A 119,125-nucleotide genomic window follows, 5' to 3' on the forward strand; every position below is an offset into this window, starting at 1 on the left:
GCGCGTCTCGGCTGGTAGTAACGTTGCGGCCGCGACGAACGGTCGTCGCGGCGGCTGGCACCGTGGTACGCTGGGGCCTGGGGGTTTGGACGGCGCGGCCGAAACGTGCGGGTTTTTCAGCCAGCCACGCATGGTCACGCGTCCGCACGGCACGGGTGGGCGGGCGGGCGCGCGCCGGTGGCGGCTTTGCCACGCAGATCGCGGTCGTTTTCAATCGCACCGGCCGCTCGCATGCGGTCGTCGCCACGGGGGGAGAGGGAGAGGCGAGGGATACGGCCGAATCGCGCGCCGTCGTCGCTGCGTCACGAGGTGGTGACACGACGAGTATCGCGGGTGGAGTTGCGCGATTGCCTCGTGGGCTAAGGAAGGGGATTCGGACACATTTTCCAGATGAGTAGGTAGACGGGGGAACGCTTCACCCGGTGGGCCAATGCTTAACGCTAAGAGCATCTCCAACAGTATTTTCAAATTATACTCTCCAAATACTTATATAGCCAATTCTTCAACTGATCTGGATAGTCAAACTAAATATTCACTTCAATAGTCTCTCTATTAACATCTCCAAAATAACAAAGGAACCACATGTCAGCCTTCATTGCTTTCTTCTTCCTCCTCTTTCTCTTCCTCTTTCTCTTTCTCTTCTCCCACATCAGCCCATCGACGCGCGGCAGCGATGGATCCCCGCGCACGCGAGGTGGGCGGCGACGGCGGCGGCGGCTTCCCGCACGCGCGGGCAGCGACGAGGCGGGTGGCTCCCCTCGCGCGCGAAGCAGGCAGCGACGGCGGCGGCGGCTACCAGTGCACGCGGGCGGCGACGAGGCGGGCGGGAACGGCTGCAGCGGCTCTCCGCATGCGTGAGGCAGGCAATGACGGCGGCGGCGGCTCCCCGCGCACGCGGGCGGCGATGAGGCAGGCGGGAACGGCTGCGGCGGCTCCCTGCGCGCGCGAGGCAGGCGGCGACGGCTCCCCGCACGCGCAAGGCAGGCGACGACGGTGGCGAACGACGAGAAAGGCTACTGCAACACCACCGCTGCCATGGTCCTCTGCTATTTGGGCAAAGAGAGAGATGGTAGGAGTGGTGGGGCCCATGGTTGGCCAGCCAAAATGACTCTCCAAGTTTGATCAGTGAGTGTTGTGATTTGGTCAGCCAGATGGCTTAGGCAACCGAATAGAGAGGCTGTTAGAGGGTATTTTCTCTTCATATTTACCAAAATTTAGTTTAGAGAGTTATTTGGCTATTCTCTTGAATATGCTATAAGATGTGTGAAATATTGGCTTGTGTTGGACTACTGCGTCCCGGGCGGAGCTCATTTTGGTCAGCAAGAGACAAATGGTCTACTTTAGATGGTCAGAATGTGAAGGTATAAGTGTTAAGTTTGCAGCGTGTTTAGGGATGGCAATTGTGCCCGTTTGCCCGTTTACCCGTGGGTAAAAACCTTATTAGGATTGGGTTTGTTCTTCATTTTATACCCATGGGTATTTTATTGGGTTAAAAGCTATGCCCGATGGGTAAATGGGCATGGGTATGGGTAATCACTACCCATGCCCGCTTTGCCCGTTTACCCGCGAAATCTAACTTACATGTAGACTAGAAGCAAAATCCACTAGAATATATAAGCCACGTTCTTTGTTTTCTACGGTTTCCCTTTTATTTCCCTTATTATCTCTCCCTCTTACTCTATCATCGTCAGAGGAGAGACACCACACCGAGGCAGAGAATATTTGATGTTTTAAGTTCGATATCGAACTTAGAAGCTTGTAGACTTTTTGTTCCACTACTTTTGTTGTGGCGTGTAAATGGGCACGTCTGCGAGCACAAGGCGCCCGCGGGCGATGGGCATGTGCAACCATCCTTACCCGTCATGTAGTAATGGGTATACCCATGGGCAAAAATAATCTTATGGGCACGGGTATGGGTAGGCACTACCCGTACCCGTCGTGCCCGATTGCCATCCCTAAGCGTGTTTTTCCGGTCAATCAAGTGGCAAATTATCAATGGAAAGACATGCAAAAACAAACTTCACCTACTGTCTACCGATGCCCATTTGCTACTAACATTTCTCCCTCGTTTCTTTCCGATAGAACAATACTAATATAGAAAAGTGGTGCAATCGCGCTTTGGCAGAAGTAGCCTCCTAGAACTAGAAGGCTTAAACAAACCAAAAACAGTTTATAAGATATGCTACTCACAAAATTGTCGTACGGTTGTAAGGAGTACTTGCACCTTCTGGAGAAGGAACCCTTCTGGTTTTCTTACTCCAGATGTAAAGCAGAGAAAAGAAAAACATATTTTGGCAAGATCAGTTATGCAGCTAGACCTCCAGTGCATTGACATTCTTTGGGAGAACCCTTGGTAATTATAGTTTAAGCGCATTTCACTATCCGATGACGAATATGTGAATGAAGAGGTGATCTCAATTTACAACCTGCATAGCTGCATGGAATATAACCTGCACTTATTCTGAAAAGATCCGTCCATGCTATCAACGTCGCCGTTTTTAGTACGAAAGCGATCACCAGCTCAACCCTATCACCTTGAGCCAAATAAGTGAATAACATTTTCGAGATGAGACAGGTCGGCACACAAGTTATTGTCGAGATAATCCCCTCGACGATTGGAATATCCTTAATTTTGATTCACTGGCAATTTGGCGTCCACTATTTGCTGATTTGACCGCTGATATACTTGTACATACGTTTTTTTCTTGGATTGAACCTGATACAGACAAATACTGGTGAATTTCATATATTTTTCCAGTATCAAATCAGCCGAAAGATCAACTTCAGATAAGAGTAATATAATATGCTCGCACTTTAGCCAAGCATGAGTTTTGACTCAATTCTCTGAATCAATTTTGCAAGTAGTATAGCTCCCATTAACTGCGACCACAAAAAAAGCTATTTCTTTCCGTAGGAAAAAAAAAAGATTGGAATCTGTTGCAACATGGCTTGCTATCTGAAAGCGACTCATGGTGTTTTCATTTCATGTGAATTGTACTGCGTATTGGAAAAAAAAGCGTAATTCTGGCATCGATTCCATTTGCACTAATGCAGGTCCACTAGCTCATCTGCTTTCTGCGGATTTCTCCAGCAAAACAGAGCAAGCTTTGCAGCTGGAATTGCATTTGGACAAACCAGAAAGGTAAAATGCACTGAGGCTTTTCCTAACCAGAGATTTGATCATGGATTGCTATGTACACTTTAATAGCAAATACAGTAGATTAAAGGAATAGACTTGACAGGATTAATCCTAAATGGCTACCTACTGACAAGTTTTCTTAAAAATATGAAATACCGATGAGCTGCCTCTACAAGAACATATTCCTGAAAACAATTATAGAGAAGGAAGATAAAAGGAAAGATGCTTACAATTATTCAATAGCAGAACCTCATCTCTGAAAAATCCTCAAATGTGAATAGTACTGATAAAGCACAAGAAAAATTCTCTGTACATCTGCCTCAAAAGGGAGTAGATGTTCAGGGATAAAGTATTTTCTGTTTCTCAGCTGAGCAATTAATTACATGGTCACAAAGAAGAAATAATGGCACCATGGTAACTATGCAAGTGGTGAAAGTCTTCACCTGAAAAACCATTTGCTTTTGTTTTCCTTATGGTGCAGTATTCTAACCAAATCAAGAATCATATGTAGAGATTGCAGGGTATTTTATATTTTAATGAAACATTTCACAGGATAAGCATACAGATGCCTTCTCCAATACTGGCTTCAGACAAAAGCAAAGGATATCAGCTAAGACAGAATGATGATGTCATTGGCAGGCAGCAGGGAAGTGGTAAAAGCACCCACACTGTGTAGGTAAGCATTCCATAAGTTAATCTGGATAAGCATAGTGAGACAGATTAAAAAGATAACCAACAAAAAGTTCATACGAAACATTGCACAATCTCCTGTGCTAATCTGGATCAGCTCTGTAGAACTTGGAATCAGGCCTAACCATACAGACAAACACGAGTTGCAGACTATAGGTGAGATGCTGATGCAAGAAAAGGGGAGCTGTTGCATGTAAAGAGAGCCTTGTGAGTTGTTTAGGCCAATCAACTTGCATGGTTATTGTTTCCTAGTTCAACCCAGATGTGTACAGCTGAATGAGACATTTGGAGATGCAGAAAGCAGAATGGCTGATGAGTGCGAAAAGATTGGGAGACTTCTGGTGCATCAGAAATTAAATAAAGTTTTCGTCTTACCTATAATCGAATTATCTAGGAGCAAAAATACAAATGAGAGTCTTTATGGTAACACAGTACTATGACTAATGTAAAAGTAGCAGTTGGGCTTCTTTGGGAACTGTATTATTCATCTCTTACGGATATCCTTTTATTTTTGCATATCGTTTAAAAGGTCATAAAAAAGTTAAAAAATAGTAAGATATATCAACATGCATGTTCAAAGTCAACTTATTAAGCCACAACTATTTGTATATTTCCTCCAATTACTCAATGAAATTTGGTCGCCGGTTCCTTCGGCCGACCTGACAAAGTCAACTTATATACAAATAAAAACAAAAATAACAGTTTTGACTATGAATAGAATGCGTAATTCATGATCAAATTTATTATTTTGTTTCGAATTGTATAAATCGAATTTTAACATATAAGTGTGTGGAAAGATATATCATATATTAATCTATCTTGACACTTTTTTAAAAAAAAATTAATTAATTTTAAATAACATGCATAAAACGAGGGGATATTCTCTCGAGGGATAAAAATCAATCTCCGGACTTTTGGTCTACTTCTGTGTTTTTCCTCTATGATCATAGCTGAAACCATTATGGTAAAAAACGAGATTACACCAGCTTTTTATTACCAATATTATTGAAACTATAGCGAGTCGTTGCATGTCTTGCGCTGCTATCAACAAACTTCAAACTAATGTGATGATTAAGCATGGCTACCAATCCAACTTAATAAAACGTGGTGATTGTTTGGTTATCCTCCAATATGTCACTTGCTGCTTCATTCTACGTCTACCATAATGATATACCCATCTCGCTGGGTTTATATATATATATCTCGCTGGGTTTATATATATACACTTACCAATTATAGGTTCATCTCTCAAGCATCTCTACGTAAGTGAAGTGTTAGGCGAACAAAATTGCATGAAAAGGACACGCAAAATGTTCCCATCTCTTCGGCTTCTCATGAAAAGCACACGTAAAATGTTCCCTTCTCTTACGCTTCTCATGCAGTAAGTACAGTAATACTATCACAAAAATCCTGTGTATTATACAAAGGCCAATGTTGGGCTCTGTGGGCTTAGACGGCCCAGTCATGACCCTTTCATTTCGTGGGCTTCGTGCTACAACTAGATCCTCCATTGTAAACACGTCGTTTTGGTGTTTCTTGTGGTGCCCTTGAAACATTCTGTAATACCTTTTGAATTTGAATTTAACAAAATTTTATGATATGTATGCAATTTTTTTTAAAAAAATCTGATATGTTTCTGATTTCTGAACCGGCCGGCTCGCGGGCAGCACAGCCGCAGGATCTCCGCAGCCCCCTGAAATCCGACGGCTACAGCACGCCCGTGCAACCCTTAATTTAATCCAGATCCCCAACCAAACCCACTCTTTCTCTCTCCCACTTCACCTCGCGATCTCTCTCTCTCTCTCTCTCTTCCCCACCTCGACGCGCCTCCGCCTCCGCCTCCGCCATGGAGGTGTTCTACTACCTCGTCTTCGGCGGGCTCGCCGCCGTCGTGGCGGGGCTGGAGCTCGGCAAGTCCGGCAAGGACCGCGTCGCCACCACCTCGGCCTTCAACGCGTTCAAGAACAACTACATCCTCGTCTACTCGCTCATGATGTGTGCGTAACGCCTCCCCCCGCCCCCAGATTCCCCCCCCCCCCCCCCCCTTTCCCCCAATCTTCGAGTTCCCCTGCGGCGTGGCGGCTGGATCGCTCAGATCTGAGCCGGGGTTGCAATGCCGGATGGTTTGGGAGGGTTTCTGACGCTGTTGCCGTGGTGAATCGCGGGTGTGGGTGTGGGTTTTTGCAGCTGGGGATTGGCTGCAGGGGCCGTACGTGTACTACCTCTACAGCCAGTACGGCTTCGACAAGGGTGACATTGGCCGCCTCTTCATCGCCGGCTTCGGCTCCTCGATGCTCTTCGGCACCATCGTCGGATCCCTCGCCGATAAGCAGTGCGTGCCCCGTGTTTTACTCGTTGATTTTGTTGTGTTTGTTTGGATTTTTTTTTGATGAGGTTGTGATGCTTCCTGGTTGTCGTAGGGGGAGGAAGAGGGCGTGCATTACCTACTGCATCAGCTACATCCTGAGCTGCATCACGAAGCACTCGCCTGAGTACAAGATCCTGATGATTGGGCGCGTGCTCGGAGGCATCGCCACATCGCTGCTCTTCTCGGCGTTCGAGTCGTGGCTCGTCGCGGAGCACAACAAGGTCAGATCCGTGTGCCCGTGGTGGTAAATTGGTGGTGACCAGGGTTTAACCTTGATCTTAACGAATTCTTCTTTTGCTCATTAGAACTCGCTGGTATTTTTGAAGCTACATCTTTGGAATGATTTTGTTTTTGTAAAGTGTGTGCTTCTGCTCAAAAATGGGTACAAAACGTGTGAACTGTGAAGTCAACATGACAGGGATTATGGTAGTTTGACTGCTAGTATACAATGATTTAAATATAAAATGACTTTGAGGTATATAAAATTAAAGAGATCTGAATAAGATCTCATTTATGATAGCTTTGTCGACTGTGAAGTACAAGTGTACAACTCACAATAAACATACTATCTATATCAGGAACTATGGTTTGCTGTAATGCTAACTCTTGCCACTGATTATCTTGCGGTCTTCCTATCAGTACTCCAACTATTTTTATATGCTTTTTAAAGTTCTGGTGGATCTAGTATTAAAATGACATTGTAGGAACTCAGAACAGCCCCGGTTAATACTTAATAGGCCCTGTTCAATAAAAGTTCCAGGATGACCCTGACTGAGAAAGTGAGCCATTTGTTGTAGAAACTAGAAATCGATTGATAAATGCAAATATAATTAGATGTCCGTTGTATTCAACTACATGTCTACATACATACATTGTTCTATTTTGTGTATGACAAGATTGTTAATTCTACGAAACTGATTAACTAGTTACAGCAATCTTTTATTCAAATCTTTTGGGAATTCCCTTGATTATCTGTTGACACTGCAAATCTACCTTGCTGTACAGAGAGGATTTGACCCACAGTGGTTGTCGATAACATTCTCCAAGGCTATATTTCTTGGAAATGGCCTAGTTGCGATCATCGCTGGGCTATTTGCTAATCTGCTTGCAGATAACTTGGGTTTTGGGCCTGTTGCTCCATTTGATGCTGCTGCTTGCTTTTTAGCAATAGGCATGGCAATCATCTTATCATCATGGAGTGAGAACTATGGAGATACATCTGATAACAAGGATCTGATAGCCCAATTCAAGGTTGCAGCCAAAGCCATTGCTTCAGGTAGATTTATCATGTCCACCATAGCAAAGGGCATAATGTTTTTTTAAATATTTTTTTTTATTTTAACATATCAAATGGTTTCTTTTGAAATTTCAGATGAAAAGATTGCATTGCTTGGAGCTATACAGTCACTGTTTGAGGGTTCAATGTACACTTTTGTTTTCCTGTGGACTCCTGCTTTGAGCCCAAATGATGAAGAAATTCCTCATGGCTTCATATTTGCCACATTCATGCTCTCCTCTATGTTGGGTAGCTCAATTGCCTCTCGTTTGTTAGCTCGGAAGCTGAAGGTTGAAGGTTATATGCAGATTGTGTTTTCGATATCAGCTTTTACTCTTTTCCTCCCTGTTGTCACTAACGTAAGTCTGCTGCACTCAGTTTATTCTCAATGTTTTCACTTTATAGTTCGAAAGTTTAACACAATCTGTTTTTGTTAAATAGTTCCTAGTACCTCCCTCCTCGGTCAAAGGTGGTGGCATCTCATTTGGAGGCTGTCTACAGCTGCTCGGTTTCTGTATATTTGAATCCTGTGTTGGCATTTTCTGGCCATCAATCATGAAGATGAGGTCCCAGTATATTCCTGAGGAGGCAAGAAGCACGATCATGAACTTCTTCCGCATACCACTCAACCTGTTTGTTTGTGTGGTTCTTTACAATGTAAGTAGCTAAATCCAACTTCTGTTTTTTTTTTTCTTTATGAAAATAACACACCAACAAGCAAATGCAAATGCAAAAAAAAAGACATTTGTCCCAGTAACATTAATCATACAAATGATGTTCTGCAGGTGAATGCATTCCCCATCACTGTCATGTTTGGCATGTGTGCTATTTTCCTTTTCATGGCAGCAATCTTGCAGAGGCGGCTGATGGTTGTCTCTGATCTCCACAGATCAACAAGTATGTTCCCCACTATGATTTTCAACACAAATAAATGCAATCTTCTTATAATCAGATGCAGATTCTGTTTTGAAAGTGCTAATTATGGGTAAATTTCCTTCAGAAGCTGTAGAGATGACTGGGGAAGATGAGCCGTTAAACCCATAGAAGACAAGACAATAGATGTGAATTGGACATGAAAATTGCCATCCAACTTGAGCCGCTTTCCACTGGCTGCTGAATAAGCTGGAAAATAGCAGGCTGGAATGAAACGTACTAGTAGTAGTTTAGTTTGCTTGTAGGTAGTCTCAATTCATTTTTGTCAGGAGAGAGTACACGGTCCAGAAAATATTGAGCTACAGGCGGCATAGTAACGCCTTGCATAGGTCTCCTTCCCATTCTTTTCCACTTTCTTCTCGAGTGTGATGATCGATGCTTAACCATTTTGGATGCAAAACATATTTAGTGTAACAAATTTGGTGATTGTTCCTAATGTTTCGTACACGATGATTGAATCTGTTTCGTTGAAAATGAAATTATTGGTGAACTCGCTCTTTCGGTTGAAGCTTGCAACCTTGCAGGCACAACCTCGTCCAGTACCTTCAAATGTCCAAAGATATTTCGATACAAAAGCCAGTTATAGGTTTCTTTATGGACAAACAAAATGTTCCTTTACCATTCTATTCAAACTGTCGTCTGTCACAGGGTCACCACAGTACAGTGATAAATTGGAGTAGTTGTTGATCTTACAGGCCAACAGAAGAGCCAGGGTTGTGAAGTTCTCATTCCGTCCATAATCAACCACAGAATGATAAGTCCAAAAGCTTGCCGAGCAAACAACATTCCAATTTCCAAGTGACCATTGAATTGAGAACAGTTGAACAACGATAATTATACAAAACAAGATCTAAGGCTCTAAGCTGAGTGCCAAGAAACCAAAATGCATCCAATCCCCATTTACCGTGAATAAGCACACTGGTTGCAACGATCATGAACAATAGGTATAACGATCAAGAACAGATCTGCAAATAGGTGTCAACACGACTCTTTTTCATAACTCGGATTGCCACAAACTCTTGGATCATCTTCTCATCGCTCAGCAACATCAGCAAAATGTATGCAGTTATACATTAAACATGATGTTACAACATTGCAAGGAGAGGTCAAAATTTTCCATTCAAACCATCCACATACGACTAAACATCACATATTTTTTTTCTCGAGATGGCTAAACCATTCCCAAATCGATGAGCTAACCTGGAGATCAGACAAACAAACAGAAGACCATTTTTTTTTTCGACGGATTGATCGATTCGATCCTTTGATCAGAGTGAACAAGGGATACCGCGGCGAAGCCTCATATGGCAGGCACATATCGCTTGGCGAGCTGCTTGCCGGCCATGGCGGCGCCGGCGAGGACCCCTCCGATGGCGCCAGCGACGGCGGCGGACCGCGGCCCGTTCGCCGCGCGGAAGAGCGCGCCGGTGCCGAGCCCCGCCGCGACGCTGTTGACCCAGTCGTCGCGGTCGCGCGCGGCGACCATGGCGCTCTCCATCCCGGCGTACATCAGCCCGATGACGCCCAGCCTGTTGCCGAGCCGGCGGCCGCCGCCGCCGCAGGAGTTGAGGACGCGGTTGGCGCGGATCTTGGCGGTGTCCCCGGGCTCCGCGCCCGCGGCGGCGTCGCGGAGGCCGAGGGCGGCGCCGGCGACGGCGCCGGAGAGGTACCCGACGCCCGTGTAGTAGGTGAGGTTCTCCCCCCACGAGCGGCGCTGCGCCGCGGACTCCTCCTGGAAGAGGAACTCCGGCGAGGTGGGGAGGTCGTAGAGGGTCTGGTAGCTGTAGGGGGTGCTGAGGTCGTGGTAGGGGTTGTACTTCCGGCGGCCGGGGCCGGAGGCGTCGCCGGAGGAGTTGGATCCCGACGGGAACAGCCGCGGGTCGGCCATGGCGGCGGGAGGGCTAGGGTTTGGGGGGGAGGGCTGTGGTCGGCGGCGAGACGCCCGGAGTGGGGAAGGAAAAAGAGTTGCCTTTAGGTAGGTTTGTCGCCTTTTGCGATGAGGTCCCTCCAGTGTCTGATATTTGCTTCCAGAATCTGGAAGACTCCAGTTCAGAGCATTTCTGTTCACTCTTCCTAGATTTTCTAATATGCTACTGGGCAATAAAGAAGAAAAGAAAAAAGAATATGCCACTAGATAAAGATCTTGGACTGGAGCCAACATATCAGGGGTGATTGGTTCAGCTTGGCCATAGCAAAAATTTAGTTGCTGGATGCTTAAGATTTTCGTTGGCATGTTTTTCAAACTTTAAACGACAATGTTTTTTAAACTTTAAACAACATGTTTCGTGTAGAAATAGTTTTTTTATATAAGAATACATGGAAGTTACTTTAAAATATTAAATAAATCATATTTTAAGTTTAAAATAATTAAAATTTAATTAATCGTGTACTAATTATTTTCTTACTGTGCGACCTAATTTCGTCTTTACCATTATTCAAAAAACACCACCATATAATTATTGCTAGTGTTCCAAACTCAACCAACATAGTCGTGGAAGAGGCAATCATACCATGAATTCATCCACTTCAACAAACACTAAATCAAACATAGTTCAAGCTTAACACATCTCAGTAATATGAACCTATGGATACTACTTTTGCTCTATTCGAACTGTGAAATTATATAGGAATGTTATTATTAAAATGCAATTTTGTCTAAAATGATTCCATGAACAATTATTGTCCTTCCAATTTTGAAATATATGACGCTACCAAATTTTGGTATTAAGGTATAGGATTAGTTCCCCACCATCAAAATGCACAAGCTCAACTTATTAGGGAACGCAAGAGCTTATTTGAAACATGAAAGTTGCATATGTTTTTTTTATTATGCCAAAGGAATTTTCTAGGTATTATATATTATTAATAATTTTATAAAGACAACCGAACATCTTTAGATGTATGTGGAGATTCATGCTCCACTTCTTCGTCTTTGGTGGGCTCAAACCTCAAACGACTACTGGCGGATCTAGGGCTTCATAATCCAAGGCAACCACATGAGCTTTTTAGCACACAACAAAAGAGTAGATATGCCACATCACTAGCAGTTAGTCATAGCAGGTTTCTCCCAAGTTCTAAAAAACTCATTAGATGTATGGATTTACCATTTGTAACTACATATGGTCATATTAGGATATCGGATGGGTGGGCGCAAAGGATGACAGCTGGAGTGGTAATGCCACCTTAAAAGTGGGATTTAGGGGGCATGTGGTGCAACCTTATATTCATGATGAAGAGGAGGGAGTTAATCACGGTGAAATGTAAGACTTAGAGAAAAGGTGGGTGGCAAGGGATAGGCAAGAGATACGCAAAGGGGGTTGACGACACGTGGCGTACATGTGCACGTCGATTGTGGAAGTTGGCAGGTCTGGTTGGCGTTACTTGGAGATAGGTTTATATCGTTTAAAAAGCGCGGGAAATCTTTTACGGTGGTGATACATTATATATTGATAGATAAAGATAGATCAAACCCGTTCATTTTCCATCCAACATCTATAAACTTCACTAAACAAGTGGGAAAAAAAACGTTGCCTATGCAGTTGCTCTGTATAAAATGCTCCAACGTTCTAAAACTGGTCTAATGAGCTCAGATGAACACTCAAAACAAATCTGAATCATACACCACCACAAATCTCTACCCATAAATACACCAGCATCCCTAATCATGAATGCACCAGCCCATCGCATATACCAACAAATTTTTTTTTTGAACGGAAAAAACAGCAAAGATGTGCCTTTTCATTGAATAGAGCAGGAGAAAATACAACCACTAAGGATAAAAAGAGAACTATGAATGTCCCCCTCTAAGGCTGTATGCCTATCATATGTCGACACCAGTGACGTCACTCAGGCAGTCAACTATCGTCACTCTACCACGGCTGGGCCCCCCGACTATATATACCCACCCTTCGCTTTCTACCCATCCTTCGCTTCAGTTCAGATTGTACTAGCAAATCTCCCCCAAGTGGGGAAAAAAAAATTTGGGACAAGAAAGCGAGAGGAGAGGAGAGCAGCCATGGTGTCACAGCTCGCGTCGCCGCGGCCTCGTCGCGTCCGCCGCGCCGGCGGAGGGGGCAGCGACTGGGCGTCGCTCCCGGCGGATCTCATGTCGTCCGTGCTCAGGCGCCTCGCCGGTGACCGCGAGCGCGCCCGGTTCGGCGCCGTGTGCAAGGGGTGGGGGGCCGCCGCCGCCAGGCTGCCGTCGCGGCCATGGCTCGTCGGGTCCCGCGCCGACGACTGGACCGGCCTGAGCGGCGCCACCATGTCGTCGTTCTGGCTCTCCCTCGGGCAGCGCGGCCTCGTGCCGTTCGCCGTCGACGTGCCCGCCGGATCTGAGTACCTGTCCTCCTCCCGTGGCTACCTCGCGCTCTCCAACCCCACGGGTAACCCTAGGGTGATCACCCTCTTCAACCCCGTCACCGGCCGCCGGATCCCGCTGCCGCCGATCGGGTTCTTCAAGAAGTGGCACGACGTGGCCACCATTGTGCTGTCGGCTGACCCGGACACGGCGGAGGCGTGGTCCGCGGTGGCCGTCGGCTTCCCGGCGAACTGCCTCGCGTACTACAGCTCCGCCACCAACGACTGGAAGCCCATCAGGTTCAACTACTCCTCCGGCTACGCCGGCGTCGAGCACTTCAGGGGGCGGTTCTACGTGGCATTCAAGTCGGAGATCAGCGTGCTCGAGGTCGACGTCGCCACCCCCGCCGCCATTAAGATCGAGATAGCCCACGACGACGACGACGAAGACGCGGACGTCTTCGACATCGACCTCAACCTCGACCACGAGACCTCGAACAGCGACGACGACGACGACGACGACGACGACTGCGCCGACACCCTCGCCGGGTTGGGCGACGAGGATTACCCGCTCAAGTGCCTCGTCGAGACCCACCTGGTGGACTGCGGCGGCGAGCTTCTGGTCGTGTCGATGCACGACGAGGTGGCGTACAAGAAGCCGAGCCCGGAATCCGCCGTCGGCCGCAAGCCCCGCAGCCACGACGACGAGCGGTGGGTGGACGTGCACAGGGTGGAGTGGCTGGAGAGCGGCGCGGCGCGGCTGGTGCGCATGGAGGACCTCGGTGGCTACGCCCTGTTCGTGGGGCGGAACCACGCCTTCGCGCTCTCGCCGGAGGAGTTCCCGGCGTGCCAGCCCAACTGCATCTACAGCGTCGAGCAGCAGGGCCACCCCGACGGCCTCGTCAGGGTGGTGAACTTCAACGACGACACGACCGAGTGGGCTTGCCCCGACGAGGACATCTTCCCCGACGACGACATGCGAGGCTCGCCGACGGCAGGCTGGGCTCGCCGTGGCTGGGTCTTCCCCAAATACTACTCCTAAGGTCGGTAAGCTCAATCTGGATGCCACTGAGATCCAAGAGGATGCTTTGCTTAATTAGTTGCTTCATGGCTCCAGTATACCATACCAAAATCGTTCCGAACTTTTGAGTTTAACTACATTGCAAACATTGCATTGTAATTTAAGTTGCCAAACATCGATCTGTGGCTGGGTTTAGTTCGATCGCAAGCATTGTGTATGTGTGGCCAAACATTTGGCTGGGTTTAATTTAGTTTCAACTTTCAAGTACTGTGAATGAGTCGCCAAACATTTGGCTAAGCAATTGTCTATGTTTCTTTGTTGATTTCTTTTATATGTTTACCGGTAGATGAGGGTCTGAAAACCTATATTTGTCGATTCATGCACGTAGACATAGTCGGTGGATCGCGCTCGCGCCTTACGTAATTAATGCTATGTCCTATATATGCGGCCCTATGTCCTTACGTAATGTCTTTGTGATCATGATTTACAAGTTAGGGTCTAAATTTTCAAAATTCCTAAAATTTTGAGTTTAGTGGTGGGTGCTAGTAGTATATTCTAGATTGTATTGAAATTATGAACAAAAATCTGTTTAGATCTAGCCTTTTTTTCCTCTAAATTTTCATTTGAAATCCTCCCCCCTCTTCCCCCTAAGAAAATGAATTTCGATTCCCCTAGGACAGGTCTATGCATCCTAAAAATATAGTAAACCATGTGTGTGACACTTTGATCCTACGCCCTTATGTAACATCTCTTGCTGTAAGTTTGTCGATCATCGTCTTCCTGATCTAGCATGGTCTAGCCCATCACTTCTTATCACCTCTACCATCCCATGGTTTTGCGATGCTATGATAATTTCGACTACCACCTGCCTTGCTACCTCCCCATACTTAGGAGCCTATACCACCAAAAAAAATGCTCACCAGAGTTGGCCGTAGCGATTTCAAGAAAGATAAAAATAAACACTAGTTTTGTCTTAAAAAATCTATTTGATACTGTATTGCATGTTTGCATTTCCGTGTCGCAAGATTGCTTGGATATATAGCATTTGGTTTCAACAGCCAAAACGGAGGAAAGTGTTTCCATATTTTGGTAGTTTTTATTAATCTTGAGATCTTGTGGCTGCATTTGTGCCATGCGGGTAGCTTATAGTAAGATCAGTAAGCATTAACCAATATATTGATCTTGGCAAATTAATGTGACAGCCCAACGATTAATTGCACTACCAAATAGAAACACTGTAGTGTGAAGGTATCCTCCCTCAGCTTGTCACATAATGTCCCTCCAGGTTCCAGCCATTTCTGCCATTTTTCTCGATGAAAAGTACTAGTATAACGTTTTGTGAGTAATAAAGCGTAGAGGGCATGGAAGGAAATTTTCTACGAAAAAGCTAGCTAGTGTGCAAGACTGCAATCCACTGCACCTGGTGCTTTTTAGCGCTTTCTAGGTAGATCGCACGCAAGGATCTGAAGGAAAATGAACTGTTTTATGTGTTCAGTTTTTTCTATCTAGTTTCTCGTGAGTCGTTTTTTTTAAACACTAGGTGGTTTGTTTGTTTTATACGTGGGGAAAGTGTGAGATGTTTCGGGACTTCGGGAGGAGGAAGAGGATAACTCCATATTTAAAGTAGTACAGATAATCAAACTATTGTTCCATGAATAACTAAACGTGTCTAAAATCTTTTTTCCTGAATTAGACATCTTGAATCCGAGTCAGATTCATACACCTGCGTTAGATTTTGAGAAGTATTTCGCGTGTCAATAATCAATTCTATTGTGCCAAATCTAGAAGGGATTTGCAATTTCACTCGCGACAGATTTGTGGGCTCATATCTTACCACTTTTTCGTCCGTAGAATTTTACATAAAGATTCGTATTCCTGTGTATCCAACTTATAGTTATACTCAATTACGGATCACTTACACTAAGTTACATTACACTTATACTTCGTTACATAGTACAGTGCATATATGCTCAGTTACAATGCATCAAAAATATATTTCACAACAGTTTTTTCTCTAGATTTATGGTTTTTGACATATTTATCCTTTTGGGGATTATTTAATTTATAATGGGCCATATCCATTGGTTAAAAATTCTGTAAAATTTGAAACTATAAATCTTTTGAAAGATTAATATATATGTAGTTCCTTCTAAAGTCCGAGTTGGATTCCGACACACGTCTCTAGGTCAAGGTAAAATGCATCGAGTTTATTAGCTTGAGATGTCGAGTGTCACATGGTCTCCGATCCCATGGAGCGCTAATAACCATCTTGATTCGCCCTTCGTATCATTGATAAGTGCTAGACGCAATTCGATTTGATGGCGGGGAGGCTGCTCTCCCGCTTGTTGGGAGTGTTTTTTTTTTTTTTTTTTTTTTTTTTTTGATAAAGAGAGGCCGCACCTCTCCCGCTTTCATTAACGAAAACGATAGAAATACAAGGTTCGATAGGTTCAGGTAGCAGATTAAACAAAACAAACAGCAAAATGATCACAACCAATATATCACAAGACATTGCTCCCATGCATAGACAAGAAAGAAAAGCACTGAAGGCCAGCAATCATCGCAGCATCATCCTGGGTCATCATCAGGTCTCCATCCCAAACGTCTGCTAGCTCCTCTCCAGCCAAACCTTGAGGGAAAAACTTCATTTGCTACCTGTTTGAGAAGCTGAGCCCCCCAAAGCACCTTTTCTCGCTCCAACAAAAGTTGGATAAACTTTTGGATACTCATGGCACGCTTTTCAAACCGCTAAACGTTGTGTTTCGTGTGAAAACTTTCTATATGAAAGTTGTTCTAAAACATAAGATTAATCCATTTTCAAGTTTGTAATAATTAAAACTCAATTAATCACACGTTATTGCCACCTCATTTTACGTGAAATACTTAATCTTCATCTTTATCTTCAGGAGATTCAAACACCATCTCTGTCTGTCTCCTTGATCTACAAAATGCTCCAAGACCCCAAAGTGGAACAATGGTAAATATCAATTCAATAGGATCAGTTGGCAAAATGTGATCAAAACAAGCTCTATTCCTGGCTGTCCAAATGGTTCATAACACAACACCACACCCACCACCCACCAGGACTAAATTTTTTGTATTATTCCCAAAGAAATTCCTTTGCGCAAACATACTAACGATATCCTTATTAGGTCTCACCCCAGGGCACACACTATCACACACCAAATAAAACGAGCTAGAGGACAATCAAAGAATAAATGTTGAACAGTTTCATTCTTTTCACATAACTGATTTTCCCCCCCTTTCTCTAGCCCCTTTTTACTGATTATGTTTTGTCATAATGCTATTTCTAATCGTAACAAACACTTTCACTCTTGGAGGGATTTTTAATTTCCACATTTTCTTATAAGGGCAAGAGGCTCGACCGGAGCGTTGAAAGCCTAATAAGGGGGGCGCTGATCCGCGACCAGTCACCCCCCCCCCCCGGCCCCCGTCTGATCTCTTATCCTATAGAGTACTACTATACGTACTATATGTATATACTATATATATATACATACGTATAAACTTTGTATATACACATACAAAGTTTATATGTATGTATATATATGGTATATACATACGTGTGTATATATACATAATTTTTATATGTATGCACTTTTAATGTATAAAAGATACACATGTATATAAAGTTTGTGTGTATACGTAAAAAAAATCTAAAAAATACGTGTATACAAAGTTGGTATACGTATGTATAAAAACCAAAAAATACATGTATACAAACTTTTTATACACGTATGCAAAAGTTTGCATACGTGAATACAAAATTTATATACGTATATATAAAGTTTGTATCTGTATGTATACAAAGTTTGTATACGTGTATATAAAGTTTGTATTTGTATATATACAAAGTTTACATACATACGTATTAAAAAGGAAAAACAGAAAAATATACGAGAAGAAAAAAAAAGAAAACCGGAAAAGGTACGGAAGAGAAAAAAACAGAAAAAACAAAAAAAGAAAAGAAAACTGTACGCCCGAAGAAACAGACTGTACGCCGCCGCCTCCTCTCCACACACGACACGTGTCTAGTCGCGCGTGGAAGGGTGAGCACGATTATTCGCGTATTAGCTGTCTCGGCCTAATAATGCTAGTCCTATTGACCTTTGAGCACGGCGCGCCTCCAACCCGCACGTTACTCCCGTCCGACTGGTCTAGGCTGCACAATGCAAGATTTCCTGATTTCGTAGTACTGTCATGCTGTGCCAATTCGGAGAACAGATCAAGGTTTGTTGACGTAATCTCCGCGTCCCACGATGCATGAAGCCTGGAATCCGCCGAGTCGACGCCGACCTTGAAATTGTCCAGAACATTGTATTTAGTTCACGCTAAATTATAAGTTTGATTAAAATTGAAACGATGCGACGAAAAAGTTGGAAGTTTATGTGTGTATGAAAATTTTGATGTGATAAAAAAATTAAAAGTTTGAAGAAAAAATTAGGAACTAAACCACACCGTAATATAGATTACATAATCCCTCCCCATGCATAACAAATCATCCGTACACGGTGCAATGTCAAAAAGAAATGACCACATGAGACACATGACTGCAACGTAGGTACATTCCATGAAATTTCCCTGCAGGATGAATCGATCGCGCAATGACGACTACTAGTAGTCAACGACCAAACCCCACAACTACGTTGCACCCCACCATTCTATTCCGTCCACACAATCCTTTCATACAAGGAGTAATACATGACAACCTTATTTTTTACTTATATTTATACTTATATTTATGTTTATTAGTCAAAATTTAAATTTTTCAAATTTAGAGTTGATTTTGGTTTTTTCTCATCGAATTTTATTTTTTTATCTTTGTTGTTAGATTGTTAAGAACTCGTACATAAAAATTTTATTCGTAAATTATTTTTTGTTTGCAAATATGTCTTTGGATGTGGGCCGTGAGTGTATATAAAACAAGCCATGGATGGTTGGAATTGCGGTCTCGATCGGATCAGCTGTCCAGCATGAGCCGCACTAGTAGAATGGATTGGTCGTCGCTCCCGGTGGATCTCCTGCTCGCCGTGTTTGCGCGCCTCCCCTGCGACGCCGACCGCGCCCGCTTCCGCGCCGTGTGCGCGGGGTGGGGCGCCGCGGCCGCGTCGTGGCGCCCGCGCCCCTGGCTCGTCGGGTCACGCACCGACCGGCTCGGCCGCGGCGCCGCCATGTCGTCGTTCTGGCTCTCCCGCCGCAGCCGCGGCGGCGGCGGCGGCGGCGGCCTTGTCCCGTTCGCCGCCGCGGTGCCCGCGGGGCTCGAGTTCCTGTCGTCGTCGTCGCATGGGTACCTCGCGCTGTCCGACCCTATGGCGACTCCCAAGGCGGTCGCGCTCGTCAACCCCGTCACCGGCCGGCGCATCCGGCTGCCGCCGATCGGGTTCTTCAAGAGGTGGCATGACGTGGCGACCGTCGTGCTGTCGGCTGACCCGGGCACCGCCGACAAGTGGGCCGCCGTGGCCATCGGGTTCCCGACCAACTGCCTCGCGTACTACAGCTCCGCCGCCGGAGCGTGGACGCCGCTCGGCTTCAGCGCGGCCGGCTACGCCGGCGTCGAGCACTACAGGGGGCGGTTCTACGTCGCCTTCAAGTCGCAGCTCTGTGTCTGCGACGTCGAGGCGACCGTCCCCGCGGTCATCCCGCTCGAGCAATTAACCGACGACGACGACGACGGCGGCAGCGAGAACGTCGACACCGGCAGGAGAGTCGTCGAGACCCACCTCGTGGAGTGCGACGGCGAGCTGCTGCTCGTGTCGGTGCGCGACAACCTGGAGCGTAACCCAGAGGACGCCACGATCTTCGGCGACGCCGGCGACGACGACGACCACGACGGCAGCAGCAGCAGCAGCGACAGCGACGGCGGCGGCGACGGGCGCGTGGTCGAGGTGCTCAGGGTGGAGTGGGTGGCCGGCGGCGCGGTGCGGCTGGTGCGGCAGGAGGACCTCCGTTCCCGCGCCCTCTTCCTCGGCCGGAACCGCGCGTTCGCGCTCTCGCCGGCGGAGTTCCCGGCGTGCCGAGCCAACTGCGTCTACCTCGTCGACCAGCAGGGCCACCCCGACGGACGCGTCAGGGTGTTCGACATGAACGCGGACGGACGGTGGGAGCCCGAGGAGGCGGCCATCGTAGCGAGGAACTATGCTCTCCGTGATGAGACCATTTACCCCGACGACGGTCGCCGAGACGCACAGTCGGCAGGTTGGGCTCGCCGTGGTTGGTTCTTCCCCAAATACTAGCTAGTTATTCACGCGTTGGTGTAACCTTTTTTCTTTCTTTTTTGACGCAATGTTCGTGTAACTAGCCGGGTCATGATTGGATTAAGTACCTTATATTTATATTAGGCTTATTTTTAATGAGAGTTTATGGCATTATCTTTTCGTTTATACTTATATTTATCAGCCAAAATTTAAATTTTCAATCTTAAATTTGAAGCTGATTTTGGGTTTTTTAATCAAAGTTTATTTTTTAGCCTTTGCTTTTAGATCGCTAAGTGCATGTATATAAAATTATTATTAATAATTTTTTTTCATTTGTAAATATGTTGTTGGGCTTATTTCATGAATAGGCCAAATGATGGGCTTCTACAAATACAGTTAAGTGATATATTATATATTAATCTACTTGTCAATTTTTTTATTATAGCCATTTAGTTGACATGTAATAAATGAGTGGACGTCCACCCAAGTGATTAGAAACCCATCTTCTATAATTCGATCCTAGTTTTTAGACGATGGATTCTGATTTTTTAAGTTGCCCTACACGTTTTTTATACGGAGTACCTCCCAAATGCAATATACATGGACATGGTTAGTGAGGAAAATTAAGTTAAGTTCGGTTCATGAGACAAGTAAACCAACCAGGATAGGATTGCCCGATCCCAGCTCCGGATAACTTTTCGAGTGTGAGAAAAAAGTACTACTAGAACTTATCTCTAATTAACCTAGAAGTACATTAGTAAGCGGGCTTCATATTTGAAACAAGAATGCCTTAAGGCTAAAATCTAATGAAACATATCTGAAAATTTTAGTTATCGACTAATGCATCGTCCGCGACTGCGTTGTCCATGGTGGGCGGCGCCGCCTGCGCGCCGGCCGCCGCCGCCGTGCTCTGAACTGGCCGGCGAGGGCAAAACCAATGCGATGGAAACCACCGGGGCTCAGGAAGATCGTCCAATGGCACGGGCTTGAGATGGCGAGTCTCCCACGGAGCGCAGACGACGACCTCGCCGCGTAATCTGACCAAGTGGTAGATGCGATTCGGCTCGACGCCGGGGAAGCCGCTCCGCTCGCCGGGAGCGCGAACGCGTGGCTGCGCCGCGACACGAACAGCGCGTACTCCCCGATGCTCTCCACCTTGGTGAACCCCACCGGCACGCCGCTGCCGTCCGCCGCGAACTCCAGCTTGTACACCCTGCTGGTGAAGCGGAGCCGCCGGCGCCGGTGGCGGCCGCCGGCGAGGAGAGGGAAGCACGACCTCCTGGGTACGACTTGCCGCGACACCTGGACGAACAGGAGGTCGTCGCCGCAGCGCACCAGGCATGTGGCCTCGAGTAGCTCGTCATGCCGCCACCGGTAGGCGCCGGAGAGGCCTACGCTGGTGGCGATCAGCATCCGTGAGACGACGTCGCCGACGGCGACCGTGAGGTTGGAGAGGAGCACGTAGGCTCGGCCGCGGAAGAACTCGAGCCCTCTGTATCGCTGCGCCTTGATGGCCTTGTCGAGGAAGGTCCACTCGTCGTCGCGGGCATGGCAGAAGGCGACCCGCCGCGTGTGCGGCCACAGGATTTGCTGGTGATGGGACATGAAGGCGAACGCCGTCCACTCGCCGGAGGCGGCGGCGGCGAGCGGGTCGTCGGGGAGGATCACCTTGCTCAGCTCGTACCTCAGCTCGTACCTGGAGCCGCACGGAGGAAGCGGGACCTCGTCGCCGGAGACGGCCCTGACCAGGTGGCTCTCGCCGTGCTTCATGGCGACCCAGCCTAGCGAGACGCTGACGAGCGAGACGGCGGCGGGGGCGGGGCTGCCACCGCGTTCCGGCCGCAGCGACACCTCCCCATCGTCAACTCTCTTGAAGCGGCGCCTCCCCCGTCGACGGCGACGCGACGGCCGGAGCCGGCGGCGCTGCTCGGGCGCGTACACGGCGAGCCAGGGACGGGGGACGAAGACCACGCCCGCGCCGGCGGCGGCGGCGCGCCATTGGCTGCACACGGCACGGAAGCGCGCGGCGTTGGCGTCATCGTCGAGGCGGAGGAAGATGTCATGGAGGAGGCCTTGCTCCAGGGAGGCCCAATCCTCCTCCGCCGCCATACTCGATCTCCCAACTCAACACCGACTAGTTTTAGTTGCAACAGATTCCAACATGCATGAGATGGGATGCTAGATTCCAACATGCATGATAGAGTAGCGATGTGAGGAAGAAGAAAGACTGACGTGGCTTAAAGGCTACTGCGGCTTCATTTCCTACTAGCTATCAGCGGTTTGTTAGGAAGAAGAAAGGCCGCGCGCCCGCGCCTTCAGCGGATCAAAAATCCACACTCGTCAGTTTGTTTGTTGATAAAAGGTCGTAGAGGAATATGGCTACAACAATCGGTCTGCCGTTCACTCCTCTTAATCCTTAAAACCTCTAAAGATTATCAGCTCCAAAGCTCTATCTCTAGTCCGTGCCACAAAGGAAGAGGGGCAATTAAGCAAATCGAGGTTGTGTGATTGACTTCGGTCAAAGATATGCTCTTTTTCTCCCATATAATATGAATCTCTTGGCGCACATCTAACAACCAAAAATGTTAATTATCTTGTTTTCGGTTCGAATCTTAGCTCGTCCAATGGTTTTTTTCTTCTCCTACCTAGCACAAATCTTGAAAAAAAAAGAGAAATATTTTCTCTTAATTTTCTATCGAACGTCATATAGTAAATCCGCTTATAAAAATCGATGTAGCGCACTATACTTAAATCTTTTTATTATTATTATTACTCACTACTTAGAGCATGTCCAACCGCATATGAGAATGGTTCTCAATCAAGATTTTTTTTGAGTTTTAAAAAAAACACGGTCCAACAGTAGCCCTATACAAGAAACCCAAAATCCTAATTCCCATCTCCGGGGAAAAAAATTCTCTGGGGCAGAGCCCCAATCCTCAGTGCGTGAGGCACCATCCTAGATGGGTGCCACCTGTATTCTCACAAATCTTGAAGCACCAGAAAAAAGTAAAGCAATTTGGATTTTTTTTTCTTAGCGTATACCCTCCGTATTCCAGTGGTGCCCTACGAACTTGTATTGTATTCTCTACCCTAATCACGTCGTTAGCGTTCTTCGTTCCTCGGAGCCGTAATCCAGCTATTCGCCCTTCCGTTCCGGCCATTGCCGTGCGTGTAGTTCGCTGCCCTTCTGCCGTCGCCGTCGCTGTGGCCGTCGCCGTCGTCATCACCGTTGCTGTCAATGTAGATGAATCCCCGTGGCGGCGCCTTCGCCGGTGCTGCTGCCTGCCCATCCGCCGGTGGTGACGATCCTCTGAGGCCGCCCACCACAAACACCACGATATCGATGAATGCAACTGCCTGCACAACCTTGACCACAACCATATGGCATCGACATTCTCGACGATGGCGCATTCGTTGATGCTCAATGAACTGGAGATTAGATTTTGAAGGAGCTGTGATTCCTAAGTAGACATTGTACTTATCATATAAGTAGAAAACAATAACATGAATTATTGTTTCTAATTTGTAAGCTATTGCAACCTTTATTTCTTCCTGGAAGCAATTTGTAGTGATTCGATATACTCAAACACGTTATTTCTTTCTAGTATATTTTTCTTTGGAGCTTCGTGTCTTGTAAACGGGCTACCATGCATTGTTGATCGGTCCATGGTTGATCAGGGGCCTCGGAGGATCGTCACCGTCGGCGGATGGGCAGGAGGCAGCACCGGCGAATGTGCCGCCGCGGGGATTCATCTGCATTGACTACGACGGCGACGGCGATGGCCACGGCGACGGTGGAAGGGCGGCGAACTACACGCGTGGCGATGGCCGGAACGGGAGGGCGAATAGCTGGATTACGGCTTCGAGGAACGAGGAACGCTAACGACGTGATTAGGGCAGAGAATACGATACAAGTTCGTAGGGCACCACTGGAATACGGAGCGTATACGCTAATTAAAAAAATCCAAATTGCTTTACTTTTTTCCGGTGCTTCAAGATTGGTGAGAATACAGGTGGCACCCATCTAGGATGGTGTCTCACGCGCTGAGGATTGGGGCTCCGCCCCAGAGAATTTTTTTCCCATCTCCGGTGTCCTCGCTCCCTAGAAGTAGGTGGCCACCCTCGCTCCCAATCGCCCTCCTGCGGCCACTTCGCGCACTCATTATGATCGCCGTCGTGGGCTCACGACCTCTGCGGGTGCAGCAAGCGGGTGTACCCCCCTCTTTTTTTTTTTCATTTTTTCCTGTTCTTCGTTGCAAGTAAAAAACTTACGATGTTTAGGAGTACAAAAGCATTGCAATTTTAGTGTTTATGTAGCTGATTAAATCAATAGTCAATGTGATTGATCCTATACTTTTATTTAACTTCTGCTGATGCCGAGCGGCGTACAAGGGAGAACGACGTGAGACGAGAAAAAACTAATTCCTGATGGTAGTTTTGTATGGACCCATTTTTTATTTTAGGGATTTTATTTTACCTAATATCTTGGAGAAAGAACTATTTTCACACCTCAAATTCATTTTAGGATTCCCATTATCAGATTTTTAGGATGAGATTTAGCTATTCTCTTGGTGATGCTCTTAGATCCAATGGTATAATTTTTTTAGGGAAGGGTTTTTTTTTTTCTTAGTAAGAGTTTAGCAAAGAGTTTTTTTTTTTAATAACGTACAGCATCTGTCCGTTCAATTTTAGGAGTTCATTACCGAAAATTTCCCAAACATAAAGTCGTAATATTTTTTTTCGCCTAGAGAGGAAAAACCCTACGCGATGGCCGGCGGCGGCTGGTCCTCCCTCCCCGCCGATCTCCTCCGGGAGGTCTCCGGCCGGCTGTACTCCGACGCCGACCACCTCCACATCCACCAGGTCTGCGCCCACTGGCGAGCCTCCACCCTCCCCGTCTCCGCCTGCCGCCCATGGGTCGTCGCCGGCCGCGCGCTGCAGCGTGGGCTGGTACCAATCGGCGACTACTCCCTCCGCCTCCCGGGCGGCGGCGCGGAGAGGATGGACGCCGGCCTCCGCCGCGCCCCGTCGGGCCTCCGCCACTGCTGCGGCGCGTCGCGCGGGTGGCTCGCTCTGGCCGACGACGCCCGGTCCCCCACCCGGCTCGCGCTGTGGGAGCCCCTCTCCGGCGCCGAGATCCCGCTCCCGTGCCTGAGCCCCATCACCAGGGTCTCCCTCTCCGGCGACCCGCTCGCCTCGCCGGGCTGGGTCGCCATGGCCTCCCAGCTCAAAGGCCGAGAAGGGCAGAATACCCTCGTCTGCCGCCGCGGGGACGCCGCCTGGACTATGCTGTTCGAGCATGGCACATCCGAGATCGGCAGCGTCGTGTTCCACGGAGGGAAGGTGTACTACATTGACATCATGAGCAACATTGTTGTCTGCGATCTCGACGCCGACGGAGCTAGCGGTGCAAAGTGCACTCAATTCTTCCATGTTCGCACATCGGTGTCCATGCTCTGCAGTTGTGACAAGTTTCATCCGGAGCGTGGGGTGCATCTGGTAGCCTGCGATGGCGAGGTGTTGCTCGTGGTGTTGCGCTGGGGAGGCCACCCATCACTGGCTGAAATCTACAAGCCTGAGTGGAAGGGGAACCACCAGTTGGGGCTTGGCGAGAGGGTGATGGACCTTGGTGATCACTCGCTGTTTGTGGGCCGAGGTGACACATTTTCACTTTCTGCTAAGGAGTTTCCTGCGATCAAGAGAAATTGTGTCTACTATGCAGATAAAAATTACAAGCAGCAGCATTGGATATCTGTGTTCCATTTGGAACAACCAGATGTTTTGGAAGAAATTCCATACCCGGAAGAGCTGAAGGAAGACATGACCAACTGGATGCCACATTCCTGGTTTTGTTCTAGGAGACCCTTAAGCAGCAGTGAAGCTCTCCTTTTTGAATAAGTGTCTGGATGTGGGGCTTTCTTTATGGAATTCCCACAAAAATCGTTTAGATTGCAGGAATTTCCTTATGAAATTCCTTTAGTAATGCTGTGTGTTGGAGAAAATGGCTAACCATCCATTCCCCTTCGTGTTGCTATCATCATGTTCATAAGTTATATCAATATTTGTTTTGTTGTTTCAGTGGGATCCTCTTTTAGGTATTAAATGTGTTTTCCTCTATATATGTTTGATTCTCTCTTCTGTATGCCAGTATGCCGTAGAGCTGTCTGTATTTGTTGGGTTTTTATGTACTATTTACTATTATATATGTTGGAGAAATGATGTGTTAGTGGCATCAACTGTATAATTGAGGGTATCGCAAATTTTGTAGACTCATGTAATTTCTGATAAGATTTAGAAGACTTATCCATCCCTTAGATTCTTTTTTTTTTGTCTTTAATCAGTTTCAAGAACGCAAGCACCCTGTTTGTTTATGGGAATTGATCTGTATTCCCTGTTTACTCAAAATCAGATTCTGCAAGTAATTATCCAGAAAGTTTGATGTTCCTGCACTGCTGCTTTTTCAGGTACGTACAAGAGGATATCCCTTTTGTTTTGTATGGAAGTGCCAGAGGATTTTTCCATTTCATTGCTTTAGGTTTGATTTGACATTGAAACCAAATATATTGAATATGACGGAAAGAGTTCAATATATCAGTGGAATGTACAGAGCAATCAGCCGCATTGCCATACTAAACTCGTGAGGTTAAGTCAAAATGTTGATTTATTCACATGATATAAGATCATCTCCCATGCACATTAGCAAAAACTATGCACATAGTTCTCCGGCACAATAGAATGAATCAAAGAACAATGTTATACATTGATTAGGGATTTAGTGGATGCTTTTGTGATATTGACATCATATTAGGGGATGCATTTTGTTTGGAATTTCCAGCGATTCAAATTTTTATATTGCAGCAAACATTGCAGATGGCAAATTTCTGTCACTGAAATTGCTTGCTTGAATGCTCATAGCATACACTATCCTCACATCGATGGTAAAATTTCCTGATACTGAACATGTTGGGGGAAAAAATGGCTTACTGATATGCTCTTCGATGTTTTTTTTATGCTTTACTCAACTGCACCTTTTCCACACTGGCTTTTATCATCTTTCGTAAAGGTCAACAGATGGACATTATGAAATTGGTTTCTTCACATGCTGCTTTATGTTTATTTCTGAGAGCCATTGCGGATACTGAGAAATTGTTTTCTGAATATGTTATCTATCATCTACTATGTTGTGGAAATAGCAAATTTCTGGATAAATTCAATGAAAAAATAAACTATCGCCTAATGGCCTGAATAGAATGTTGTTTCTACAGTCTGGGAGACTATAGCTGCATGTGTTATGTTATGTAGTATGATCATGACCTGATTGGTGGAATTTGTCATGGATTTATTAAGAAAACCCATAATACATTGGCTGCTTCCAGTATAATTGTCCAACAGACCCTTCATATGAAATCTCTTAACATATCCTACTGGATGGATTTGTGTGCTTTACTGCAGAAAGAACAGCAAGGAGGCTAACAGACTGACATAAGGGGCATCGCGAGCTGCTGAATTAGGTGCTGATTGTCTTATCCTATAGTTGTCTGTCCCTGTTTGACCCTGCCTTTGGAAGTCGTGCCAAACCTAGGCTTGAAAGATTGAAGACAACCTTGGTGGGCCTGTTCAATGAGTATGCTAAACGATCAACCAAGTCTACTTTCACACCCTGAAGTTCTTTCCCAAGCCTGAAATGGAACTTATAATCCACCCGAGAAAATATTGGTGTCAAAGCAAGAGAAAACCCTAATAAATTAATGCAAATAATAATCGGATTTGGCATGTGGAATTTTTTTCTTGAGTTCTACATGTCGAAATACGCTAACAAGATTTTTAGTGGAATTTTCAGAGCCCTCGAAATAATTTTAACCAATTAAAAATGAGCACAAGCAATATTTAATTCCAAGAAATCCTTTTCTTCTTTTTTTTCTCTCTTCGTTTTCTTTTTCCCTTTTTCTTTTTCGAATGGGCCGCTGGCCCATTCCCTCCCTCTCCCCCTTATCCGCTGGGCCGGCCGCAGGCCGAGGCCCAGCCAGGCCGGCCGCCTCCCTCCTCTCCCCAGGGTCGCCGACAGGTGGGGCCCACCTGTTGGGCCCTTCCCCAACCTCCGGCCGCCCGCCCACGTCGCCACCGCCGCCGAAACCGTCGCACCCCGCCTCCTCCGGTCCACGTCGGCCACGCCTGTGCGTGCGCCGCGCCTCCCGCACCCACTCCCCCTCTCTCTCTCTCTCTCGCCGCGCCCTCAACCGAGATGGCCGGGATTCAAATTTGAATCCCGCCGCTCTCTCTCTCTCCCCACCTCCAACCTCCCACGTCGCCGGCGAAATCGGGAGCGCCCCGGCCACGTCCGTCTCTCCCGAGCCCCTATAAAGCATCCCCGCACTCCCCTCCACCTTTTTCCTTTTTCCACCGCTCTCTCCCGTGCCCTCCATTGCTCCCGCGCCGTGCGCCCATCCGCCGCCGCCTCTCCCGCTACTCTGGCCGCCTCTAGCCGCCGCTAGACTCGCCGCCGCACCGCGCCGTCGCCGCCGTTGGGTTCGCGCGGCGAGGTCCACCCCGTCCGCACCTCCTCCGTCGAGGTTCGTCGCCGGAGCCCTCATCCCCTCGTACTCCGGTGAGCACCACCTCCACCGCCGCCTTCGGCCGTGGTTTCCGATCGCCGTGGTTCATCTCCCTCCCCCTAATCTCTCTCTTTTCCTCTCTTAGGGCATCCTGGAGCTCGTCCGCCCGTCGCCGCCGTCCTCCCGTGGCTCGCCGTCGTCGTTCGCCGTCGTCCCTCTCCGCGCCAGCCACTCTCGGTGAGGCATCCCCCCTCCTCTATTCCCCTCCCTCTCCCTCCTAGCCGCGCCGGGTCGAGCCGCCGCCCTGGTCGTGCGCCGCCGCCTTTGCGCCGCCGCCCCCGTCGCCGGTTGCCGTCGCCGGCAACACGCGCGCGCGACGCCGCCTTTGCCATGACCGGTCGGCCGGCTTTGTGCCGAGCCGAGCCGAGCCAGGCCGCCGCCACACCGTCCGATCGGCTCCGGGCCAATCTGGGCCGTCGATCCCGTGGAACGGCGGTGGACCACCCGCGTGGTCCCGGTCCACGGTAGACCACCCACCCGTGCGCCACTGACATGCGGGCCCCGCCTGTATGCGCCGCCCCCCCTTTTGATGACGTCAGCCCTGGGATTTATTGCGCAATAAATGATTTAAGAACTTTTTGTTATAGTAATAAAACAGTGAATCTTCTAAAATTCATAACTAATTCATCCGTGCTCTGTTTAAGCTCATTCAAGTCTCAGTAAATCAAGAAAAATATGTAGAATCCATTAAAAATGGTTTTGTTCTCTGTTTCAGTAGACTTATAGCCTGTTTGCATTGTTTGCCTTGTATGTCGCTTAGATTCCGGCTCTTCCGACGCTCCGGTGTACTTCGAGATAGTCGCCGAGGTTCCTCCAGCAGCAGAGCAAGGCAAGTCATGCCTGTCACTTGATCATGTTGATCCTATATTGCAAATGCTCTAATGTTTTCCTTCAAATACTGCATCGTTTTGCAATAATACTATGGGATGTTTACCTATTGTTACAGCCATGCTATTTTGGTACCATGCTCCTTGTTAGCTTGGGTTATAACATGAATAGACTTTGGACTAGGAATTGCTTAGCCATGCTTAGTTCAACTAGCACACATTGGGGAAAAATCCTATTAAAGTATAGACTGCAGGTTCTAATGGTGATGTTGGATTAGTACCACCGCTTTGGTGTTGATTAATTAAAATGAATCACATGGTGGGCTGTGGGTGCATGGTTTTGCTAGTCGCACCCATGGCAATTAAGGACTGGTTCGCGGGAAACCCTGGAAGAATTTATCGTGCTTACCACAAGCCAGCGTGGGCAACGGCTGGGCTTGTAGTGTAGCTTTCCTCTAGTTGACGCATCCAGGCAAGGGTAGGCGTGATGGAGCGAGGCGGGCCCTGCGACGGCCTCTGTCGCTTCCGGATTCACCTAGGCACGAGAGGGGACTGCCCGCTGCCTTGCGAGGAGTGGGGGTGAAACCTGAGGTGTGGTGTGCTTGGCTAGAGGGGGTTACGCGAATGGTCCTGTCACGACCTCTTTCCGGTATGTCGTGGTGGCATGTCGGCGCACGGAAACGTGTCGTGGGGCTGTGTCTTGTGGGTACAGTTATACACCTCTGATCAGAGTAAAACTATTCGAATAGCCGTGCCCGTGGTTATGGGCGGTCAACCAGATTCACCGTAATTAGTCTCATCCTAGTTTAGTCTAATGAAATTAGATAGTATAGGTGGATGGTTGGGCCTGTTCCAACGTGGTATAGCGTTGGACAGTAGATGGTTAATATTGATTAATTATTAAAACTGTTTTTCCGCTTTCAACCTCTGTTTATAAATGCCAGTATTACGCAAATGAACCTTTATAGCTATCCCTTGATAAATCCCTGCATCATACCCCTATCCCGGTATGACTTGCTGGGTACAGTGGGCAGTACTCAGTCTTGATCTATTTTCCCCCAACTCCAGAGTATGAGTATGTGTCAGATGGTGGTTTCTCCGAGGAGTAGGCTTCGTCCGTGCCGTCGAGGATGCCTGTGGAGCGGTGTTCCCGCTGCAGATCAAGTCAAGGCTTAGCTCCAGTTATCTTTGTTTTCCGCTGCATTTTTGTAAGACTTTTATGATGTTTGTAAGACGTGGATCTGAATGTCAACATTGTCGTTTGTGTACCCCGGCCGGTCCTGGACGGGGATTTTAATGCACATTCTGCTTGGAATTCTATTCGAGAATTTCTGGGCGTGATAAGTTGGTATCAGAGCCGACCTTGACCGTAGGACAAGCCAAATAGAAAAACCTAAGAGCCCTCTGAATCCTTTTCATTGCATATGTTCTTGGCAATTGTATTTGTTCCGGGAAAATTGGGATATGTTCTTGTGGTTCAAGGGAAAAATCTTTGTCGCTCGTTTAAGCGAGATTTGTCAAAACAAGTCAGTCTAGGGTTTTAGTAAAATTATTTGAGATTTATTCGTCAGCCAGTCGGGATTTGATGGGAGGAATGCATTAGGTCCTAGCTCAGGAATATGGGTTGCAAGGTATTTATGCTCTTATTGTTATCACTAGTATGTATCTAATTTCCCCATTATTTTATCGCTATGTACGTCTGTCTTATTTATTCGCTCTCATGCAAAATGATCTATGCATAAAATTTCGTTCTTACTCGCTTCTCTTATTTGAGATTGCTTTATTTAAATTTGGATTTGAGCATGCATTGATCCTACTCCTTTGTCTTCTCTAGATGGCCGACCACCCACCCAACCACCGCGGAGAAGGCATGGACGACTTTGTGGCAGAGTTGGCACGTATGACGCTGGTGGTGGGCTACCCCAACGCGCCAGAGTACACGACTGTTCCACCGCTCAGTGGCGAGCTTCCTCACCGTGTCCGCCTGGAGGTCCATGGCTACGTGGGTACCTGCCTAGCTAATATGGTGGTTGAGGCGTCCGGAGGCACAGCGCCTGTCAGGAGGCAGCATACCTGATGATGGCCAGACTACGGGAGCGCCACAACTACATCTTCCACGACACGGCATACCGATTTCACCCTCGTCGAGCCAACGGTGATGATGTCAGTACTTTCCGTCCGACAGCTGGCGAGAACGACACCACCTTTGGTCACATGTGCGCCGTGACGAGGGGGATGGACAAGATGCACTCGGATCTGCACAAGGCGTCCAAGGCCTTGAACGATGGGAAGCTAGTGAGGATCATAACTCCGAAGGATGAGATAGCACTCCTGAAGAAGGAGAATGCTCAGTTGAAGGCTCTCCCAGCGCCAGGAGGAGTCTGGATCCGCACCACGCCCCGCAAGACGACGACTGCACTCGTGCGCATTCAGCTTGCGCCCAGGAACCCACCTCCGCCCGCAATTCCCATAGCTCCAGCTCCAGCCCCAGCTCCGGTTCCAGTGTCAGCTCCCGCGTCCATTCTCTCCTTCGCTCCAGCATCGGCCGCCAGGGGTCCAGCCAGTGGCAACGGAGGTTGGTTGCCTGCTACTCCCAGTGGTAGTCGCGACCACAGCAGCAACAGTTTCAGTGGCACAGAGCTGGGCAGTGGCGAGATGTATCTGCCAGATTCCAGGAGCTGCTCAGAGGGACCTGGTGACGAGCAGGAGGACGCCTTCGACTCCACCGACCGCAGGAGCCGTTCCGAGCATTAGGCTCGCTTTCCATTAGTTTATCGACTGTTTAGCATTTGCCTGTTAGTTTGTGTGTTCAGGTCTGCTCGCTTGTGGGTCAGTTGACGGTCGATAACATGTGCCTATGATATGGCTGTCTTAATAAGGATTTTTGCTTGCTGTTTTAAGTGTTTTAATTCAGATCAGAACAATTGCAGTTTAAAATCCTATATAATAAAGCTTAGTTCTTGAGCATCTGTTTTTCTTCTTCTCCCCCCGTCTGCTTTTCCTCCAGATGGTCTACACCAGGAATGGTAGTCGCACAACAGGCGAGGGCAGCAACGGCGAAGAACGCACTGACGGGGTGCATCCCAACAGCGATTCCGGCAATGGTCCGCCACCACTCCCCGAGAACCCGACTCTGGCTCAAGTAATGGCTGATCAGACTCAGATGATGGTAGCCATGATGCAGCAGATGCAGCAGCAGCACCAGCAGATGTACCAGAGGATGCAGCAACAAGCCGAGCAGCACCAGCAACAGTTTGGCCCCCCTCCCCCTCGGTCCAAACTGCCGGAGTTTCTACGCGTCAGACCACCCACCTTCTCCAGCACCACCAACCCTATGGAGGCGAATGACTGGCTCCATGCCATAGAGAAGAAGCTAAATCTCTTGCAGTGCAATGATCAGGAGAAGGTCGCTTTCGCGACACACCAGCTCCAAGGTCACGCGTCAGCTTGGTGGGACAATCACATGGCTACCCGCCCGCCAGGCACGGAAGTCACTTGGGCGGAGTTCTGCCGCAGCTTCAGGAAGGCGCAGGTGCCAGATGGGGTCGTGGCACAAAAGAAGAGGGAATTCCGAGCACTCCACCAGGGCAACAGGACAGTGACGGAGTATCTCCATGAGTTCAATCGCCTCGCGCGATACGCACCGGAGGATGTCCGTACTGACGCCGAGAAGCAGGAGAAATTCCTAGCAGGTCTGGATGATGAGCTAACCAACCAGTTGATATCTGGAGATTACGTCGACTTTGAGAGGCTGGTTGACAAAGCAATCCGTCAGGAGGATCAGCACAACAAAATGGATAGAAAAAGGAAGGCGGCGCAGTTCCGGTCCAACCAAGGGAGCCATCAGCGACCGCGCTTCACTCCCGAACAGCAGGGTGGACCTACCACCCTGATCATCCGCCAGCACCGCCCTTTCAATGCCAGCAACTTCCATCAGGGCGCCAGTGGCAGCCAGAACCACCATGGCGGTCAGCCCAACCGCAGTGCAGCTCCACGCTCACCAATGGCACCAGCACAGTCAGCTCCGTTCGCGCAAGCCAAGAAGGAGACTGGGACAAAGCCAGGGTCCTGCTTCAACTGTGGCGAGCTTGGCCATTTCGCTGACAAATGCCCGAAGCCTAGGCGTGCCGGGCCAAGGTTTGTCCAGGCCCGTGTCAACCACGCGTCTGCGGAGGAGGCACAAGCAGCACCAGAGGTCGTACTGGGTACGTTTCCTGTTAACTCAATCCTTGCAACAGTACTTTTTGATTCTGGTGCAACGCATTCGTTCATTTCAAAGAAGTTTGTCGGGATGCATGGGTTAATAAGAGAGGAACTTAGCACACCAATGCGGGTTCATACCCCAGGGAATAGCTCCACTTCGGTACAATTCAACCCTTCTATAACAATAGAAATACAAAGATCACCATTTCTAGCCAACCTCATTCTTCTGGAATCCAAAGACTTAGATGTCATTCTTGGGATGGATTGGCTGACCAAGTTCAAGGGAGTCATTGATTGTGCGAATCGCACAGTCACCTTGACCAGCGAGAAGGGAGAAACAGTAGTGTACAAATCACTAGTCTCACCAAAGCAAGGAGTCTCCTTGAATCAGATTGAGGTGGAAACCCCATTGGTCACCGAGGAGAAGACTTTGAGGAAATTGGAAGAGATTCCCATAGTCTGCGAGTACCCAGAAGTGTTTCCCGAAGACCTCACTACCATGCCACCCAAGAGAGAGATTGAATTCCGGATTGATTTGGCACCGGGAACCGCTCCAATTTACAAGAGACCGTACAGAATGGCAGCCAACGAGCTAGCAGAGGTCAAGAAGCAGGTCGATGAGCAGCTGCAGAAAGGGTACATTCGACCAAGTACTTCACCTTGGGGTGCTCCGGTCATTTTTGTGGAGAAGAAGGACAAGACAAAGAGAATGTGTGTCGACTATCGCGCACTCAATGAGGTCACAATCAAGAACAAATATCCTTTACCACGGATCGATGATTTGTTTGATCAACTGAAGGGGGCTAAAGTGTTTTCTAAGATAGACCTGCGATCAGGCTACCACCAATTGAGAATTCGGGAAGAGGATATTTCAAAGACGGCCTTCACCACTCGGTATGGGTTATATGAGTGCACGGTTATGTCTTTCATACTTACCAACGCACCCGCATTCTTCATGAATCTGATGAACAAAGTGTTCATGGAATTTCTCGACAAGTTTGTTGTAGTGTTCATTGATGACATACTTATCTATTCAAAGTCCGAAGAAGAACATGAGCAACATCTCCATCTGGTACTCGAGAAGTTGAAGGAGCACCAGTTATATGCGAAGTTCAGCAAGTGTGACTTCTGGATGTCGAAAGTTAAATTTCTAGGTCATGTTATTACAGCTCAGGGCGTGGCAGTTGATCCATCGAACGTGGAGTCAGTTACCAAATGGACCCCACCGAAGACCGTGTCGCAGATTCGGAGTTTTCTTGGACTTGCGGGTTATTACCGCCGATTCATCAAAAACTTCTCCAGGATCGCCCGACCCATGACTCAGTTGCTTAAGAAAGATGAGAAGTTTAAATGGACAGCTGAGTGCGACAAGAGTTTTGAGGAGCTCAAAAAGAAATTAGTATCCGCACCAGTTTTGATTCTACCCGACCAGATGAAAGACTTCCAAGTCTATTGCGATGCATCCCGTCACGGGCTTGGATGTGTTCTAATGCAGGAAGGTAGAGTGGTCGCGTATGCCTCGCGGCAGTTGCGTCCACATGAAGGGAATTATCCAACTCATGACCTGGAATTGGCAGCAGTGGTCCATGCTTTGAAGATCTGGAGGCACTATCTGATTGGCAACCGCTGCGAAGTGTATACGGACCACAAGAATCTGAAATACATCTTTACCCAACTGGATCTAAATCTCCGATAGCGAAGATGGTTGGAGCTAATCAAAGATTATAACATGAGCATTCATTACCATCCGGGAAAAGCCAATGTGGTGGCAGATGCATTAAGCAGGATAAGCTACTGCAATGCCCTATGCACCGAGGGCATGTGTGAAGAATTGCAGCAGGAGCTTGAGCGTCTCAACGTGGGAATTGTTGAACACGGGTTCGTAGCCGCTCTGGAAGCACGGCCTACGCTCGTGGATCAAGTCAGAGCAGCTCAAGTAAATGACCCTGAAATAGCTGAACTGAAAAAGAATATGAGGGTCGGAAAAGCCTGGGACTTCCTTGAGGATGAACATGGCACCATCTGGATGGGAGAAAGATTGTGTGTACCTGACGACAAGGAACTGAAGGATCTGATACTCACCGAGGCTCATCAGACTCAGTACTCAATTCATCCAGGCAGCACCAAAATGTATCAAGACCTCAAAGAAAAGTTTTGGTGGGTCAGCATGAGAAGGGAAATAGCTGAATTCATCGCACTCTGCGACGTTTGCCAGCGAGTGAAGGCAGAGCATCAAAGACCAGTAGGTTTACTCCAACCTCTTCAAATCCCGGAATGGAAATGGGAGGAGATTGGAATGGACTTCATAACAGGACTGCCCCGGACATCATCGGGTCACGATTCAATCTGGGTAGTCGTGGATCGACTCACTAAGGTTGCTCACTTCATACCAGTACATACCACCTATACGGGGAAGAAATTGGCAGAGCTGTACCTGGCAAGGATCATGTGTCTACATGGGGTACCCAAGAAGATTGTATCTGATCAAGGGAGCCAGTTCACCTCAAAATTTTGGCAGAAATTGCAGGAAGAATTGGGGACCCGTTTAAATTTCAGCACCGCCTACCATCCACAGACAGATGGTACCTGGCAAGGATCATGTGTCTGCATGGGGTACCCAAGAAGATTGTATCTGATCGAGGGAGCCAGTTCACCTCAAAATTTTGGCAGAAATTGCAGGAAGAATTGGGGACCCGTTTAAATTTCAGCACCGCCTACCATCCACAGACAGATGGTCAGACCGAGCGAGTAAATCAAATCTTGGAAGATATGTTGAGAGCTTGCGCTCTTGATTTTGGTGGAGCTTGGGACAAAAGCTTGCCGTATGCAGAGTTCTCCTACAACAATAGTTACCAAGCTAGTCTCCAAATGGCATCGTTCGAAGCATTGTACGGCCGGAAGTGTCGCACCCCTCTCTTCTGGGATCAGACAGGCGAGCGTCAACTGTTTGGAACAGAGGTGCTAAGGGAAACAGAAGAGAAAGTCAGAACCATCAGGGAAAGGTTGAGAATTGCCCAGTCTCGATAGAAGAGCTACGCGGATAACCGCCGAAGGGAGCTCACTTTTTAAGCAGGAGATTATGTGTACCTTCGTGTTACTCCGCTCCGGGGAGTGCACCATTTTCAAACCAAAGGCAAGTTGGCACCATGTTTCGTGGGACCATACAAAATCTTGGAACGAAGGGGAGAAGTTGCTTATCAGCTAGAGCTTCCTTCCAACATGATCGGCATCCATGACGTGTTCCACGTGTCCCAATTAAAGAAGTGCTTAAGGGTACCCGAAGAACAAGCCGATTCGGAGCACATTGATATCCAGGAGGATCTGACCTACGTGGAGAAGCCAGTTCGTATCCTTGAGACCAACGAAAGGAGGACTAGAAACAAGGTCACCAAGTTTTGCCGGATTCAGTGGAGCCACCATTCAGAGGAGGAAGCAACCTGGGAAAGGGAAGATGAGTTGAAGGCCGCCCATCCGCACCTCTTCACCAGCTCCTCCGAATCTCGGGGCCGAGATTCCGTTTAAGGGGGGTAGGTTTATCACACCCTGAAGTTCTTTCCCAAGCCTGAAATGGAATTTATAATCCACCCGAGAAAATATTGGTGTCAAAGCAAGAGAAAACCCTAATAAATTAATGCAAATAATAATCGGATTTGGCATGTGGAATTTTCTTCTTGAGTTCTACATGTCGAAATACGCTAACAAGATTTTTAGTGGAATTTTCAGAGCCCTCGAAATAATTTTAACCAATTAAAAATGAGCACAAGCAATATTTAATTCCAGGAAATCCTTTTCTTCTTTTTTTTCTCTCTTCTTTTTCTTTTTCCCTTTTTCTTTTTTGAATGGGCCGCCGGCCCATTCCCTCCCTCTCCCCCTTCTCCCGCTGGGCCGGCCGCAGGCCGAGGCCCAGCTAGGCCGGCCGCCGCCCTCCTCTCCCCAGGGTCGCCGACAGGTGGGGCCCACCTGTTGGGCCCTTCCCCAACCTCCGGCCGCCCGCCCACGTCGCCACCGCCGCTGAAACCGTCGCACCCCGCCTCCTCCGGTCCACGTCGGCCACGCCCGTGCGTGCGCCGCGCCTCCCGCACCCACTCCCCCTCTCTCTCTCGCCGCTCTCTCTCTCTCTCTCTCCCCACCTCCAACCTCCCACGTCGCCGGCGAAATCGGGAGCGCCCCGGCCACGTCCGTCTCTCCCGAGCCCCTATAAAGCATCCCCGCACTCCCCTCCACCTTTTTCCTTTTTCCACCGCTCTCTCCCGTGCCCTCCATTGCTCCGCGCCGTGCGCCCATCCGCCGCCGCCTCTCCCGCTACTCTGGCCGCCTCTAGCCGCCGCTAGACTCGCCGCCGCACCGCGCCGTCGCCGCCGTTGGGTTCGCGCGGCGAGGTCCACCCCGTCCGCACCTCCTCCGTCGAGGTTCGTCGCCGGAGCCCTCATCCCCTCGTACTCCGGTGAGCACCACCTCCACCGCCGCCTTCGGCCGTGGTTTCCGATCGCCGTGGTTCATCTCCCTCCCCCTAATCTCTCTCTTTTCCTCTCTTAGGGCATCCCGGAGCTCGTCCGCCCGTCGCCGCCGTCCTCCCGTGGCTCGCCGTCGTCGTTCGCCGTCGTCCCTCTCCGCGCCAGCCACTCTCGGTGAGGCATCCCCCCTCCTCTATTCCCCTCCCTCTCCCTCCTAGCCGCGCCGGGTCGAGCCGCCGCCCTGGTCGTGCGCCGCCGCCTTTGCGCCGCCGCCCCCGTCGCCGGTTGCCGTCGCCGGCAACACGCGCGCGCGACGCCGCCTTTGCCATGACCGGTCGGCCGGCTTTGTGCCGAGCCGAGCCGAGCCAGGCCGCCGCCACACCGTCCGATCGGCTCCGGGCCAATCTGGGCCGTCGATCCCGTGGAACGGCGGTGGACCACCCGCGTGGTCCCGGTCCACGGTAGACCACCCACCCGTGCGCCACTGACATGCGGGCCCCGCCTGTATGCGCCGCCCCCCCCCCTTTTGATGACGTCAACCCTGGGATTTATTGCGCAATAAATGATTTAAGAACTTTTTGTTATAGTAATAAAACAGTGAATCTTCTAAAATTCATAACTAATTCATCCGTGCTCTGTTTAAGCTCATTCAAGTCTCAGTAAATCAAGAAAAATATGTAGAATCCATTAAAAATGGTTTTGTTCTCTGTTTCAGTAGACTTATAGCCTGTTTGCATTGTTTGCCTTGTATGTCGCTTAGATTCCGGCTCTTCCGACGCTCCGGTGTACTTCGAGATAGTCGCCGAGGTTCCTCCAGCAGCAGAGCAAGGCAAGTCATGCCTGTCACTTGATCATGTTGATCCTATATTGCAAATGCTCTAATGTTTTCCTTCAAATACTGCATCGTTTTGCAATAATACTATGGGATGTTTACCTATTGTTACAGCCATGCTATTTTGGTACCATGCTCCTTGTTAGCTTGGGTTATAACATGAATAGACTTTGGACTAGGAATTGCTTAGCCATGCTTAGTTCAACTAGCACACATTGGGGAAAAATCCTATTAAAGTATAGACTGCAGGTTCTAATGGTGATGTTGGATTAGTACCACCGCTTTGGTGTTGATTAATTAAAATGAATCACATGGTGGGCTGTGGGTGCATGGTTTTGCTAGTCGCACCCATGGCAATTAAGGACCGGTTCGTGGGAAACCTTGGTAGAATTTATCGTGCTTACCACAAGCCAGCGTGGGCAACGGCTGGGCTTGTAGTGTAGCTTTCCTCTAGCAGACGCATCCAGGCAAGGGTGGGCGTGATGGAGCGGGGCGGGCCCTGCGACGTCCTCTGTCGCTTCCGGATTCACCTAGGCACGAGAGGGGACTGCCCGCTGCCTTGCGAGGAGTGGGGGTGAAACCTGAGGTGTGGTGTGTGTCACATCCTAAAAATCCTAAAAATATAAATTGTTGTTTAATTGGAATTATTAGAATTTATTTTAAAATCCTAGAAGAGAAGATCTAATTTTAAATAATAAATTCCAATATAAAATGGGGCCAGATAAAATTTCATTAAATACTTTGCTTGATTCTATAATTCCTAGGTTTTTCTGGGATTTATTTGAGCTAAGGAAGTATTTTTAATAAATGGAATTGCATTTCATGAATAATTTAAATTGAAAAAGGTTTTTAAAAGTCTCTTTTGGCTTTGGGCCGAAAGTCGGCCCAAAACCTTTTCTCTCTCTCTCTCCCTCGGCCCAGTCGGCCCAGTCCGGCAGCAGCCGCCCGCGCGCGTGTCCGCCTGCTGATAGGTGGGGCCCACCTGTCAGTCTTCGTCTTCCTCCTGCAGCCGCCGCCACCCGAACCCTAGCGCCGCGCCGCCGCCGTCTCCTTCCAAATTCGGCCGCGCCTTTCCTTCTCCGGTGAAGTCAATTGAGGGAAAATGATCCTCGGGATCTCCTCTACCTTTTCCCTTTTGGAAACTTCATCTAAATCGCTTTGGAAATTCGTGGATTCGATCTCGAATCGGATTCGTCTCTCTCTCCCGAACCCTAACCTTTCCTTCTCGTCGCCGATCGCCGTGGGCCTTCGCCGCCGCCTTTTTGCCTCTTTAAAAGGATCCCCGGTGTCTCCGCTACCCGTTGCCACCCTCGCCTTCGCCTTTCGTCGCCGGTAGAGTCCTAGCACCGTGTAGCTTAGCGCCGCCGTCGCCGCCGTCGCTCCAGCCGTGCGCCGCCGTCGCTCCGGTCGTCGCCGTCGCTCGGGGAGGCCGCCGTCGTGATCGCCAAGTCATCGCCGACCTCGTCCGCCCCTCCGCCGTCGCTGTCGACCGCCGGAACATCGTCGCCGTTGTCAAGCCGAAGGTCGCCGCCGCTTCTTCTTCGCCGACGTCATCGATGCCGTCCGCCGTGGTCCGGTCGATCTCAGCCGTTCGTTTTGGATGGATCGATCTTGGTCGTCCGTTCCCGTGAACCGTCGCCGTGCGCCCGGTCCACCGCAAACCCTAGCCGCTGACGCAATAATCCCCTTTTTCTTTTCATAAATAATTCATTATTGCGTCATAATTCAATTAAAATCCATATAAGTGTTTTAATCCGATTTAATCTTTAAAAATTCATAACTAATTCATCTTAGCTCGGATTTAGTTGGTTCAAGTCTCTAAATTTTTCTAAAATTGAGATCTACATGTTAAAAATATCCACATGTACTGTTCATGCTTGTTTATGTGCTGTTTTGGTGTTTTTGCTCTTTTTTATTTAGATTCCGACGTTTCCGGAGAGTCCGTTTTCGCAGGAGAAGAATTTGAAAGAGTTCCAAGGCCAGCAAGGCAAGTCACACAGATCCCAAACAACCCTTTGAGCATGTTGATCCCATTTAAAGTTATTGTTTCTATTCAACTATTGCATTTATTTTCGAATGTCATTGGGTGGAATTAACCTATTGTTTGTTATAGCCCTTTTGTTCTTGATTACTTTATTCCTTGATACCTTGGGTTATTATAAATTGACTAGTTGAGCTTTATATATTGGTTCAGCTAGATATTAGATGTGATTGCTTAGCCATGCTTAGAAACTTTAGCACACTATTGGGATAACTTATGATTCACTATTATTTAATGATGGCTTAATGATAGCTCATGATGGTTAATCATGATTGGTTAATTAATTAATTTGCCAACTAAAACCTGATAATGGTGGGTTGTGAGCACATGGTTTTGATGGTCGTGCTCATGACAATTAAGGACCGGTTCACGAGTTTCGGTTGTGAAACATTAACCGTGCCAACCACAAGCCAGCGTGGGCAACGGCTTTACCTTTTGTATAGCATGGTTCATTGCGGGGCACCAGACTGAGAAGTGGCGGAGATAAGCCCACGGGGGTCGCTGGGGAGTCCATGCCTTGTTTATAAGGGGGTGATTATGATCCAGGAACGGTGCGCTGTGGTGGATTGTGTTGTGCGAGGGGTACTGTCACAGCTCCTTTCCGAGGTACCGTGGTGGTATCAAGGCGCATGGTGACATGTCGTGGGGCTGTGTCTTGTGGGTACAGTGGTACACCTCTGGCCAGAGTAAAACTATTCGAATAGCCGTGCCCGCGGTTATGGGCGGGTCTAACAATGTCTTTCGTGATTAGTCTCACACCTCTCATCATTATAAAAGATGCTATAACTGGTAATAATTTGATTAGCTCCTGGTTTGGAATGGTATATTCCTGGTTTGGAGATAGAACCGAGCAGCCGGGATGGTTGTTCAGAATGGTTGGGCCTATGCAACAGGGTATGTTGTATAGCGTTGGGTTAATATTGTTTAATTATTACTTAACTGTTTTATTAAATTCTGAAATGTTTATTAAATGCTGTTTATGCAAATGAAACCGTACTATGCCATCCTTTGTTATCCTGTGCACTTGCATATTTGTTGCGTGGCTTGCTGAGTATGTCATATACTCACCTTGCAATCATTCATCAGAGGAGGAATTCTATAGTGATGCTGATGGTGTGGAGGATTAGGTGTAGCCCTGGTCAAGCTGCCTGTGGAGTGGAGTCGTCTGCGCCGTTTATTTATTTATTTTTTCCGCTGCTTAGATCTTTATTGATTGAGAGGAACTATTTACCTCTGTAATGACATTTTATTCGCTTAGAGTAATAATTGTACTCTATTATCAATTTGTTATTGTGTGCCTCGGCTGATTCCTGGACGAGGGTTCACACACATGTAAGCGTTTGGAATTTTGGATAGAAATTCCGGGCGTGACAGTGTGCTTGGCTAGAGGGGGTTACGTGAAGGGTCCTGTCACGGCCTCTTTCCGGTATGTCGTGGTGGAATGTCGGCGCACGGAAATGTGTCGTGGGGCTGTGTCTTGTGGGTACAGTTGTACACCTCTGATCAGAGTAAAACTATTCGAATAGTCGTGCCCGCGGTTATGGGCGGTCAACCAGATTCACCGTGATTAGTCTCATCCTAGTTTAGTCTAATGAAATTGGATAGTATAGGTGGATGGTTGGGCCTGTTGCAACGTGGTATAGCGTTGGACAATGGATGGTTAATATTGATTAATTATTTCAACTGTTTTTCCGCTTTCAACCTCTGTTTATAAATGCCAGTATTACGCAAATGAACCTTTATAGCTATCCCTTGATAAATCCCTGCATCATACCCCTATCCCGGTATGACTTGCTGGGTACAGTGGGTAGTACTCGGTCTTGCTCTATTTTCCCCCAACTCCAGAGTATGAGTATGTGTCAGATGGTGGTTTCTCCGAGGAGTAGGCTTCGTCCGTGCCGTCGAGGATGCCTGTGGAGCGGTGTTCCCGCTGCAGATCAAGTCAAGGCTTAGCTCCAGTTATCTTTGTTTTCCGCTGCATTTTTGTAAGACTTTTATGATGTTTGTAAGACGTGGATCTGAATGTCAACATTATCGTTTGTGTACCCCGGCCGGTCCTGGATGGGATTTTAATGCACATTCTGCTTGGAATTCTATTCGGGAATTTCTGGGCGTGACATCTACTCAGCAAGGGAGTGGTGATGTTGGGATGGATATAGGTAGTTGTGATGAATTGGCCAATTGGAATCAACACGTGAGGCTCGCTGCCCAACCAAGGATTGTGCCATCATCAGAATTAAAAACTTATCTGTCAAAAGCATCCACTCCCTCATTGTGAACCCTTTGATATCTCAAAATGGTGGCAGGCAAACTCTATTGAGTTTCCAGTACTTGGTCGCATGGCTCAAGATATTTTAACAATTCCTGCTTCAACAGTATCTTTAGAGTCTGTGTTTAGCACTGGATCAAGATTAGTATCTGAATTTCGAAGCCAGTTGACTCCGGAAACAACTAAAGCACTTGTATGCCTTCAAGATTGGATTAGAGAATCAGGTAAAATTAACTTAATATGTTTGCAATTACTTCTGGGCTTCATTTTTTTATATTTATAGTACTTCCTCCGTTTCATATTATAAGATTTATATGTGTGCCTAGATTCATTAACATCTATAGGAATATGGGCAATGCTAGAAAGTCTTATAACCTGAAACGGAGGTAGTAATAAATAATTCTTGCATGCACCTTTGAAATTGTAGGATCATCTTCTGAGCTAAGCACTGAATCGATCTTTGACTGTACAATTCTAGACCCATTTCTGGGGTAATCGATCTTTGACTGTACAAGTCCAGTCCCATTTCTGGGGGTAAATATCATCTTAAACCATTTTCTTGTCAATTTTATACTAACTGGTGTAATATATATTGTAGTGTAACTAATATATTGCTATAGGTGCTTTGTGATCTGTGAATAAGGGTAGTTTTTTTTTTCTGCAGAGAAGCTCCTACACTTGGTTTCTTTGTGAGCTGTGAATAACAGTACCTATTTTCCCTTCTTTTTTTTAGGAAGCTAGGACAGTAAAGGAGTGTAGCAGATGGTGAGGAGCTGTTTTTTTGGACAACTGTGAATGTCAAATTGATGCTGGAATGTAATTTATTTTCAGTTGTTGCTGGATAATTTTCTGGCTTTTCTGAGACACTGAATCAATTGGGATTGGTGTGGTTTTAGCTGAGATTAGCATGTTTTAAATAGTGAATACAGTACCATTCTACTTAGCCTCACGATTACTTGGACTTGCTCACAGTTCGTGCATTTTATTTGGCCTCGCAATTAATTGGACTTGCTCATAGTTCGTGCCCCGTGGCTTTGTGCCATCGACCTGTTGTAGCTTTCATTTTTGTAGTCGATAAGGGAAGAGATGCGGTTTTGTAGTCGGGCAGTAGAAAAAAAATAATGTTAGAGATGCAGAACATAACCTACTTCAATTCAAAGCAAATTAGGCCTTCAACATGGGAATAACAAAATGATTAGCTCTTCGGATGTGAAGAACTTGAAAATTGTGTATTAAGATACTAATAAGACAGCCCCAATAGTATGAATCTTAATAAGACTTAGAAGAACCAAAAAAAAAGCGAGCACAAAGAGTAGCAAACCTAGCACAGGATTGATTAGTGCCGCAAACTCGTAAACAAAGTATAGGAATAGTCAAAACATCTATTACTTCCTCCGTTTCACAATGTAATTCATTCTAGCATTTTTCACAGTTATATTGATGTTAATGAATCTAAACATAATATGACGTACTCCCTCCACTTCACAATGTAAATCATTTTAGTATTTCTCACATTCATATTGATGTTAATGAATCTAGACAACATTAATATTAACATCAATATGAATGTGAGAAATACTAAAATGACTTACATTGTGAAACGGAGGGAGTACGTCATAAGTAGTAGTACTTGTTTCTTGGGTAAATAGCCAAAGTGGTTCTCCAAGTTTCATTTGAGGCTCAGTTTAGTCCTTGATATTTCAATCTATCCATATTAGTCCTTCAAGTTTTCATTTTAGTTCAAACTTATCCTTGAACCAACAACTCTCTTCATAAATGACACTTATACCCCTCATCATCACATATATAAAAGAAAAATTGAATGCTTAAATTTTTTATAGATAATACATAGTATATTATGTAAAACGAAAAAAATTATGTACTAACGAGTGTATACGATAGCAATTGCTTAAATTTCATGTGCACATGTTAAAATAATAGGAAGTACATCTGTAATGTTGTTTATTTATGTTGGCTTTCTCTTTTCTAGTATATAGATGTATACAAATTAAGGGCAAAAAGGACATTTTCTAATAGAAATATTGACTAGAAATAGCCATATGACATATTAAGTGGACCCAAAGATGATTTCAAGTCAAAACAAATATTTGAAGGACCTATATGGACAAAATGAAACATAAAGGACCAAATTGAGCATTCGCTAAAACTTGAGGGACTAAATTAGCTATTCACCCTTGTTTCTTCTACAGATTGTTTGGCAATGCATTCACATAGCACATTTCAATCCACAACATAACAGGAAGACCAAAACAGTGCATCCAAAATTGCTTTACGTGAGAAGTTCTAACATAATACCTACATGAATAAAGTCTACCATACAGTTGGGTTGAAAGAAATCAAATAACTGACAGCATGGGCGTTGCACGCCTTCAAACAACACCTCGTATCATAATTAAATACTCCAGCGTAACACGGATGTTAACTGCAGAGGATAGCAAGGAAAAAACCTGGAACCATTACACAAGTCACACAACCAAGCATCATGCCTGGTAAACTGCTAAAAGAAAAAACAAAAGGAAAGTGCGTATTCATATTCAAACTGAGTTAGTTTAGCAGTAGAACTAATGGTTCTCATGAGGGGTCTTAAAAAAGTCACTCAAAAAGTTTTAAACTGATAGGATAACAGCTCAACAGAAAAGAATACAAGCAGCTTCATAAGAACTAGTAAAATTTCATAGATGAACATGAGACACTAACTAGGTAGAAAGAACATAATATGGGCTATTTCAGAAGCCAGTAGGTAGAATATTAACTAAACAGTGATTGGTCCTTGGTAGTTTGGTGCACTGGAATTACATAAAAACAAACATGACAGATAACAAAGAGTGGATCAAACTGCAAAAATCACCACAGCATATTCTTGTAGCACAAATAACTCCAACTAACATTTGCAGCAACTCAGAACCATCAGATAGCACAAGTGACAACCTACTGAGAATTGCAATGCCAAAAATTGCCGTTTATAGGTGGTGCTGCCACCCATGCAGCAGGTCCATAGTCTTGGGCTGACAATCCAGGTGGAAAAGGTATGACTGATACCTCATTTGAACTGATATCAAAAGCCAAGACCCTTGCATTACGAACAGTTCCATCATCATCTTCAACATAGATTGTGTTCCGACGGCGAATATATGAATTATCCTCAGCAGGCAACACCAGAGGCTGGTTGCTACCTAGATAGATAGCAAAGTCCCCAACATCATTTGTTGGAACAAAAGCATTCTCACCATCAATCTGCTCGAGAACAAATACAGATGATCTCACAGAGCTCATGTCCTGTCCAGACCGAAAGAACACACATAAGTAGATCTTTTCTGAGCATACGAAGATGTGATTACTGTTCAAGTTTCAAAGGTAAAATCCACCATTCTCAACAATAGGAGCACGCAGGATCAACAAATCATGCCCAGGTTCTCCTCCCACAACATCAATGACAACCATATTACTAGCAGTAGCTCCAACAAAATGAGTTCCACTATGAAAACCCACTGAACTCATATGGTATTGTCCAGTGCCAGGGTACTCATCCCATCTTGGAAGTGCATCCATATTAATCCTCTCAAAATGAAGCCTCGGATAATCATCACACACAATAATTGCTCGAAGTTGAGTTGGGTATTCATCAAAGTAGATCCCCATTGGAGTCATGCCATCAGAGAGAGGTGGAATCCAGGTATCTCTGTCACAATTCATGCAATACAAAAACACATTATTGGTTCCATCATGCCTTAGTGTGAGTGAGCCATAAGCAGCACCCCAGCAAGAAGATGTGGCAGGTGGTGGACATAGACATTTGAGTAAGGCCAGCCAAGGATCTGCTCCATCTCCATCAGGTGCAACTATCTCAACAAATACAGTCTTGTCACTCCCACGAGGTAGATCCTCCTGCAGTCGCGAAAGTACAAGCCAAGGGCCGCTTGTCTTTGGGATAGCTGCTCTCCACCGTGTACAAACGCATTGCTTGGACGTCACGACAGGAACCCCGAAGACAGATATGCAATCAGAAGCAGTAACTCAGGCATCAGATATGCAAAGTTTGCCTCCATATACTCCTTGACCTCAGCGGATGACTCAATCTTAGGCTGGACCTCGTAGTATGCAGTCCCATCATTTGTCTTGAAAGTTTTGATGGCAGCAGTGCCAGCGGAGGAGAAGACGTGGTTGCTGGTGGCTTTGGACGCTGAGCCATGGACGGTGGAGGCGCCAGCGGCAGGGCCGTGGACGTCCGCGTGGTCGCCCATGGCAGCGAGGTCGGAGGCGTGGACTCCCTCGGCGGCGAGGTCAGAGGCGTGGACGCCCGGTGGCGGCGAGGGCGGAGGCGAGGTCGCCCGCGGCGGCGAGGGAGGAGGCGAGGTCGCCCGCAGCGGCGAGAGCGGAGGCGAGGTCGTCCGTGGCGGTGAGGGAGGAGGTGTGGATGCCCGCAGCGGTGAGGGCGGAGGCGAGGTCGGCCGCGGCGGTGTGGGAGTAGGCGTGGACACCCGCGGCGGTGAGGGAGGAGGCGTGGACGCCCGCGGCGGCGAGGGCGGAGGCGAGGTCGCCCGCGGTGGTGAGGGAGGAGGCGTGTAGGCCCGCGGCGGCGAGGACGGAGGCGAGGTCGCCCGCGGCGGTGAGGGAGGAGGCGTGGACGCCCGCGGCGGCGAGGGCGGAGGCGAGGTCGCCCGCGGTGGTGAGGGAGGAGGCGTGGACGCCCGCGGCGGCGAGGGCGGAGGCGTGGTCGTCCGAGGCGGTGAGGATAACCGCCGGCTTCGCGGACTGGATCTCCTGGAGTGGACTCTTCTCGGAGCCATCGAGCTTGCTCGGGGGATCACCTTTATCTTCCATAGCTTAGCCGACGGGCGGAGTATCCGCCGGCGGCGAGAGAGGCGACGCGCGGCGCGGTGGAGCGGCGATCTAGGGTTTAGTTAGGGTTTTTGGTGGAGGCGGAGACGGCGGGGGAGAAATGGAGATCGCGTTCGCGTGGAGGCGGATTTGTCTGGGCTTATGGCGAGTACGGGATAGCTGGCACTTGGCAGCACAAATCACAAAGCAGCGCACTCGCGTTCCTCTAACGTGAACTGCCACGTGACGTAGTCACTGACAGGTGGGCCCGCGAGCAGTGGGGCCCACATGTCAGTCACCACGACCCTCCGACTTTACATAGAGAGGATCCCAATCCCAGCTATGGATAGGTTTAACTGTACAATATCACCTCTATCTTCCACAGCTTCAGCAAAATGTGGTACTCGTCTGTGCAGTATTCATCTGTGCAGCCGAAAACAATTGTAATTGAGATCCGATTACAATTTTTTCTAATAGCTCAATTGTACATTGAGGTCCGATTACATTTTTTTCTCATAGCTCATGTTTGAAGTCAGACGTTGGGTTGTGGAGACCCTGTATTTTTTTTTCAAGACCCTAGCACGTTACATACATACTCCCATGTATTGAGTAGATTTTTTTTTCAAACAGTTGTTTTCCCATTGTTAAATCACGCGTATACACTTCATACTAAGGCATGGAGAGCCAAACTCTTGCAACAAAATCAATTTCAAATGTATCATTCCGTCTGCTGCATTTAAGATCTCACTCAATACCACGTACTAGAGGACTGAGTCTCAAACATGGCCACATAAACGTATATTTACAAGAACATTGCTCAAGTCAGTTGATCTGGGTGAAGGTGAATTTATTGAATATAAATGAGAAGCACAAAAGAAGATTTGCATCGAAGACATTTCTCAGTATAATGTCATACAAGAAGTTCCTCACTGTTGTTAAATAAATTGTAAAAGGAGCACCTATACCTGCAGGTTTCCGTTCAGAACTTACAAACTTAACACCTCATTGTTCTATCTCAATAAACAAGCTCGCCTGCGGATGCAAACCTGCTTCCTCCAGCGTTTGGGAGAGTTTTTCTGGACCGTATGTCACCCTCGGGAAGTTCGAGACTAGGCTGTACTTCTCTGCTTTCAAGCAGTCCAAAGAATCAACATAGTCATACAGTGAAGTGATGGTAGTGGAACTGTTGAATCTCCTTTCTTTGCGCTCTCCAGTTGGAAATCTTATAAGAACCTACAAAATCATCAGCACGGTCCTTTATTAGTTCCAAAGAATTTGCAGATACAACGCAGATCATCAGCAGTTTAGAAATATCTGTGCTAACATCTAAAGAAAATTACTACTAAACAAACCACCTATACGTAGAATGCATGGTTTGTGAAGGTACAAATCAAAAAATTAGTCATGATGTGTTGCGTTCAAAGCTATCATGTAGCTCCACAGAGATGAATAAGCTTACTGAAGCCTTCTGCATCACTAATAAAAGCAGTCTAGCATAGCTGCTACTGTATTGTATTTAGTCATCAAAAGTAGACAAATGTGGTTGTAACTTGTCAGCACATTATCCTAGAATAAGATCAAAACAGGTTGATAAGGAAGATGGACAAAGAATGTGAACATACTCGAGTAACATCTGGTCCTTTCTCAGGTTCTGCTCCAAGAGCCATGGCCTTCTCTTGTCTCCTCCTTGCAAGAGCGGCTTCTTTCTCAGCTGCTTCTTGGGCAGCCCTTTCTTGAGCCTCCTCTTCTTCTTTGCGCTTTCTCTCAGCCTCTGCAGCCTCTCTTTCACGCTTTTCCTGCTCCTCTCTCCGTTGGCGTTCCCTGGCCTGGTACAACAACATCCATTAGGACCAACCAAAATCGTTTTCCCCTAGACTGGTAATTTTACCAAAAAAAAAGAGAGAAGGAATTGCTCAATAAGTTGGTGCTTCAAAACATTCAAATACTGGCAGAAAATCTGTATGCACCGTTCTATGGTCTGCTTTAATCAGTTCACTAACTAATGTATTAGTGTGCCCATTACCATGCACAAATACTGTCCTTAGAACGGTACAATGCCCTTAGCTGAAGAAAATGAAAACAAGGTGTAATATATAGATAAATTAGTTCCCCATTGTCACGTAACTACCCCAGACCCTATCGTTGAACCCATATTACACAGCATGCATACTCTTGTACTAAAGCGCATCAATAATATAAGAACAGAAATGGCCTCCAGAGTTTAGCATACCTGATCAGCTTCAAGTGCAGCTCTATAAGCAGCATCTTGTTCCTCACGCAAGCGTTGATTGTTTAGCCTCTCTTCAGCATCAATCCTAGCAGCAACGAGTGATGCACTGCATTCTTCAACTGCCCCTTGAAGAGTTGTTATCATCTCTTCAGGTGATTTGGGCCCCTCAATCTTCGGAACACAAAATGAAAATGCATGAGCAATATTGATCAACTATATAACTGTACGGTAGCAGAAAAAAAATACTAAGGTACTTTGAAACGACAAGCAAAAAGAGTACAGAGCTTTGGATCCATTAATGACTAATGTTATGCCAGTAACGATGTGGGGCATAGTAACTGCCTTGAGCTGATGAGCTCAAGGGGTATAATGATAATCACGCATGATGCACAAATGCTGGGAAGGAAACAAGATGTTTGCACGATTTTGATCTAGAATAAAACATCGTTAAGGACTTAACATAAGTCCTGGCAATAGCATTCAAATACTAATGAGTGGTGCTAACAAACAGTAGGATTACTTGCGAGTAAGCAGCAACACTGCCTTGACAGAAGCTGGATGATTATATTATTGCACAATGTATTGTTGATAGAGAATACACGCACTACGAATTCTATGGACTACAATATTAAATAAAATGGGGTATCAGAGAAAAGCAAGTACAGCAAGTCAAGTTTTAATAACAATGCATATATTTGTTAAACAGCACAGTGAACAAAACCTGATCTTTTACTCTCACCTATCAACGTAACAATCTAGAACAACAAAATATATCACCTGCTAGTTTCAACACAGTGCAGTAGTCAAGCAAACAGAATTCGATACTGCCATAATATTATGTGTGAAATTTTATCTACAGGAAAGTTTTGTGAATGTGTACAAATTTAAAAGAACATAAAGGAGAATGCCTAAAAAATCTAAAATGAAAAGGTAATGATGAAAATTTGGAATTTGTCTTGCTCATTGGTAAAACATTTTTTCCCCAAAGCACCCTTCACACATTCAATTCAGATAAAACTCCAGTTTGGGATATGTATTAACTTAGTTTTCTAGGGTACTTTAAGAGGAAAAGATAATTACCAAATTTCTAGTATCATCAGCAGTAGTTGCTGAAATCCATGAGTATTGCACAAAATTCCAGCTAATGCAATTATCAAGGATGATGTAAATGAGTAAATGACAGAGTGTCCTATATCATGTTTTGCACATGATAGTTGGTGGGTGGGAATGAGATAAGGGATTGTAGTTCTTAAAGTGAGGGGATTTTGGCTTAGAAATTTGAATGCCCAACTCTCACCATTTAATCCCATAAAATAGTTTGGGGACTAGGAATTTGAGTATATATAAAACAATTCCACTAAGACTCCCATCTAAATCTCATCCTAACCAAGCAAATCAATGAGAAACAAAATCAGCTCCCAAAGTCACAACAACTCTAATTCATGAAACAAAATCACTTACAGAACATATGACACATCTAATTTAAGAAAGCATATTGCAGACATACCAAATCCACAAAATGGATTTTAAGTTATAACAACATAAACACTTCGAAAACAATAAGCTGAAACAACTATGATATAGGAAGCAACTATACTCAAAGTTAATCCTACTGTAAATGGCAACCGGGTCTGTATGCATAACAATGGCCTAGCTCTCGCAACTGCATCTCAATGTTCTCAAAGCGCAGGAATGGCATGTCGTAACCAAATAAAACATCGTAATTAATACAGATGAGAACTTTGTAACAAATGGTGCATAACAAGTTGATCTAATAATGGAAAGCATTGCCGGACTAAACCCCCAACAAATTGAATTGTTTCACACAAACGCCTCTCTACACTATAGTCAATGTGATAATCCACAGTCAGAAACCACATAAACTAAGGAGCACAGCAGCTGATTTTAGATAACAAATCCAACATATTTCTCAGACATTATAAATAGCACATCAACACCATACCTGCCGCAACAACACAATTCTCTGGTTCGTAGACGCCATGACCACCGCGCAGAAAGGGAACCTCGATGCATTCAGGCTGTTGCTCATCTTGAACCCTTCAGTCCTCCTGATGCTACCACCCCACGCAACGAAGTTCTCATCTATGAAGGCCGCGACTGGCTCAGCGCAGAGGCAGCCACCGCAGAAGGCAGGGGTGTCCGGGTGATCAGGGGAGTGCAGGTACACGAAGAGAAGCTTGTACTCGCGCTGCGCACGCTGCAACGCATCCGCGAAGCCCTCGGCGACGAAGTGGGGGCCACGGCCGGCGCCGAACTCGCGCTCGAACTCCGCCACGAAGTCAGCCGCCTCGGCCGCCGACGGGGGCAGCTCGAGAAGCCGGTCGCCTCCTCCGCCCCCGCCCTGCGCGAGGCCGAGGATGGAGAGGGAGCGAGACAGCACACCTCCGGCGACCCAGGCACCGAGACGGATCGAACCGGCGATGAGCCCAACCCCACCGGAGACCACGTAGAAGGGGAGCGTCACGAGCTTCCACGCGATCCCCGGCTGCTGCTGCTGCTGCTGCGGAGGCGGAGGCAGGTGCGGCGCGACCAAATCCGCCTCCCTCGGTGCCAGCGGGGGCGGGGGCGCGGAGGGGGCCGGATCGGGGGAGGAGGGGTTGGCGGTGATGGAGGAGACGGCGAGCTGGAGGTCCCAGTTGTGGGCGGCGAGGATCTCGGTGCAGAGGTCGTGGTCGGAGATGCCGGTGACCGCCTGGAAGTAGCTGACCTTGTCGTCGACGGTCTCCGCCATGGCGGCGGGCGGCGGCGAGGCCGAGGGCGGAGCTAGGGTTTGGGGATTTGGCGTCGGCGGCGGCGGCGGCGGCGGTAGTAGTTAGCACGAAGGAAGAGGGCGGAGTTAATCGTGGGGCGCGACCGAGGTGGGAGGAAGACGAGTCAGTAGTGGTGACGTCTGATCTTCCTTTGCTCTCGTCTCGCGATCGGATAAAAACCACGAGAAGCAACGGAAAATATACGCGTATAAAGTAATGAAATAATCGTGCGTGAAAACACATTGAAGTAGTTTAAGTTTCCTTTAAATTTTGGGAAAATTTTGGTAGGATTCCAAATTGTAATAAAAAAAAGTCCATGTTTGGTCTTTGAAAAAAAGATTGGATTGAAACTTCTCAGGTCTTATGAACTTCCTTAAAAATGTCTCAGTGAATATAGATTTTCACGGGAAATTAATAAGAATTGTAATCTTTTGAAAATTTTGTTTTGATTAGTCTGTTTCTTTCCGTCCAATTCCTATGTTGTGTTTTCATGTGGTTTATTCAAACCACTACTATCATTCTTCTTTGCGTTTTGTAATTTTTCTGTTTCCTTTATGTTTGCTGCGTTTTACCAAGTTTAAAGGGGGCTTATTGATTGTTAGTTAAAAATCTTCAAAGTTGACTTTTTAAAATCAAAACACGTCCTACAAAAGTGAAAAGGGTCTTGACATGTTTAAAAACAAGATGTAAAATTTGACTACCGAGTTGATGACTAGTATACGGTTGTACCCGGAACAGAAAAGTACTTTGTACTTATACTTATACGGTTTCGTGCTGACGCCGATTGGAATCGGTTGAAGCTTACCACCAATCAGCATCAGCCAGCAGCGGCCACAAGCGTCACAAAGGCGCAAACTGTGGGGACTAGAACCAGAATTTGCTTGCCTCTTCTAGATTGTTCTTCTTTTCATGAAAACAACGTAATGCAAGTTTGCAACTAGCCAGCTACTCGTACTGATCAACAAGCAGTACGAGCGAAACTGCCACCATAAGGTTCAGAAACAGTTTTCAAACACAAAATCTGCCAATAGAACAGACAACAAAACCTGATCAACAATTCAGAATTGCAGAATTTGGCATCTGAATTCTGCCAATATGGCTTTCATATCAGGATTTCAGAATTGCATACAACTCCTTTAACATATCAGATTTGACATCAGAAACTCATGGGGAAGTAACATCCGAAGTTCTTTACAACAAAGATTATACAGCCATACATGATACAGCTGATATAGGGGTAAGAAGATTATGAGTATCACTTGCATCAATACATTCTCACGCTCAAATCTCCTCAATAAGAACCTTGGATTGGGCATCGTTCTTTCTACCAGCCCTTTGAAATTGACTCCCGCAATCCAACTCCTCCAGAGATGCTTTCTGCACCTCAACGAGGCGAGCTAAAGACGACCATGCCTCATTTGGTTGCTCATGAACCCAGCATGTCATGAAGTACAACTTCCTATCTGCGGCACGAAGCTTTTGGGTGCTCCGTGATCGCTCCGCCTTGCCCAATTTCTCTGCCTTGAGCATCCTCTCACCGATATGAATGAGCCTGCGGAAGTCACAGAGGGCACAAACAAGCGCATTGCCTCCTAACGTGAGAAGGCTGATGATATCATCCACGAGAGCTATAGCAAACCTGAAACCTCCGGTGTGCCTGTAAGCCGGTGAGCATGTCTCCTCTATACATGCCGTGAGGGCTTCAGATACTGTCTCAGGTTTAGCATCCTCCCCCATGACTTTTGACACAGACAACGCAACAGTAGAGGCACCAAAAGGATCAGAGCGCCAATCGCCATTGTGGAGGCGAAGTGTGAAGCAGTAACTGTACAGTATATCAACCAAGTGAACCGCAAGCAGCGGAGATGGCTCCGCTCTGGTTAGCTGTTTGAGTGACGGGAGAGCAGATTCTGGCCCTTCTGGGATTTCACTGATGCTAGACTCTGGGTCAGCCATTGGATCTGACGTATCAGTGTCTTCTACACTCACTTGTCTGATAAGCTGGCTTCCATCTGGACTGAGGGAAATCGATCTAGCGGAAGGTTTTTTCCACCATGGTGTCCATGGCTCGATCATCTTGCTGAGTTCACCTGAAGCCAGAGCTTGACGAAATCGTTTGATTTCATCATCAGAGAGGTCTTCAAGCTTGATCTCATCTCCTGTTTGAATAACAAACAAATATTAATCTAATGAGAGCTCAGCAGAAAACTTGAAGTACATAACAATATTTGCTTGTTTAGAAAAGTTCCATCCCAAAAATGACAAGTCCAAATTATCATCCAGCATGAAAATTGAAAAAATGAGCCACATGAACAGAACTTGAATACTGTATTTCAAGAAATGAAGCAATTACTCAACATGAAAATACAATAATCAGAGGTAAATGTAAAAATGACAAAAAAGGACAGCTTGCCAGCATTTGGCAGGCTAAGTTATCCTTATACTACAGATGCAATTTGTTTGATCCACAACCTTTTAATGGAAAGGAATACTGAACGTAATTCTCACATGAAAATTTACATTGGTAAGTCTAACTCTGAATTCCCTTCACAAGCATTTGTCTATCTTAAATCAGTTATTTGTTTTTTCTTATACTAGTTGCAAAAAAAATTTAGTTAACAAAGGTGTTAAGAAATGATTGGTTAGTGCAATTGTTTAAAGAATACCTAGGTTTTCATAAATAAAAATAAGAGCACTGTGAAATGCTATGGTTTATTCACATTAGGAAGGCATGAGAAGTACACACATACCAGACATAACTTTTTGAATAAGCTCCTCTGACAGAATTGACTCTGCAGGACAAAACATGTATGACATGTCAAAAGAAAAGATCCTCACATATCAAAATATAGCATATGCACCACTCAACAATCATAATCACCTCAACCAATTCACAACAGGTAGGCCCTCATAACTCATTAAATCATAACCAAAACTAGACAAGCCCAAAATCTGCTAGATGCGCCAAACAAAGATTTGATTATTGAAAGAGCTATTGCAAAAATTTATACAATCCACATAATCACATAGTTAGCAAGGGGATCATCCTTCCTAATAGTAGGAGGTAATTGTAATTCAGTACTAGGCTTTTGTTCATAATATTTTAGTGATATAGAGTACAATTAACTGGCAGGAGTCACAGCCTTCCGTGTCTCTGGTAGGTCAGCCCGACCATAACATTTTATATATAAAACAGAGATGACATAACAGAATAATCTCCTTATGAAACTGAACAGAAATGGTAACTTTCACAACTAGTAATAAGCACTGACCAGACAATATATTATCACATATTATCTGTGTTAGAGAAAGTATGATCTTCTAGAAGAGTACTCGAAACCATTTAGATGACAAATAGGTAAACAGAAACCAGTCAGGCCTTAAACTAATGAAATTATAAGTTTAGATGTATTACAGTCGTCACATCTTCTATTGTTTTCCATGATACAAACATCCATTCCTGTACTACCAAGTTCAGCAGTAAGAGTACAAATATTAATGCTGACAAACTAGTAGATGATTTTTCTACCACTACCAGCTTTGAGAGTGAAATAGCATGCAAATAGAAAAATTAATAATAATATGTTTTCAGAGCAAACAAACTAGGAGAGAATGATTAAAAATTCAATTTGACCATAAAATCTTAAATAGTAATACTTCACGTAAGCGCAATATAAATAAGTAGAAACACAAGCAATAATTCACGCTTTATAAAAATAATGGTTTCAATAAGAGTGAGGCAGATGCAATCCTAAGGTGGAAAATCTGAGCACTTGCAACATCCTCATCACCAATAACAAATCCCGATCATTTATATTTACAGAAAAGGATAGCTAATGGTTTATAGACTATCAGACATAATGTAAAAGAATGCATATCAACCATACCATCTTCGCCTTCTGAATCCATATCTTCTTCTTCCAAGTGGAACCTTTTAAGTATGTCTAACATCTTCTTCTTTGATTCATCTTCAGGTTGCATCTGCTTAAGCTCATCCATAACATTCTCACGCATGAAGGATTCAGTGCACTGAACACTATGCCCCTACAGAACAAGAATTATATAAGATATAAGAGGTTACAAAAGTAAAAGGTGCAATAATGTAAACATCATTATTCCTTGAGATCAATATGCATAAATTCACTAGTCAATTATGTAGATGGTAAATTCCTCGAGTTAGATATATTGCACCCATATAAGCAGACCCCTTAAATCGATGTTGTTGTTTTGTAGATAAACATGTATTCTCTTTCAACAATCATTTGACAGTCTCAGTCACACTGGTACAATCCACTCAGGGTAGCATTAATGCTGTTGTATGGTATATTGGTGGTATCTAAATGAATGTGAGAAAAATTCCAACCTCCTCAGAAAGTTTACACCATGTGGCCATTTGAAATGTTAACAGACCCATAGTGAGGAACTAGAATAACCTATGCCGTTGGAAAGGACAAATGCGCTTTCAATTCATCTTTTCTGTTCCATATGATAGTTGAAATTTCATAAGTTCAGCACATTAGCCATCCAGCTAGTAATGCAACCCTTTTCATGAAACTACATTGGACAGCACAAGGAGGGAATTTCTGCAGCCTAATTAGCAACGGAAATGCACCATATCAGTGTGACTGCAAGTAACTTAACCATTTCCATTTGTACCAGACTCAGATATACGCTTTTAGCATATAAACCAAAATTACTCTTCCAAAAAGTATACGAACTCATTGCTGCAATTCTACAAACACCTTGTGTGCGTCAGCACTAACTCACTGAGACACCCAGGACACCAAACCAACACGAGCATGAACCCTCCCTGGAGGTGTTCTACAAGCAGCGAGCCTCGAAGAGCACGAAGCCCGCAGTACGGGAGCAGCAGAAGCGAGAGGGAAATCGCACGCACCTTGTAGCACGGGAGCGAGCAGTACCGGGCGTTACAACGGGGGCAAGTGTACTGCGCGAACTGCTTCTGGCACCTGCAACAACCGTAAGCTCACACGATCACGATTAGGCACGTAGCGCGAGACCGGGGAGGAGGAACGCCGAGGCTTACACGCGGCAGATGACCCTGGTTTCCGCGAGGGAGAACGAGGCGGCGGCGGCGGAGGAGGAGGAGGAGGAGGAGGAGGCGGCCGCTTCCTCGGAGACCACGACTTCCCTCTCCATCGCCGGCACCTCGCCTACGACGCTTCTCCCCCGCGTTCCTCACCCCCTCCCTCGGTGGCGCCGGAGCGTCGGCGGTGGATTCCGGTGTGCGACGCGGCGGGTTCGGAGATTTCTCTCGAAGCTGGAGGAAGAGGAGCGGAAGTCAAGTGGGAATAGGCCTCTGGCCCAAAAGAGCGCAACTTTTTGGAAATGGGCCGTGAGTATAATTAAGCAGTAAGGAAAAAGTCCACTTAGACTCCCTTAATTGTTCACCGAATCTAATTCGTGACCCTTAACTAGAAAACCGGGTAAGACAACTCCCCCATTTAGTAAAACCGGTACAAATCGACTCCTAAGGCAGTATTGTGGGCAGTATCCGATGACGTGGCACCTTGACCGTGGTCAACACTGCTAACTCAATTGAGGATGGTGAGAAATAGATAGCTGACAGTGGGCCATCGTGAGTTGAGTCAGATCAGGACTGGCATGTGGGCTCTTTTTTTCATTGACCGATGGGGCGACGGCTTGGGCGGCACCGGGGGGCGCGTGCGCGTCGGTAGAAGTGGACTGCGGCCGTCCCTCCTCCTCTTCTCATCCAGATCCAGTGATGGCGGGGGCGGTGGAGAAGACCGGCGCGAAGGCCAGGTGGAGTGGTGGCGGCGACGGTGGCGGCCCCCTCTCCCTCTCCCTCCTGGGGGCCGGCGTTGCATGCGAGAGGAAGAGAGGGGTCGGGCGTGGCGATGGCGGCGACGGGCGGGAGTGTGCGCGCTGGAGCGGAGGTGGTGGTGTGAGGGGCTGGAACAGTGGCGGAGGGGCGCGGCACCGTCGTCACGATCCGGTGATGGCGGCGACGGTGGAGAAGGCTAGCGCGAAGGCCAGGCGGATTAGTGGCAACGGCGGTGGTGGTGGTGGCGACAACGGCGGCGGCCCTCTCTCTCTCTCTCTCTCTCTCTCTCCACCGTCGCTCGAGAGGAAGGACCCAGCCTCTCCACTTCAAGATGTCCGCGCCGCCTCGCCGGCGACCTCAGCCCCATCCACCCCCTCTCTCTCTCTCCCCGTCCGCGCCGGCCGCCGCCACCTCCCCCTAGCCGCTCCCTTGTGCCTTCCTCGCCGCCGCAGCTTCCTCGCTCCGCCGCGCTGCCTCTCCACTTCACCAACCGCTCTCATGTTACCGCCGCTGACGGTATCCTCTATCCCGTCGCCATGTCCTCCGCCGCCTCCTCTCCCCTCTCCCCTACACGAAGATGAGCAGCTGCGGCGGTGTCGGCTGGCGGAGAGGCCGATCTGCATCTGTGTCGCCGTCGTCGCCACTCCGGCCCTCGCCTGCCGTCGCCGCTGATTCGGCTCCCGCTCCCGGGGTGCGTCGAAGGGGGAGAGAAAAGAGGAAGAAGGGAGAGAGAGGGAGGAGGAAGAAGGGAATGAGAAAGATGACATGTGGGCCCCATATGTCAGTGGGTCCCACAATATATTTTATGTGTGAATGACAGATGGGTCCCATAGATTTTTTTTAATTCTAATGCCATATAAGCGCCACGTGGGACGAAGACCAGGTCAGCGCCGTCACGTAAGCGCCACGTCAGCAAAACCGCCCTCCAAAACCGCTAGAGGAGTCGATTTGTACCGGTTTTAGTAATTAGGGGAGTCGTCCTACCTGGTTTTCTAGTTAAGGGTCCGAATTAGATTCGGTGAACAATTAAGAGAGTCAAAGTGGACTTTTTCCAAGCAGTAATTAGGCCTAAATGGGCCAATAGTAGTTTGGATTGGGCCTACGATATGGCTCCTCAGTTGGACCAACCAAGAAGTCCAGAGCCAGGTCAGCGGGTCAGCTTCCATTTCCCTCTAAAAAAACTCAGCCTCCATTTGGAACAGGAGTTTTACGGGGAAAAAAATCAGATATAAAACGGAGTAGTACTCCACTAAATTTCCGGTTGAACTTTGAAATGCAGAAATTCACAAGAGATTATTCAATTCCCTATATTTCAGATATGTTATAATTTTTTCTCACGTTTTAATTAAATGCAAGATGCAACCGAAGATAGTCCGGCGCAGGGCTTTCAAAGCACAGCCCGTGGAACAAACATAGGACCAAAGTAATGATGTGTACCACAATTTCTAGAGTCTAAAAGGCCATATTATGTTATAGCTCGTGCTTTGGTCCAAAGACATAGCAAAATTTTAGCCTTTTTGAAAATGATCTTCTTAATCTCTGAACCGAAGATGCCAAAGTCCATATTTTGTACCAAGAAAATTCAGTGACAAGTGACAACCCCCGCAAAGATTATCACTGTAGAGGTGTCAACTGTCAATCTTTGATTGTGTGAAGTGATACATTAGAAATTAGTAGCTGAAAAATAATTCTAGACTCGCTGTCAATGTCTATTAGTTAGTGCTCCCGAAGAGAGAAACTTCACGTATAAGAGAACTTCTTCAAAATGCTGTACTTGTACATCGCTGACATGCCTAATCGAATTCTTGATTCTTGATATTCAGTCTCTATATTACATAGTATGTCTCAAAATATAATAATTAAAGATTGCATTAGATACATTTCAGAGTGTTACTTTTTTCATCTCAAAATAAGTTAACATAATACTGGATGTGGCATATTTTAGTAATACAAATCTACATAGTGTTTATCCAAATTTTGTAGTACTAGGATATATCATATCGCATATTAGATTAACTTGTTTTGGAATTGATACAAAATGACAGTTATTTCAGTATGTTAAGGATACATATGTATCCATAATTCATTTAGAGTTACTTAATAGCCTATTTCTTATACCATAACTCTACACCGTGAAATTCTCGAGCTAAGAGATAGATGCAATATACTATGTTTCATTTTACTAAATGATATCAATTAAACGGGATATCAATTCCATAAATTGGATATAGCAATAAATAAAATCAGCAAAAGTCTTTTATTTTAAATGGAAGAAACTCTCCTTCCATCTAAAATAAAAGAATGAGAAAGTAATACAATTTATTATTCTTATATTTCTTAAGGGATTTGCTATAGAACAGCCTGCTGAAATTCTTTGTTTTTACAGCCGAATTTGTGGTCGTCCGATCGATGCCAAGATTCCTGCTCGCGTTATCCGGCCCGCCAAGGCTACTGGGCTGAGACCCGTTTGTTAAATCCAAACCCGCGAGAAACACAAGTCCTTGACCGGTCACCCGGGCCCACCCGGCCGATCAAAAGCGACAACGCGATCTCTCCCGCGTCTCATTCCGCGAAATTAACAAACGACACGCCGCCTCGCCTCACATCGCGCTCGCCATCACTGTGCCTGTGCGCGTTCGCGCACGGTGTCAGCCACCACCGCGATGCCGGGAGCGGCGGCGGGGGAGGAGGCGGCGGCGGCGGCGGGAGGGAGGCGGCCGACGGCGTCGGAGCGGCGGCGCATGTACCGCGACCTGGCGCAGTCGCTGCGGTGCGGCCTCCGCGACGCGTCCGCGGGGTTCTCCTTCCTCCGCCTCCGCGGCCTCCGCGCGCTCCTCCGCGCCCTCCGCTCCGCCGCCGCCGCCGACGCCGACGCCCGCCTCTTCCGCCACTCCCAGGCCCTCCGCGACCTCCAAGGTGAGCGACACATCTCCTCCTCCTCCTCCTCCGCCTCGCCGCGGTGATCTGACCGGCCGACGTCATGGAATCGATCGATCGATCAATGCATGGGTGCAGTGGTGCCGGTGCTGTTCGAGCACAGCCTCCGGAGGGCGCAGGGCGACGCGGTGGTGACGGTGGGGCAGGTGCTCGGCATCTCGCCCGCCGTCAAGCTCAGCAACCCCGCCACCGACTCCGAGGTGGCGCTCGCGCTCCGGGTGCTCGAGGGTTGCTGCCTCCTCTGCCGGGACTGCGCCGCCGCCGCGCATCGCTACGACGCCGTCAAGGTGCACTCTCTCCTCCACTCATTTGCTTCCATCAGATAAAAATTAAAATTAAAATAAAAATCATCACGCACAGATTAGAATTAATTTCTGCTGCTGATAATGCATACGTGCAATTATCAATTTATCATTAGTTGGGGAATTGCTGTCACGTAGGGTTAGTCGTCTTAACTCTGATGGTGTGTGAGCGATCAGTACGGTAGAACTGTGCAAGTACGACCCTTCGCTTGCGAAGTTGGAGAGAGTCCTCGGAGAGGTGGGCCAAAAGAACATCTGATTCATTTTTCTGGATGCTTGCTTTTCTTCAGGATTTGGTCCATTTGGCCGAATGGTAGTACAGTAGTACGGTCTTTGCGTGTTGAGGCACAGGGATTTCGTGGTCCTGGGGCTCCTAGCATGAGGCGTTCTGATCAAATTCACTTCTGGTAGGAACTTAGGATTAACTTGTAGAAGGGAGGAGATATCAGAGATTCAGAACAGCATATCAGCTTTGCATCAGTCCAGCTTTGTTGGGTAGTTCATGGCTTCATGCCACTTGTGATTTTGTGAAGTTGCAATGACTGGTATATCAGTGTATGTTACACTGAACATGGTTTGGGTTTTTTCTTGAACACAAAGCCATGGTTTCCTACTCTAAGAGCTACTGAACTGGTGTGAAACTTCAGGTTACGGTATCTGCCTTTGATTTCTGAGCACGTTTCTAATTTATGCATCAGTCCTGCAGCTTCTTTTTAAACATATCTAAGGTAAAACGTACAGGATATGTCACTAAACTAAGCAAGGAGTACTGGACCGATAGATAGATAGTTATGAAAAGTGTGCTGCGAAACAATGAAAATAAAATAAAGAAGCGATGGAAGGGCATACATGAAACTCTGGTTTTGGCATGTAATTCTGCAGGTTAATTTTAGATGTTTACAGTATAACGAGTGGTCTTACTGCATTCAGTCAAAACTGTTTCTTGGGGAATCGGGTCCTTATTTGAAGTGAAAAAAATGTCCAGCTCCTTGGGAAGTACAGTCACAACGATCAACAGCTCCTATATCAGCATCAGAGTTGTTCAGGCACATGAATGCACTATTGTACCATAAGGAGAGTATGTCCGTTGTTGCGTCTATGTGCCATAAGGAGAGTACAGTCCTGTCATTTGTTGAAAAACAGAAAAGGCAGATCATTCATATACGACGACGTTTTAGGTAGTGATCAATTGACCTTAGGCTTATCATTTGTTGCGTATTATTGCGCCAAAGTGCACTGTTGCACTTTCATTGCTGTTGATGTTCCATCAGGATCAATCGATTAGAAAAATACTGTGATTTTTTATCCAATTTTCTTAACAACAATTTCCGTGCATTTCCTACCCTTTTCTTTTTCAAAAAGGGTACAGGAGATATTTTCTTTTGATTCAGAGAGATTGATATAAGGTTTTAGATATGCATTTCGCCGGGCTTTATTTGAAAGAATTTTTTCGAGGTATGCATTTCCATTTCCACTTTTGTGTGAAAGCATAGCTGGTTGGGTCACTTATACTATGGTTGCTTGTTTTGTTGCTCATTCTTTCTATCAGCTACGAAAAATTGTTCTTGCCGTGATCATCTCATACTTATCCTATAACTTCCTCAGGTACTTCTGAACATTCTGATGACTCGGGGCACGCTTGAACAAAAAGCTTGTCTGGACACCCTTTTGGCGTTGATGGTGGATTCTTCAGAAAATTTGATGGTACCCTTTGGGCAGCTCTGTGTGCTGCATCTCTTCTTCCTATCTCTTTTTTCACCTCTCGTCATTTTCTTTTTATAGGATTTCAAGGAACATGAAGGACTAGATAAAATTGGTGATCTTGTAAAGGACACACAAAGAGATGACAATGTAAGGTCTGTCCATACAATACACATTGCATTATAATACCATATGATACTTTTTACATAAATTTGCAATACAATTCTCGCCTCACATTCTTTTTTTCCCCCTTTTTCAGGCTAAAATGTGCAGAATTTTTGCTTCTGTTCTCTAGAAGTGCAAGTGAAAAGGGTGATGCTACCTTCGTTTCATGTATGCAAGAGGATCTTAAGAATATTGTAGGGGAGAATTGTGCATCTTTTATCTGCTCAAAGATTTTTTTCAGCTCAACACTAGATTCAGAGGTGACAGAACCTGAACTAAACATTCATGCGAAGCATGTATTGGATCTCTTAGACGGCCGTCAATATGCTACTGTGCCTCAACAGGGTGTGGTCTCACCTTAACACTGGGGATTCATTTGCGTCAGAAATCCATCGTATATAACTAATTAATAGCAAAATGCATCAAATTATTACTTGCTCTATAACGGACCACTTATTTATTTCATTTTGATAGATGTTCATGCGACCTATATGTACTAAAGTACATCGAGCGGTTTAATGGGTCAGGACTTGCAAAAAAATCACTCAGGTTTGATATTTACATTATTTGCTAACAACTTTAAATATGTGCCTACTTTGTGAGTAATAAACATTTTTCCTTGTTTGTCCAGCACAACATCAATGTTTTCAAGCGACAATTATTGGGATAGTTGTTGTTGTCTGATAACAACATGGTTGAAGATATGAAAAAGGAACTAAACAAGATTGTCGATTCGCTCTAGATTTTATATAGTACAACAACAAATCTTATTTATTTATTTATTCAAGGGATACAAGTTATTTATTTATTTAAGGAAGTGATCATATTTACTTGTAATAACACATTTGAGATTTTCACATTTATAATTTATGGATTTTCGTTAGGCCATATTCGGTTTGGCTGGAATCGGCCGGGGTCATGGCCCAACCCCCGTGGATCAACCCGGCGAGGAAACAATCCCGGCCCATAGGAAAAGTTGCATTCGGTTAAGCCCTGTCGCTTATTTTAACCCGGCTCACCACGGGGTTCCCCTATTGTCCAGACCTGGGAAAAGAACATCTAGTGCGGAGGCGTGGAAAAAACCCTTGAGAGGAGTGGAAAAATCCAACACTTTGGCAAGCGCAACGTCTGATAACCTCCGACGAACCTATAAAATCGAAGCTTCAGTCGAGAAAAGCACTCCAATAAACAAATTCATCTCGCTGAGGACAACAACAATAAAGAGAGTTATTGTTCTTGGACCTCATGGAGCACACGGTGGCACGCGGCATAGATGGCCAGCATCCGGGAGGCAACGTACGTGACCGTCTCATACTCACGATACTGAAGGCCAATATCTCCATAGGCATACCGCACCTTCCACCGCGCGGCCTGCTGCTCAGAGCCCGAGGGCGCACGCAGGTCATCGATGAGCACGCCGCCCATGGCAGTCGCGGCTAGCTCGGTGCAGGTTCCCTTGGTGTGCTCGAAGGAGGCCGAGAGCAGCAACACCTTCAGGTTCATCTGTGCCTTGTCCTGGTCTACATAGTTAGTCGTGCAAAGTGTCGTCAGTGAGGCCAAGCAATTCATCGAGCGGGTGATGTGCGGGAGAGCGGGAGGGGGGTAGCGGAGGGTGTTACCTCGAAGGTACCGCTTGATGGCGTGGCGGAGGGAGAGGGGCACGAGCTGGATGCCTTGGGACTGCTTGCTTTGGCCGCCGCGCGGATGGTCTTCGGTGTCAGCAACCTCGGTGTCGGGAAACTGTTTTATTGCATGTCATATAAATGGTTATGAAAAAATATGAAAAAAAATAGAACAAGATAGACCAATATGTAATATATCACTCCACAAACATGCAATTTAAAATTCAACTTCTATAAATTGTAACAAAAATAAAAAACAAGACTCAAATTAATATATGTATATTTACAGTTAAATTTGTTATTTTTTTTACAACTTGTATAAGTTGAATTTAAACTTGCATGTTTGTGGAGTAATATATTATATATTTATATATCTTGTCAATTTTTTTGGAAATTTTGCGCAACCATTTAGTTGACATGCAATAAACGGGTGGACGTCCACTCGAGCTATCAGAATCCATCTCCCCTCGGTGCCGTCTCCGGTAGGAGTGCCGCCGCCATGTCTCCCCTCTCGTGGCGGGTGGCGTTCTTCAGAGCTAACCCCCTTTTCTCACCCTTGTGCGAGTATCATCTTGGTTAGGAGTGGAAAATGAACTGGTTCCATACTCCGATTTACCGTTGGACGTCATTGGGCGGTTCAGATCAAGAGGTTGAAAAGTGTCACGGCCAGTTTTACACAAGAAACCATAGTGTGTGATTTTTGTAGGCGTCGATATAAATCAAGCTGATCGCATATGATCGCTAAATAGATTGATCATAGCACCTTTTCTATATAGACCTACCACTTTAGTTCATGCACAAAAATATTTCAAATTAGGTTTTCATCATTGGTACTGATTCTAGTGTGATCAAGTTTTAACCATCCAATCTAAATAGCGTGACTTAGATTGGTTTGATGAGTGTTTCCCTTTATCTAAATACTACTAGTATTTGAGTTATGTTATGGTAAATATTCTAAATTGGGTCATTACCATTGTTAGCGACTTATGTTATTGAATATCCTATTCTAAATTCACATACAACTTTTAGTGCTCAAGTCCATGTTAAAAAATATTCTAAACAGTATCACTAAGAATGCAAGCGACTTGATTTCAAGAATATCTCAAATTGTCAACCATCTATTCAAGTATAGTACTGCTTATGTAATTTTGGCAAGAAGACCCTTCATCCCAATCAATTTTCACATCCATCTGATCGAAATCTAACCCTTCAGATCAACCAACACATTCATTTATATACCAAACCCTACCCCTCCCCCATCTTACTCCCTACTATCGCCGCCGCCACCCCCACGCCTTCTACTTCAATTACTCCCTACTATCGCCACCGCCACCCCACGCCTTCTATTTCAAGCGCGTTGCCTCCAACCACACCTGCCAATGAACCCTCCACCAACCATCACCCACCATGGTTTCTCGCTGAGCTACAGCGAGCACCCCCATCCCATCCTTCTCCGTCTTTGGCTAATCAATGGTTGAGTTTCTTTCGCTACTACCACTGCCTACCACCGTCCTCCATCCCCGCGGCTCCACTGGCACCCTCTTCGTCCTCCTAGCACTAGCACCCACAAGGCCTCCCCCGCATCCCTCTAAGCCGAGGAACCCTCCTTTCTCTAACCCTATCCCCAAGATCTAACCGGTCGGAGTCACCACCGTCGCTCGTTGGAGTTTGTCAAGATCATCAAGAGTTGAAGGAAAAACTTAATAGAGCATGAATCGTGGAGCAGATCTGAAGGTCAGTAATCTACTCCCTCCGTTTCGAAATGTTTGACACCGTTAACTTTTTAGCACATATTTGACCGTTCATCTTATTCAAAAACTTTTGTGAAACATGTAAAATTATATGTCTACATAAAAATATATTTAACAATGAATCAAATGATATGGAAAGAATTAATAATTACTTAAAAAAAGACGAACGGTCAAACATGTGCTAAAAAGTCAATAACGTCAAACATTTTGAAACGGAGGGAGTATAAAATTTTCACCTTTAATTTTCCATGAGCATAGGTTAGCATTTGCATTCAAATATAGACGGATCTGATCCATCCAAGGTGAATTGGCAACGGCACTTTGCAAAACAATCCCCTTTGCTCGGACATCCCGCCTCGCCGCCGGCGCGCCGCCATGAGCCCATGACCAGGGCCATGCGCCTCCTTCCTCGCTGGCCGGCTCTGGCTCCTCCCCTCTGCTCCTGCGAGGCACGAGTGCGAGCTCGCTGAGAGATTCTACCGCGTCCGCCGGATCGCGACCGGCGGCGGTGTCCATCAAAGCGACGCGCTGCGGCCTACTTGTTTGCGGTAGTGACCTTCGCCGGCAGCGCCCTACTCCCCGGGCCATGGTTTTGCCGAGGCAGAGGCGACTGGAAGAGCGAGTAATAAATCGACTAGATATGTTGTTTGATAGTTTCAGAATTCAGATACAAATGTACAACATATCAGATACATGAAGATTCTTCTTGCTTTGAGCTTTGATACGAGTTACAGCAAAGGGCAAGTTACAAAAAAAGAAAAAAAAAACACAGTTGCGGGTGATGCTCTGAAATCTGAATGCAAATGTTTGTCAGATAAAAACTACAGCAGAATTGCAGAATGCCTCTTCAACTTTGCGTGTAATGCACAGCCGTGTATATACAGTTGCACACAAAAACACCTGCCTAGCCTAGCCACATTCTGCATCTGCGAAGATGGGGTTTAACATTCATCATGATGACAAGCAGTCTATCTTCTTGTCCTGAGGCCATCCAAATTCATCCAAGAATGATAATATCACACCGTTGGACCAACCAAAACCAGTCTGCGAATAGAGATGTTCAACAGCTCAAATTAGAAGAAAAGGCAGGGTAAGAGATCACGGTTTCTGCTTTTATTGGTGTCGTAATCATTGTATGAGAGGAAAAGGGAGTCACAACATGAGTAATTCTGTACTCATGTTGTGAGTCACAACATGAGTACAGAACTGTACAGAGATGTTCTATTGATGCGTGAGCACAACACAGGAAGGATTTTTACTTGAATTTAGAAGAAAACAACCATACCTGGGGTTTGTATTCACCCCCACCTCCAGATTTTCCACAGGTCACCACATCGTACTTCTCATGCATCGCGCCGGTAGCCTTATAGGCATCATAGTTTGTTCTCACCCACCTCGTGGCAATGTCCTCAGCAAGTTCCCTTGCCTCTCCTGAACCAGACCTCAACAATCCCTCGACTATCAGATGCTGCAACGGGGCCCATCCGTTTGGAAAATCCCTGTTCAAAAATAGAGGAAACCTGTTTAAGCGAAGGAAACCACATGGTTTCAGGGAGAGAATGCTCTTCCAGTGAACTGACCATTGTTGCCCTGTGTTTGATAAGGAAGTTGCGATTCCTGCAGGTTGCAGTAATCCTGATTTCTGGAGGCTTCTCATGACTCTCACTGATTTTGCCTCATCGACAAATTGCTCCAAGCCTAATTATGTTTCCGACAATATTATTCAGTAACTATGCAAGAAAAGGGTGAAAGATTTTTTTTTTTATTTTTTTAAAAAAGAGTAAGAGCTGTGATGTGATCACTAGAGTTATAATACTAACTACTAAGAACAGCTCCAGCAGTTATAAACATGTAATGAAGAAAGCAAGTTGTAAGATAAATGACAGACCGACGCACATCATGAAGTATGAGCATGATACAGAGACAAACGTGTTAGATACTTTCTATAAGATTTGTCTGCATTAACTGTTCAGTTTCTAGCCATTTGGTGGTTAAAATTTCATGGGATACTCGTACTAGACCTCATAAAAGGAAATTCAGGACAAGGCAGCCAACTCATGAAAAATATGTAGACAGATACTACCGTGTAGTTTTAGATATTCCCAGAATAAAGCATTACACCCTGGCATTAGAAGATAAGCACAAGGATGGGGGGTCTACAGGACAAACCTGAATGTTGAGCATTTAACCACAAAGGTACAAAATTAGAAGCAAAGATGGCGCGGTTCTGTGAGATAGATTTCCATTGGTAGACTCCCTGTAAAATAGTAGTGTCATCAAGTTAATAAAATCAAGGTTGCTTGCACAAATGGAAAAGAATATAGGAGATCAACAGATATCAATTGGGAAAACCTGGCAGTTTCCATCAGTAGGAAGCCAGTAGTCAAGCCATTGCTCCATGTCAGTGTTCCACAGAACAGAATCAATTGCATTATGGCGTGCTTTTGAAGCCTCTGAAAATATTTCTGATGTTGTGCTCTCTCCAATGAGTTTAGCAAAGAAAGCTATGTCCTGTTCCATCTGAGTTGTGTACAAAGTGAGGACCATGTCAAATTTCTGAGCATTGTTGACTTTACCAATTAAGGATATTTTTCCCAACAAGCATCTCTAGCTATTATGGGCACATTAATATTGAATAAGCGAACTACAAAGCATTCTAAACCTGATGCATACAAATCATGCTGAATCTATAAACTATGTGTTCAGAATTCGAATATCATGACAAACTCCATACTTTGCTGAATCTGTATGTCATGCATGTTTGGAAATCAAATATCGTGACACGCTATATGTCATACCTTCAATATGAATGTGTTCAAGTCCACAGGTATTATGCAAGATGTTGTCAGAGTTGTCATGTCAGTAGAATCCCTGGATAAGCAGTTAAAGAAAAACTGAAATCAGCATGTGGCATCACAACAGTGAATTTGATATCATTGGAGCTCATAATGTCTTCTTTAGTACTGTGCACGTTAACTAATTAACAGTCAAACAAATACTTTTCTATCGGTAATAACAAGTTTTTTACATCCAACCTCATCCATCGAGAGCTAAAATCCCATCCTGTTTCAGCTGTAGAAGCAACTTGGTGGTAGAATTTTTCTTTAGCAGCCGTAGAAAGTTTTGAAGCAAATTCCTCATCCTAAATTCAGAACAGACCATAGTTAGTTAATCCTTGAGAAGCTGCCATTGCCACCAGCAAGTTAACATCGTGAACATCATCAAAACTTTACAATTGTTGCACTTTCTGGCCTAGGTTTGTTCCACATAGCCTGGTAGCGACTCAAATTATGTACCCGTCCATGATTGTCCATTACTGCCACATTGTGAACCTCTGCATGAGTACATGACAGGATCATTGTATAGGGAGATTGGTTCAATCATGCAAAATTGTAAATATGCTGTAAAGTGGCTTCAGTCATCTGCTACCTGACATCCAGAAACTATGCTCTTTCAGCAGTGAGGGAAATACCCTCCTCACAAAAGCCATATCACCAGTTGCCATGTATATGTCTAAAACCATGGAGCTTAAAAGTGGTGGCTGGCTGCACAAAGAGTCAAAGGCAAGGTCTCAGATAAGGACCATATAGTAATACATTGCATTCTAAGTTATATATATTTAGTTTGCAGTATTAAGACTGGAGGTAATTCTCGGTGAAGGAAAATTAATGAAGGTCCATTAAACTTCACATAAAAAAATGTATTTACTTCCTTAGCAGCAGATAGACAACATGACAAAAATGAACTACTTTGTGTTGAAAGCACAGAGTACAGACCATATTTACCAAACAGTATGCTATGGCAGAGAGGCTATCACCTTCGGTTAGTGTAGTACGATCTTGCCCCGTTCAGAACAAAACCATATTTCTCAACAAGATACACAAGATTAAGCACGATATCCTTTGCCGTCTCATACATTTTGCTCACCAGTAAACCTCTGCATCCAATGACATAGCAAACAAGAAAAAACATTGTAAATCAATACTTTTATCTGGGAGGCATATTTGATCAGCGCGTACTGTACACTTGTACCGTACTACGGTATTAGCAAAAATGTAAGCATGTAGTCAAGACCTGCATCATTTTCTGTGGAAGCCACTGAATTAGAAACCAAGATCTTCAGTATTTACTGACACTCTGAGAGCCACTATTACATTGCCATTTCCATGAAAATGCTACTGACAACAACCTTTTTTTTTTAAAGAACTACGTCATATCCAAAAAAAAATAAAAATCCTAGGGATGAATCTGATTTTTTTTTTTTTGATAGAGGGGTAACTCTCACAGTAATTTCCTAAGAAATCTAAGGACAGATCACCCTGAGTTTTGTCAACGCCGGCGTCAATCAACAACCTCATTCTGGAAAGCTAAAATATATCCCCATAGGCCATGGGCACAACCAGGCCGGTCAGGAAAGCGCAACTGCCTGTAGAATATTCAGCCGCCCCCAGTATCCAGCAGGTCGTGCCATAGAAAGAGACAAGTGAACCTTTGGAGATTCGACACTTGCATGTTCCCCCGAAATGGCCATACCTAACAAGACAACAAGTGCAAGAACACGTGTTGTGTACTATGTTATGCACTATTGGTGGAAACCTGGATTCATCAATTATTCCTCTCCACGCAAAGATGTTCATCAATCATACGTGATGATCTAGCGCATTCGTGATGACCAATAATGGAGCAAAGCGGGACGGAATCATGGATGGATGCGGAGATACAGGGTGTACGGTACGGACCTGACGACCCAGTAGGAGTCCCAGTAGTAGACCTCCCGGAACCTGGAGCCCGGCACGACCACCCTGCCGGGGAGCGGCAGCAGCGTGTGCCGGTCGGGGCGCGCCGCGACGGCCGGCGCCACCCGCCGCGTCAGGTCCTTCCACAGCGCGTGCACCTCCAGCGCCCAGGCCCGCGCCTCGGCGCGCTCCACCCTGGGCAGGAACCCGGGGGGGTCGCGCTCGAAGTCCGGCGGGTCGGCGGCGGCGACGAGGTCGGACCCGGCCAGCGCGAAGTACCTCGAGATGTAGGCCTCCATCTCGCCCCTCGACGGCGCCGCCCGCGGTAGCGACGCCAGCGCGGCCGCCGCGCTGGCGTCGGCGGCGAGCGGCAGGTCGACGTAGAGCTTGGGGTCGAAGTCGTTCGGCCCGAACGCCCGCAGCGCCTCCGACTGCACCCGCTGCAGCAGCCCCAGCAGCGCCTCCGCCTCCGCCTCCGCCTCCACGCCACCCCCGGCAACCGCGGCGGTGGGCGCCATGTGAATCGGCCGGAGTAAGGGGACAGAAAAGAGGAAGAGTACGAGGAAAACGAGAAGTTTGTGAGGACGAGGAGGCCGAGGCGGCATTCGCTTCCGTTTTTAATCACCCCCGCGGCTGTGGGGTGGGGACGAACGTGGCGCGCGTGAGCGTGAAACCGCTCGAACTCGAAACGGTCGCGGTTGCGTTGCGTTGGTTGCGTCGGCGAGCGAGACGACGACGAACGACAACGCGCGCGCGCCGCTCCTCTGCTGCTGCCGGAAACTTGGTGCGGGCCGATCGGCGGAATATTTGGGCTAATGGGCTGCCGTGCCGCGTGGGTTTCGGCTGGTTTTTGAACCCCCTCGGGCGGTAGCACATTGGCACATCGGCATCGCCGATGCCGATGGATTCGAGATGCTTTGCTGCTTGTCGCAACATGCCGACCACCGTAAAAAAAAATTGCAGCCTCATTTTCTCTTATACTTATACTCCATTCCATAAAATAGCAATCTAATATCGGATGCGACGTATCCAGTATCCTAGTATCATATCTAGATTCGTAATATTAGGATGTGTCTAATCTAGTCCTAGGTTGCTATGTTCCTAGACAGAGAGAGTACTTATCATCCAAATTTTAAATTTTTAAATTTAAATTTAAAGTTTATTTTAGGTTTTTTATTAAAATTTACTTTTAGATCGTTAAGAACATTTACAAATTAATTTTTATTTGTAAATATACGTTTTGGCTTATTTGGTACCAAATGATGGGGGCCCTGGTGTGATGGGTGGCCTTGCCGGCGGCCACGGCACGGCACTGCACCGGCCATGAACGGTACGGAGAACGTGCCTGGGTGGTCCGTCTGTTGGGTTTCATCAGAGCCGAGGTTGGAGATCTGGGTGGCAATGCACGAGTTGATGACCACCACCACCACATGCTCGACAGCGACCGCCTTTCAAACTTTTTAGTGATCATCTACCGGTGGACGGTGGTTCGTGTCGTCACTGGAGTAGTAGTTACAAACAGGTCATGTCTGCTCGTACATTTTGTATACCTACAGTAGCTGTCTGGTGTTTTTGTCAATTTCGTGGGCTGTGGCTATCGAACTATATATCGATGAAAGCGTGAAGCCTCGGAACTACATATGTGCAACGCTTACTGGAATTCATATGTTAAAATACCTATGGGAATTTTGAGCATAATTTAGAGAGAGAAAGAGAGAGAGAAGCAGAGTACTGTATACTGTTGAGTACTTGAGCATATACGTTCCAAAAGAAAACATTGTTCGTATTTCAGACGAAGAGAAACAATAGTCAAAAGCATTCGTCCAATTCCACACGTGAGTACCCGGAGAGGTCGCTTAAGATAAAGTAGACAACTAATCAGGCTATGTGTTTGTCAAGTCTGACGGCCTGACGCCACGTTGCCGGCTAAAAAAAAAACAGAGAAAGAAGAGTATGCTTCCATGTTGATCAGGGAACGCCACATTGCACGTTATTCTTTTCAACATTATGAAATTACAAAATTCCAGGTTCACACTACGCATGGTGCATCCAACACTTGATAAGTAGCAATACTACCTAAGAGAGAAAAAAAATACTCCCTCCAGTTCAAAATATTTGACGACTTTTTAAGTACGTGTTTAACCATTCGTCTTATTCAAATATCATTTGATTTATGGTCAAATATACTTTCATGTACACATATAGTTTTACATATTTCACAAATTTTTTTTAATAAGACAAACGGTCAAACATGTGCTAAAAAGTCAATGGTGTTAAACATTTTAAAACGGAGGGAGTATACAGAAATCACGATCCACAACTCACGAGTGAGGATTCAGAGGTGAAAACACTGAAACCAAACCAGAAGGTGATCAATATCAAACAGCAGAAATACAGTATATTACAAATTTAGATATAACAAGGCACAATTTCCATATCATATTAGAGGGAACATATATAATTAGACAGATATCAGAAAGATGTTATCTGTGTAAAAAAAGAAGGTAAAACTGCAATGCTGGGGTGTGATCAGCAGCTTGCTTATACATCATGCCTCACATCAGTGCACCCGAGATGCATTTTCAGCAGCGAGCTACATATTAAAGTTATGCAAAAGAAGGCTAATTAACAAACTATCGAAGTCAATCTCTATCAGGTTCTATTAGCACGGCCCCTGAGAACTTCCAAATCCATGTCATCAGGGTCCGTGGCCTGAATCTCAAAGTGCACACCGTCAAGCTCGTGCCGAAATTGGTTCCTCGACACGGCGTATATGGTCTTGGCTCGGATGCGGGAAACAGAAGGGGACCTGAAAAGAAAGGAGCAACGGTAATATGGCCGTGTTCTAAGATCTTGGTTGCAGTCCTTTTGTCACATAAAACCTGGAGAACTTTGGAACAAAAACTAAGTTGTTCTGTACCATGAAAAACCCATGAGCCGCATGCATTTGACAGATGAAAGATCACTTCTTTTTGTCATTTAGTTTGTTTTCAGTACTAGTAACTGTTGCTATGAAGTCACTTCATCGTTCACACATCTTACTGGATAACATGTCATTAGTCAAACTGCTGAGTAAAGATGTGGCTTTGTATTTATCCTTACAATAAAGGATATGTTGTTCTTATGTATTTATTTATCCTATCAATAAGAAATCTGTAAAACAACAATTAGACAACCACCAGCTCATTGCATAGGCCACAATGTACTGAGTTTAATTGTTTAACCAGCTCTGAGTTACCGCTTTTGTTGTTATCCTAACAAGAAACTTATATAGGCACACCAACTGAAACTGAAAGGAGACATCAAGCAAGTCCCAAACCTAAAGCCCCAAAACTGAAGCTGAGAATGAGGAGAAACAGGTTGCAAAAGAAAGACTGACCATGAGATGAAGAATATCTTGCTCTTCCTGCAGTTGTCGTCGCTGACGAAATCCAGATCGTAGACGGCGTACCGGCAGTCGTCGGCGGGCAGCGACGCCGTGAAGTCGTCGTAGCTCTCCCCCGGCGCGCCGGTCTTCTCGACGACGATCTCCTCCCGCCTGTCGTCGATCTTGAAAATCACGTAGCGGTGCACCTTCCTCCTCTTCAGCTCCCAGAACGCGCTCTTGCTCTTCTCCGGCACCTCGATCCACGCCGGCGAGCCGCCGCCACCCTAAACACCAAAGTTCACAAACTCCCCCGACATTAGAACACACGTCTTCCTCCTCCTCTCCTACTTAGATCGAAAAAGAACAACAGAAGGAGGAAGAGCAAAGGCGACAACCATAACAGTGAATCCAAGAATCTCCATGGACGGTCAGACCATACACCCACACCCACGCTACACTACCAAGAAAAGCAGAGGCGGATGGGGTTTAAAGGGAAGAAGGTGAGATGGGAACTCGTACTAACTCACCCATGGCAACACCGCCGCCGCCGCCGCCGCCACCATGTGCCCCGGCGCGCGCGTCACGATCCTGGTCTCGCGGCGGAGGGGGGACTGATCCGAGGGAGGCGCGTGCAAGAAGGCCAAGGATTCCCACGGGCCGAGGGGAGGAGATTGGGTCGGAGGATTATTCTAGTGGGGTTTTTTTGGGGTTGGAGGTGGAGTTCAACGAGGGCATTGATGAGATCATGGGGATTCGTGCGGGGGGCGGCGTCCCGCCGCGTCCCCTCGAAACTCAGCTTCTCGATCGATCTCTCTCCACCGCCGCCCCGGCGCCGTCCATCTCCCACACGGGCCACGGCCCACGGTGGATGCCTATGTTGGGCCCAGCCCATTAATGTTGTGAAGTTCGTGGAGCTAGGCCAGTCCCGGAATAAGTCCATTTGCCTCCCTCATCTCTTGCGCTTGCGTGAATAACATCCCTCAACCGGAAAACCGGGTATAATGCCTCCTCTTTCTCTGAAAACCAGAGCAAATCACCTCCCTCGGTGGTTTTGCTGGCGGTTTCGTCCGACGTGGCGTGTTGACCCGGTTGACAAGCTGACTCAGCATGGTGGGACCCACATGTCAGTGTGTAGCTCTCTATCCCCCTTATCTCTCTCACCCAGCGTTTCTCTCTCTCTCCTCATCTCTTGCGCGTGGGAACGGCGGTGGGGAGCGGCACAAGCGGTCGGAAGCGGCGGCGGCGGGGACAGCGGTCGGAAGCGGCGGCGGAGGCGGCGGCAGTGGCGGTTGGGACGGCGGGCGGGAGCGGCGGCGGTGGCGGTGGCGACGGTGGTCGGGACCGGAGAAGGAGGCGGCGGCGGTGGCAGTGGGGATGGCGGTCGGGAGCGGAGAAGGAGGCGGCGGCGGTGGCGGTTGGGATGGCGGTCGAGAGCGGAGACCTCCCGGCGCCTGGTGAGCACCTCCCCCACCGCCGCCGCCCACAGGGAGAGGATCTTGCCGGCCTGCTGCCACCGCCGTGTTTCCCCCTCCGATCCGCCACCACCGTCGCCGGCCGATGCCTCCCCCGCCACCGCCGCCACCCACGGGGAGAGGATGTCGTCGGGAGGTCGCGCGCTGGGAAGGGAGCTCGCTGGTTGGTCCGCGCACAGGTAGAAGAGCTCGTCGGCCGGCTGCGCGCTGGGGAGGAGCTCACCGGTCGGCCGCGTGTTGGGGAGAAAGCTCGCAAGGCGGCCGAGCGCTGTGGAGGGAGCTCGCCGGGATGGCCTGTTGTTGTTGCTGCTTCCACACCGCCGCCGCTACCCGTCTCCACTCCATGACCACCGCAGGCGCCGTATGCTGCTTCGGCCGTCCCCACCGCCACTGCTGTTCCAACCGCCGCTCCCGACCACCGCCGCCGCCTCCTTCTCCACTCCCGACCGCCGTCGCCACTGCCACTGCCACCGTCGCCACTCCCGACCGCCGTCCCAACCGCCACTACCGCTGCCTCCGCCGCTTCCGACCGCCGTCCCCGGCGCCACCGCCACCGCTTCCGACCGCCTACGCCGCTCCCCACCGCCGTTCCCAAGCGCAAGAGATGAGGGAGAGAGAGAAAGGCCGGGGAGAGAGATGAGGGGGAGAGAGAGCTACACACTAACATGTGGGTCCCACCACGCTGAGTCAGCTTGTCAACCGGGTCAACACGGCACGTCGAACGAAACCGCCAGCAAAACCACCGAGGGAGGTGATTTGCTCTGGTTTTCAGAGAAGGAGGAGGCATTATACCCGGTTTTCCGGTTGAGGGATGTTATTCACACAAGCGCAATAGATGAGGGAGGCAAAATGGACTTATTCCGCCAGTCCCTACGAGTGGAAAAAGTACACCGAAGGTCCCTCAACTTGTCATCGAGTTACAAAATTGTCCTCAAACCGCAAACCAGATATCCCACGTCCCTTAACTATTCAAAACCGGTCACAATAAATCCCTCAGTGGTTTTGATCCCGGTTTTGTCCTACGTGGCTGCTGAGTCAGCGTGGGATCCACGTGGGCCCCACATATTAGCCGTCCAGGTCAGTCTTCTCTCTCTTTCCCCTCTTCTCTCCCTTCCTCTTATCTCTCTCTCACTCTTCTCTCTGGTGCTCTGGGCAGGACCGCGCCGCCGGCCGACGGGTGGGGAGGAGACCGACGGGGCGAGGCGGGAGAGGAGGTTCGGCGGCCGGCGACGTTGTGGCGACGACGACGACGACGACGCGGGAGCAGGAGAGCAAGGCGGCGGCGACGGCGACCACGTGACGGCGTCGGAGATTGCCCACACCTGCAGCGCCCGCCGCATCCGTATCTCCCTCCGTGTCGCCGACCCGCCGGCCGCCGGCCGTCTCCCACCTCTACATCCACCGCCTCGACGCCGACGACCAACATGGCCGAATGCCTACGACCTCCGCCACGCCGAGGTCGTCGCCGCCCACCACGGCTCTATCCTCTTCCGGACCCTCGTCCCCTTCGCCGACCCGGACTTCGTCGCGCCCGGACACTTCCCCGTCGACTACTTCGTCTACACCACCGACACCGCCGCCGCGTCTCCGCCGTCGCTCACGCGGCTTCCCCCTTGCTTCATCGACGGCTTCTCCGACCCAGTCGAGGACGAATACTACAAGCCGTACCAATTCCAGCGGCGGCAGATCATGCTAGACGAGAACATCGGCTTCCTGTCCTACTCCAGCAACGACGGCGATGAGTTCATGGTGGTGGACATCAGGAACTACCACTGTGATTCCCTCGAGCTCTGCATCTTCAACCACCATGCCAACTCGCCGTCATCGTCGCTGTCGCCAGAGCAATGGAGGATCCAGCATCTTGAGATGCACCATGCCTCGGCACGCAAGATCGGTCGCAGCAAGAAGTAGCTCAACGATGGGTGAACGATGTCGTGCTCACCCTACACGGCCGCTACCTGTGCTGCGTCGACTTGTACAACAGCATACGCCTCATCGACACCTCGTGGGTCCCATGCTGGCTCAGCAGCTACGTAGGATAAAACCGGGATCAAAACCGCCGAGGGATTTATTGTGACTGGTTTTGAGTAGTTAAGGGACGTGGGATATCTGGTTTTGCGGTTTGAGGACGATTTTGTAACTCGATGACAAGTTGAGGGACCTTCGGTGTACTTTTTCCACCTCCGGGTTGCCCAAATTTGAGAGCTCGTTTATGTTTACTTCCGGAATCCGGACCCTGCAGCTGGATTGTTAAGGCCCATACAAGATTAAGGCCCAAAATTTGCACCAGTTCAAGGCCCAAGTGTCATTCCGGCCCGCACACTCCCGCGCCGCCGTCGTCGTGGTCAGTCAGTGTCAGCCGGCTTCCCCTCCTCTCCCCTTTCCCCCCCCGCGCGCCGCCTCCCGACCCGGCCATGGCGTTCGCGGCGCGGAGAAGCCTCGCCTCCCGCCTCTCCCACCACCTCACCCGCCGCCTCCACCCGGCGACGGCGCCCCACCTCCTCGCCTCCCACTCCGACGACGACCCCTCGCCGCCACCCGAGCTCCCACCATTCCCCCACTCCCCGTCTCCGCGCCACCCGCGGGCGGGCCAAGCCCTAGACCGCCACCTCCTCCCCTTCTCCCTCCATCACCTCGCGGGGCCACGCCGCCGCGGCTTCTCCTCGGCCGCCGGCGAGGTCGATGCTGCCGCGGGCGTCCTCGCCGACGCCGCGGCGGCGGCGGAGGCTGTGCCGGCGCCGTTCCCGGGGGAGGTGGCGGCGGCGGCCGCTGACTCGTTCTTCCCCGTCGCCGCGCTGCAGCACGTCATCGATTACATCCACACCTTCACCGGTCTGAACTGGTAGGCTTTTGCGAGGTTGCTTTTACGATTTGGGATCTGTCTCGTTCGATCGTATGATTGATTGCTTGCTCTCTTCCTTCTACTCTCGTGTGGGATGCGGTTAGGTGGGCCTGTATTGCGCTGGCGACAGTGCTGATCCGGAGCGCGACCGTGCCGCTATTGGTGAACCAGTTGAAGGCTACACAGAAGCTAAATGTAAGTTGCTCTTAATGTGATTCAGCTACATGTTTATAGCCATAGTGTTTGCTTGATGTTTTTACTGTGTGCAGTAAAAGAGCTTTGCATATACAGACATAACAATTTAGCTTGAAATGTTAAATAGAGCCAATGATATTTTACTGCTCTAAGTGCTCATCAGTGTTATTGTTCTCTTAATAATGTTTAGAGCAATCATAATTCATAAGAAGTAGGAGAGCGCTCACACCACCCTATTGTCTGCCTTTTAGCACTTGTGCATTATACGTCCCTCGGTCCAGTTCATCCTGTTGAACTATGTGATTATTGGATCATAGCATTACCAAATGCATTATCATGGCACTCAATGTTCAACTATGTGATGAAAGGATCTTATGAAATACTTACTCTAATCAATATATTTGATGCTGGGAGTACTAAACTTAATATTCCCAACGCCAAATATTGTTGACTGGAGGGAGTATATTTTTATGGCACTCAATGTTGGAAGCATAATTTTGTTGTGCATGTCATCACCTGATAACGCAATACTGTAATATGTTACTCCATGCTATGCATAAGTTCTCATCTCATGTCATTGTTTGTCAAAACTCTGTAAATTTGACCAGTCATCTTAAGTATTTGGATTGGCGCTCTAGAAACCAGTGTAATAGGCTCTGTCCAGGGGAGTTGAATGATATAGTGCTGTTTCCCTCCATCCAAACAAGTTGGTTCATTAAGCATGCTAAAGTAACACAAAATTGATGCATAGGACAGTTGCCACCTCCTTAAACCTGCAAGCATTAGACTTATGCAAAACTAGTTCTTTTCAGATGGAGGATTGAGGGAACAAAAATTGCAAAGAGAATATTACTAAAAACATAGTTTTACAATATATATATTTGAAATACTTTTTGTGGCATGCCTGGACAATCTTTAATGTTTCAAATCATAATAATTTTTTTAAACAAGGTTATGTTACTTATATTGATATAGTAAGGATTTGATGTATTTGAATAATGGTTTGGAAAACAATTGAGATTTAATCGGTAATATATTTAGTTAAGGGGTAAGTAGTTTAATTCTTTAGTTTAGTGCACCAAGTGATCAAGTGAAAAACCAAAATTCCTTAATCTTGTGAGTAGTTCTCTAGATCCAAAGCCAGGTTTGCAATCACCGAACAAGGTTATGCATAATGCAAACATTGCATGATATCAAGTACATGGTGTCTTGTACTTATTGTTGCTTGTCCTACTTTATTTTATTTGAGCAATTGAGTTGGATAATTGCTGCGTGCTTTTACTTCATGTGAAGTTTTCAGATTAATATTGGACTCTTTCAAACTTGCCACATCTTGCAGGCAATAAGGCCAGAGATGGAAGCCATCAAAGAAGAAATGAATGTGAGATTACATTCTTAGCTTGTCTAGATTATATCAATTTGTAAGATAATTGACCACGGAGAAGATTCATTTAATTATTATTTTTTAAATGCATGCTACGCCTAATGGAGCATGGTTTAACCTTCACAACTATTCCTTGCAGGCGATGGATCCAAAATCAGCAAAGGAAGGGAAAGCTAAAATGACTGCACTCTTTCAAAAGTATGTGACTTCACTAGATTACTCATATATATGTTTTAGAGGGAATGCAAGGCTGAGATTATTTCCTTCCTGATACATACTGGTCCTAATGTATTAAGAGTCTTGAATCCTTTTTGTGACATTTACTGGATGCTAAAATGTTGTGGAGCACATATCCATCTTTCTTAATTATCTTTCTGTGTACTTGCTATTGAACACATAATCAAAATTGTATCAAGATAGTTTTCTTATGGTGTACACTGTTATGTGGTGTATATGGAAATAATGCTGTTTTATTTTCCGGTTGCTCAAACAATCTAACCTATTTTGGCCCTTCTACAGGCATGGCGTTAGTCCATTTACTCCACTTAAGGGACTCCTGATCCAAGGGCCAATATTTATGAGTTTTTTCTTTGCTGTAAGTTGCCACATGGTCTTACTGACCCTTCAATTCTTCTCTTGTTCATTGTTTATGTTGTTTTTTTTTTCTTTGTGTCCTTATTTTCTTCCATTTATAGATAAGAAACATGATTGACAAAGTACCATCGATGAAAGGAGGTGGATCACTTTGGTTTACTGATCTAACAACACCGGATCCTCTTTACATCCTTCCAGTTTTAACGGCATTGATCTTCTTGGTGACAGTTGAGGTATACACTTTGTCTGGTGCATTTGTTGTGTTTGTCATTGTGGAAGTAACCTGGTGCACTGCTGCTTGTTGATACGCTTATATTGGTAGTGCAATAGAAGTTCTTATCTACCCTTGTAGGCCGTAAGCAGTTTTGACTTTTGAGGTCATCATGTTTTTATGCTTGAATTTTTTTTCCTGGCTGTATCATCCAGTCCACGTAAGCCTGTTCCAGTAAATTGTGGATTCATCTGTAAACCTACCTCTTCAGTTACATTCTTTGTAAGTTTGCATATAGTAATTATGCTTTCATGGACATTTCTCTCCTTCATAACACCTTGAAAGTCAAACCATTTACTGTGCTGGTTATTTTGCTTAATGTAATGAATAACATGTGCTACCTCAGCTTAACTTGCAAGAAGGAATGGAGGGAAATCCTATGGCTAGAAAAATGAAGAACTTTTCTAGAGGAATGGCTGTTTTGACAGTCCCATTCACAATGAGTTTTGCCAAGGTATATCACTGTGCTGATGACTTATTAGTCTTTCTGCATAGACCTGAGCTTATGGATGCAAAATGATCTGCAGTGAGTTGTATGTAAATATTAGAAATACTTCTGGTGGAATATGTTGTTATTTCTTAATTTACCAGCATTAAGGTATGCATATTATATAGCAAGATCTCTTGCAATTCTGTTATGTCTTATGAGCTCACTGGCTTAATGGAATAGAACTTCTGTGAATACAAACAAGTTTCATACAGAAACCTTGATTAAGGAGAAAAGCCTGAAAATGTAACTTAGAAAATTAATGAGTACAGAACAGATTGTGTTTGAGGCAATTAATGAATAACGACCATATAAGAGAGATTGCCCCACTTGACTTGACTGACAAAGTCTGTGACTCTGTAAGGCAGATCACCTCATGTATCTGTTGGGCATTAGTTTGGTTTTAGCGGATACTATGATATTTTGCTCAGATAAAACAGTAGTAGTTAAGGATATTCAGGTATTACCAGTAGCTCATTGATAATCACAATATCAATGTGCATATCAAATTTATAGAGACAATGCCCATTGATTGGCAAACATATTTCAAGTGCAACACTTTTTATTTCAACTAACCAAATGAGTTTGATACTCTTGTTTTCAACTGTACCATATTGTTGTCTCAAACATCCCTCTTTATTTCTCTAGGGAATTTTCTGTTACTGGATTACATCAAACTTGTTCACTCTGACATATGGTTTTGGTGAGTATGGCCCATGCCTTAAGATATGATTTCTCTTGGACCTTGTACTCTTTTTTATAGTCATGTCGTATGTATTTGAATTTTTTTTTCAGTTATCCGGCGACCGGCTGTGAGGAAATTTTGTAATCTCCCTGCTTTGGAAGCTCAGTCTGCATCTGCAAAGAAGCAAATGTTCAATCTATTTGGTGGATCCAAGGCATTAACTACAGCAGAGTCACCTGTAGCAATTACGGGAGGTCCGCAATCTAGTTTGGAGCAACCTGATGCTGCTGCTCTGGGCTATCGGGTCAAAAATCCTGAGAAGAAGGCAAAATCCAGAGGCAAATCTCGGAGGCGCAGGTAAATTGTCGGCACACAAGAGCCTAGATGAGCAAACTGTCATTTGGCGTTGTGGTTAGTGGAGATTTGACATTTGTGGTGGTAAGATTTGATTTTGCATGAGATAAAGGCTGGCATTGCTTTTTTGGTGGAATAAGCCAGTTTAATTTTGATAGACAGAATAGCTTATACACAAATGTAACTTGAGTTATTAAGTAACTTTACAAAGATCAACGTTGTTGTTCGTTTCCAAGGATTTAGGTGAGAATAGCTTGTTTCTTGGAGTTTTAGTAACGCTCATTGGCACCAGAGACCAAATGTTGTAGTTCAGTGACACCAGTGGTTCGGACCATCAAGGGGTAGGAATGCTTGTTTCTTTTTCATGACTAGATATTTTTTTTATGATTAGATCTTTTGTATCTGCACATATGTGGAGGTCCTATTCATGATTGTTTAGAGGGCTTGTGCAGCAGTTGTGCGCCTGAATAAAAAGGTGAACAGATCGTGAAATGAACCGGTTCCACTTGCGCTGTGGTTTGTTCATGAACCCACTAAAACATTGCAGTTGAATTTCTCATTGATTGTGAGACCTGAAGGGTTGTGATTTCCATCATAACCTTTGATATACATGAGCCAGTAGAAATTGTTTGTTATTGGGCGCCCGTGGTATTTTATTGGGTAAATTGGCATGTATGGCCTGTTTGGAGATCCTGCGGTTGCAATTTCTTACTAAATCAGAAACTTCCCCCAAACAGTTTAACTTTTTTAGCTTTATTATTTTGTTTATTATATGTTTATCTGAATCGCTTATTGGCAAATAAAAATCATTTATGAGTAAAACTTTTATGTGTCCTTAGCAACTCAAAATCAAATGTTGTAAAATAAATTACGAGATGAAAAAACCAAAAAAATCCAATTCAAAATTTAGTTTTATAATCATAAGCATAAGCCAAACAATGAGGTTTTTCGTTTAGATTCTGAGAAGATGTAGTTTTAGAATTTAGAAAATGAATGAGAAGCTAAAAGCTGGGAAACACAAATTTTTCAAATTCTCAAAAGCTGACTACAGACTAGTTGTTTGCTCTTCCAAACAAACTCTTACCCTAATTTATTTCTCGTACCCTGCATATTAGTTTTCACTATCTTTGTTAATTGTTATAGTTTCTTGACTGATGATCGGATAACTGGTGGGAAAGGAACAGTCTTGCCGTTCTGCCAATCCTTGTTTACTTCTTTTTTTTTCGAGAACTAATCCTTGTTTACTTCATGTTCCAGTCTTCCTTTCAAAACAAAACTTTTTTTTTTTTATTTTTGCTCAAAAGAACCTTCACCTACTCTGAGATGTGACCCAAACTCTGCGATGTCGCTAGCTTGTGAAGAGTAAAAAACGTGGCTCATAGATCAGCCTTTCTGGGAGATTTTCTCTGGCCTGGTTTACAGAGCCTGTCACTATAACTTCACCTGAAAACCGTCCTTCCATATTCCTACCCATTTACACCCTGGTTGTTTTCCCTAACAATTTCACGGTTGGTGCTCAATCTCGTCTGCGTTTAATCCCTTGTCAATTGTCAATTTGTCATGTTTAATACTCCCATATTCTTGCAGAATCATGTGCAGATTGGATAAATACTCTCTCCCTCTTGAACCATATGAAAATGGATGGCACAAGTGGGGGAAAGAAATTTGACGAGCACGTATCGACATTGTCATGCCTTGCGTGAACAGTGACATAAAATGATCCAATCAGTTTTCACTTTATACCACTGAAGTTGACGCCAACCAAGAATGTTTCATCTTTTTCGTAGAGCTAATCAATTCAGATTGATTCAAACGACAATTCTCCAAGGACTGAGTACACCAAAGTGCTATATATCGTTGGTATGAAGAGAACCAAATATACCAAGGAAAAAACAAAGGATGGCACGGCAGTTGTCCAAGGCCAACGGTTGGTGCCAGAGTAATCATCGTTGCGATGGATTATCTGATTTTTTTTATGGAAGCTATTTGAAGGTATAAATGAATTAATTAACTACTACAAAGTTAATCGTAAAAAAGACTAATACAAAATTGAAAAGTTGATTTAGAAGTCCAAGAAAATTTTACCCGAAACATGGTCTCAAGTAGCAGTGAATGAGATGAACGCTCTCTGAATTCTGTAGGCCTTTGTTGTCAATTGTCATCTAGTTGCGCGTGTATTCAGTTCTGCAAATTCCATATTTCCATACGATTGTTAATGTCAAACGAGTAAACGACTAAACTTGTCAATTCTTCCTTCAGTAGTGCTATCATGCATGTACAGCCGTACAGGCAGACATGTGAATGCAGCAATGCGCAACGCCGACACAATATCCGAACTGAACCAAACTCTCCACACACCAACTCCCAAGCCTAGAACTTGTTTTGACCAGGGAGAAAGCGTAGAATCAACCACACGGTTCACACACCAACCCATGAGGCCATGAAACATCAGAACAGGCATGTTTGCACACTGTACAAAACAACAAAAATACATCAGACCAGAGTCCATCGCCCCATCGTTTGGCTTATTGCACAAGTAATTTATGAATAAAACTTTTATATCCGTGTCTTAACTAACTAAAAGTGAAAGCTGAAAAATAAACATCGATGAAAAAAACCCTAAAAACAGTTTCAAAGTTAAAGTTAAAAATTTAAATTTTAGATGATAAATATAAATATAAGCGAAAAGATAAAACCGCATGAATACCACCAACACCAACCGATCCAGCCGGTCAAGCCGGGTTCGGTTCGATCGGTGGCCCAACCCAACTCCACCGTCCCCTCCGCTACAAATAATCCACCGCCAAAACACCCCCCCCCCCCCCCCCCCCCCCCAAAAAAAAAAACTCACGATATCATCGTGCATTCGTGCAACGCCGAGACGAGCCAGATTTTAACGTTACCTCACGTGACGCGATGCCGCGGGAGTGGGGGCGTGACGAGGGGCGAAATGGCGGCGGCGGAGGGGCGGCGCTGTACTCGTCGTCGGCGGCAAGCTGGCTGTACCGGCGGGCGGCGGCGCCGGCGAGGGCGTACTGCGGGGCGGAGAGGGGGCCGCCCCCGGTGACGGCGGCGAGGGTGAGGCTCCGCGACGGTCGCCACCTCGCCTACCACGAGAGCGGCGTGGCGAGGGAGGCGGCGCGCGTGAGGGTCGTCTTCTCGCACGGGTTCACCGGCTCTCGCCTCGACGGCCTCGGCACGTCGCAGGTAAAACTCGCAAGCACTCACGCATGATTGCATGTGTAGTACAATGCTCCGTTTTTTATATTGGTTACATTTTTTAGACGTTTTTTATATTGGTTACATTTTTGTAGACGCAAAATTTACTTCTTCCGTTACACGATGTGTTATAAAAATCATTTGGTAAGAAAATACTTTTGAAGATAAATCCAACGGTATATCTTTATAACAAAAGCTAAATATTTATGTCCTTTTATTTACGATAAATCCAACGGTATATCTTTATTTTCAATTGTCACGAATACAAGTATATATAAAGTATACCTTATCCATAAACAACGAAGAGAATTAACTTCGGTATGTACTACTACCTCTATCCTAAAATATAAGATCGAACTTAATACCAAATGAGATATTTTTGCATTTGGTCTTAGTTTTTTATATTTTGAGACGGGTGGGTATTAGTTAAATCAGTGGATTAATCACGTGGTTCTGGTTAGCTATAACAAAACTATCGCTAATTAACCAAAGACCATAGGCAGGCATCATGATCTCTTAAGACTTGCAGCTGCTGTCCAAGATTCCAGAGGTACAGGGCATCAAAAAAGTAAAAGATTCCAGCGGTACAGCTCTTCAAGATGTGTATTTTTCGAATAAGATTCAAGATGTGTATGTGCATGGACGAAATTAATTTATTTGCATGGGACGTACATATCGCTGCTCTTGTACACTCGGCTAATTAAACGACACTCAACAAGCTGTGTAGTCGGAATAAAACTATACTCTTCGGAATGATCAGTTCACTTCAGCAGTACTGCCGGAATATTTTGGTACGTATTTCACATGAGTGTTATTGTGTATTTGTGTTAGTGGAGGTTGGATTAGCGAATAGAGTATATATGACGACGCATCCTATGTTTAATTATTTAACGTATGATTCGTTGAAAATCAGAAGGCGAGAATGTTATGGCTGCTATGCCACAAGTTCAGATCAATGAACACCACACACAGACAAATAATTAACTTGGGGAGTAGGAAAAAACTAATGCAAACTTGCAAAGGACACCTTCAGGCTTCAGAGAGTCCATCATGATGGCAAAATATAAAAGGGAAAAAACATTTTCGAACTGAGTAATTTTTGAGGGAAAAGGTTTAAAGTTAAACTTTTGCGGTCTTTCTAATTTGCCTCCTCAACTTCAAAACCATATATATTTATAATCCCGAACTCTTAAAAATCAGATGAATGACCTCTCTATCTGGTAAAAGGTGATTTTTAGTCTTACATGGTAACCGATTGACAGTGTACTCTACAAACGTATACTACTTTGCAACCTATATGTAACGCTCCGCTTTTCGTGAGACGTTAAAAACTATTTTGGCAAAATCCTATTCGCGAAAATTTTCGTTCTTTGTGTGAGAGTCTAAGTTGTGCCAAGGATCTCAATTCAATCCCGTTGTTCCCTCTCATCGAAATCAAAATCCTCCACCTCGAAAATTCCTCTTCCGATTCGAGTCTCCGAAATCAAATTCCGAAAGTCAATCCCTTCCTTTAAATCCTCTCCAAATAATTGTTCCCATTCCCGAAAGTATCAAACTCCCACTTTGTTTCCTTACTCGTCTCCTTGAACCCTTGTGTACAAGTATCAAATTTAGATTCAAATCCCCTTTTTGAATCCCGTTGGCGACTCCTCCCTCTCATCCAAATCCCAATTCCGGAAGTCAATCTCTCCCTTCCTTGAACTCGTTGCCAAATCTTTCTCTCGATTTCGAGAGAATCGATCCTCATCCGAATCATTTCCTTGACTCCACCCTATGTTCCCGAGAACAAATACCCAAGTATTCCTTTTGAATCTTTTCCATGACTTCTCCTTGAGTTTCCCTTGATACATCCCTAAACCCTCGAGTTCGAATATCAAATTTGAATTCGAATCCAAACCCTAAATCTCTCCAATTCTATCCAAATCAGTTTTCTCTATGAAAGTCTAGTTTGCCTCCCCAAGTTCTATGGGCCGAACGCCCCTCCCCAGCCCATTTCCTCCCTCTGCCGTCCTCCTCCCTCCTCTCGCACGTGCGATGCATGCGCGTGAGCCGAGCCGAGAGAGAGTTCTCTCACTCTCTCGTCCTCTTCCTCTCTATCTCGCTGTTTCTCTCTCTCTCTCTCTCGTTCGATCTCTCTCTCTCCCACGCCAGCGCTGCCGCCATCGCCGATTTCCCGCTACCGCCATTCGAATTTCGGCCGTGCCGCTCGTTCCCGCGCGCGCGCGCTCGCTCAAGGCCAGCCGCTCGGTCGCCGCCGCGTCAGCCCTGACGCCGCCCGTGACCGCGCGTCGCCCAGCCCCGCCTGTGCGCATGCGTCCAAAGGATGGAGGCAGAGCCCTCGGCCTCGCTCCCTCTCCCTTTCCTTTTTCCCGAAACAGCAAGGAGCAGAGCTCCCTTTCTCCTCCTCCTTTTTCGTTTTGCCTGACCACCATCAGCGTCACCGCCTGCCACCACCTTGACCGAGCGCCAGCTCGCCCCGCGCCAGCCCGCGCTGCTCCTCCCGCACCCGCGGTTCGGTTTCCACCATCCGATCCACCGCCTCCATCGTCCCTCGCATCCACGCCGTCGCTCGTTCTCGCGCTGCCCGTGAACGCCAGCTGCCGCCTTGACCGTCCCAAGGTCGGTTTGAACCGACCTCCCGCGCGAATCGACCTCGCCTCCACTATAAAGCCGAGTCCCTCCTCTCAATCCCTCCCGCTTCAGTCTCCACCGCTGTAGTGCCTTTGCCGCCGAACCACCATCGCCGCCTTGTTGCCGCTCGTCCCGCTCTCGTCGTCGTCGTCCGTCGCGGAGCACCGGAGGAGCCGGTGCATGCGTGGACGCGTGACGAGGAGCTCCGGGCGCCACCTCTCCCTCTCTTCTTCCCCGGCGCACTCACCTCGACGCTGCGCCGCCTCGGCGTCATCCGCCGTGCGCCGCCGCTTGGTCGCGTGCCGCCATCGGCCTTCCACCCCTTCCATCCTCAAATCGCCGCCGATACTGTTTCCGCACGCCGGTGAGCTCCTCGCCCAAATTCTTGCCATTTGCATCATCTTGGATAAGCCCCGAGCCGTTTGGTTGCTCGCTCATCCCACTAAACGTGCCGCCACGCCGTTGCTCTGCTTCGCCGCCGCCGCGCCCGCCTGTGCGCCGCCATGGGCCCCCTCGCCAATCCCTTGCGCCACCACCGTCCTTGAGCTCCCTAGGACCTCCCCAAACCATTCCCTAGCGCCGTCGCCGCCCGGCACAACCTCGTCGCCATTGCCGCCCGCTCCCGGAGACCGCCTCTCGTCGCCGGACCTCCACGGCGCCTCCCCATCCCATCCGACGCCACAAACGGGATCCCTGAGTCCTAGAGATGCTCCCACCCCTTTGAATCGAACTCCCGTTGCCCCGGCGAGATTTCCCCTTCTCTCCGCCGGCGATGGCCGCCGCCGCAATCCACCACCGTCGGCTCCTTTTGCGCCGATTCCTCTCGCCGCCACGCTCCCGGGGATCCCCTTGACCTCCCCCTGGCTGCCCCAAGGCCGTTGGCCTTCTCCTTTGTCTCCGCGTCGTGTCGCCGTTTCCGCCGCCGCATAACAACGCCGCGCGTGCGTCGCTGGTGACCATCGGGTCCCGCGTCACCGCGTGCGCATCACGGTCGCGTAACGTTTCGGCTAGGCCCGAGTTCGCGCCCCCTTGTCCCTTCCCTCGCGCGACCACATCCCCGATCCGACGAGCTTGGTCGCCGCCGCCAGCCACCGTCGTACCTCCCCTCTCAGATCCGTGCCGTTAAACGGATTCCCATTGACCTCCTCTAGCTGCCGGCGGTAGCCGCTCGCTCCGGTTCGCCGCCGCTCGCCGGAACGCCTCGCGCGTCGTCGGCCGTCCGATCCCTGGCGCCTCCTCCTCCTCCTCCCCTTTTGCCCCTGCCCGCGTGGCCGACCACGTGGCAGCCACCTCAGCCCCGGGCCCGCTTGACCGGGTCAAGCCGCGCCCAGTCAGCCCCCTCCTCTCTCTCGTGCCTGTGGGCTTGGCCCATCGGCGCACCTTCCCCTCGGCCCCTTAAAGCGAACTAAAGTCCACTTTCAGTCCCTCCCTCTAAGCCCAGTGCCCCTCCCTCATGAGCTAAAGTCCATATTTCCTCACACCATCAAATCAGCTCCCCTACACAAAAGTCCATCTTTCCTCCCTTGTTGGTCCCACATGTCAATAAGAGATTAAAGAATATTCTTGGGAGTATTCTTTTCCACAGATTCAATAAATCATTTCTTTAATCCAGAAAACTCAATAAATCCTTTTTCCTTTGTTCCATAAATCAATTCTCTATTCCAAGATTCCATAAATCATTTCCTAGTCCGGAAAATCCCATTCGAGCTTCCAAAATTCATATCTCTCAATCCGTAGCTCCGATTGACTCCGTTCAACTTCCAGTAATTCTCTAAAATTGAGATCTATCTAATGGCACTACTAATTAGTCTAAATAGAATCTTTCTTTTGGTCTTTTGTTTAGGTTTTCGATTGTTTGCGTATAGTTGCGGTTACCGGATTTTTGTCGATCGTGGGATTTCCCGAAGATTCGTGAAGCTTCGTGAAGACCTTGAGCAAGGCAAGTCACCCTTTGACCAATTGCTCCTATAGTTGGAAAATCATTATTATTTTGTTTGCAACTTGCATTAGTAGAATCACACACTTAACTTGCTTGGCCTCAGTTTGCGTGCCAAACCGACGGACCTACCCAGTAGTCGCACTAATTCCTGTAGGATGTTCTACCCTGATTCCTTGTCGTTCCACCTTTGTGGTACTTCGGTATCCGTGTTCTCTGAGCGCGTATACCAACTATCCCACATACACCGTTGTTTGTCGAAAATTTGGGAAATGTGTTTGAGAAGCCTTGAAAACCCGACATGTGGTGTTGGCGTGTTTGAAAATAAAATAAATTGTGAAAACTCACGATGCGGGGGTTGTGCCTGTGTGGCACTGTCCCGTATTCGCATATAAGGACCGATTCCTGTGGGAAATTCATCCGTGCATATAACAAGTGCGACCACACGGGTGCAATGGGACGCCCCTGGCTGAGTAAATAGCAAACCAAGGAAGCCTTGATGCCAAGAGACATGTGGATTCAACGGGGTGGTGTTGGGGAGAACCCCCGGGCTTCCTGGCATAGTATGGTCTGGGACCTAACCTGGTGTTGGTCTGGGACCCCTCTCGTTGGCATATGGTAAATCTGTATCGGCTTTCGAAATGCCTTGTCATGAAAGTCTCAAGGTCTCCCGACGTGGCTGATCTCATGGGCTGGGTGATCCGGGTTAGTAATGTCGTGTGGGTAAAGTGTACCCCCTCTGCAGAGGTTAACTAACTGTTCGAACAGCCGTGCCCACGGTCATGGGCGGATGTGAGGTGTTTCCTGTAGCGTAGATTTGTTTGCCTGTGCCTTGTGAAAAGTTGTTGTGGTGTGGGAATCGTTACCAGAATCAGCCTATGTGGCAGATGGATGACTTGAGTGGTCAAGAAACGAATCTGTGTGATTCGGGATGTCTACGGGCATCATAGACTAGGCTTCCCGAGTGGAAGCGGATTGTTGTGCTGCTGGGCAGCTGGACTCTGGGAGTCCGAGAAAATGAAAAAGGCTCTGGGAGCCGAGAAGTAATGATATAACCCGAGAGGTCGATACATTACCAATTGAGCCGAAAAAAAAAAACATCTCTTAAAGTCGAATCGAGAGCAAGTCTCTTTTCGGCCCAAACTTAGAAAGAAATAAATCACTTAGTGATTTCAAAATATCTTCAAATAAAAGATTTGCAAAACAACCTTGCATTAAACACCTAAGTTCCCGTGACTTGCTGAGTACGAAAGTACTCATCCTTGCTCTATATAAATATAAATATAAATAAATAAATATATATATATATATATATATATATATATATATATATATATATTTCCTCCGCTCTGAAGCTGAAGATGAAGTGAAGTGAAGATTAGGGTTTCGTCCTGGTTCCCAGCCGTCGCCTGTGGTGTTGGGTGTTAGTTCGTTGGTTCCGCTGCTGCTGCTGTTGTTGGTGTTTCTTTGTCCGTGTCGTCGGTTGCATTCTCAGGCTGGTCTGAGCTGCAACCTAAGTTAAGGTAAATAAGTCCTCTATTTATTATAAGGATTGCAATGATTCATATTTGTCACCGTGGGTACCAGCGCTATGTCCTGGGACTGGTACTGAGATCGCGGTTTCATAGGAAGCGGTTCGCGCCGTTTTTCCTACGACACGCTCCTGTCAGGTGCCGTTGTACGGCGGTACCGGATTAGGGTGTGACAGAGATAGGAACAACATAACAACATCACATCACATACATCACATGGGCTCTAAAAATAAACCATAGAACACTATATTATGCAACTAACATTGGAGGAGCCACCTCCCGAGTATTTCGGACGACCGCCCAGGTTCCGCTGCTGCCGTCTCCACTGTCAATAGCCATCGACACATATAAAAATTAATCGATAATAAAAAAACACTATTAGTTGTCCGGACTTGATGACGCCGCTGGCTCCGTCACCGACAACTAAGATTCACACTTGAGAGGTAACCGAGATACAGGTCTAGCTAGACACAGGCAACCAAACACACCCTAACACTCACTGTCAGAGTCGCCGTTGGTGGTTTGGTAGCATGACTCTGCCATATGACGCCGTTGGTGGCCCGGTTAGGTGGCGCCGAGACCGCCCGAGCGAGCGAGCGAGTCGCGCGACGTCGCTCGCCAAAACACCCCGTAAAACCGCGTAACCCAAGCCAACCAACAACCCACAAACCACCACGCCGCGAGCCACAGCGCGCGCGACCACGTCTCGGTCTCTCACGCCGTCTCCCCGCCCCTCCCACTATAAATCACACACCCCCGCGCGCACTGCTTGCTCGCCATCGCCACCTACCTCGCTCCTCCTCTTCCTCCTCCGCGCTCGCCGGAGACAGCCACATCACAGCACAGAGATCGATCGATCGAGAGAGCCATCGCCGACAGCTCGACGAACACTACTGTGTGGCATGGCGGAGAGGTTGCTGTGGGCGTCGACGATGAGCGGCGGCGAGAAGACCAGGGGCATGGGCGCCATGGGCACGCTCGTGGGGCAGCTCGGGGAGCTGCTGTCCAGGGCGGTGATGCCGCCGCCGCCGCGGGTGTGCGGCGCGCCGGGTGGCCCGCCGGTGACGGCGCCGCGGGTGCGGCTGAGCGACGGGCGGCACCTGGCGTACGAGGAGTCCGGCGTGCCCAAGGAGGCGGCGCGATACAAGATCGTCTTCTCCCACGGCTTCACCGGCTCCCGCCTCGACAGCCTCCGCGCCTCGCCGGTAATTAGTTCGTCGACCGATTCTTCTTCCCAGAGCATTTGATGATAATTTAAACTTCTTTCAAAATTTTGCTGTTCCAAGTGAACTATGATGAATACTTTAGTATTGGAAACCAAATTAATTAGCATGGAATCGCATTTCTTAACGATGTTTTTGAGTCAATTAAATCGGAAACTGGGTGGTTTTAGTCAGATTATCACGAAGCTGACAAGAGCGTGTACACGAAACTTACAAGCCGTTTATTTTGTCAACGCGGCCAAGAACGAATTTTTATTTTTATTTCTTGATCGTACCACATGCTGAACTGCTCTCCCAAGAAACGTCACGATTATTAGTTATAAGTTATAACAAGTCAAGAGCAACGAACGATTCTACTAAATGCTGAATTCTCGATCCAAATCATGATTGGTTCTCGTATAATTTACCGCGCAGATGCTGACTTATTTACTAACGTGCACGTACGGTGTTTGTGAAAATCTCAGGAAGTGGCTGAAGAGCTGGGCGTGTACATGGTCGCCTTCGACCGCGCCGGCTACGGCGAGAGCGACCCGAACCCGAACCGCACCGTCAAGAGCGCGGCGCTGGACATGGCGGAGCTCGCCGACGCGCTGGGCCTCGGCGACAAGTTCTACGTCGTCGGCGTGTCCCTCGGCAGCCACGCCGTGTGGGGCGCGCTCAGGTACATCCCGGAGAGGATCGCCGGGGCGGCGATGATGGCGCCCGTGGTGAACTACTGGTGGCCCGGGTTCCCGGCGGAGGACGCCGCGGCGGCGTACGGCAGGCAGTCGTACGGCGACCAGTGGGCGCTCCGCGTGTCGCACCACGCCCCGGCCATCCTCCACTGGTGGATGGACCAGAGCTGGCTCCCCACCTCCACCGTCGTCGACAACACCACCTTCCTCCCCAACAAGCGCGACGCCGACATCCGCCGCACCCTCACCGCCGACGGCACCCTCCAAAAGGTGACAACTCGATAAATGGGTTTTTCTACGTCTTTGTATCATGGCACCTATTATTTGCGTGCGTATCTAATAGTTAAAGAAGAAGCTAAAAAATGATAGTATAATTGGGATGAAATAAGTCTATAGATAAATATATAGGACTAAATTTAATCTACAACTAGAGAAACAAAGATAATAAAATTAGGTAACGAATAGTAACGGTAAGACGCAGATAAATTTTTTTTTGTTTCTTTATGTGTTGATCGAATTTAGACTTTCATGTTTGTATATTATCAAATCTATTATATTATTAAAGGAATAGAAAAAAGAGACTTCACGTTCGTTTTCATGGCCTAAAAATTCTCACATTAATCGGAGAAAAAGAAAAGGCAGAGTCCATATAGAAATACAATTTAGAAATAGCTAAAATTCGAAATTAAAAAATAAGGAATATTAGAAGAGGAGACTAGAGTCCATATAGAAATACAATTTAGAAATAGTTTAAATTCGGAATTAAAAAATAAGAAATATTAGAAGAGGAGACTAGAGTCCATATAGAAATACAATTAGGAAATAATTGAAATTCAGAATTAAAAACAAGGAATATTATAAGTAGAGTATGGAGTCCATATAGAAATACAATTAGAAAATAACTGAAATTTGGAATTAAAAATAAAAAATATTAGAAGTAGAGTATGGAGTCCATATAGAAATATAATTAGGAAATAAGTGAAATTCGGAATTAAAAATAAGGAATATTAGAAGTAGAGTATAGAGTCCATATAGAAATAAAATTAGGAAATAATAGAAATTTGGAATTAAAAATAAGGAATAGAAGTAGAGTATAGAGTCCATATAGAAATACAATTAAGAAAAAAATAGAAATTCAGAATTAAAAAATAAGGAATATTAGAAGTTGAGTACAGAGTCCATATAGGAATTTAAAACTAATTAAAATTTGGAATAAACATAATAAAATTAAAAGTAGAGTTTAGAGTCCGTATAAAAAAAATTATAAATAACTAAAATTCAAAATTAAGAAAAACATGGGAAGAAGAGTTTAAAGTCAATATAGGAGTACAATTTAGAAGTAACTAAAATTCGAAATTAAAAATTAAAGAATATTGAAAGATAAGTTTAGAGTTCACATAGAAATACAATTAGAAATAATAAAAATTCAGAAATAAAAAAATAATATTGGAAGAAGAACATAGAGTCTATATAGAAATACAATTTACAGAAAATTCGGAATTAAAAAAAGAAATATTAAAAGACGAGTCTAAAATCCATATAGGAATATATATAATTTACAAATAACTAAAATTTGATATTAAAAGTAATTAATAACTAACACGTATATAAAATATAATATAAATATTACACATTAGTATTTTTTAAAGTTATTGCAAAATTTAAATTTATGTTGTCATTTTAATATATTTGAATAATATAATAAGAAAACATATATGCTATTATACGAGAGAAAATATAATGATGCTAGCCGCACAATCTGCGCGAGCCACATGCTAGTTTTATATAACTATTTAAACCACATGCATATACCAGATCTTACGACACTTAGGTGTAGAAAATATATACCGCCGCCGCCACCACCATTGCTGTGACCTCCATGGCTGACATAAATGGCGATTCTTTTTGCAGAAGAAGGAGATGGCGACGCAGCAAGGGATCAACGAGTCGTACTACAGGGACATGACGGTGATGTTCGGGAAGTGGGAGTTCGACCCGATGGCGCTGCCGGAGCCGCCGTGCCCGGTGCACATCTGGCAGGGCGACGAGGACGGCCTCGTCCCCGTCGCGCTGCAGCGGCACGTCGCCGGGAAGCTCGGCTGGGTCAGCTACCACGAGCTCCCCGGCACCGGCCACTTCCTCTCCGCCGTCCCCGGCCTCGGCGACACCGTTCTCCGGACACTTTTCGGCTGATCAGCAACGATAAAATACAGAAGAAGAGTGATGCAAAAATACAGTAGAGTAGTACTACAGTGTTCAGTTAATCTCACATGACTACATGAGGCAGCATTCAGATTTTTTTTTTCCTTTTATTTTGTAGCAGATTTGTGCTGCCAAGAAACCCTGCTAAGTGATAATGTTAACAAATATATATACTGATATTAGACTGTTCTCATTACTGTCACAATCTGTTTCTGCATTTCAGAGGTCTGGGATTTTTTTTTCGTTCCAAAAAAAAAGAGTTTTTGGGACGTGGTACATGTTCAACTAACCATCTCCATCCTAGATTCTTTGAACAAATAATTGGAATTTGGTAGGGTATTATTCTAGGAGGAAAGCAAAAACCATTGATAATGTCATCACTTACCAATGCAAAGTTGCGAAGTCTTTTGAGCGTTCCCCAATAAAGAAAAGGAGGAAAGCCAAATCCATTGACGGCCCGTTTGGTTGGAGGGAGTTTTTAGAAGGGATTAGAAGTTTAGAGGGATGATGCTATTAAGTGTTTTGTTTGGTTGGGAGACATGGGAATTTAGGTGGGATGGGGACGGGGAATTGAGGAAGGAACTTCCTCCTTTTCAATACCTGGGTAGGAGCAGGTAATTGGGAGGGAATTCATCCTTTACTTTGTCTAAGCAAATCTCAGCCATCCGTTTTTATTATTGACCTAATCTTCAACTAAACTTCCTATCAATTTCCATCACCTCTACCAAACAAGATATTGGGATTAAAAATCAAATTCCCATCTTAATCTCATCATCAATTCTCTCATGTAAACTTCCAATCTCCTTCCCTCGAGTTACCAAACAAGCCGTGATATCCTTTACTCATGTTCAGATGATGCCATATAGTAATATGAGTGCCTGATCGGACTGCATATTGAAGTCTTGTTTGCTTTTGACAAAGCAAGCGGGTCGGATTGGAGGTTGAAGAGGTTTCGTTTCATTCAGAGAAAGGGACTTGGCCTGCAAAGCCGTTCAGTCTCAGTGACTTAGCCTGCAAAGCAATTCCGTCTAAAGAAAAGGTTCTTTTTGGCATTGACAAAATCATTGGTGTTGTACTGTACAACAACCGGAAAAGTAATTATTCCCTCCTTTCCAAAATAATTTCATTTTTCACCCATCTAGCCATCCCACACATACCAATACAAAACAAAAAAAACTTTATAATATATCATTATAAATTGTATTTCTCCTTCTATGTTGGTGGCTTTATAATGTGTCTTCTCTTCATCCTTGGTTAGATACTTCATTCTGGTTTTTTAATTTAGGTACATTGCAATAAGTGGATGTAGCTTTTGTTTAAGCAAAGATGGGATTTTATCCATTATGTAGGGAAAAAACCAAAAAGATTATAATATCCCTATTTTATCAAATCTCAATACAATTATTTCTCTCTTTATCTATTTCCAATACATTTATTCCTACTTTCATAAACTTCAATACAATGATTACTTAAAAATAGGCTTATTTTAGGACAAATGGAAGGGGTAAAAAATGATCTTATTTTGGGATGGAGGGAGTAGTCATCAACAAGACCCAAAAATGTGGTCAAGGATAATAACTAGCATGGTTCAGAGAATTTCCAACTGTGTCAGATTAAGCCATGCCTTTATTACCTAAAAAATGTCAATACGCTGTTTTCATATATAGTGTTCCATTAACGTTTAGTGACCCAGTATCCTTAGACTCTATCAGGAAAGGACTGATTGCGCTTAAACACTAAAACCCAACGAAATTAGGCCTAATACAAGGGATTTGGTCTAGTCTAAAGAAAGACTCTAATATGCAGACCGGTCATGTACTCTGCATTTCTACCAGAACACAAATAAGCATTGACAAATTATGTGTAAAGAATAGGAACTTCTGAAACAAGTCTTTACCTACCAAGGTCACTACTGACCCAGAAGTGGAGAAGATTAATCTCACCTCATTTGGTCACTAGCCTAAATTAAAAGCACTCTCAGTCTCAACCTCAACAGATCAGCGTTTGGAGTTGGTGAGATGATTCTAGATAGGTACTGCTTTGACATGCATGAGATGCCAAAAGGAAGAGACTGTTTGTGATCCATTCATACTGATCTCCACCCACCCCAACAACAAATTTGAAGGATTTGTCCTGAAAAATGAGGCAGCAGGTGAGAGACAATTTCAAGGGGTGAAGAAAATAGATTCCTGGTGCCACCACCACTCCATGAAAAAGAAGAAGAAAAAAAGCAACAGCGATTGTAGCCTTTGATGAAAACATCATCACCTACGTCACTACCACGTAAGCAATATTTTTGCATTTTCATATTGTTTCTAGTACGGTAATTATTCTTTTAGGAGATTCAAGTACAGAAGACACACAGGTACACTTAGTTTGATATTCCAATTGGCATAGCGTCTATTGGTTTATATGTCTGAAAGTTTGGGAAAAGCACGTTTGCGACATAAACAATCCACAAAATCTCAATCATTTGCACAGGACAAACTGTTTAGTATGACCCACATGTGTACATTTTGCAACAGATCATGTACATGTAGGTGAGAGAGATCATGTTGTACAATCTGATTTCAGTTTCAGATTCCTTTCAAATGCGTGGTAGGTGAGAGAGATTTTGCTACTAGTTGGCATTTGCAAAAAATTAAAGCAGACGCACCAGCTTGATGGATCATGTACGTTTATATAGAGGGGTGTTGGTAGGTTGCTGAAAGGGTTGCTTCTCCACTAAAAAAATTCATCAGCAAATGCTCCACTACTATACTATTCAGCTCGATCGCACTAGCTTAGCTAAGCTTGCTTAATTAGCTCAATTACCTAACTCGTATTAAGAACACTAACACAAACACATACACAATCCGAACACAGCTGCTTCTTCTCCAACTAGCTACCTACCTAGCTCGCTTCCTTTGGCTCTCAAGCTTCTCATCGTACGTCTCCAATGGCTGCTGCTTCTACTGGTAACTTACTGCAAGAAGTACATGCAAAGCTGAAGATTAATGCAGCAGATGAAACCATTAGTGAGATGATACTATGCGTGTTCATGTGTTTGCTTTTGCAGGGAATAATGGGAGCCCGCCGGTGGCGCTGCTGGTGCTGATGGCGGCGGCGATGGTGGCCGGGTGGTTCGTGAACGCCGTCCGGCCGCCGCCGCCGACGCCGTGCGGGGCGGAGGGCGGGCCGCCGGTGACGGCGGCGAGGGTGCGGGTGCGGGACGGGAGGTTCTTGGCGTACGCGGAGTCCGGCGTGAGGCGGGAGGCGGCGCGGTTCAAGGTCGTCTACTCGCATGGCTTCTCCGGCGGCCGCATGGACTCGCCCCGCGCTTCCCAGGTTTGGTTACCAGAGCGATCCATCCATCCTTTGAATTGATCGGACGGTTCAAAACAAGGGTAAATTAGTGCACTTCTTGGGCCGTTTTTTTTTTTTTTTTGGGAAATAACGAAATACTCCCTCCACCATCTATATTTGATAGTCATATTTCATCTTAGCACACAGACCAAGAATAAGTAATTAATTACTTATCATCCATTTAAACATACTAGTCATTCCTCGTAAATAAGCGATTCATTAATATTTACATTTCTCGATGCCCATGTAGCCAATATTGTGTGGAGAAATGGAGAATCGCACATTAAATTCGAGAAAGTCATTAAAATGATATATCGTTGGATTGAAATATGCCTATCAAAAATAAATTTTTTAGATTTAGAAATATACATATCAAAAGTAGATGGAGAGAGTATATATGATGGCTTTTTTAAGTGATTTTAGGATGTTTGTTACCAATATTTTGAGTGTAAATTAATTTGGTATCTCGGTTGTATATATCAGTTTGCATATTTCTTTCGAGGTGATCGATAGAAACGACATCTTGAAATATTTAGGCCTGAAATAATTCAAAAATTGAATATGTTTTGGCTAAAATTTGAATATATTATGTTAAATCTAAGAAAAGAAAAAGGAAAATAAATTTTCGGACGGAATAGTTTCCTAGGGACCAAAATTTTAAAATTTTCAAAACTGGAATATCTACTTCTCTGTATTTTAGAGACCAAGAGTAACTAGAATTTTTCATTTAAAAAATTTAATATCTCTTAAGAACAGTAAAATTTCTCTTCTTTTAGAAGTGAATTTTCTAGGTTTTCATATATTTTTTTTTCAAGACATACACATTTAAATACAAATAAATACTCCATCCGTCCTAAAATATATTGGATTTTAGATGGATGTGACACATTCATCCAAATTCTTTTATATTTTAAGACATGTTTAGGCAGACAGAATACACGGGTGATGTCATGCAACGGTTATACATGCAGAAATGTTACAAAGGAAAAAGAAACCGTCCTCTCGTGCCTGAAATGGAAATGGCGGTGGCACCAGCTGCCGCGCCGCCCCAGCACATGATACACGCGCGGCAGCGCACGCACGCAGACGCCGCTAGTGCGCGCCGATGCCGATCCACCCATCGTTTGGCCGAAATTTTGGTTGTGTTGGGTTGGTGTGGCTGACTGGTCGGCTGTGGCGTGGATGGATGCAGGCGTTGCTGGAGGAGTTGGGGGTGTACATGGTGGCGTTCGACCGGGCGGGCTACGGCGAGAGCGACCCTGACCCGAGGAGGTCGCTGAGGAGCGCGGCGATGGACATCCAGGACCTCGCCGACGCGCTCCAGCTCGGCCCCAAGTTCCACCTCATCTGCTCCTCCCTCGGCTGCCACGCCGCCTGGGCCTCCTTCAAGTACATCCCCCACAGGTAAAGTCCAACACGACATATGGCCTCCATCGTCAAAGTTACATCTCAAAGACCATATATATAACTGTTTACAAACAACAACAACAATACTATAATACGATATAATACGAGTACAAAATAAAGTACTCTCTCTTATCAATATTATAGACCAGACCGGAGTGAGTATCAGTCATACGCATTTGATATTTGCGATAAGATCCAATCAAATTTTTATGTCGTTTAACTATTGAATAATTGTAAGTCAATTTTATAGAACTATTGATGTTATGACTAAACTATTAGAAAACTTTTAATATGTTATATCACAAAAATATAGATTTAGCATCAATTTTATCACAAACCGATTTAAGTCTAAATATCACAAAACTACGAATTTCATATTGAAGTTACCACGCAAAACTATATATTTTAAAATATGAATCCCTAACACTACCATTATATTCGAGCTATATGTTGTACTTTTATGATTAAATTTGTTACTTAATTTGTACTTTTATGAAATTTTATCTTAAATCCAAGTTTCATGATAAATTCAATTCTAAATCTGTATTTTTGTGATACAATCTTCTTAAATCTATAATCTTATGACGGTTTGCACAAAGTGTATATATATATATATAGTTTTGTGAAATTCACTAGAAAAATTTTAAATCTTTTAATTACGATCGTAAAGAGCACGAAGTTTGTGCTCAATATACTGATCGGCTGTGCTGCCATTAATTGGTGTATATGTGAGTAGGTTGGCCGGGGCGGCGATGATGGCGCCGGTGATCAACTACCGGTGGCCGGGGTTGCCGAGGGGTTTGGCACGGCAGCTGTACAGGAGGCAGCCGGTGGGTGACCAGTGGTCACTGAGAGTCGCCTACTACGCGCCATGGCTGCTGCACTGGTGGATGAACCAGACCTGGCTGCCCACCTCCACCGTCATCTCCGGCTCCGGCTCCTTCCCCAACGCCCTCGACGAGAAGAACCGCCTCATGGCCCTCTCCACCGGACTGTTCCAGAAGGTCCCAGAACCTTCCACAATTCTTCTAGCTTCCATGGCTGATAGCTAGATAGTGACACAGTGTGCATGCATTTTGATTTTTGCAGAAGGCGAGGATGGCGACGCAGCAGGGGGTGCAGGATTCGTTCTACCGGGACATGGCGGTGATGTTCGGCCGGTGGCCGGAGTTCGAGCCGGCGGAGCTGGAGGAGCCGCCGTTCCCGGTGCACCTGTTCCAGGGCGACGAGGACGGCGTCGTGCCGGTGCAGCTGCAGCGCCACATCTGCCGCCGCCTCGGCTGGATCAGCTACCACGAGCTCGCCGGCGTCGGCCACTTCCTCTCGGCGGTGCCGGGCCTCGGCGACAGGATCGTCACCACGCTCCTGCCGGCGGCGGCGTAACAGCTCAGCGACGGCACAGGCAAAATGCTGAAGAGAAGCATTTTGTGTGAGCTCAGCTACACTGTACCGTACAAAAAGAGACTGATGAGATTATGGATGATCTATATAGTATTATCATTAAGATTTAAGAGGGCAAATGACTGATGCCATTGTACATAGATTCTCAACATCTTTACCAGAAAACAAATCCCAACCAACTCCTGCAATTTACATACAGCTACAAAGAGGAGTAACTGGTGATTTTGGGGCTATCTAGGATCACAGGGACGACACAGGGACGACACACATTTGTAACCAAAATGCTACAATACAGTAAAAACTACAGCAGCCAAAAGCTGCAGGATTCACTTCACCAATCAAGAAAATCTTGGCTGCAAATAGGGGAAAGAAACACAGCTGGAGAGGCAAAAAAAATAACCGCTGCTCATCTCCCACATTGAGCTGCTATGAATCCAGATATATTAACAACCAGAAAGAAGAAAGAATCAAGCATTGATCTCTGCATTACACTGCTCCTCCCTGTGGCAGCTTCTTCGGCTCCAGAACATGCCTGAGCAGCTAGTCCGGTCAAGATCCTGCTGTTCCCTCTTGTCCATCTCCATGCTTGCGCAGTGCGATGGCTGAGGAGATTGCACCTCGGAACCATCCTGTGTTTCTATGGCATCACATGGATCATCGTCACTGCACCTGCAGGTCGGGAGGGCAGACGATGGAAATGGGCTGCAGGTTAGTGGGCAGACTAGCTCTGAAGAGACAGCTGCAACACGATTGCGCCTTATTTCTGCTTTGCTGATAGTTGCTGGTGAGTCTACAGATCGGGTGTTTAGCATGCATGGATTACAGAACGTGAGTGCTGAGCTAGATTTAAGCCCTTCTGTTGGCGTGCTTGGCAACTTGGTAAATGACATTATTCCATTCCGACAAAGAGGGCACGGAATCGATCCAGGTGGGCCAGTGAACTCAACACGGGTATTGCTCGTTGAGCAAAGATAAAGAGCACATTTGATGCAGAACTCATGACAACAACCTGAAAGAACAGAATATAATGTCAGGGCAGCATTACATTTTTCAGTGATGCATCACTACGTGATATGCACGAATGAGTGAAAAATCATACAAAAAAAGCATATATGGAATGGAAGCTTTCAAACACTCCGTGCAGACAAGTTTCAGGATAATACAGGTAGTTTTTTCTTTACTCTCACTGTTTTCTAACATTTTTTTTCTGAACAAAAATGTGGTTCACAAAACGGTTACATAATATGCATAGAACCTTCACTAGATAAAGGAAAGCGATAAATTGCACAGAACTAGAAAATTGAACATCCCTTTCATTGGATGGTAGACTAAAGGTATAATTACAATTTACAACAGCGTTAATTTGCTAAGACAAATCCTTACCCTGAATAGGTGTTCTGTCAGGTAGAATACTAACAACATCTAACATGCATTAAGTTTTACTGTGGATAGAAACACAAACAATCACCTGCCAGTGCATATTATAATTTACAAATAAAATGAACATAAGCAACGTTCTCAACCTATGAGCAGAGCAGAGAGAACTATGAACATCTGATAATCATTTTCTACTTGTAGTTAATACAGCAGACTGAAATTTATCCGTTAGTAAGTAAAGGACTGAAATTATGAATTTGCAAGTGTGTAAACCCCACCTTCAGCAGCTACTGAACAAGACCTTTCAAGGCAAACTGCACAAAGATCACTATCATCCACAGAGGCTACGGTGTGCAGCAACCCAAATTCTCTGCAAATGCACAGAGAAAATCTATAAAGGTTCCAATAAGGCAATAAGTATATATTTATCATTATCAATCTTTTAACAGGAAGATAATATTATTAGTACCGTTATATAGTAAGAGAAACAAAAAACATTTCTTATCCAAGGTGGAATTGTCAAGTTAAATTGAAATATGCTTGGTTTCAGGTAATTGGAAGCCAAACATAATTCATAAGGTAACAAAAGGTTAACTGTGCCATGACCCATGAGCCAATGAAGATTAAAATCATTGAAGCCAAAACTGTAGTTACCTTCCTAACTTAACAGTTTCTGAAACTATTGCAATTCTACAGAGCACATAATCTGGCCTGAAAGATTTTGATAAGTACCGGATCTGCTAGTGTATAATGAGGCTGCTTTCATCACAACCTTATGTGCTTTCTAAAAAAGTATAAACATAGGTTTACATATCAAAAGCCAGCACTCATTGTTTTCCACAAAAGCAAGAATTATATTTATACTTTACTTCCATCAGAAGAAAACCGATTAGTGAGCAGTGAGTTGTTAAGCACTAACCTAGCTATATTAAGTATGCTCATGAGTGGCAAGGCAAGATAATTAGATGGTTGATATGCAGGGATACTCGAGTTTGAGTTTGGAGAAAGTAATGGCTCCAAGAAACGGCGTCCAAACATCCTAGCAACATCAATGGGAAGCCACCTAAACAACAGGGTACATGTTAATATGAAACAAAGATGGTCATGTGGATCTAATAATAACTGCAACAGTAATAGTATCAATATTTTGGACCTGTAACATAGGTAGTACATAACTCTTACCCATTACAGTTCAGTGTCAACTTGCTAGCGCCTTTTGACAGAAGTAGCTGCAATAATGGCATCACCAATTTTCAGATTAAATAAATTCATTACGCGACAACCGACCGTTACAACTGAAAAAGGTACTTGCGCAAAAAAAGCGATTTGCTTTTTGGCGGCAACTGACCTGGCAACACTCAGCATTTCCTCCACCAGCTGCATAATGCAAAGGAGTACTGCCAGCTCCTGTTCCATAAACACGTAAATATAATTCCGTTTGAGATAACAAAAATATCATTATTTAATGCATGCAAGCTGAAGCCAAGAATTATGACTTGCCTATCAAATTTGCTGTAGTGCCATACGGGAATGTGACAGCTGACACATTAGCACCCAAGTCAATCAACAATTGCATGCAATCAAAATGACCATTCAAAGCTGCCATATGAAGTGCTGTAACACCGCCATCAGCAGGTTTGTTGATATATCTCAAACGAGCACTAAAAGAAAAATAAGAAATGTGGCAAGACATTAACTGTTAGCTGCTTCAGACAGGATAAAACCAATACTCGTTTGAAAATACATACGATTCATTAAATTTCAGTCCCAAAGAAGAACAAGGACTGCTCCCACTATTCGTCTGACATTCACCACCATCCACCGTCGAAGAAGCACCATCCTCTAAGGGAGCACTTGGGACAAAGTCCGCGAGTAAAAGACGAACGCACCGAACAAGTCCATCATGTGCTGCGAAATGCAATGCTGTTCGGCCACTCAAGTAATCCGCCCTGGTAACCTTCACAAGCCACCCAAACACACAGAGAGGTCAGCACCTTCCATGTGTCAGAAAATATGGAACTAACAAGAAATGCCACGCTACAATACCATACATTGCATCTGAAGAGCAGAAGCATCTGAACCACCTCCCAGTGGCCATGCCGGCATGCGTGCATCAACGCAGTCTTCATCCACCATTCCAAATAAACGAAGAAAAATATCAACAAAATGTTCCAACTCGGATAAAGATAAAATGGATGAATAGAAATGGAACACCTATACCAGTGTGTAAGCATAAAGCAGGAGCCTCAGAAGGCACTAAAAGACTCAAACCTTGCTCAGGTCCACAGATTACAAATAAATTTATGTATCCATAGCTAACTATAGAGCTAAGAAATCAACCAAAAGACTGAATCTTCACACTCCTTTTACTTGAGATACGACATAAGAACTTCTAATTCCATTACTTCTAGACGATAGATCTCACATTAATTCGATTCCTACGCACGAAATAGCACTAAAACACAAGGATCAACCCCCATAATATCCCCCAAAGATCTACCTGCCCGCAGTAGTTCCGTACGTTCACATCCGCGCCCTTCTCCAGCAACAGCGTCACAATCTGCATGCAAAACCAAACCAAACACACACACACACACACACACACACACACACACACACATCAATTCGCGATCAAATCGAACAAAAAAACCACCAGCGAAAGAAATCAAAGGACGGCGTGAAGGGGGTTGTCACGGACGTCGAGGTGGCCCTTAGCGGCGGCGAAGTGGAGCGGGGAGTTGAGGCCGCCGAAGGTGGAGTACCGCGCCAGCGCCGGGCTGAGCTCCAGCAGCATCCGCGCCTCCACCGCGTCCCCGTCCCGCGCCGCCGACACCAGCCTCTCCCCGGAGGCGGAGCACCCCAGAGAGTTCCCCATCGCCGCCGCCTAAGCCTACGCCGCTCGCCGGCGACGGCGAGAGCCACCTCACGAGGCTAACACCTCCGGCGACGGACCGCCGGGGCTCAGGATCGCGCTGGGGCTCGCCGGCGGCGAGGGGGCGCGTTTGAAATTGCCGGAATTTCGGGGTCTCGAATTTTCCGCACACCGGAGGAGAGGAGGGGGGAAGTGGGAGAAGAGAGAAGAGAAAAAGGCGAGGTTTTTATCGCTTATAAAAAATATTATTTTTTTAAAAAAATAATCTTTTTGGATTTAACTTAACCCGGGCTTTTTCTCGTTTGGCTCATGTGCAATTATGGAGAGAAAGATCATTAGTGGTAGCAGCAGTACAGTAAAAGGCTGCTTAGGTGTGGATGTGATCATGTGAGCTGCGAGCGGTTGTGATTGTGCTTAGTGTCAGTGACTGACAGGGTTGATTAGCATGATAGCACTCACGTGCCAAACCCTTTATTTAGCTTTTTGTTTTTCGGAAGAAAATTTTGTTTTTCTTATGAGACACTGTACTCCTACCGTCCTAAAATATTATTATTTTTAAATTTCAACACAGTTTTTAAGATGTGACTCTCACTACTAATATTTATAAAAGTAAGATATTTTAAATAAAAATAGTTGCATATTATAATTTGACACTATTTTAAAAATAGCGTATTTTGGAACTGAGCTACTCCATACGGTTGTAAGGCTGTGTTTGAGGAGAGGAGATAGAGGAGATTGGGAAGATACGTAAAACGAGGTGAGCCATTAGCACATGATTAATTGACTATTAAGTATTTTAAACTTCAAAAATGGATTATTATGATTTTTAAAGTAACTTTCCTATATAATTTTTTATAAAAAACGCACCGTTTAATAGTTTGGAAAACGTGCGCGAAGAAAACGAACAAAACTCATTCACAATCACCTGGATCAACAGGAAAGAACACAGCTGCGTAATGTAAGATGGTACTGGGCTACTGGCCTTCTTAACTCTCTAATTAAATAGGAGTAACTCCTTTTTAGGTAGGGAGGACGACGCGGCGGAAATGTGCTTTTTTTTTTCATTTTTCTTTCATATTTGTTGGTAGAAATATTTGTACTACTTTACGTTCATAAATATAAGACCAGAAATCATTTTACTCCCTCCGGCCTAAATTATATGGCCCTCCCTTTTTAAAAAAATTAAATTCGGTAGCTTCTGACTAATAATCATACTAACTCTATATATATAGTGTTATACATGTTATATCACTATATTTATATATTTATATTTTAAAGTTCTTTCATGTTATGCTTATTTCATATTTGTTAGGATCATATGATGAAATAAAGTATTAATCAAAATATATTATTGAATAGACCGTGTAAAAAATGTATGTCTTATAATTTAGGATAGAGCGAGTATTTGTGGATGGATTAATGTCTCGTCTTTTTCAATGTGGACGGAGTAGTATGAATGAAGCCAACGTACTATTTTCTTAATTCTTGTGCATAAACTGAAATGGCTTAATAGTATTTAGAATTGGAGAGAGTATTGATTGGGCTAATTCATTGTATACCAACTAAACATTTATCTCGTCTATTGTAAGTACTCTACTCATTAACTCACCAGCTTGTCGGTGAGATACATCTTGCAACTATTGAGTAGCATATCATAAATGGATTTATTTTCTAATTCGATAGGAAAAGTATTGTTAGGCATCCTATCATCCATACTACTCCTACTACGTAACAACTGAGATGGTGAGACGTGTGATCAATGCATACCAGAAATGTTAATGAGTACTTTCAGCTCGTCAGAAGCAGAGAAACCGTGGACGACTGATCAGCTGAAAATCCGTATTTCATTTGATACAGAAGACGTGCATGTGTACCTAAAGCGTACTTTATCCACTAACCAACTTAATTTGTCGGTTGAAAACATTGTTCTTTTTCAATAATCCCTCGGTTCCAAAATAAGTAGATTAAGGTTTGTAAAAAAAAAAGACTATAGCACCTTTTTGTAAAATCAAAGTGTTTATGATTCTTATTATGTGATGAACAATTGGCATATGTAATTATTGGTTTTGATATTTGGATATTATTGACGAAGTGGTTTTGGAGATGATTTCAGGTGATGAACAAGGTTACTGTTTTTGTCGGGTCTGGTCAGACCGGGCATATGCTGCTGGTCAGACCGGCCGACTCTGTGTCGGTTTCAGTTTCGGATTGTTTGTTTGGATATCCGTGATTGTTTCATGTTTATGGCTTCTAGATGGATACTATACGTATATAATACTGTTGTTTGCTAACAATGAGTCAAGTTGGAGATAGCTTGGTCTCGGAATATGATTTCTTTGTTTGATTCATGTGTAGGTGACTTGATGCCTCGAGAGAGTATTGCCGGTGATGGATCAGGAGTCGACTTGGGGATAAGACGATGTCCGTGACGGTCAAATATCATGCGGGATACTTAGGCTAGAGTTTAATGCACGTGGTTGGTGAAGATTCCATATGGCATACGATGGATGTATTGTGTGTGTATGGGATGTGGAGTCGAATTTGGAAGGAGTCCAAATTTGGTATGATTGAAGTTTGTAAAGTTTGTTTCTTGTACGAGAAGGTTTTCTAGGTGGATTAGGACTTCTAGTATGAGTTTGGTTCGTGGCTTTAGGCTACCTACCTCATGTATAAATAGAGAGGGAGCGTGAGGCTTCCCGGTATCGCTTTTGAGAGCATTGAGTTGTAAGTTTAGTTAGGATTTCGAGTTTAGTCGAGATTTCCGTGAGGAGTGCTGTTGTTACACTTTGTAAACACATGGAGAAGTAATAAATTTGTCATCTATTTTGAGAGTTCTTCGATTAGTGTTTTCTTGTGTTTGGAGGTCTAACCGACGAAACACCGGCGATCAGACCGGCGGCGTATCTGTGGTCAGACCGGAGGCGGCTTCAGGCGACGGCAGCTAATCTCGGCGGTCCAACCGGATGATCTACTCCGGTCAGACCGACGGTTTCCAGGCGGTCAGACCAGCGCGACTACTTCGGTCCAACCGCGATCCACTTTTAATTCCGCAAAAAGTTTGGTTTTTTGGGTATACCAACCATTCACCCCCCCCCTCTCTGATTGACTTAGTTCTTGCGTTTCGATCCTACACTTTTATTGAAAAAATGATGTAGGTTAGAAGTGGAAAAATATTCCTTCCGTCCTTAAATAGATGTCTTTCTAGAGTTCAAAAATTTGTTTCAAATCACCTTACATCCAAATTTCTTCCCATTCTACCTCCATTCACCCTACCACTTTTATATTCAAATAAGGGATAAAGTATGCAAAACAATATTCAACAGTAGTTAGGTAGGATCAAGAGAAATTTGAAAAATTTGAAGGAGAACTGATTGGTAGGATAAGTAGTACTTAAAGGAGCATTTTAAAAAAAATAAATAAATTTTAATACTAGAAGAAGACATCTACTAAAATATCATTTTATCAGCCAAAAGTTTTTATTTTAAAATTTTATTTTTTTAAGTAGTTTGCTTCTAATTAACTCGGAACACATATATCAATGTTTTATTTACAAATATTTTTTATTAATTATAAGCATTTAGATTTATAATCAGATATGCATGAAACGATGAGACTGAAACACTTATTTTGATATACTTATTTTGAGAAGGAGTAATAAGTAAATAACTCAGGAACACCCGACTTCTGAATCAAAATACAGATACACGCAATCATAACACGTTTCCTTTCTCTCTTTTTTAAGAAGAGGTTTTTTTTTAGGCACAGTAGAAATGAACAAAATGGATACGATGTGAAACGGAAACAGGGTCAATGGGGTAGGCGAGTGGGGTCAGCGTGGCGTGTTTGCAAATCGCAGGTTTTGATACGGACGGTGTGCTTGTCTGTCCCCTTGCTGAGGATGGTGCCAAAGAGAAGAGAATGCAGAGCTCTCAAGACAAGTTTTTTTTTTTCGTTGGCACATTTTGCCCAATGGACATCTGTACACAAGATCAATATTTTTGGGGGGACCCAGGAGCATTGATCTACTAGTGTGATTTAAAAAGTACTACAATAAACATGTCCTGATCGATGATGGTTCATTAGGCATTCCATCAAGTTGTATTAAAACTTGAGGGACTCCTTGCATCACATTTGATAGGTAAGTGTCAGTGTCACTGTTGACTTGCATCTGTCAAAGTGAGTTCACCACACTACCAACTCTTGTGGTTTTTTTCTGGTCGATGGAATGGCTGTACTACTAACCTGCCATCTTTGCATGCAATTATCTAGCTCAGGATAAATATCACTACCACTGCTAGTCTACCACTACCATGCCAACTTGACACCAACCAACAAAACCTTACCCGGTGAAGACTTGCATGTTCTTGGACTATTTTGGTCAGGTTTCGTTGAGCTACTAAATTGTCCTCTTCCAGTTGCAGACCAGTGGCCACAAAGTTAAATTAGCCAAACAAACATTTTTTGCATGTCTGGCCCGATGCAATCAGCAGGAAGCCACATGTAAGTACTACGGTACTAGTAGTAGAATTAGGTTGGAGTTATTAATTGGAGTCAATTTGTGAATACCAGATCTGGTCTTAATGCACTTGCAGGAAGCAATGCCTATTTATGCAGCCTTGATGGGCGAAAACAGAACTGTCAGCCTTGATAAGTCAACTGTGTCAGTCGTAAGATATTCAGATATATTTGCTCCAAAAAAAGTGAGATTAAACATGAACTTTAGGTTACCCTGCAAGTGTCACCGTCGGTGCATTTGTAGTTAACCGTAAAACCTCAGGGGTTGTTTAGTTTGCTCTCAAAATTTGCCAAAGGTTACCACACCTCATGTTAGGCAAGTTTGACCAAGTTAGCATATTGTTTGGTTCATAGCCACGCTTGTGGCAAGATTCCTTCTCATCTATTTGGGCCCCACATGTCATCAACTCAACAAAGTGTGGCACAATCCAATTTTGCTAGCTAAAGTGTGGCTCACTTTTTGTAAGCCACAACTTAAGCAAATGTGGCACAAATAGTATGATGAATAGTGGCAAACTTAGTATCGCATCCAAACAGCCCCTGAGTCATGCAAGATGAAACCATCAGCTAAGACACCATGATCGAGAGAATTTGATTAGACTTCTGAAACATAAAGGAAAGGCCATTGCGTGCACTAATCAAAATTGACATGTTCCGGGCAGGCTTTCATGATAGCAAAGCAAGCACTTTGGAATCTGGATTTCTCTCATCGCTTGTTCAGGGAAACAAGTGTCTACAAACAACTGCAAACTCAGCATGTACCTGATTATACAACAGCAGCCTAGTAGATAAACGTCTCTGGTGGCACATGATGAAAATGTGCGAGTTGCCGTGCCAATCTCAGTTGCTCATTACCTCTTGGAATTGCATCAGAATGAGCCACTGCCTCGCTCTTTATGTGAAGTGATGATGAGGAACTTCTATAGCATCCCTCTTTCCACATCTAGCAAGGCAGTGAATCTAGTCTACTCCTGATCCATCCATAAGTTATGGATGTTTGCATCAACCATCTCACTCACACCTATCCGCTGTTCTAACAGCGAAATTGTGTTTTCCTGCCATTCCGTTTCACTTCCTCATATGTTCAGGAATGATTCGGTGGACTAGCTCAACAGGAAGGCCTTCCAATTCTGTAGACCACCATTCCAATGGTTGGATGAGGGATAAGACAAGGGTTATAATAGAAATTCAACTTTTCAAGTAGAGAAAATTCTTACCAGCAGCTGAGAAGTCGAACAAGGGTGGTAATGATCGTCCATTTGACAAGCAGGTCTTGGGATCCCGCAGTTCATCAAAGAATGGATGAGCACAAGCATCAACCTGGAAGAACAGCCAAATACGTTTAATCAGAACAGTAATCAAGATTTTTTTTGTTTCTTTGTTTCCCAATCTAGGACTAATTAGTAGATACAAACATAATATATCATATGTAGTACAACACTTTCTTATGAGGAAATTAGATTATTGTGCTCATGATGATCCACCTAATACCGATCTGGTTCAATAATTAGTTAAAATGGCTCAAATCCAATATTAGTCTTACAGCTGTGCAACGCAAATTTGGCGAGTACTGCAGCAACCTTGACACAAGATCAACAGCTTCAGGTGGCATGCGCTTACCAAAAAGCTGCAGTTGGAAAAATTTTGTGAGAAGGTTACATCAGTGTAGAACTAAAGTGCTACGGAATTAGAGATCCACCAACCTTGTGCCATGGATGAGCTTTTATCTGAGGGAATTTGAATTCAGAATAGTTTGGATTCATGCACCTGATTTCTTCTCTAGTTGGTGTACCCAAAATCTATAATAAGAAAAAAAACAAGAAATGGATCAGTCCACAGACCTAAATTACTGTCTCTAATGGATGACAGGAGATAGAAACCTTTATTATTTCCACCAGTTGATCAACACCACTTTCTCCAGGGAACAGAGGCTGCAATTGTCCATATTCGGAAAAAAGATCAGCCAAAGCAGGAAAGAGTATTGCAGCACAGCATCCATTATTAACCCCCAACCCCCATAAAATGAAGTACTTGCATTCAAATGGAAATGCTGAGTTATGTTATTTATTTTTTGGTAATGGTGTGACTTAAGATAACAGTAAGTTCAATACAAAATTATTCAATCAAGTATATCCTCGGGTCATGAACTTGACTAGAAAAAAACTGAGCTGCTAGAATGATTCTATACCTGACCAATCAGAAGCTCAGCTAGTACACAACCAACAGACCAGATATCAATTGCTGTGGTATACTCTGTAGCTCCAAATATTAGTTCAGGAGCCCTATAATACCGTGAGCAAATGTATGATATGTTAGGTTCACCAGGAACCTGAAATGGAGTGTCTGCATTGTCAAATACATGTGCAACACAGAATCAACATGCTAGCAGGACAAGAAGCATACCAATTTCTTAGCACTTCCAAAATCACAAAGCTTCAGTTGATGTGTATGAGGATTGACCTGAAAAATCGATCAACTTGCAATGAGACAATTGCTTGTACAGCAGGTTTACTTATATCACAACACATAAACAGCTGAAAATATTGCAGGCAATCATGCTGCACAAGCTGCAAATGCATGTTTCAATCTTAAACTCCATCATCTGTTTACAAGTACCCAAATAGTAAAAAAGGGAAAAGAACACTTGCAAAGCATGCCCTGAGGAGGGGTGCCTGATAAAAATGAGTCTCATGATACATACCAGTAGATTTTGAGGCTTAATATCTCGATGGCAGACACCAACAACACGATGGATATATGCAAGGGCACGGCACATCTATGAAAAATAGTAAAACACATTAGAACAAATAATTTCTTTAGAATCATGGATTTAACAGTTTGAAATGATCTACAAAGCTAAAAGTATAACTTATACAGACCTGATATGCATACAGCTTAACATGCAATATGGGCACACGCTGGTTCATCCGATTGTAGTATTTAGCAACACGATAAACTGTCTCTGAGACATATTCAAGTACAAGGTTGAGGTAAACTTCACCCCTCTCAGTCGTCGAAAAGAAGTGATGCTTTAGCTGGACCACATTAGGATGGTCAAGCAGTTGCATTGTTTGGAGCTCTCTGTTCTTATATCTTTTATCTTGCAGAACCTTCTTAATGGCAACAGTCTCTCCAGTTTCCAAGCACTTGGCCTGTTTGTATCAATAACTGGTCAATAACTTTATGCCCAAATATTGTAAATTTCCATCATGACGAGGAGTAGCGATACAGAATGGCAAAATGTGAAATAATATACCTGAAAAACTACACCAAATGAACCAGTACCAACTACACGTTCTGCCATGTATGATACCTTCTGTAAAACAATTAGCACACATTAATGTTTGACCCTGCCTGTATGTAAAGAATGTAGTATAGCAAACATCCAACTACTTTTTCCTAAGCAAAAATACACAACCATCAGGAAGAAATAACACCCGCAATACTGATGGAATGCATTGCATCATAGTGCGTTTTTTTTCTTTTTTTTGGGGGGGGGTGGGGGGGGGGGGGGAGGGGGGTTGAAGGAAGGAATCTCCCAGTTTTCAGGGCATGAAGATATTTTCAGTGCTGATGCATTGTATTAATATCCAGCAGATCCAGCAGAACGCATGAGAGAGAATGGTGCAGATAAACATAATGGGTTGATGCATCACCTGCTTTGGCTTCCCATTTTGACCTCCAATTGATGTCACAATAATCTGACCTGTTTCTGTTCCATTTGCATTAACAATAACACCTTCAGATTCCTATAATCAGAAAAACTATGACATAAGTAACGAAAGTAGGGTGGCATTATGTCAAGAAGTGACAAGTCAAATGGTATCAAAATAACCTTATCATTATGGCCATCAACTTTATCATCACTTATTGTCATCTCATTCATTTCTTTTGGAAGAATATCCGCACCTGCTTCTTCAGTTCTACCAGGATTCTTACTAGTTGATGTGCTTGCCTCAGCATCTCTATGAGATGAAGATGATTCTTGGTCTACGCGCATAGGTTTGTCATCAGTTAGATGTGGCTCAATGACTATATCTCCTGCTCCATCCTGATCGAATTTTGGTCTTTTGGTGCCAGAATCACCACCCTAACAAGAACAATATAGGTTATCAACTCAAGCTCATAATAGGGAGGAGAAACTAATCCTACTTTCCTTATTCTCAAGCACAGAATTCATATTCATCCGCTAGAAGTCACATACTATACCTATTAGCTAACATTGTGCATCAAACTCTTCCACCAATTCATTCTACAATATACACTGCCCAGTGCCCAATTTTTTTATTGTGATTGGTGAGCAATGTTTTGTTCTCAGTATTATGAGACATCAACTACGTCATCAATCACATCCTTCTGAAAAGCTGTTCAACGCTCAACAAAGCAAGACTACGATTAAGGGACATGACCAAAGCAGACCCATCATGAAAAGTTACACATTGAAAGGCATTTCCTTGATAACTTCCCAATCCAATAAACCTATTATTGGCAGATTCTCTTTTTCTAGTAATGTCGGACAGCTATACCACCGTCCAGCCATCGCCAATGCAGCATCAAATCTCCTCATGAGCCCATGAAGCATGAACACCAGGGAATAAATGTTCCACATTGCTACAGCTCTGCAGACAAAAACGCTATCCTCTTGAACCAAACTAGACAAAATAAATAGTCGGGCAGAAGCAAACAAGCTGTCGCCTTTAACCTTTATTAAAGCGCAAGAATGCTAAAGAAAAAAAGAAAGAAAAAACTAAAGCGCTTTGCCATGCCACCTGGTAGCGCGACACCCTTCACCCAATGCAATGCCCACTCCCCCCCCCCCCCCCCCCCCCCCCCCCCCCCAAAATGCAAAGACCCAATAACAACAACAACAACACCAAACCAAAAACCAACGCAACGAATCCACGATTCGGTTTCCTTCCACACAAATGCGGCTGCGGGAAACCGAATGGCGGCGCCCGGAGATCGAGCCCGCTCGCTCGCTCGCTTCACTCACCGGATCGGAGACGGACGAGCGGCCGGAGGCGATGCTCTTGAGCCGCCGCATCATATGCATCCTCCTTCTCGAACCCACCCGCTGCCGCAGCACCCCCACCCCACCACCCCCGGATCCCTAACCCTAGCCGCCCCCACCCCGGCTCCTCCTCCTCCTCCTCCGCCACCCGCGGCCGCCCCCGCTGAGCTCCGGAGGGCGGGACGATCTGGGAGGGGAGGACCCTGGAAGCTTCTGGAAGCTTCGGGGCCCCGTCGTCGCGGGGGGGTGGGGTGGGGAGAGGCGAGAGGCGGAGAGGCGGAAAAAAAATTGGGAGGGAGAGAGAAATGGAGAAGGGGGGGAGGGGGGGTGGTGGTGGTGGAGAGGAGGGGGGGGGGTTCGCTCGCTTGCTGCACCACTAGATTTCTCGGTGCTTTTTTTAGTAGCTTTTGTGGTGTTCTCTCTCTCCTTTTGGTTTGTTGGTCGCCGGTATGGCAAAGTTTGGGGCGTATTTGTGTACTCGCCCCTGGGGGTTGTTGTATTTGTAAGGAAGGGGTTCGAATTTCAAATGTTTTTGTTTTTACCTCCCATATGACCTACTAGTAGGGGTGAAAACTGTAGGAGGCAGTTGGATTGGTAGCATCTTTTAAAAAACGACGCTTAACTGGTTGGTAATTGATTCATTAAAACTACTCAGTTTTAATATTAATATAATGAGGAAATAAATTTAAAAAACAAAATTTTTATATAGTAAAAAAAGGCAATGGTTGGAAACGACGCTCGGTCGATTTGGAATTTTTGTGACCATTTCCATCCCTAAACCTAGGCCATGTTCATATAAACCAGAGATTCTAAAGGCTCATTTGAAAAAAAAATAGAAATTCCTATCAAACCTTTTTCATATCAATTCCTTTAAAATTCTTATGGAATATACCGTTTTAGAGCAATTTTAAAGGAAAATAAGTATGAGATCTCACCTCGTGTTTTTCTTTTCATGTGTCTAATATTTCTACATTTTTCCTATATGCTAATCAAACAATAGTTTAAAACTTCCATTTGTTTCAAAAGCTCGTAGAAATCTTATGAGTATGACATTCTATTTCTATTCTTGTGTTTTCTTAATCACATGTTTCAAAAGATACTAAATAGTTGGTGATAATCTTTTTTAATAGCTAGATTAGTTTATATTTTGAATTATATACCTACTTATGAGCCAAAAGATAGTATAAGGGGCTGTTCAGATTGATGCTATTTGTTGGCATAATTGCCAAAAATATGTCTACGTTCAGTTTATTGCCAAACTTTGGTAAATACTCCATCCGTCCTATAAAAAACCAATCTAATATTGGATATGACACATTCTAGTACTACAAATCTGGACATATATATGTCTAGATTCATTATACTAGAATATGTCACATCTGATTCTCTATTCGCTTTTTATGGGACGAAGGGAGTGCATAGAAAATCCTGCCAAAATTTTAACAATATTGCTAACTTACCAAAAAAATCACTAAATAAATCGGTAGACCACTTTCATGAGCAAGAAACCAACTATTTCCTCTGTTCTAATACGCAGCAAACTCATTCCATCCTAGATTGTCACGTGGAGGGAGTATAATCCATACAGTAACAAGAGGAAGCAGCGGAACATTTTACAGTAGAATATCAGAATTTCCCAGGGTGCACAGCGCAAAAGCAACCCCATCCAGAATTTTTGGGCATGGGCGAGGAGGGGGGGGCCTCCAGTCAAAGCCCCGCAGGTGCGAGCCTAATCATTGCCACCACCGTCGGGACCCGCGCGCAGGGGCCCACACGGTCAGAGCCGTCCGATGCTCCGCGCCTCCTGATCCGACGGCCCGAAGCGGCGATAGGTGGCGCTCGCGCGACTGCCACCGATGCGGGAGTTCCGCGCCGCTGTCTGTCTCGCCCGCGATTGGATTTGGGCTCGAATTCTCCGCGCGCGCGTGGCGCCCGGTCCGCGCGTCCCGCTCCCCCGGCCCAAGTAAGGCTGTCCCCTTTACTGTTTACTCCACGTTCCCAGCTTCATTACATGCGCACACTTCCCAAATTATTTCCGAAATTATTAAACGATATATATTTCACAATCTTTTTTAAAAAATACTTTAAAATTA

The 119,125-nt window shown here is 45.6% G+C and overlaps 16 protein-coding genes and 1 pseudogene across 19 annotated transcripts; 10 read left to right on the plus strand and 7 right to left on the minus strand.

The window, feature by feature from the left end:
* The first annotated feature begins 5,585 nt into the window (after nt 1–5,585).
* LOC127752839 (uncharacterized) lies at nt 5,586–8,851 on the plus strand. Its single transcript, XM_052278274.1, has 8 exons — nt 5,586–5,826; nt 6,017–6,161; nt 6,250–6,418; nt 7,203–7,473; nt 7,570–7,832; nt 7,915–8,130; nt 8,259–8,370; nt 8,474–8,851. The coding sequence occupies exons 1-8, from the start codon at nt 5,676–5,678 to the stop codon at nt 8,515–8,517; spliced, it is 1,371 nt and encodes a 456-aa protein (XP_052134234.1). The 5' UTR covers nt 5,586–5,675; the 3' UTR covers nt 8,518–8,851.
* Nucleotides 8,852–9,378: 527 nt separating this feature from the next.
* Nucleotides 9,379–10,415, minus strand: LOC127752840 (mitochondrial import inner membrane translocase subunit TIM23-2-like). The gene has a single exon (XM_052278275.1). The coding sequence runs from the start codon at nt 10,292–10,294 to the stop codon at nt 9,707–9,709; it is 588 nt and encodes a 195-aa protein (XP_052134235.1). The 5' UTR covers nt 10,295–10,415; the 3' UTR covers nt 9,379–9,706.
* A 2,006-nt stretch (nt 10,416–12,421) lies between these two features.
* Nucleotides 12,422–13,744, plus strand: LOC127785940 (uncharacterized). Its single transcript, XM_052313272.1, has one exon. It carries the CDS (start codon nt 12,422–12,424, stop codon nt 13,742–13,744), a length of 1,323 nt encoding a protein of 440 aa, XP_052169232.1.
* Nucleotides 13,745–18,690: 4,946 nt separating this feature from the next.
* LOC127753036 (uncharacterized) lies at nt 18,691–20,076 on the plus strand. Its single transcript, XM_052278494.1, has one exon. It carries the CDS (start codon nt 18,718–18,720, stop codon nt 19,975–19,977), a length of 1,260 nt encoding a protein of 419 aa, XP_052134454.1. The 5' UTR covers nt 18,691–18,717; the 3' UTR covers nt 19,978–20,076.
* A 4,580-nt stretch (nt 20,077–24,656) lies between these two features.
* Nucleotides 24,657–27,264, plus strand: LOC127786022 (uncharacterized). The gene has a single exon (XM_052313346.1). It carries the CDS (start codon nt 24,706–24,708, stop codon nt 25,834–25,836), a length of 1,131 nt encoding a protein of 376 aa, XP_052169306.1. The 5' UTR covers nt 24,657–24,705; the 3' UTR covers nt 25,837–27,264.
* A 21,581-nt stretch (nt 27,265–48,845) lies between these two features.
* Nucleotides 48,846–53,169, minus strand: LOC127753381 (plant UBX domain-containing protein 10). The gene is made up of 4 exons (XM_052278859.1): nt 52,209–53,169; nt 50,246–50,416; nt 49,638–49,841; nt 48,846–49,248 (listed from the first exon to the last, which is right to left on the minus strand). Exons 1-4 carry the CDS (start codon nt 52,995–52,997, stop codon nt 49,018–49,020), a joined length of 1,395 nt encoding a protein of 464 aa, XP_052134819.1. The 5' UTR covers nt 52,998–53,169; the 3' UTR covers nt 48,846–49,017.
* A 968-nt stretch (nt 53,170–54,137) lies between these two features.
* On the minus strand, nt 54,138–59,517 carry LOC127753418 (uncharacterized). Its single transcript, XM_052278905.1, has 5 exons — nt 58,064–59,517; nt 57,914–57,986; nt 56,904–57,060; nt 55,767–55,808; nt 54,138–55,175 (listed from the first exon to the last, which is right to left on the minus strand). Exons 1-5 carry the CDS (start codon nt 58,174–58,176, stop codon nt 54,298–54,300), a joined length of 1,263 nt encoding a protein of 420 aa, XP_052134865.1. The 5' UTR covers nt 58,177–59,517; the 3' UTR covers nt 54,138–54,297.
* Nucleotides 59,518–61,406: 1,889 nt separating this feature from the next.
* LOC127752860 (uncharacterized) lies at nt 61,407–64,817 on the plus strand. Of its 3 annotated transcripts, none has more exons than XM_052278297.1 (7): nt 61,425–61,738; nt 61,838–62,046; nt 63,667–63,765; nt 63,844–63,917; nt 64,022–64,272; nt 64,402–64,476; nt 64,559–64,817. In XM_052278297.1, exons 1-6 carry the CDS (start codon nt 61,486–61,488, stop codon nt 64,425–64,427), a joined length of 912 nt encoding a protein of 303 aa, XP_052134257.1. In that variant the 5' UTR covers nt 61,425–61,485; the 3' UTR covers nt 64,428–64,476; nt 64,559–64,817. The 3 variants fall into 3 exon arrangements, 2 of the variants coding, with proteins under 2 accessions (XP_052134258.1, XP_052134257.1); XR_008012434.1 differs by having other exon boundaries at nt 61,428–61,738; nt 64,022–64,321; XM_052278298.1 differs by lacking the exons at nt 64,402–64,476; nt 64,559–64,817 and having other exon boundaries at nt 61,407–61,738; nt 63,844–63,912; nt 64,022–64,207.
* A 3,189-nt stretch (nt 64,818–68,006) lies between these two features.
* LOC127785682 (probable trehalase) lies at nt 68,007–72,864 on the minus strand. Its single transcript, XM_052313079.1, has 11 exons — nt 72,040–72,864; nt 71,118–71,237; nt 70,730–70,845; nt 70,534–70,634; nt 70,336–70,442; nt 70,099–70,171; nt 69,653–69,820; nt 69,470–69,557; nt 68,881–68,998; nt 68,586–68,799; nt 68,007–68,344 (listed from the first exon to the last, which is right to left on the minus strand). Exons 1-11 carry the CDS (start codon nt 72,639–72,641, stop codon nt 68,252–68,254), a joined length of 1,800 nt encoding a protein of 599 aa, XP_052169039.1. The 5' UTR covers nt 72,642–72,864; the 3' UTR covers nt 68,007–68,251.
* A 1,542-nt stretch (nt 72,865–74,406) lies between these two features.
* On the minus strand, nt 74,407–76,175 carry LOC127752821 (actin-depolymerizing factor 10). 2 transcript variants are annotated; one of them, XM_052278240.1, is made up of 3 exons: nt 75,931–76,175; nt 75,416–75,687; nt 74,407–74,845 (listed from the first exon to the last, which is right to left on the minus strand). In XM_052278240.1, the coding sequence occupies exons 1-3, from the start codon at nt 75,964–75,966 to the stop codon at nt 74,689–74,691; spliced, it is 465 nt and encodes a 154-aa protein (XP_052134200.1). In that variant the 5' UTR covers nt 75,967–76,175; the 3' UTR covers nt 74,407–74,688. The 2 variants fall into 2 exon arrangements, with proteins under 2 accessions (XP_052134200.1, XP_052134201.1); XM_052278241.1 differs by lacking the exon at nt 75,931–76,175 and adding an exon at nt 75,799–75,907.
* A 648-nt stretch (nt 76,176–76,823) lies between these two features.
* LOC127785941 (uncharacterized) lies at nt 76,824–78,653 on the plus strand (annotated as a pseudogene).
* Nucleotides 78,654–79,245: 592 nt separating this feature from the next.
* On the plus strand, nt 79,246–84,322 carry LOC127753520 (mitochondrial inner membrane protein OXA1-like). Its single transcript, XM_052279006.1, has 9 exons — nt 79,246–79,717; nt 79,822–79,912; nt 81,252–81,293; nt 81,436–81,494; nt 81,816–81,891; nt 81,992–82,123; nt 82,508–82,615; nt 83,297–83,351; nt 83,444–84,322. Exons 1-9 carry the CDS (start codon nt 79,290–79,292, stop codon nt 83,692–83,694), a joined length of 1,242 nt encoding a protein of 413 aa, XP_052134966.1. The 5' UTR covers nt 79,246–79,289; the 3' UTR covers nt 83,695–84,322.
* Nucleotides 84,323–86,531: 2,209 nt separating this feature from the next.
* LOC127753549 (uncharacterized) lies at nt 86,532–87,698 on the plus strand. The gene is made up of 2 exons (XM_052279031.1): nt 86,532–86,894; nt 87,406–87,698. The coding sequence occupies exons 1-2, from the start codon at nt 86,604–86,606 to the stop codon at nt 87,424–87,426; spliced, it is 312 nt and encodes a 103-aa protein (XP_052134991.1). The 5' UTR covers nt 86,532–86,603; the 3' UTR covers nt 87,427–87,698.
* A 6,070-nt stretch (nt 87,699–93,768) lies between these two features.
* Nucleotides 93,769–97,271, plus strand: LOC127785758 (uncharacterized). Its single transcript, XM_052313156.1, has 3 exons — nt 93,769–94,210; nt 94,693–95,172; nt 96,814–97,271. The coding sequence occupies exons 1-3, from the start codon at nt 93,908–93,910 to the stop codon at nt 97,093–97,095; spliced, it is 1,065 nt and encodes a 354-aa protein (XP_052169116.1). The 5' UTR covers nt 93,769–93,907; the 3' UTR covers nt 97,096–97,271.
* Nucleotides 97,272–99,769: 2,498 nt separating this feature from the next.
* LOC127752468 (uncharacterized) lies at nt 99,770–103,397 on the plus strand. The gene is made up of 5 exons (XM_052277848.1): nt 99,770–100,061; nt 100,163–100,431; nt 101,642–101,853; nt 102,593–102,860; nt 102,946–103,397. Exons 1-5 carry the CDS (start codon nt 100,043–100,045, stop codon nt 103,237–103,239), a joined length of 1,062 nt encoding a protein of 353 aa, XP_052133808.1. The 5' UTR covers nt 99,770–100,042; the 3' UTR covers nt 103,240–103,397.
* LOC127752467 (probable E3 ubiquitin-protein ligase XBOS33) lies at nt 103,337–107,710 on the minus strand. Its single transcript, XM_052277847.1, has 10 exons — nt 107,333–107,710; nt 107,135–107,194; nt 106,686–106,757; nt 106,383–106,591; nt 106,135–106,295; nt 105,983–106,041; nt 105,817–105,863; nt 105,554–105,697; nt 104,913–105,004; nt 103,337–104,266 (listed from the first exon to the last, which is right to left on the minus strand). Exons 1-10 carry the CDS (start codon nt 107,507–107,509, stop codon nt 103,725–103,727), a joined length of 1,563 nt encoding a protein of 520 aa, XP_052133807.1. The 5' UTR covers nt 107,510–107,710; the 3' UTR covers nt 103,337–103,724.
* Nucleotides 107,711–112,589: 4,879 nt separating this feature from the next.
* LOC127752543 (shaggy-related protein kinase alpha-like) lies at nt 112,590–117,305 on the minus strand. Its single transcript, XM_052277954.1, has 13 exons — nt 117,015–117,305; nt 115,857–116,111; nt 115,678–115,770; nt 115,278–115,337; nt 114,901–115,173; nt 114,723–114,797; nt 114,425–114,481; nt 114,210–114,350; nt 113,902–113,952; nt 113,725–113,820; nt 113,565–113,648; nt 113,239–113,341; nt 112,590–113,151 (listed from the first exon to the last, which is right to left on the minus strand). The coding sequence occupies exons 1-13, from the start codon at nt 117,072–117,074 to the stop codon at nt 113,090–113,092; spliced, it is 1,410 nt and encodes a 469-aa protein (XP_052133914.1). The 5' UTR covers nt 117,075–117,305; the 3' UTR covers nt 112,590–113,089.
* Nucleotides 117,306–119,125: the final 1,820 nt, after the last annotated feature.

This window comes from Oryza glaberrima, chromosome 10 (genome assembly GCF_000147395.1).
Source record: "Oryza glaberrima chromosome 10, OglaRS2, whole genome shotgun sequence".
Classification (NCBI taxonomy): Eukaryota; Viridiplantae; Streptophyta; class Magnoliopsida; order Poales; family Poaceae; genus Oryza; species Oryza glaberrima.

Bases quoted from the DNA above. Each gene is read 5' to 3' on its own strand.
- LOC127752839 (XM_052278274.1), top strand. From the start codon at position 5,676: ATGGAGGTGTTCTACTACCTCGTCTTCGGCGGGCTCGCCGCCGTCGTG. The intron at 6,419-7,202 runs GTCAGATCCGTG...CTTGCTGTACAG, and splicing joins TCGTCGCGGAGCACAACAAG to AGAGGATTTGACCCACAGTG. The intron at 8,371-8,473 runs GTATGTTCCCCA...AATTTCCTTCAG, and splicing joins TGATCTCCACAGATCAACAA to AAGCTGTAGAGATGACTGGG.
- LOC127752840 (XM_052278275.1), bottom strand. From the start codon at position 10,294: ATGGCCGACCCGCGGCTGTTCCCGTCGGGATCCAACTCCTCCGGCGAC.
- LOC127785940 (XM_052313272.1), top strand. From the start codon at position 12,422: ATGGTGTCACAGCTCGCGTCGCCGCGGCCTCGTCGCGTCCGCCGCGCC.
- LOC127753036 (XM_052278494.1), top strand. From the start codon at position 18,718: ATGAGCCGCACTAGTAGAATGGATTGGTCGTCGCTCCCGGTGGATCTC.
- LOC127786022 (XM_052313346.1), top strand. From the start codon at position 24,706: ATGGCCGGCGGCGGCTGGTCCTCCCTCCCCGCCGATCTCCTCCGGGAG.
- LOC127753381 (XM_052278859.1), bottom strand. From the start codon at position 52,997: ATGGCGGAGACCGTCGACGACAAGGTCAGCTACTTCCAGGCGGTCACC. The intron at 49,842-50,245 runs GTATGCTAAACT...TTGTTGTACCAG, and splicing joins CTGCACTTGAAGCTGATCAG to GCCAGGGAACGCCAACGGAG. The intron at 49,249-49,637 runs GTATGTTCACAT...ATGATTTTGTAG, and splicing joins AAGGACCAGATGTTACTCGA to GTTCTTATAAGATTTCCAAC.
- LOC127753418 (XM_052278905.1), bottom strand. From the start codon at position 58,176: ATGGAGAGGGAAGTCGTGGTCTCCGAGGAAGCGGCCGCCTCCTCCTCC. The intron at 57,987-58,063 runs GTAAGCCTCGGC...CGGTTGTTGCAG, and splicing joins ACCAGGGTCATCTGCCGCGT to GTGCCAGAAGCAGTTCGCGC. The intron at 55,809-56,903 runs GTATGGTTGATA...TTTGTCCTGCAG, and splicing joins GGATTCAGAAGGCGAAGATG to AGTCAATTCTGTCAGAGGAG.
- LOC127752860 (XM_052278297.1), top strand. From the start codon at position 61,486: ATGCCGGGAGCGGCGGCGGGGGAGGAGGCGGCGGCGGCGGCGGGAGGG. The intron at 63,766-63,843 runs GTACCCTTTGGG...TTCTTTTTATAG, and splicing joins ATTCTTCAGAAAATTTGATG to GATTTCAAGGAACATGAAGG. The intron at 64,273-64,401 runs GTGTGGTCTCAC...TCATTTTGATAG, and splicing joins TGCTACTGTGCCTCAACAGG to ATGTTCATGCGACCTATATG.
- LOC127785682 (XM_052313079.1), bottom strand. From the start codon at position 72,641: ATGCCGCCTCGGCCTCCTCGTCCTCACAAACTTCTCGTTTTCCTCGTA. The intron at 70,846-71,117 runs GTGATAGCCTCT...CTCTTTGTGCAG, and splicing joins TCGTACTACACTAACCGAAG to CCAGCCACCACTTTTAAGCT. The intron at 68,345-68,585 runs GTATGGTTGTTT...CTCTATTCGCAG, and splicing joins GGGGTGAATACAAACCCCAG to ACTGGTTTTGGTTGGTCCAA.
- LOC127752821 (XM_052278240.1), bottom strand. From the start codon at position 75,966: ATGGTGGCGGCGGCGGCGGCGGCGGTGTTGCCATGG. The intron at 75,688-75,930 runs GTGAGTTAGTAC...TTTGGTGTTTAG, and splicing joins CGGCGGCGGTGTTGCCATGG to GGTGGCGGCGGCTCGCCGGC. The intron at 74,846-75,415 runs GTCAGTCTTTCT...CTTTCTTTTCAG, and splicing joins AAGATATTCTTCATCTCATG to GTCCCCTTCTGTTTCCCGCA.
- LOC127753520 (XM_052279006.1), top strand. From the start codon at position 79,290: ATGGCGTTCGCGGCGCGGAGAAGCCTCGCCTCCCGCCTCTCCCACCAC. The intron at 82,616-83,296 runs GTATATCACTGT...TTATTTCTCTAG, and splicing joins TCACAATGAGTTTTGCCAAG to GGAATTTTCTGTTACTGGAT. The intron at 83,352-83,443 runs GTGAGTATGGCC...TTTTTTTTTCAG, and splicing joins CACTCTGACATATGGTTTTG to TTATCCGGCGACCGGCTGTG.
- LOC127753549 (XM_052279031.1), top strand. From the start codon at position 86,604: ATGCCGCGGGAGTGGGGGCGTGACGAGGGGCGAAATGGCGGCGGCGGA. The intron at 86,895-87,405 runs GTAAAACTCGCA...CAAAGACCATAG, and splicing joins ACGGCCTCGGCACGTCGCAG to GCAGGCATCATGATCTCTTA.
- LOC127785758 (XM_052313156.1), top strand. From the start codon at position 93,908: ATGGCGGAGAGGTTGCTGTGGGCGTCGACGATGAGCGGCGGCGAGAAG. The intron at 94,211-94,692 runs GTAATTAGTTCG...TGAAAATCTCAG, and splicing joins ACAGCCTCCGCGCCTCGCCG to GAAGTGGCTGAAGAGCTGGG. The intron at 95,173-96,813 runs GTGACAACTCGA...TTCTTTTTGCAG, and splicing joins CCGACGGCACCCTCCAAAAG to AAGAAGGAGATGGCGACGCA.
- LOC127752468 (XM_052277848.1), top strand. The intron at 100,432-101,641 runs GTTTGGTTACCA...GGATGGATGCAG, and splicing joins ACTCGCCCCGCGCTTCCCAG to GCGTTGCTGGAGGAGTTGGG. The intron at 101,854-102,592 runs GTAAAGTCCAAC...ATATGTGAGTAG, and splicing joins TTCAAGTACATCCCCCACAG to GTTGGCCGGGGCGGCGATGA.
- LOC127752467 (XM_052277847.1), bottom strand. From the start codon at position 107,509: ATGGGGAACTCTCTGGGGTGCTCCGCCTCCGGGGAGAGGCTGGTGTCG. The intron at 106,758-107,134 runs GTAGATCTTTGG...TGGTGGATGAAG, and splicing joins TACGGAACTACTGCGGGCAG to ACTGCGTTGATGCACGCATG. The intron at 106,042-106,134 runs GCAAGTCATAAT...TTTATGGAACAG, and splicing joins CACTACAGCAAATTTGATAG to GAGCTGGCAGTACTCCTTTG.
- LOC127752543 (XM_052277954.1), bottom strand. From the start codon at position 117,074: ATGCATATGATGCGGCGGCTCAAGAGCATCGCCTCCGGCCGCTCGTCC. The intron at 115,771-115,856 runs GTTATTTTGATA...TTCTGATTATAG, and splicing joins TTGATGGCCATAATGATAAG to GAATCTGAAGGTGTTATTGT. The intron at 114,351-114,424 runs GTATGCTTCTTG...ACTCCATTTCAG, and splicing joins TTGGAAGTGCTAAGAAATTG to GTTCCTGGTGAACCTAACAT.